The 114,716-nt window shown below is 41.5% G+C and overlaps 2 protein-coding genes across 4 annotated transcripts; one reads left to right on the plus strand and one right to left on the minus strand.

The window, feature by feature from the left end:
- The first annotated feature begins 28,636 nt into the window (after positions 1 to 28,636).
- On the plus strand, positions 28,637 to 41,190 carry hsd3b7.S (hydroxy-delta-5-steroid dehydrogenase, 3 beta- and steroid delta-isomerase 7 S homeolog). 3 transcript variants are annotated; one of them, NM_001092120.1, is given in 8 exon segments: positions 28,710 to 28,736; positions 32,649 to 32,805; positions 36,076 to 36,231; positions 37,430 to 37,538; positions 37,842 to 37,941; positions 38,061 to 38,223; positions 38,396 to 38,879; positions 38,910 to 41,190. In NM_001092120.1, coding segments are annotated over 6 exon segments (1,143 nt in total). In that variant the 5' UTR covers positions 28,710 to 28,736; the 3' UTR covers positions 38,854 to 38,879; positions 38,910 to 41,190.
- A 19,263-nt stretch (positions 41,191 to 60,453) lies between these two features.
- Positions 60,454 to 93,042, minus strand: stx1b.L (syntaxin 1B L homeolog). Its single transcript, XM_018242096.2, has 10 exons — positions 92,451 to 93,042; positions 71,592 to 71,666; positions 69,736 to 69,835; positions 68,100 to 68,174; positions 67,872 to 67,945; positions 66,049 to 66,157; positions 65,799 to 65,872; positions 65,256 to 65,393; positions 65,057 to 65,167; positions 60,454 to 63,856 (listed from the first exon to the last, which is right to left on the minus strand). Exons 1-10 carry the CDS (start codon positions 92,478 to 92,480, stop codon positions 63,776 to 63,778), a joined length of 867 nt encoding a protein of 288 aa, XP_018097585.1. The 5' UTR covers positions 92,481 to 93,042; the 3' UTR covers positions 60,454 to 63,775.
- Positions 93,043 to 114,716: the final 21,674 nt, after the last annotated feature.

Below are 114,716 nucleotides of genomic sequence, written 5' to 3' on the forward strand. Positions count from 1 at the left end.
AAGCTGCTGTGTAGCCATGGGGGCAGCCATTCAAGCACAGGATACACAGTAGATAACAGACAAGTACTACTATAGTTTATATAAACAAGCTGCTGTGTAGCCATGGGGGCAGCCATTCAAGCACAGGATACACAGTAGATAACAGATAAGTACTACTATAGTTTATATAACCAAGCTGCTGTGTAGCCATGGGGGCAGCCATTCAAGCACAGGATACACAGTAGATAACAGATAAGTACTACTATAGTTTATATAAACAAGCTGCTGTGTAGCCATGGGGGCAGCCATTCAAGCACAGGATACATAGTAGATAACAGATAAGTACTACTATAGTTCATATAAACAAGCTACTGTGTAGCCATGGGGGCAGTCATTCAAGCACAGGATATACAGTAGATAACAGATAAGTACTACTATAGTTTATATAAACAAGCTGCTGTGTAGCCATGGGGGCAGCCATTCAAGCACAGGATACACAGTAGATAATAGATAAGTACTACTATAGTTTATATAAACAAGCTGCTGTGAAGCCATTCAAGCACAAGATACACAGTAGATAACAGATAAGTACTACTATAGTTTATATAAACAAGCTGCTGTGTAGCCATGGGGGCAGCCATTCAAGCACAGGATACATAGTAGATAACAGATAAGTACTACTATAGTTCATATAAACAAGCTACTGTGTAGCCATGGGGGCAGCCATTCAAGCACAGGATACACAGTAGATAACAGATAAGTACTACTATAGTTTATATAAACAAGCTGCTGTGTAGCCATGGGGGCAGCCATTCAAGCACAGGATACACAGTAGATAACAGACAAGTACTACTATAGTTTATATAAACAAGCTGCTGTGTAGCCATGGGGGCAGCCATTCAAGCACAGGATACACAGTAGATAACAGATAAGTACTACTATAGTTTATATAACCAAGCTGCTGTGTAGCCATGGGGGCAGCCATTCAAGCACAGGATACACAGTAGATAACAGATAAGTACTACTATAGTTTATATAAACAAGCTGCTGTGTAGCCATGGGGGCAGCCATTCAAGCACAGGATACATAGTAGATAACAGATAAGTACTACTATAGTTCATATAAACAAGCTACTGTGTAGCCATGGGGGCAGTCATTCAAGCACAGGATATACAGTAGATAACAGATAAGTACTACTATAGATTATATATTATTAAAAGCAGGATAAAGGAGAAAAAGCATAAGAACAACACTTTTATTTTTGGAGTTACTGATCCTTTAAAGTGCTCCCCATTAGAGGCAGGTGAGTACAGGTCACCATTTACCCAAACTGAGATCAGAAGGAAAAAGCCAGAGCCAGGATTCACTTCAGTGACACAAGGTTATTTCATACTTTGTTATTCAATGAGATATTTCCAGCGCATTGATACAAATCTGCTCCAATCAGTTCCTGTCGCCTCCCATTGAGCGGAATGAGGAACCCGTCAGTGCCAGGAACGGTGCTTTTCAAGGCCAAATATTCTTGGTGTTTCCTATTGAAGTTAAACGGAGGCAGCAGGAAAGAGCCTTATGCAATATAGTCTGCTCCAGCCTTTCCCACAATGCCTTGTACAGTTCTGTGATTCGCCTTCTTTACAGGGCAAAGCAAGTAGGGATGCACTGAATCCAGGATTCTGCATTTTTCAGCAGGATTAGGATTCATCTGAATCCTTCTGCCTGGCCGAGCCAAATCCTAATTTTCATATGCAAAATAGGGACAGGGAGGGAAATCGCGTGACTTTTTGTCACAAAACAAGGAAGTAAAAAATGTTTTCCCCTTGCTACCCCTAATTTGCATATGCAAATTAGGATTCTGTTCGGTATTCGGCTGAATCTTTTGCGAAGGATTCAGGGGTTCGGGCATATGCAAAATAGTGGATTTGGTGCATCCCTAAAAGCAAGGCATTGTGGGAACTGGAGTCTTGGCTGGAGGAGAACAGACTACTGCTGCACTGGGCCAGTGGTTGATGGGGAAAATGTGCAACCTAACCCAATGATTGCCCCCCTGTGCCCAAGCCTCCCCTGAAATCCTCCTCATGTTTACCCCAGCCCAACCAGTTCTTAAAGTGTAAGTAAACCTTTAAAATAAGTTTGCAATGTACATTCATTATTTATTTTATTTTTATTCCAAGATATTAAGGGATACATGTGCTGTTAATATGAATGAATTTTGTTACAACAGCGCCACCTGCTGGTCAGTTTCCCACCAGTCTGACCAGCAAGTAGTCAAGGAAGTTGTCAGGAGAAAGAAAGAGGCTGCTCTCATGTTCTTCTGCTTAGGAAAGATGTGAGAAAGGTTTCTAATTTTATTCCTAAGCAGAAGAACATCAGCCTCTTTCTTTCTCCTGACAACTTCCTTGACTACTTGCTGGTCAGACTGGTGGGAAACTGACCAGCAGGTGGCGCTGTTGTAACACAATTCATTCATATTAACAGCACATGTATCCCTTAATATCTTGGAATAAAGAAAATAAATAATGAATGTAAAAGACAAAAGTATTTAGAATGGCAGCCTCATCAATTTTACATTCACTTATTTTACTTATCCTTTAAGATATGATTAATAGGCAGGGAGGCGACCATGAAGTAGACATAGAGATCAATTCCTCTTCCAGTTGTTCCTGCCTGACCCATAATGGGCTATTCATTCTTATCTCAACCTCTCTGCAACTTAATCCCATTCAATTCTCCCTGATGTGCCACGTTGTCTGCCAGTGCTCACTTTACAAACACAAAGTGAAGGTACAACTTCCCCTTTAGTGTCAGTGGTGCCTCCCTGTGTACATAAAGGCTCTTTCAGTGAATCCATTAAGGTTCTGTTCATTGGAAAAGAGCTTGAGAATGAGAAGTTGGTCCTGTTCCCCGGTTGCTTTAGTAACATCAGCGCAACATTTGGTCACGTCTCCCCCCCCACTTCCTGGTTTCCTTGTGAGAAGAAGCTTTGCACGTTATTTGTTCTGTTTACGAGACCTCACTCAGTGCCAGGAAAATGTTTAGTTAATGACAGTTCCTTGTGCTTGTCTTTAGTCTTCATATGCGAGCTGCACTTGCCAGTCTTCTTCTGGTATGAGTGATTCCTTTCCAACTGTCACCCTGTAACCAACCCAAGGTCCATCGCCATCATTTTTATAGAGACATTTAAGGGTCAGCGCCTGGGTCGGCAGGTTCATGGGGTGCCAGGACTATAACTAGGGGTAGGCAGGAGAGGCACATGCCTTGGCACAGTTAAAGGGGGCAGGGATTGGCAGGATGGGATGGATCAATGGATGGATCAATGGATGGATCAATGGATGGATCAATGGATGGATCAATGGATGGATGGACAAGGACAGATAAAGTTTATGACTTTATTGTTCTGTTCCCAGCTCAGTGTCTCAGTTTCTCGGAAAAAACAGAAATGGTTCTACCTTGTATTTTCTCTCGTGAGAATGAGGATAAAGGGGAAGTACACCAGTGAGGAAGCTGCACACACACAAACCTCAAGATTGTGGTACACCATCTCCCCCATGTCCCAGCACCTTCAAAGGATGCGACTGAAGTCCCGAGAGTTCTCAACCCGCAACATCTAGATGGCTGGTAGCTGCCCTTGCTTTGGATAATCACCAGGAAACACTCTAATTCTATATACCCATACCTATACTAAATATAGACCTCACTGTCCTGACTGTGATGAACCCCCTACTCTTTTCCTTTAAATGAAAGTTCTTTTCCTCTAGTCTGAAGGGGAGGCCTCTGGTACGTGATCCACTTTATGGGTAAAAAGGTCCCCTGCTATTTGTCTATAATGTCCTCTAATGTACTTGTAAAGTCTAATCATGTCCCCTCGCAAGCGCCTTTTTTCCAGAGAAAACAACCCCAACCTTGTCAGTCTCCCCTCATAATTTAACTCTTCCCTCCCTCTAACCAGTTTAGTTGCACTTAGTCTCTGCACTCTCTCCAGCTCATTTATATCCCTCTTAAGGACTGGAGTCCAAAACTGCCCCCATACTCCAGATGAGGCCTCACCAGGGACCTATAAAGAGGCAGAATTATGTTTTCATCCCTTGAGTTAATGCCCTTTTTTATACAAGAACTTTATTTGCTTTAGTAGCCACAGAATGACACTGAAAAAAAGTACTTTCAATGGCCACCTCCAGGTCATTAATAAACAAGTTGAAAAGCAAGGGACCTAGTACAGAGCCCTGCGGTACTCCACTAACAACACTGGTCCACAGGCCTAGATTAGTGGCCTCAGACTGCGAATGCTAGGACCGCGAGGCCTCGGGGTGCCGGGGATGCAAATCTGGCCTTGCTGGTCCAATTAGAAAATGTTCCATTTACCACCACTCTTTGTAGTCTATATTTTAGCCGCTTTTCTATCCAGGTACAAATACTATGTTCCAGGCCAACATTCCTTAATTTAACCAGTAACCTTCTGTGTGACACTGTATCAAATGCTTTAGCAAAGTCTAAGTAAATCACATCCACTGCCATCCCAGAATCGAGGTCCCTGCTCACCTTCTCATAAAAAGAAATTAAGTTAGTCTGGCAAGATCTATTACACATAAAACCATGCTGGCACAAACTAATAGTATTATCCTTTATTAACCCTTTTGAAAAGCTTTCCTACCACACCTATTTCAAAAGAAAAAGTAGAAACCTCCGCCTGTATGCTGGCAAATGCACTGAGTTTTTCAGGTAAAATGGGAGACCCCGTAACGGTTAGATGTCTGTTAGGGTCTATGAAAAGTATGGGAGGGAGAAGGTGTTCCTGTTCTAGATGGAGATATACCCTGTTGGAGTGGAACTTTCCATGTTTGGCCTTTTTGAAATCCACTCATAGAGGAGGGAGGAAGGGACCAGATAGTCTAAGGCCTCGGTCTAGATGAGAAGACCCTGGGCTAAGAAAGACACCTCAGTAAAATTCAGAGAAAAGGTGGCCTTGTCAAAGAGCTATAGCTAGCAACAAATTTGATCCATGTTCTAGATAACTGTAGGAGTGCAAATTAAGGTGTCCATATATAGACCTGTAAAAGTGAATGCTCATTCCAAATGGCCCTGTGTGTGAGTGGGGCCAAACTGATCCCAGATCTGCTTGTTTGGTGACCTGGCAGTGCAAGGGCTGCTGTAGACTGAGGAGAGCAAAAGGGTTAGTACCACATTAGAGTCACCAGTGTTGGGACTGAACTGGCTAGACTCATGGAAGATAAGTCCCTTGAACTTGTGTGCAGGAGGGGCACTACTACGAGTATTAGGTCATGTTCCAAAACAGTAAAACACTGGCCTTATCCAACCATCATGGTGCCTTGGACAAACGACTGCATGATTCATGGATTTCAACATTTCTTTGCTAAGGGACGAAATGACATTTGGGAACATAAGGGAAGGATACAACCTCCTCCCCCAAATCTTAATGTCTCGTTCATTAAAATATTTTATTGCAGCCAAACGTATTTCCTTATATGCTGATATGTAATGGATTGAGAGCAGGAAGCTCTGGGGTGGGGGAGGAACCAATAAATAATAGATCTCTGTTTTAGGAGCAGCTCAGAAAGACCCAGTGAGACGTTGCCCCTTGGGAGAACTGGCCATATTCCCCTGTTTTTATCTGTAAGGGAAGCAGCAATTTCTATAAAATAACTCACTCTATTGTTCAGCTCAAATGGGATGAAAAACACCTAAATTGCAATTCATTCTGTTCTTTCTTTGTACATTTAGAGGAACATGAGGTTGTTGTTATAATAATTCTCTTGCCCCTTCCCAAAGATATCTGCATGGACCAGGCCATCAATTCTATATCTGAGAATACTTTTCTGTAGGCCTTCAGCACAACAATGCGTCTTTGTTACCAACGGTGATCCTTCGACCTGGAAACTTTGCCAAGGTTCTGGGGTCTTTCCACTATTTAAGATGTTTGGGGGGCCACGTTTTTTTAAAATGATAATGTCAAAGAGGTCAGTAGAGATCTTGGGCATGCTGAGGGCCATAAAAATCAACCAAGAACAAGCAAGAACTAATGATTGTGTTGTAAATGAGCCAACCTGGAAAAGGGCTACTTGTGGGCAGATAAAAGAGGTCACACCTTCAATTGCTCCAAGGAAAGTAAAGTGTTTTGGGGTATTTCCATTACTTTAGATGTTTGGGGGCCAAAGATTGTTATAAAATGACAATGAAGTCAAAGAAGTCAGTGGAGATCTTGAACATGAGCCATAAAAACCTTCTGATCTACCTGCCTCCAGTTGGACAGCCCTGGTTTAAAACAAGTAGGGATGCGCCAAATCCAGGATTTGGTTCGGAATTCGGCCAGTATTCTGCCTTTTTCAGCAGGATTCAGATTCAGCCGAATCCTTTATATCCAGCCGAACTATATATCCAGCCGAATCATAATTTGCAAATGCAAATTAGGGTTGGGGAGGGAAATTGCGTGACTTTTTGTCAAAAAATAAGGAAGTAAAAAATGTTTCCCCCCTCCAACCCCTAATTTGCATATGTAAAGTATGATTTAGATTCAGTTCGGTATTTGGCCAAATCTTTCGCAAAGGTTTCGGGGGTTAGGCAGAATCCAAAATGGTGGATTCAGTGCATCCCTCAAAAACAAGCAAGAACAAACTTGGAGTTTTTTTTGACCTGGCACTTGTGCTTATTTTATTGAATATTCAGTTCTTTCTTTAATCATCTCTCCTGTAACCTCCATCCAATGTCTGTCTCTCGGATTTCATCCCAAGAACTAGGGTTGCACCGAATCCAGGATTCGGTTCGGGATTCGGCCAGGATTCGGCCTTTTTCAGCAGGATTCAGATTCGGCCGAATCCTTGTGCCTGGCCGAACCAAATCCGAATCTTAATTTGAATATGTAAATTAGGGGTGTGTAGGGAAATCACGTGACTTTTCGTCACAAAACTTCATCACTTTTTCCTTTTCTGACCCTAATTTGCATATGCAAATTAGGATTTGGATTCGGTTCGGTATTCAGACAAATCTTTCACCAAGGATTCAGAATCCTAATAAATTTTCTACTTCTTTTAACAAATTTTTTCTTGATTATTGGAGATCCTCACACTCTTCCTTTTGGATCTAGTGTCTTGGATTCAGAATTTGCCCAAATCCAAAATAGTGGATTCGTTGCATCCCTACCAAGAACCAAATGTAACATAGAGATTCAAAACCTGGTTTCAAACAGGAGAACTATGTCCTTTCCCAAATCCCTTCATGGTTCCTGGAGATCGTAATATCCAGCCGCTGTCTTTAAAGGGAAACTGCACCTCATTTATAATGGTCTCTTTATATTTGTCTCATGGAAATATTAAGAGGCAAATCTATTTTAAACTTTCTTTGTTCCCCCCAAGCTTCTAGGAAGGTGTTTCTCCATCTTGTCATGGTTCCTCTTTGTTCCCTTCTTTAGTTTCTGCTGTTCCTGCTGGATCCCTCTGCAACATTCAGTATGGGGACTGACGGAGAGGCCTGAGATAACAAGACTAAAGGGTAAAGTCATACTGGGGACAAGCTAAAAAAACACAGAAAAGACAAATAAAGGAGGAAGGAAAACGGAGTCAGCAGTAGCCATTGGAGAAATAGATTGATCATTTGGCAGAAGTCTATCTGATCTCATGTTAGTCACAAAGGTGGTGCAAGTGAGAGTTCAAGGGCAAGTTCTCATTATAATGTGTTAGTCTAAGTTCTCTGCTACTCCCCCCCCCCGAACCTGTAGCTGAAGGTGAGCTGCAAATTGAAGATAAAATCGGCAACCACTCCGTGTCCACTCGTATATTAAAAGCGATGAACTTTATGTCAACATGTTGACGCGTTTCGTGTCCAACGGTAGGCAGAAATCTCTAGCGGCATTTTAAATCCATTTACCGGACATGACATCATTAATTACATTGCTGCAGAGAAGGGGTTAACCCCGTTGCAAAAAGCCACACATTGTGAAACAAGTGAAAGAGTTAATTTGCAGAGAAGCCAGGTTAATCGAAGTACAAAAAAATCATTGACATATATACAAAATAGGCAACTTCGCCGGTCAAAACCTAAAACCCATCGACTTGTTTCCCAATATGATAAATTAACACGTTTTTACACAGGATAAAGCTTCAGTTTCAGCATAGGCATAGTGCAACAATTTGTTAGTTTTTATTCCATATTTTGTTACGAAAACATTTAAAATAGGAAGAGAAAAGGAAGGCAAATTGTAGCTCATGTATCGATTTATCCAGTTATATTTAATGGAGACATATTGTGTAAAAAATAAGAATGTACCAGTGCATTATACTCATTTAGCTATAGAAGAATTGTGCTTAAAAAAGTAGTGTTTCAGGCTGATTTATTGAATATTTCTGCAAAACCCCTAATAATCCCTCCCTTCTCTTCCACTTGCTGCTCCCTGAATTCCCAGGCTGTGCACTCAGCTCACTGCACTGTAGGACAGGAACCAATCAGCAGCTAGCAGGACCTGATAGGGAACTGAAGCCTGTCTGTGCTTGTGTGACTGCAGGGCTGTGATTGGCTGTCCCCTCCTACTGTGCTTCTGGCAGGGACCGTTAGGACACGCCCACCCCTCATGTGAAACACAGACAGGGACCAGAGAACATCTATAGGGAGCTCCAATAAAGGGGCTATTTTTAAAGGGATCCTTTTATTGGAAAACATGTTTTTTTCAAAACACATCAGTTAATAGAGCTGCTCCAGCAGAATTCTGCACTGAAATCCATTTCACATTAGAGCAAACAGATTTTTTTAATTCAATTTTGAAATCTGACATGGGGCTAGACATTTTGCCAATTTCCCAGCTGCCCCTGGTCATGTGATTTGTGCCTGCACTTTAGGAGAGAAATGCTTTCTGGCAGGCTGCTGTTTTTCCTTCTCAATGTAACTGAATGCCTCAGTGGGACATGGATTTTACTATTGAGTGTTGTTCTTAGATCTACCAGGCAGCTGTTATCTTGTGTTAGGGAGCTGCTATCTGGTTACCTTCCCATTGTTCTTTTGTTTGGCTGCTGGGGGGGGGGGGGGGGGGGGGGGGGGGGGGGGGAGGGGGGTGATATCACTTCAACTTGCAGTAGAGCAGTAAAGAGTGACTGAGTTTTTTCAGAGCTCAAGTCACATGACTGGGGCAGCTGGGAAACTGACAATATGTCTAGCCCCATGTCAGATTTCAAAATGAAATATAAAAAAATCTGTTTGCTCTTTTGAGAAATGGACTTCAGTGCAGAATTCTGCTGGAGCAGCACTATTAACATTTTGAAAAATATGTTTTTTCCCATGACTGTATCCCTTTAAAGATAATATTAATGTTTAGCACCATGTAAAAGCAACACCATATATTACTTATTATTGCCTACAAAATTAGGTTTTTTTTCATTTATCCTATATGTCTCCTTTAAAGATCTCGTGAAGCCTCTCATCGCCATATAGCACTGGGAGATACTCATTAATGATCTTGTTAACTTGCTGATATTGTCTGCTATACGTCCTTATGAACATTGGAGTATCAGCTTTGGTGACTATATTTCCTCAATCCTTAAGTAAGTCTGATCTATTTGCCTCAAGGCTCTCAAAAACTCTGTTTCCAAGAAACCAAGGGGCTAATCCATAGCTAAGAAGAGATCTCTTAATTCAAAGGCTTTGGTTATATACGCTGCATCAGTGCTGCAATTACGCCAAAGCCTCTGAAACTGACCAATCAGAATGGCCCTGCTATGGATGGCTTGAATCAGCCCTAAGAAGAGAATTCCCTGCTGATTTCTTACAAAAGACTGTGTTTACTACTTTATTCCCCCACGGGACTATTCTAAGTCTAAATAATTTATGCTTCTCTCTCCAAAGACGCGAGTGAATGATAAATTGCAATCATTATCATTTAGATCAAACTCATCAAACAGCAAATCATCCACATCCCTCTTATAGAACTTCACGTTACTTTATTTGAGCGAATCACCTCCAAAAACACGGGTCTCTTCCCAGCAACCCATGAATATTCCCATTAGTTCCTGGCCAAGTGAGCTTACAATCTTAGGTCCCTGTCACATTCCCATCAGTCCCTGAACCAGTGAGCTTACAATCTAAGGTCCCTATCACATTCCCATCAGTCCCTGCCCCAGTGAGCTTACACTCTAAGGTCCCCATCACATTTCCATCAGTCCCTGCCCCAGTGAGCTTACACTCTAAGGTCCCTATCACATCCCATCAGTCCCTGCCCCAGTGAGCTTACACTCTAAGGTCCCTATCACATTCCCATCAGTCCCTGCCCCTGTGAGTTTACAATCTAAGGTCCCAATCACATTCCCATCAGTCCCTGCCCCAGTGAGCTTACAATCTAAGGTCCCAATCACATTCCCATCAGTCCCTGCCCCAGTGAGCTTACAATCTAAGGTCCCTATCACATTCCCATCAGTCCCTGCCCCAGTGAGCTTACAAAGTAAGATCTTAATTTGAGTGAATCACCTCTAAAAACACGGGTCTTCCCATCAGCCCATGAATAGGTTTGCGTAGGTTGGCGCTTGATGTTTTTAACTTGTTGAAACAAAGTTCATCGCTTCTAACATACGAGTGGACACGGAGTGCTTGCGAATTTTATCTTCTATATTACAGGGGAAGCTCATTTTCTGCTGGATAATTAGTGACGAGCCCTAAGCTTAGCTTCTCAACAGCCAATCAGAGCCCACTGAGCATGTGAGTGTCACAGACACTTTCCAAGATGGTGACCCCCTGTGACAAGTTTGAAGTCCTGGATCATTGCTGCTATTGACAAGCTCAAACTTTAGGCAATACGTTCAGTAGATAAAATATGCCATTGTTAGCCATATTCATTTTAGGGGTTAGTTCTCTTTTAACCCGCCCCCTTGCATTATTGTAATGCTTATGCCCAACATGCACCCCATCATATGTTAATACATGTACATATTCATACATACCCCACCTTACATTCTATCTTTCACAACCCTCGGTGTTGCATGTCTCCCTTTTCTTTTCCTTTTTCCTTCCATTTCCCATGATTCCCTTCTCACTCCTTACTCACTCCTTACTCACTTCCTGCTCACTCCTTACTCACTCCCTGCTCACTCCTGACTCACTCCCTGCTCACTCCTTACTCACTCCTTACTCACTCCTTACTCACTCCCTGCTCACTCCTTACTCACTTACCTGCTCACTTCCTCTGCTGATGGGTGGAGCTAGATGCTATTGGTTATGGAGCAAATTTAGTGTAGGGCACCATTCTTATTGCTTCCAAAGGTCGATGTCCCTAGTAAAACACAGTTACTTAGTCTCACATCCATTAATCACCTATATCCCAGGTGCAGCGTTTACAGAATTGTTAATTAGTCATTCACCCAGATATCTAGTTATTTGTGCTCTTGGGTGCTCTTTATATACAAGAGAAGCAACACCAGCACTCATTTATCTCTATGCTTTCCATTTCTGTTCCCTCTACTCCAACCCACGAGATAAATTGGTCCATCACTATCCATCCCTATCCCTCAGTTGAGTATTAGGCTGATGTCACGGTGCCAGCGCTCATCCGGATCCGGAATGGACCAACTCCCAACTCTACGGCCGGTAATGTCTAAGTCCCAGGTTCTAGACCTCTAGACTAGACTGAAGGTCATTAGTTCCACCTCTCAGGCTGCAGATGTTGCATTTGTTATTCTGACATGAGATAATAAAAGGGAAATCAATTCTACAATTCACGTAATTCTCATATTTCCTCACTATCTCTCATGTCACTCGGCTCACTGACACGTCCCAAACGCAGGAAGGAGCTTTTCCTACTCCTGTTAGTTGTGTTGACTGACACTTAATTTGGCCAGAAATGATGGATGTTTTTTCAGGTTTAAAACAATTTCCAGTGCAGAAACCATTAAATGTGTCCTTCCTTCAACCACGAATAACAATTCAGCCCTATTTCAGGTCCAGGAGACCCAGTATTACGTGTGATCAGGAAGCAGATGGATTTTTAATGTTCAGCGTTGGACTGGGATGAACTTGAATACTTGGCTCAATGGGTCCAACCTCACAGCAATTAGATATCGATAATGCCAAGTGGTTTTGTTTTTGTATATAGTCCAATGGGAAAAACAGGATGGGATGATGGGATTTCTTTTAGATTAGAGACCCTGGGGTTGAGCCAAGTGGAAGATTCTCTGGTATTTGACTCCAACTGTCCATTGTCAACCTCAGATACAATGGCTGATCTAGAGCGTCTCTAACAGGTGAAGACTCTGGTTGAGCTCTTAACACTTTTGGTTGCACCAATTAGAAAAGATGATGAATGGCAGATACAATAAACTGGTACATAGAGGGCTGGATACAGTGAACAGGGCTGGGAGTTCAGGAGATGGTGATGCTGAAAGCAGGAAGGTTTCTTTGCCTACTGGATATAATGGCTTTTGAATAAAGGTTTTCGCCTTCTTCTGAGAAATCTGTAAATGAAGTAGGAATTATCTGAGCAAAGAACTGAGCTTGGCAAATGTGTCTGCTTTGACTGCTCTGCTAATAGAAATGCTTGTGTCCTAACTGTGGCATTCCTTCTGACTCAGGAACCCTTTCCCATCTCACTAACTGGCCTCTAATGGCAAATAATTCAGAGATAGGGCCCTAAACTAAGAAGTTGGCAGAGTTTTCCTCCCCATGATACTGGCTTATTAGTCCACTGCCACTCAGACACTGGTAACTGCCCTACTAACTAAGTAGAATTGGGCCTTCAAACTAGATAATATCTGACAACCTGCTCTGCTCCAGGGACTGATGGCAATGTGATAGGGACCATAGATTGTAAGCTCACTAGGGCAGGGATTCATTGGATGTGATGGGACCTTAGATTGTAAACTCATTGGGGCAGGGGCCGATGGAATGTGATAGGGACCTTAGAGTGTTAGCTCACTGGGGCAGGGACTGATGGGAATGTGATAGGGACCTTAGAGTGTAAGCTCACTGGGGCAGGGACTGATGGGAATGTAACAGGGACTTTAGATTGTAAACTCACTGGGACAGGGACTGATGGCAATGTGATAGGGACCATAGATTGTAAGCTCACTAGGGCAGGGATTCATTGGATGTGATGGGACCTTAGATTGTAAACTCATTGGGGCAGGGGCCGATGGAATGTGATAGGGACCTTAGAGTGTTAGCTCACTGGGGCAGGGACTGATGGGAATGTGATAGGGACCTTAGAGTGTAAGCTCACTGGGGCAGGGACTGATGGGAATGTAACAGGGACTTTAGATTGTAAACTCACTGGGACAGGGACTGATGGGAATGTGATAGGGAACTTAGATTGTAAGCTCACAAGGGCAGGGACTAATGGGAATGTGATAGGGACCTTAGATTGTAAGCTCACTAGGGCAGGGACTGATGGGAGTGTGATAGGGACCTTAGATTGGAAGCTCACTGGGACAGGGACTGATGGGAATGCGATAGGGACCTTAGATTGTAAGCTCACTAGGGCAGGGACTGATGGGAGTGTGATAGGGACCTTAGATTGGAAGCTCACTGGGGCAGGGACTGATGGGAATGTGATGTGATAGGGACCTTAGATTGTAAGATCAATGGGGCAGGGACTGATGGGAATGTGATAGGGACCTTAGATTGTAAGCTCACTGGGGCAGAGACTAATAGGAATGTGATAGGGACCTTAGATTGTAAGCTCACTGGGGCAGGGACTGATAGGAATGTGATAGGGACCTTAGATTGTAAAATCACTGGGACAGGGACTGAAGTATAATCTCTGTACAGTGCTGCTGAGTATGCTGGTGTTATATAAATAAAGGATAATAGTTTTGCTAGTTTATTTCTTACTCCCTCAGACAGGCGACAGCAACAAGCATTTTACTAAGAAGTATTTGGTAGAAGTGTTTAATGTGTAATCTGGAAGTGTAATTAGGATTTACAGTCGCACCTACAGGCACATTCCACTTACAAACACAAGAGTAACCCTTTACTGTTCCTTTAACCTTCTGCATCACTTCAACTTTATAGAAGGAGACACATTCCCCACATTCTCATATAAATTCATATTGTGCTGGTGGAAAGGGGGAAACCCATCGCCGTCCCAGCTACTTGGCTTAAAAAAAGAACATCAATTATTTGCAATTAAATTATGTAATGACTTCAGATTCTGGATCCAATAAAAATCCAATCAAATCTCAGCTCTTTTTACCCCCAAAGAAGCAAAATGTGTGATTTCATGTCCGAACTGGTCAATAAAAGTGATGTCCAACGGGAATATTGTTTATAGCGATGGAAATCTTTATTTGGAAAAAAAAAAGTTCCAAAAAAACAAACATTATTCACTTGCTGAAGTTGTGAAACTGGTTCTGCTCCTGTAAAATCACATTCACTACTGGGTTTTGTCACTTAAAGGGGAACTCTAACCAATGAAAGAGAATGCGAGTAACATAATATATGGAAATATAAAGTAGATTTGAACGTTTCTTAGGGGCCGATTCACTAAGGGTTGAATTTCGAAGTAAAAAATACTTCGAAATTCGACCCTCGAATTGAAATCCTTCGACTTCGAATATCGAAGTCGAAGGATTTAGCGCTAATCCTGCGATCGATCGATCGAAGGCTTTTTCGTTCGATCGAACGATTAAATCCTTCGAATCGAACGATTCTAAGGATTTTAATCCAATGATCGAAGGAAAATCCTTCGATCAAAAAAAGGTTAGCAAGCCTATGGGGACCTTCCCCATAGGCTAACATTGACTTCGGTAGCTTTTAGCTGCCGAAGTAGGGGGTCGAAGTTTTTTTTAAAGGGAAAGTACTTCGACTATCGAATGGTCGAATAGTCGAACGATTTTTACTTCGAATCTTTCGATAGTCGTAGTCGAAGGTCGAAGTAGCCCATTCGATGGTCGAAGTAGCCCAAAAAATACTTCGAAATTCGAAGTATTTTTCATTCGAATCCTTCACTCGAGCTTAGTGAATCGGCCCCTTAGAGTTGCATTTTCTTCCATTGTGCAAAAAACAAGCAGTTTTTATTGGAGAACCCCATTCTTTGGTGCCCCCCTTTAAGGGGCCCAGGTTCCCTTTGATGATTGTGGTGCAAAATGAATTTCCCATAGGGAGAGAAATGAGAATTAGATCTGGGTGTCCAATGGCTGTTTTGTTCCCGGTTGAATAGATTATAGAAAATATGATATATTTAAGCAATACCACCTGCTGTCCTGAGCTCATAACAAGAGTGTTAGTGTTGGATGAGATGAGGGATCCATTATGTAAGGTTATTAGCCGTACGCTGAACTCATGTATAATCTTCTGCCAATACACTAGGGCGAAGGTCATTTTAATGCGCACGTCAAACAATTAAACTTGAATCCTTTTTGAATCATACTGCTAAATAGCAAATATAGGGATTCATCAAATTCATGATTTTTGGATCTGGACGGATTTTTCAATTAGCCTAAAGCACAAAGAGTGTTTTTTGTCACTTAGCCCCAAATTCACCATCTTCTCCTAGTGTGTCCATCTTGTCCTACTGGTTTCTGTTTCTCTTGTTGGTTTTCCCCAGTCTGTGTCTCCACTTTCCTGCCAAAATAACTGGGATAGCAGGTATAGTAGGGAGAGATGGTGCCTATAGTAACAGTGGATAATAGTCTCTGGGAAGGGAGTGTGACTGTGGGATAGCAGGTATAGTAGGGAGAGATGGTGTCTATAGTAACAGTGGATAATAGTCTCTGGGAAGGGAGTGTGACTGTGGGATAGCAGGTTATATGTAGGGAGAGATGGTGCCTATAGTAAACAGTGGGATAATAGTCTCTGGGAAGGGAGTGTGACTGTGGGATAGCAGGTATAGTAGGGAGAGATGGTGTCTATAGTAACAGTGGATAATAGTCTCTGGGAAGGGAGTGTGACTGTAGGATAGCAGGTATAGTAGGGAGAGATGGTGCCTATAGTAACAGTGGATAATAGTCTCTGGGAAGGGAGTGTGACTGTGGATAGCAGGTATAGTAGGGAGAGATGGTGCCTATAGTAACAGTGGATAATAGTCTCTGGGAAGGGAGTGTGACTGTAGGATAGCAGGTATAGTAGGGAGAGATGGTGCCTATAGTAACAGTGGATAACAGTCTCTGGGAAGGGAGTGTGACTGTAGGATAGCAGGTATAGTAGGGAGAGATAGTACCTATAGTAACAGTGGATAATAGTCTCTGGGAAGGGAGTGTGACTGTGGGATAGCAGGTATAGTAGGGAGAGATGGTGCCTATAGTAACAGTGGGATAATAGTCTCTGGGAAGGGAGTGTGACTGTGGGATAGCAGGTATAGTAGGGAGAGATGGTGCCTATAGTAACAGTGGATAATAGTCTCTGGGAAGGGAGTGTGACTGTGGGATAGCAGGTATAGTAGGGAGAGATAGTACCTATAGTAACAGTGGGATAATAGTCTCTGGGAAAGGAGTGTGACTGTGGGATAGCAGGTATAGTAGGGAGAGATGGTGTCTATAGTAACAGTGGATAATAGTCTCTGGGAAGAGAGTGTGACTGTGGGATAGCAAGGTATAGTAGGGAGAGATGGTGCCTATAGTAACAGTGGATAATAGTCTCTGGGAAGGGAGTGTGACTGTGGGATAGCAGGTATAGTAGGGAGAGATGGTGTCTATAGTAACAGTGGATAATAGTCTCTGGAAGGGAGTGTGACTGTAGGATAGCAGGTAGTAGGGAGAGATGTGCTATAGTAACAGGGATAATAGTCTCTGGGAAGGGAGTGTGACTGTGGGATGCAGGTATATGTAGGGGAGAGATGTGCTATAGTAACAGTGGATAATAGTCTCTGGGAAGGGAGTGGTGACTGTGGGATAGCAGGTATAGTAGGGAGAGATGGTGCTATAGTAACAGTGGATAATAGTCTCCTGGGAAGGGAGTGTGACTGTAGGATAGCAGGTATAGTAGGGAGAGATGGTCCTATAGTAACAGTGGATAATAGTCTCTGGGAGGGAGTGGTGACTGTGGGATAGCAGGTATAGTAGGGGAGATGGTGCTATAGTAAGTGGGATAATAGTCTCTGGAAGGGAGTGTGACTGTGGATAGCAGGTATAGTAGGGAGAGATGGTGCTATAGTAACAGTGGATAATAGTCTCTGGGAAGGGAGTGTGACTGGGGATAGCAGGTATAGTAGGGAGAGATGGCCTATAGTAACAGTGGATATAGTCTCTGGGAAGGGTGTGACTGTGGGATAGCAGGTATAGTAGGGAGAGATGGTGCCTATAGTAACAGTGGGATAATAGTCTCTGGGAAGGGAGTGTGACTGTGGGATAGCAGGTATGTAGGGAGAGATGGTGCCTATAGTAACAGTGGATAATAGTCTCTGGGAGTGTGACTGTGGGATAGCAGGTATAGTAGGGAGAGATAGTACTATAGTAACAGTGGGATATAGTCTCTGGGAAGGGAGTGTGCTGTGGGATAGCAGGTATAGTAGGGAGAGATGGTGCCTATAGTAACAGTGGATAATAGTCTCTGGGAAGGGAGTGTGACTGTGATAGCAGTATAGTGGGAAGAGTATAGTACAGTGGATAAGGAAGGGATGGTGACTGTGGGTAGCAGGTATAGTAGGGAGAGATGGTGCTATAGTAACAGTGGATAATAGTCTCTGGGAAGGGAGTGTGACTGTGGGTAGCAGGTATAGTAGGGAGAGATGGGTGCCTATAGTAACAGTGGATAATAGCTCTGGGAAGGGAGTGTGACTGTGGGATAGCAGGTATAGTAGGGAGAGATAGTGCCTATGTAACAGTGGGATAATAGTCTCTGGGAAGGGAGTGTGACTGTGGGATAGCAGGTATAGTAGGGAGAGATGGTGCCTATAGTAACAGTGGATAATAGTCTCTGGGAAGGGAGTGTGACTGTGGGATAGAGGTATAGTAGGGAGAGATGGTGCTAATAGTACAGTGGATAATAGTCTCTGGGAAGGGAGTGTGACTGTGGGATAGCAGGTATAGTAGGGAGAGATGGTGCTATAGTAACAGTGGATAATAGTCTCTGGGAAGGGAGTGTGACTGTGGGATAGCAGGTATAGTAGGGAGAGATGGTGTCTATAGTAACAGTGGATAATAGTCTCTGGGAAGGGAGTGTGACTGTGGGATAGCAGGTATAGTAGGGAGAGATAGTCTATAGTAACAGTGGATAATAGTCTCTGGGAAAGGGAGTGTGACTGTGGGTAGCAGGTATAGTAGGGAGAGATGGTGCCTATAGTAACAGTGGATAATAGTCTCTGGGAAGGGAGTGTGACTGTGGGATAGCAGGTATAGTGGGGAGAGATAGTATATAGTAACAGTGGATAATAGTTCTGGGAAGGGAGTGTGACTGTGGATAGCAGGTATAGTAGGGAGAGATGGTGCCTATAGTAAAGTGGATATAGTCTCTGGGGAAGGGAGTGTGACTGTGGGATGCAGGTATAGTAGGGAAGATGGTGGCTATAGTAAAGTGGATAAGTCTCTGGGAAGGGAGTGGTGACTGTGGATAGCAGGTATAGTAGGGGAGAGAAGTACTATAGTAACAGTGGATAATAGTCTCTGGGAAGGGAGTGTGACTGTGGGATAGCAGGTATAGTAGGGAGAGATGGTGCTATAGTACAGTGGGATAATAGTCTCTGGGAAGGGAGTGTGACTGTGGGATAGCAGGTATAGTAGGGAGAGATGGTGCCTATAGTAACAGTGGATAATAGTCTCTGGGGAAGAGTGTGACTGTGGGATAGCAGTATAGTAGGGAGAGATAGTACCTATAGTAACAGTGGGATAATAGTCTCTGGGAAAGGAGTGTGACTGTGGGATAGCAGGATAGTAGGGAGAGATGGTGCCTTTAGTAACAGTGGATAATAGTCTCTGGAAGGGAGTGTGACTGTGGGATAGCAGGTATAGTAGGGAGAGATAGTACCTATAGTAACAGTGGATAATAGTCTCTGGGAAGGGAGTGTGACTGTGGGATAGCAGGTATAGTAGGGAGAGATGGTGCTATAGTAACAGTGGATAATAGTCTCTGGGAAGGAGTGACTGTGGGATAGCAGGTATAGTAGGGAGAGATGGTGCCTATAGTAACAGTGGATAATAGTCTCTGGGAAGGGAGTGTGACTGTGGGATAGCAGGTATAGTAGGGAGAGATAGTACCTATAGTAACAGTGGATAATAGTCTCTGGGAAGGAGGTGACCTGGTGGAATAGCAGGATGTTAGGAGGTGAGAGGATGCCTAGGAGTAAACAGTGGATAATAGTCTCTGGAAGGTGAGTGTGACGTGTGGGATAGCAGTATAGTTAGGGAGAGATGGTGCCTATAGTAACAGTGTATAATAGTCTCCTGGAAGGGATGTGACTGTGGGATAGCAGGTATAGTAGGGAGAGATGGTGCCTATAGTAACAGTGGATAATAGTCTCTGGGGAAGGGAGTGTGGACTGTGGGATAGCAGGTATAGTAGGGAGAGATGGTACCTATAGTAACAGTGGGATAATAGTCTCTGGAAGGGAGTGTGACTGTGGGATGCAGGTATAGTAGGAGAGATGGTGTTTATAGTAACAGTGGATATAGTCTCTGGGAAGGGAGTGTGACTGTGGGTAGCAGGTATTGTAGGGAGAGATGGTACTATAGTAAGAGTGGGATAATAGTTCTGGGAAGGGAGTGTGACTGTGGGATAAGGTATAGTAGGGAGAGATGGTGCTATAGTAACAGTGGATAATAGTCTCTGGGAAGGGAGTGTGATGTGGATTAGCAGGTATAGTAGGAGAGATGGTGCTATAGTAACAGTGGATAATAGTCTTGGGAAGGGAGTGTGACTGTGGGATAGCAGGTTTAGTAGGGAGAGATGGTGTCTATAGTAAACAGTGGGATAATAGTCTCTGGAAGGGATGTGTGACTGTGGGATAGCAGGTATAGTAGGGGAGGATGGTGCCTATAGTAACAGTGGATATAGTCTCTGGAAGGGAATGGTGAGCTAGAAGGTATAGTAGGGAGAGATGGTGCCTATAGTAACAGTGGATAATGTATCTGGGAGGGAGTTGTGACTGTAGGATAGCGGTATATAGGGAGAGTCTATAGTAAAGTGGATAATAGACTCTGGAAGGAGTGTGACTGTGGGATAGCAGGTATAGTTAGGGAGTAGTGGTGGCTATAGTAAAGTGGATCAATAGTTCTCTGGGGAAGGGGAGTGTGACTGTGGGATAGCAGGTATAGTAGGGAGAGATGGTGCTATAGTAACCAGTGGATAATAGTCTCTGGGAAGGGAGTGTGACTGTGGGATAGCAGGTAGTAGTAGGGAGAGAATGTGTCTATAGTAACAGTGGATAATAGTTCTGGAGGGAGTATGACTGTGGGTGCAGGTATAGTAGGGAGAGATGTGTCTATAGTAAGTGGTATAGTCTCTGTGGGAGAGGAGTGTGACTGTGGGATAGCAGGTATAGTAGGGAGAAGATGGTGCTATAGTAGTGGATATAGTCTCGTGGGGAAGGGAAGTGTGATGTGGGATAGCAGGTATATGTAGTGGAGAGATGGTGCTATAGTAACAGTGGGATAGAGTCTCTGGGAAGGGAGTGTGACTGTGGATAGCAGGTATAGTAAGGGGAGATGGTGTCTATAAGTACAGTGGTATAGTTCTTTTAATGGGAGTGTGACTTGGTTAGAGGTATAGTAGGGGAAGGAGATGGTGCTATAGTAAGTGGATATAGTCTCTGGGAAGGACTGGGTGACTGTGGGATAGAGTATAGTAGGGAGAGATGGTGCTATGTAAAGTGGATAAATAGTCTCTGGAAGGGAGTGTGACTGTGGGATAGCAGGTATAGTAGGGGAGAGATGGTGCCTATAGTAAGCAGTGGATAATAGTTCTGGGAAGGAGTGTGATGTGGATAGCAGGTATAGTAGGGAGAGATGTGTTATAGTAACAGTGGATATAGTCTCTGGAAGGGAGTGTGATGTGGGATAGCAGGGATAGTAGGGAGAGATGGTGTCTATAGTAAAGTGGATAATAGTCTCTGGGAAGGGAGTGTAACTGTGGGATAGCAGGTAGAGTAGGGAGAGATGGTGCTATAGTAGTGGATATAGTCTCTGGAAGGGAGGTGAGTGGGAAGAGGTATAGTGGGAGAGATGGTGTTATAGTAAAGTGGTAATAGTCTCTGGGAAGGGAGTGTGACTGTGGGATAGCAGGTATAGTAGGAGAGATGGTGCCCTATAGTAACAGTGGATAATAGTTCTGGGCAAGGGAGAGTGCTGTGGGATAGCAGTATAGTAGGGAGAGATGGTGCCTATAGTAACAGTGGGATAAGAGTCTCTGGGAAGGGAGTGTGACTGTGGGATAGCAGGTATAGTAGGGAGAGATGGTGTCTATATAACAGTGGATAATAGTCTTTGGGAAGGAGTGTGATGTGGGATAGCGGTATAGTAGGTGAGAGATGGTGGCTATAGTAACAGTGGATAATAGTCTCTGGGAAGGGAGTGTGACTGGGTGGATAGCAGTTGTAGGGAGAGATGGTGCTATAGTAACAGTGGATAATAGTCTCTGGGAAGGGGGAGTGTGCTGTGGGATAGCAGGTATAGTAGGAGAGATGGTGCCTATAGTAACAGTGGGATAAGGGGAGTGTGAGATCTGATGTGGTAGTGGGATACTAGTGTGTACTGTGGGATAGCAGGGATAGTAGGGGAGAGATGGTGTCTATAGTAAAGTGGATAATAGTTCTGGGAGGGAGTGTACTGTGGGATAGCAAGGTAGAGTAGGGAGAGATGGTGCCTATAGTAACAGTGGATAATAGTCTCTGGGAAGGGAGTGTGACTGTGGGATAGCAGGTAATAGTAGGGAGAGATGGTGTCTATAGTAACAGTGGATATAGTCTCTGGAAGGGAGTGTGACTGTGGATAGCAGGTATAGTAGGGAGAGATGGTGCTATAGTAACAGTGGATAATAGTCTCTGGGGAAGGGGAGAGTGACTGTGGGATAGCAGGTATAGTAGGGAGAGATGGTGCTATAGTAACAGTGGATAATAGTCTCTGGGAAGGGAGTGTGACTGTGGGGATAGCAGGTATAGTAGGGAGAGATGGTGTCTATAGTAACAGTGGATAATAGTCTCTGGGAAGGGAGTTGTGACTGTGGGATAGCAGGTTATAGTAGGGAGAGATGGTGCCTATAGTAACAGTGGATAATAGTCTCTGGGAAGGGAGTGTGACTGTGGGATAGCAGGTATAGTAGGGAGAGATGGTGTCTATAGTAAAGTGGATAATAGTCTTGGGAAGGGAGTGTGACTGTGGATAGCAGGTATAGTAGGGTGAGGATGGTGCTATATAAACAGTGGATAATAGTCTCTGGGAGAGGAGTGGTACTGTAGGATAGCAGGGATAGTAGGGAGAGATGGTGTCTATAGTAACAGTGGATAATAGTCTCTGGGAAGGGAGTGTGACTGTGGGATAGCAGGTATAGTAGGGAGGATGGTGCCTATAGTAACAGTGGGATAATAGTCTCTGGGAAGGGAGTGTGACTGTGGGATAGCGGGTATAGTAGGGAGAGATGGTGTCTATAGTAACAGTGATAATAGTCTCTGGGAAGGGAGTGTGACTGTGGGGATAGCGGTATAGTAGGGGAGATGGTGTCTATAGTAACAGTGGATATATAGTCTCTGGGAAGGGAGTGTGACTGTGGGATAGCAGGTATAGTAGGGAGAGATGGGTGCTATAGTAACAGTGGGATAATAGTCTCTGGAAGGGAGTGTGACTGTGGGATAGCAGGTATAGTAGGGAGAGATGGTGCCTATAGTAACAGTGGGATAATAGTCTCTGGGAAGGGAGTGTGACTGTGGGATGTCAGGTATAGTAGGGAGAGATGGTTCCTATAGTAACAGTGGATAATAGTCTCTGGGAAGGGAATGGGACTATTGAATGGCAGGTATAGTTGTGTCTACTGAGTAGGAACTCTGCATGTGAAACAAAACTGGTAAGTAATTAGTAAAATTTTCACTCCAACAAGTGTGATTTCCTGTAAATATTAATTCTGTGGAATGATTTACTAAGCAGGGAGAAAAGCCCTAGACATTATTGTGGAACTGGTGAAATTGTGAGAGAATGAAGAGTAGGCTGCTCAATGTCTAGGGGAAGGTCTATGTAATAAACTCATATAATAAACCAGTTCTGTTATAACGAGAGGCTTATGAAGCCCCTGATCCTACTGGGGGGTCATGTTCCGGTAACAAGGGACAAGATGATTGGCTGATGGGGCCCCTGTCTCTATGTGTCCCTGTCAGTCTGATGAATGTAACAGTAACATCAGCCAACCCCAGCGTGACTTTGCCTTTAATCAGAGATTAGTGGGGGAGATTATAGAGAAGGACAAACATGGGGTAATGAGAGAACATCACACACTGAGATATAAACACAAATATACAATTGGCTGGAGGACAGAGCAGCTCCGGGGCAAGAACTTTACTGACGCCTTTAGGCCCCTTATTGTCTCCTCTGACTCCCACTGATTATATAATGTCTGATGTCATTAAGAATTAACACACACATTCACACCATTAAACAATTACACATTCACACACACACATTACACAACACATTACACACACTTACACACACAATTACTACACATTACAACAACATTCACAGACTTAACACCATTACACACATTACACACACATTACACACCACATTACACACCACATTACACACACATTCACACACACATTACACACACATTACACACACATTACCAAACGTTACACACCATTACACACAATTACACCCATTAGCAACACACTTAACACACATTAACACACATACACACACATTACAACATTACCACAATTACACACGCACTTACAACATTACCCACACATTACACACACAACATTAACACACATTAAACACCACATACACACACATTACACACACATTACCACAACACGATTTACAACACACATTTACACACACACATTACACAACATTACACAACCACATTACACACACATTACACACCCACATTACCACACATTACACACAATTACACAACCACACTTACACACACACATTACACACACATTACACACGCACATTACACACACATTACACACACACATTACACACACACATTACACACACATTACACACACACGTTACACACACATTACACACACATTACACACACATTACACACACACATTACACACACACATTACACACACATTACACACACATTACACACACACATTACACACACATTACACACGCACATTACACACACACATTACACACACACATTACACACACACATTACACACACATTACACACACACATTACACACACATTACACACACATTACACACACATTACACACACACATTACACACACACATTACACACACACATTACCACACACAATTACACCACACATTACACACACCATTACACACATTACACCACAATATTACACACACAATTAACACACACTTAACAACACATTCCACACCATTAGACAACATTACACACACACATTAACACACACATTACACACACATTCACACACACATTAACACACCACATTACACCACATTACACAATTACACACACACATTACACACACATTACAACACACATTACACACACATTACACACACACAATTACTCAACACATTACACACACATTAACACACATTTCCACACATCCACACACATTACACACACATTACCACATTCACACACACATACCACAACATTACAACACATTACACACACATTACACACATTACACACACATTTACACACACATTACACACATTACACACACACATTAACACAGTTAACACACACATTACACAACAATACACACACACATTACACACACACATACACACAAACATTAACACACATTACACACACATTAACCACACATTACACACACATTCACACACATTACACACACACTTAACACACATTACACACACACAACAACACACATTACAACACATTACCCACCACATTACACACAACATTACACCAAACATTACAACCATCACATTCCACACATTACACACACATTACACACACTTACTCACAAACATTACACACACATTAACACACAACATTAACACACATTCACACACATTAAACACATTACACACACACATTACCATACACATTACACACACACATTACACACAAACATTAAACACATTACACACACACACACACACATTACACACACAATTACACACATTACACCACACAATTACACACATTAGCACACACATTACACACAACATTACACACAATTACCACACATTACACACACACATTAACACACACACATTCACACACATTACACCACATTAACACACATTACACACACACACATTACACACACATTACACACACACACATTTACACACACATTAACACACAGCACACATACACATTACACACACACATTACACACAAACATTACACAACATTCACACACCACACCATTACACACACATTAACAACATTTACACACCACATTACACACACATTACACACATTACACAACACACACACATACACAACACATTAAACACAACATTACACACAATTACACACAATTACACACACACACATTACACACAACATTACAAACATTACACCACACATTACACACATTAACACACACATTACACACACATTACTCACACACAACATTACACACACATTACACACACAACATTACACACCATTACACACACATTTACACACAATACACACACACTTACACATACACATTACACACACACATTACACACACATTCACACACATTACACCACACCATTACACACACACATTACACACACATTACACACATTACACACACAACTACAATTCACACATTAACACCATTACACACACACATTACATACACATTAACACACACACACATTACACACACTTACACACACATTACACACACACATTACACACACACACATTACACACACATTACACACAACACATTACACCACATTACACCAATTACATACACATTCACACACACATTACACACACATTACACACACATTACACACACACATTACACACACATTACACACACATTACACACACATTACACACACACATTGCCTGTAGCTCAGGGCTTTGGGATCTGTGATGAGGCAGAATCACACACATGTACAAGCGGTGGGACTTCTGCACACGTAGGTACAACATTACATAGTGATGGCGAGTATTGACTTATTGACGTCTATTGTGATATTGTCTTCTCCATTGCTCTGGCTTTACTCATTGACCTTCCCTTTATCTGCTGCTCCAGCCCTCGCCTGCTTCATGTTGTCAGTGGTGTTTCCCAGACTCGGACTTGTCTGTCTATTATTTGTCTTACTGTTTGCTTTGCCTCCACTCAGTCTCAGGTGCTTGTGGGTCTTAACTCATCACTTCACCCACCTGCCTCCTTACTATAATCAATTTACACATCTGCCATACGACTAATACTATTAGTATGTACAATGTCTATGTATCTATAGTAGTAACACTATTGCTCATCAAAGCATTTACTGGGGAAATGGCAGGGAACATGAAGGCTTGTACATTCTATCCTCTGCACTTATCATATACATATATATATATATATCATGCAATCTGTGTTGAAAAGTAGGATCTAGAAGACCAATCGCCTATTCATCTTTAATTAAAAAGAAACCTGTATCCAATATACTTTAACGTGTACCGTTTTTATAAGAAACCTGACTGTATGCAGTGAAATTCCCCCTTCGTTTTACTTGCTCTGACAGCTGTGGATAGGAAACCTCAGACGATCCCTAACTGCTCTGCAGGGAAACAATCTTACTTTCAAACCCCACCTTACTTCCCAGAACTCGAGCAGCTTTGTTTGTTTCCCTGTAACAACTTTGTAGAGATTTGTATCCATAGACCCAGTGCAGTCTGTATATTCTGATTATTAATCAGTCTTGCTGTATCGGCTTCCGGCAGATATTATTTGACTTGTGCTGTGTTGATCATTTATGTCGATCCCTAAGCTTAACCTCCCACCTGAAGCCCAGATCACACTGAGCATGTGCATAGTCTTGGTCTTGCAAAGATGTTTAACAAAGTGACAAGATGACAGCCCCCTGTGACAACTTTAAAAGCATAAATTTGTCATTTGTTTAATTAGGCTTGTGGTTCAGTAAGTTCATGTTATGTTTAGTATACACAATTCCGCATTTCTAGCATTATTCTATTTTACACTTTAGTTCCCCTTTAAGGTGCTTTTATTTTGAACATGGCGTTTCGAGCAAGAGCTCTTTCTTAACAATTGAGCTCTTGATCTGAACATGTTGTGTTCAAAATAAAAGCACCTTAACTTTTGCAGCTACGACCTGCGTTTGACCATTTATTACCACACTTTGTTTCGCTGTATATAATAATAATAATATAATAATATAATCAGAGGGCAGGTCACAGCACTTCCTGGTACTTTAGTCGGTTTAATGAGGTTAAATGAGCTTCATCCGCACGTTTTTTCATTGACCACAATGTGCCATTCATGATAACTCTATCTGCTATTGTTTTTGGCTGGCAGCAATATGAGAGGGCACATATATGTACAACAGCCTCTGTTCTCTCTGTGTCTGTCTCTGTGCTTCTCTCTCTGTCTCTGTGTCTATCTCTGCGCTTGTCTCTCTGTCTCTATATCTGTGCTTCTCTCTCTGTCTCTGTGTCTGTCTCTGTCTCTGTGTCTGTCTCTGTGTCTGTCTCTGTGCTTCTCTCTCTGTCTCTGTGTCTATCTCTGTCTCTATCTCTGTGCTTGTCTCTCTGTCTCTGTGTCTGTCTCTGTGCTTGTCTCTCTGTCTCTGTGTCTATCTCTGTGCTTGTCTCTCTGTCTCAGTGTCTATCTCTGTCTCTATCTCTGTGCTTGTCTCTCTGTCTCTGTGTCTGTCTCTGTGCTTGTCAATCTGTCTCTGTGCTTCTCTCTCTGTCTCAGTGTCTATCTCTGTCTCTATCTCTATGTTTCTCTCTCTGTCTCTCTGTGTCTGTTTCTGTCTCTATTTCTGTGCTTGTCTCTCTGTCTTTATCTCTGTCTCTATCTCTGCGCTTGTCTCTCGGTCTGTCTCTGCGCTTGTCTCTCTGTCTCTGTGTCTATCTCTGTGATTGTCTCTCTGTCTCTATCTCTGTGCTTCTCTCTCTGTCTCTCTGTGTCTGTGTCTGTCTCTATCTCTGTGCTTGTTTCTCTGTCTCTATGCAGTCAGGGGCCCCAGACAGGCCAGTGCAAAAAGAAGAAGAGAGATAATAATATCAGAGGTAGGTAAGCATACCTCCCAACATTTTGGAAGTAAAAAGAGGGACACAATTTTTTTTTCCGCACTTAGCGCAGCAATTTTTTGACCACACCCCTTTCTGTGGCCACACCCCCCTAATTACCATGTTTGTTTTACAATATTTGGCAGGTTATGAAAGTTTGAAAATATTTCTCCTTATCTAAACTGTGTTTTTGTGTCTCAAAATTGTTACAAAGTATCTTATTTGCACCTGTTAGCTGTTCTGGGCTCTCTGCTAAAAGCCAATTAAGTGAGAAACTTTGTTTTTTTTTTCTGGCTGTTCAGTGCAGAGAAAAGAGGGACATTCCAGTACAAATCAGGGACTGCGGGTTGAGCTGTCAAAAGAGGGACTGTCCCTCCAAAAAAGGGACAGTTGGGAGGTATGGGTAAGAGCTAAGCTCGGCCCCCTCTCTCCTTCTATTTCCTCCCCCAGAGCAGCAGAGCTCAGAGCTTGATCAGCAGCCACACGCAGAACAAGCATCAAGGTGAGTTCCCCTTTAACCCTGTACGTGTCATTCCATGGGGACCCCCCAGCACTGGTTAACACTTGGGGGGCTGCATGTGTCTGTACCTTTGGGGGTTGTGAGACTGCCTTATAATCTTGTAGCATTTAGGTGTCTTGCAAAAAGATAATTGTAAATATTTGCAGGCAACAGAGCTTGCACTCTATCCATGCTCATATACTGCTCAGTCACTGTATTGGCTGGCCTCCTATTCACAGCTCTACATACATTCTTATCTACAGAATTCAGGTGTCTGTGCATCTGTCTGTTAGTCTCTCTGTCTGTCTGTTTCTCTCTGTCGCCTGTGCAGGAATGTGTGAAACGTAGCTATGGCATCTATTATGCAGAAACCCATTATCTAGAAATAGAAATATTTACTTACAGTTATACAGGGGCTGGGTGTTTACCCAGGGGTTTTGCCCAAGGGCCAGAGAATGGAGAGGGTCAGTGACCCACCTTGGGTGTATTCTTCCAACTGTCACTGCTTTTTCCTATTGCAGCACTGCAACTCCCTGTTGGGGAGGATTTAAAGGGCAACTAAATAGAAATTATCCCTAAGTGTGAAATCTCACTGGGCAGAACACGGGCACTTCTATGTGTCTGAAGGGTTTGCAGCATGTAGAGCAGTAGAGCGAGGCTCGTGTAAATATGTCGTAGTTTAGGCATCTCTTTAATGACATGAATCTCAATAGCAAAGTACAGTGTTACCTGCCGCTCCTGGACCTTGTTTGTTTGTACTGGCACATTGCCACTGATTGAAGGAGAATTCTGGGAGTTGTAGTTTAGCAAGAACCAAGGTGACCCAGTTTAAACATTCTGCACGTGCAAATCAGTGTTAAGTAACTGCACCTCTGCAGCCCCTGCCTCTATTTATCTTGTTATTCATTAACCTTCTGTGTCTATATTAGCATTGCTCCCTCTGTTTTATGCCACACAGTCTACTGTATATACAGTATGAGGGCTCTGTAATGCCATCTTATTAACAGGTATCACACAGAACCCCTCAGTGACTTCTAATATCCTTATCATTTACAGTAGGGGGTACATTATCCCTTATAATACATGAGTGATACTCAGAGTTCCCTGTATAACTCAGCCTGCAGCCTTGTGTCTTTATATGGTCACAGAACAACCCCTCAGTGACTTCTAATATCCTTATCATTTACAGTAGGGGGTACATTATCCCTTATAATACATGAGTGATACTCAGAGTTCCCTGTATAACTCAGCCTGCAGCCTTGTGCCTTTATATGGTCACAGAACAACCCCTCAGTGACTTCTAATATCCTTATCATTTACAGTAGGGGGTACATTATCCCTTATAATACATGAGTGATACTCAGAGTTCCCTGTATAACTCAGCCTGCAGCCTTGTGCCTTTATATGGTCACAGAACAACCCCTCAGTGACTTCTAATATCCTTATCATTTACAGTAGGGGGTACATTATCCCTTATAATACATGAGTGATACTCAGAGTTCCCTGTATAACTCAGCCTGCAGCCTTGTGCCTTTATATGGTCACAGAACAACCCCTCAGTGACTTCTAATATCCTTATCATTTACAGTAGGGGGTACATTATCCCTTATAATACATGAGTGATACTCAGAGTTCCCTGTATAACTCAGCCTGCAGCCTTGTGCCTTTATATGGTCACAGAACAACCCCTCAGTGACTTCTAATATCCTTATCATTTACAGTAGGGGGTACATTATCCCTTATAATACATGAGTGATACTCAGAGTTCCCTGTATAACTCAGCCTGCAGCCTTGTGTCTTTATATGGTCACAGAACAACCCCTCAGTGACTTCTAATATCCTTATTATTTACAGTAGGGGGCACATTATCCCTTATAATACATGAGTGATACTCAGAGTTCCCTGTATAACTCAGCCTGCAGCCTTGTGCCTTTATATGGTCACAGACCCCCTCAGTGACTTCTAATATCCTTATCATTTACAGTAGGGGGTACATTATCCCTTATAATACATGAGTGATACTCAGAGTTCCCTGTATAACTCAGCCTGCAGCCTTGTGCCTTTATATGGTCACAGAACAAACCCTCAGTGACTTCTAATATCCTTATCATTTACAGTAGGGGGTAGATTATTATAAATATAACTGTTAATGTTATACAGATAATTCCATTAAATAACATTGATGTTTCAGGGGAAGGGGGGCCCCGCTGTTGTTTCCGCTCGTTGCACCTGATTCCATTGACCTGGCAGTTGCACAGGATATTACACACAGGCCACATATCCTGTGAGGGTTACAGTGCAGGGTGGGGGTTACAATTGCTGAGTATTTCCCTGCAGTCTGTACCAGTGAAGGCGCATTTCCAGGAAAAGTGCCCCCAAGTCTCAGGGGCAGAAAGTGGGTCCCGGTGTGGAACAGCGAAGCAGGAGGGAAATCTCATGGTAATTCAGCCCTGAATTGCCTCTGCCCCCAGCTGATCTTATCAGTGTAATTACCTTCTCACAACTTAGCCCCCCCCCTCGTCTGTGAGTGGGTTCCAAGCTCAGCCCCAGGGTTATTATTATTCCCAGGGATGAGTGTAAAGGCTCCAGACTGGGGGCACCGGGGGCATCACTGCAGACTATACAGTCATTGGGCACAGACTTCTCTTTGTATAAGGAGTCAATACAGACAATGTGCAGTAAAGTAAAGGCTATTTGAGCCGGGGACTAGAGGACTGGTGCCCATACCTGTGTGTTATTGTTAACTGCTCATTTTCTCCTCTCCGCACAAACTGTCAGTTCCAACTGCTGATTTCTGCTCTATTCTAAAACTGCCGCCCCTCGCTAGCCCACCAACAGGCACCAACAGCCACACAGGGTCATTTGATTGACATTACCCATACCAAGGATTGCCATCTGTCACTTACTGAATGGCAACTGTCACTAGGGTTGCCACCTGGCCGGTATTTCACCAGCCAAGGCCGGTATTACAAATTTGTGATGACCAATCAAACTGCTCCGAGCCTGCCTCTGATCCACCCCAAACCTGGCCCTCTAGCTACAATACTTACCGATTCTACGCTCCTCGGCTCAGCCCGTCCCCTCAGTGGCATGGTCCCGCCCCTGTGACATCACTGTTCCGCCCCTTTACATCACGTTCCTCCCTCTCGTGGACCCACCTTAGCCAGTAAAGTTTTCCCAAAAAGGTGGCAACCCTAACTGTCATCCAAAATGCACCATGGCACAGTTTAGTCATAGGCCAAGGGAGATGTAGTGAGTGGGGGGGGGGCAGTGGGCAGGGCAGCCATCAGGGGGGGGATAGTTGTAGGGGGCCCAAGGGTAAGGGGGGCCCGGCCACGCCACACTTACTTGATTAGCCGCCCATCTTTCTGAGAGCTGCTGACTCCAGGAAGGCATGGAAGTTTAAGGGGCCCTGGCCACCAATTTTCTCATAATGTGGGGGGGGGGCTGGCTGCCAATTTTGGCCACCAATAATTTTTTTCTCATGTGGGGTCCTAGCCACCAATATTTTTTAATGGGGGGCCCTGACCAGTAATATCTTTTTAATTTTTATTAACATGTGGGAACCCTAGCCACCAATTTTTTTTTACTGTGTGGTGGGCGGACCTGTGGGGGGTGGGGAGTACGGACCTGTAGGTGGGGCTTGCTGTGGGTGCAGCCCAGGGGGCCCAGGAAACTTTTGTCGTATGGGGCCCTGAGATTTCTGATGGCGGTCCTGGCAGTGGGTGCTGTAGCCCTTAGAAAACAGCTTCCCAAACTCTGGGGGTGCCCAAAGCAGAGGTAACCAAACCCATGTTTGTAGCGGTGGGTACAGACTTCACTTTTGGGATCAGGAATATTCCATCCTGGAAAACAATCACCGTCACTGGATTCCTTTCTACTGCAGGTGATCATGACCCGCTTATTTCTCCGCAGATGACAGCAGGGAGTGGGCAGGTGTATGTGGTGACTGGCGGCTGCGGATTCCTGGGGTCCCACCTCGTGCGGATGTTGTTGGAACATGAAAAGAACATTAGTGAGATCAGAGTGTTTGACCTGCACTTGGACGAGTCGCTCAGAACACTCAGCAATGGTAAGTGGCTCTGCCAGGTCTCTGATATAGGGGACGGTTGTACCTAAAAGCCTCAATAACATCCTCATAAATGTACTTACTGATTCACACAATTCAGCCTTGTGCCTTTATATGGTCACAGAACAACCCCTCAGTGACTTCTAATATCCTTATCATTTACAGTAGGGGGTACATTATACATTATAATACATGAGTGATACTCAGAGTTCCCTGTATAACTCAGCCTTAAGCCTTGTGCCTTTATATGGTCACAGAACAACCCCTCAGTGACTTCTAATATCCTTATCATTTACAGTAGGGGGTACAATATCCCTTATAATACATGAGTGATACTCAGAGTTCCCTGTATAACTCAGCCTGCAGCCTTGTGACTTTATATGGTCACAGAACAACCCTTCAGTGACTTCTAATATCCTTATCATTTACAGTAGGGGGTACAATATCCCTTATAATACATGAGTGATACTCAGAGTTCCCTGTATAACTCAGCCTGCAGCCTTGTGCCTTTATATGGTCACAGAACAACCCCTCAGTGACTTCTAATATCCTTATCATTTACAGTAGGGGGTACATTATCCCTTATAATACATGAGTGATACTCAGAGTTCCCTGTATAACTCAGCCTGCAGCCTTGTGCCTTTATATGGTCACAGAACAACCCCTCAGTGACTTCTAATATCCTTATTATTTACAGTAGGGGGTACATTATCCCTTATAATACACGAGTGATACTCAGAGTTCCCTGTATAACTCAGCCTGCAGCTTTGTGCCTTTATATGGTCACAGAACAACCCCTCAGTGACTTCTAATATCCTTATCATTTACAGTAGGGGGTACATTATCCCTTATAATACTTGAGTGATACTCAGAGTTCCCTGTATAACTCAGCCTGCAGCCTTGTGCCTTTATATGGTCACAGAACAACTCCTCTGTGATTTTTTATATCCTTATCATTTTAGGAAACAAATTAGAAACCTTTCTCACATCTTTCCTAAGCAGAAGAACATCAGAGCAGCCTCTTTCTTTCTCCTGACAACTTCCTTGACTACTTGCTGGTCAGACTGGTGGGAAATTGACCAGCAGGTGGCGCTGTTGTAACAAAATTCATTCATATTAACAGTACATGTATCCCTTAATATCTTGGAATAAAAAAGGAATAAATAATGAATGTAAATGACAAAAGTGCTTAGAATAGCCCCCTCATCAATTTTAAATTCACTTATTTTAAAGGTTTACTTATCCTTTAACCCTTCAAATGATACCCCTTGTTTCTGACCCTGTCCCTGAGGTTTGTGCCAAGGTGCAAGTTGCACTATTAGTGCTGCTTCACTGACGGAAAGAGATGCCATTAATTCCTGACCTCATTGCTGGGAAGTCCCCAGGTTCCAGGATAAAAGAAGGGCACAGAGGGCAGTTAGCCTGGCACTCAGTCTATGGCTGCTCTCCCTGGCACTGCTCATACTGACTATTCTTAGAATCAAACTTAATAGGAAAACTGTCTGTATCGCTGTGTCTCATAGAGGATTTCTGTTATATCTGTAACTGTCACAGACTCTGCTGCTCCCCTGGGCACAGCACTATATAATAATATAAATACACAGCTTTATAATGAGGATCAGGATATACTGTATATATATAAAGATATTGTATAATTAAATGAAGAATAAAAACTTTCTTTAAACAGATCTGGGCCGACTGTGTGTGACAGAGACTGGGGAGGGTTGGGCTCAGTTCAGCAGCAGGAATTCAGAGTATTGGAAATTCAATGTGGCCCCCGTGCCCTTTGGCTGAACTAGGGGGGGGATTCCTATTGCATCTGTGATTTTTATCCCATTCATATAACTGACAATTATCCCCTGTTGGATGGAGAGACTCAGGTTTAACGCTTCAGTAAGGATTAATGGAAATCCCAGCAGTCACAACGCATCAGACTTTCCATTCCTTCCAGTTGGATTTGATATCTGAATATTAGCACTTACTCACTCTAATAGCTAGAATCTCAGGTGCCATAAAGCAGGACAGGACTGCTGCTTACAATGGGGATCAGATAGGATCTGTGCAGCCACTGGGACAGAATGCTCTGTTATACAGATAGCTAGAATCTCAGCTGCCATAAAGCAGGACAGGACTGCTGCTTACAATGGGGATCATATAGGATCTGTGCAGCCACTGGGACAGAATGTTCTGTTATACAGATAGCTAGAATCTCAGCTGCCATAAAGCAGGACAGGACTGCTGCTTACAATGGGGATCAGATAGGATCTGTGCAGCCACTGGGACAGAATGTTCTGTTATACAGATAGCTAGAATCTCAGCTGCCATAAAGCAGGACAGGACTGCTGCTTACAATGGGGATCAGATAGGATCTGTGCAGCCACTGGGACAGAATGTTCTGTTATACAGATAGCTAGAATCTCAGCTGCCATAAAGCAGGACAGGACTGCTGCTTACAATGGGGATCAGATAGGATCTGTGCAGCCACTGGGACAGAATGTTCTGTTATACAGATAGCTAGAATCTCAGCTGCCATAAAGCAGGACAGGACTGCTGCTTACAATGGGGATCAGATAGGATCTGTGCAGCCACTGAGACAGAATGTTCTGTTATACACATAGCTAGAATCTCAGCTGCCATAAAGCAGGGCAGGACTGTTGCTTTAAGGTAGGGCAGAGACCTAACACTATGAACCATACAATATAATTTACTGAACATTACTCATTGTTTTCAGGTATAAATACAAACAAAGGAAATATACTGCAACCTTTGTGACTATACTTTTTATAAAACACCCAGGGAAGGAATCTGGAATGATCCCAATGATAAACAATAGCAGCAGCATGAGATCCGTGTGTGTGTGTGGGGGGGGGGGGGGTAGGTTATGTATTTATGAGGCTGATCTCTAACAGGCTACAGTAAATGTCCAGTAAAGCTGGGGGGGGGGCGCCAATCAAATTAGAGATGAGAGTCTCTCTGTAGGGGCACCACATGGGGCAGAATGGGGCTGTAGAAGAAAGTTCCCCAGTCCCAACATATTGGCACCACTAATAGTTCAGCATTAGAGTGGGCAAGGAGGGACGCACGGCACCTGTTGGAAGGGCACTCGATTTCTATCATTCAACTAGACAATTCCACTGTATTCACCTCTGCTCCCTATATCCATGTTTAATCCTAAATTCTCCCCCCATGAAAGCCCTTTGGTTCTTTCATCTGATTCTGGCCAAGAAGAACAACGGACAACAGGAATTCTGACTCTCTCTGATGTCTCTTTAGACAGGGTGAGAGTGCGTCTGATCAGTGGAGACATCTCGCGATTGGCCGACGTGCAAGAGGCACTACACGGGAGTCACCTGGTTATACACACGGCCAGTCTCGTGGACGTCTGGGGCCGGGTGCCCGCCAGTAAAATCACTGAGGTCAATGTTACAGGTCAGTTATGCAATGCTCTGGGGGATTATCAGGAGACAGCAGGGGGCACATCTTCTGGCATCAACCCAGGGCCTCATCTCTAATTAGAAACCTCTCTGAAAGAAGAACATCAGAGCAGCCTCTTTCTTTCTCCTGACAACTTCCTTGACTACTTGGTGGTCAGACTGGTGGGAAACTGACCAGCAGGTGGCGCTGTTGTAACAAAATTCATTTATATTAACAGCACATGTATCCCTTAATATCTTGGAATAAAAACAAAACAAATAACAAATGTACATTGCAAAAGTGCTTAGAATAGCCCCCTCATCAATTTTACATTCACTTATTTTAAAGGTTTACTTCTCCTTTAAAGGGGTTGTTCACCTTCCAAACACTTTTTTCAGTTCAGTTGTTTTCAGATTGTTCTCCAGAAATAAAGACTTTTTTCAGTTACTCCCCATTATTTATTTTTTACTGTTTTTCGAAAATCTAAGTTTAAAATGGAATGTTGGTGTCTCTGGTGTTTGAGTCTGACAGCTCAGTAATCCAGGTGCAGACTCTGAACTGTTACAATTTTACAACATTTAGTTGATCCATTTAATTGATTGTCAGCAGCATCTCTGGAGTATTAGCAACTATTGTATCAATTCTAACAGCTGCCTGTAATGAAACTCAGGGATTCTGCTTACCAGGGACAAAGATAAGAAATGTATCAATTATAAACAGTTTACAGGGTCTGCGACCCTCCTCCCCACAGTTGAAGGTGTAAAAATTTTACACTTCAATATTAGAAAAACGGTGACACATAGAAAATAGAAAGTAATTGGAAATAGTCATTATTTCTGGTGATCTATCTGAAAACAACTAGTTGTTTAAAGGTGAACAACCCCTTTAATATTGTGGAAATATATAAATGAACGTAAATGAAAAAAGTTTTTAGAATAACACCCTCATCAATTTTACATTTACTTATTTTAAAGGGTTACTTATCCTTTAGCGCCTCCTAGGTTACACAGTGAGCCACAGGTAGGCTTTGTGATAATCAACATTTAAATATGTATCTAGCATGGAAGGGGTGAGGTGGTCCCTCAGGGACCAAACTGGATTGTAAGCTCTGTGGGGTAGAGACTTGCGCCCATACTGTTATAGCCATCACTAATAAGCATAACATTATTATTGGCCATAACCATATACTAACTATGCTTTGTGCTGTTTGCAGGGACGGAGAACGTGCTACAAGCGTGCAAGGAGGAAGGGGTGCAGTATCTGGTCTATACCAGTAGCATGGAGGTGGTGGGGCCAAACATCCACGGTGACCACTTCTACAGGTACGTAGGGACATATTAACAGGATCGCCTGCCCTTTCTTCTGCAGCACCTCCCTGGTATTGGGACATGAGTAGGGTCCATGTATTTTCCCCTTTTTAATAAGACAATCTAGACGTCTCACTTGAACCTAAGGTGCCCCTCCTGTAAGCTCCTTGTCCTAGTGCAACTGAAATTTGATCACGTGACTGCATGTGATTCTAAAGGAAGCCTGGCCTTTAGGTAAAGGGATTATTGCAATACTTGCTGCAGAAGTCTCTACATGGATACACAGCTCATCTTATGCAACTTTTATATATGTTCCAGGGGCAATGAAGATACAGAGTATAGAATATATCACAAAGAGCCGTACCCACTGAGCAAGGCCAAAGCTGAAAAGCTTGTGTTGGAAGCCAATGGGATAAAGGTAATGCACTTGATGACCACTGAGGGGCAGCATACCTTTACAGAATTGGTGGTAAACTGCCTTATTTGAAGGTGGGGCTTCTTACATGTCTTCTTGGTTTATTATTTTTTTGCCTGCAGATTAAAGGTGGGAAAATGCTTTACACCTGCTCCCTTCGTCCTACGGGGATCTACGGGGAGGGCCATGAGCTAATGAAGCAGTTCCACCGTCAGGGTCTGAGGACTGGTCGCTGTGTGTTTAGAGCTCTCTCTCCAGCCATAGAGCATGGACGTGTCTACGTAGGTAAGAACATCAGCAATGGTATATGTTACTGCTTGGGAGAGATATGGGGGCTTAGCTGAAGCAGAGCAAGAAACTTGCCCTGGCTCTATGGGGGCCCCGCAGAGAAGAAATAGTATGCAGTGATCCTTGGCTTCATTCAGTGAGTGTTAACAGGGTGTTCTCCTTCTTGCAGGTAACGTGGCCTGGATGCACCTCCTAGCAGCACGCCAACTGCAGATCCACCCATCCACCTTGGGCGGCCAGGTATACTTCTGTTATGACTCGTCTCCCTACAAAAGCTATGAAGACTTCAATATGGAGTTCTTATCAGCATGTGGTTTCAAAATTATTGGATCTCGCCCTCTTGTGCCATACTTTTTGCTTTACCTACTGGCCTTGCTGAATGTCCTCTTACAGTGGGTGCTACATGGATTTATTACCTATGCCCCCATCCTTAATCCCTACACTCTGGCAGTAGCAAGCACTACATTTACTGTCCAGACGGACAAGGCCGAGAAGCACTTTGGGTACCAGCCGTTGTATGCCTGGGAAGAAGCTAAAATGAGAACAATCACCTGGGTGAAGAGCTTGGAAGTGAGTGGGAAGGATCTAAAAGATGTGGATGAAAAGAGCAACTACTGTTGTAGCTGAGGGCAACACCAACTATGTGGATGTTGGCATGTGGATATAATATGTCCAACACCAAGCCATGTGGATATAATATGTCCAACACCAAGACATATGGATGTAATATGTCCAATACCAAGACATGTGGATATAATATGTCCAACACCAAGACATCTGGATATAATATGTCCAACACCAAGACATCTGGATATAATATGTCCAACACCAAGACATGTGAATATAATATGTCCAACACCAGGGCATGTGGATATAATATGTCCAACACCAAGACATATGGATGTTATATGTCCAATACCAAGACATGTGGATATTATATGTCCAACACCAAGACATGTGGATATTATATGTCAAACACCAAGGAGCTACATGGTCCACAAAAACACCACTAAGAATTTCATAACATCTCTACCCCAAGCGGAATAATCATTCCGCAACTCTTTCTGCACCCCAGAATGTCCCACATAGCTTTTCTGAGATTAAACACTTTCCTTTCTGATCTTTCTGATCTCAATGGAATGCATTGGACCATACCATTATCTCACTTCCTCCGACAGCTAAAAACGCAATTAGTGCTATAACAAAAATGCTGGTAACATTTACAAATATATACGCCAATTTTTAAGGATTTTGTTAGAACAAAGGCTTATTACGAAAATGTTGGGCCACTACAAATGTCTCCCGTCTGCAGGTCTTTGTAGGGCACCCAAACAAGACCTTGTGCAGTTTCAATGACTGTAGGCAAAGAGCTTTGACTTGACTTGAGTCTATCAACAGTATCTTGGGCTCTACCAAGCATTGGGGACAGTTGTGTATATATCGGTAAATGGTACAAGGTGGCATTTTCTCTCAAACCAACATGTAGCCCTCTAAGGAGCTGCATACTATACCTATGACTGCACATAGACTTATAAAGCTTTATGTAGCAAGTTGCAGTATTTCTATTTATAATCTGTGTAGGTAGCTAATGTGCAGTATTATTATTGCAGGATCTATCTATTGCCTTTAGCTGGCTTAACTTGCTATAAATACCTATTGCCCTTTAACTTGGGGCAGGGCCCATAGTCAAGAGACACAGCTGGACAAACAAAGGATAATCGAAACTTTTTGATTCTATTCAACTAGAGTGAAGGTTCAAAGACATAGCAGACCATTACAGATATCCCATTGATGTCACCAACAAGCCTATGATAATCCTGAGCTTAAACAAGGCTGAAGTGCTGCTTCTTCTGGACGCGCATGCTGTGCAATTACTATGCTATGCGTAATTTAGAGTAACGTCTACATTTCTACATTTCTATTTATACATCATAGCAAAGTTATTTAATTATATATTTAATTATCTATTTTTTATGTAGCATGGTTTCAAGGGACCTGAAACAACAGAATTAAGGACTAAAGAGTTCAATGTTGAAGTAGAATCTGGTTAGCAGATATAATCACATCAGTTGGACATGAGACTGGAGTAAATGAGAAGAGTGTAGAGTGCGAAGGTCTTTAGATTAAACCATATTGTTGGGATTGGAAGCAAGTTCTAATCAATGACAAACAAACAATAAGAGATATGCATGGGTCTGGGGTACTTTCCTTCTTATTAAACAAGAACCTCACTATCAACTGGTATCTAATACTGGTGGTATATTGAGATATATATGCAAGCTGAGTGGTGGGGAACATCCATAGTTTGTAGGTCTATAACAACTTAAAGGCCTCATGATGGACATTCCTTGACATCTTTGAAGCACAGTAGAAGAAGAAGAGGATGAAGATGTGGGAATGAGATGGGTAGAGACTAGGAAAGACACAGAAGCAAGTGAAGAGAGGACATTGTAGAAGAGATCAGAGAAGGTAGACATCATAAATGTTGACATTTTAGGGATATTTCAAAGTTCACAGATTCAGACCTGTTGACAGGACCAAATTGATCTCCTTTGCCATTGTATATATACACCAGGAATGTACCTTCCTCCCCTGAAGGGGGTAAAGATGCAATAAGCAGTTGTACAGGTGGGTTCTTGGCAAGGAACATGACACTGGATTGGTGTGGGTGGTGCACTGAATGCTTTCTGGTTTCCTTGACTGCCAGTCTGGTGGGCAGACAAAGATGGTGGTAGTGACCAGAATTCTGCCGTTATAATCTCCAGACCCCAAAGTCAGCTGACTGACCACCGCCAAGGTGATGACCACACGAATAGCCTTTTGTGTATGCCCTTGCAGACCTATTTATAAGGTATTTGGAGGGGAAAGGCAAATTAAATGAAGTCTCATAACTTACTCTGAGCTGTAATGAGCAGGCCAATATTTATGATATCTACAATTAAAAAAGTAATATTTTTATCGAAATGTGAATGTTTTGTGTTTATTTTGGGGCTGGGAGGCAGAAGGGAGTCTGGGTAGGTGCAGAGATGCCAGCTGGTAAGAGAGGCAGAGATGGGTCCAAAAAGAATGTGAGCGAGGGAGGTGTAAGAATTGTAAATATGCTGTATGGATAAGGGGTACAGATATATCCCTCAGGGAATATTAATAAACATACCAGTCATATTTCTTCTGGAGCACAGTGAAATTTTCATTCTAGGAAACCATCAGGCTAAACGTATGGGTAGATTTCCTGCATTGCAGCCAATGAGAGACATTTATTCACCATATGTGCCATTCACCTCCTAAAAGTACCACTGCGAGGTTGGAGCGTGTTGAACAGAAAATAAGTTGTGCAGTAAAACCCTTGAGTGCAGGGTCAGCTTTCATCTGCATCATTCGGACACATCTTTTCCGAGCACTTTGCCAGGTGATGGAATAGGAGACGCATGTTGGTGTGACTCACGGACTCCAGGAAAACATGGAAACTCTGCTGAATGGGATGGTTTGTGGTACACAGGGCGGGGGAGAGTCAGTACTTATGGAAGAATGCCCAGGGTGTGCGGCTGGAATACGCAGGGTGCACTGATATAGGGTGCAGAAATATAGAGGCTGTTTTTGTAGTCCTGCACCCTGCCGGGTTACGGTTCCTCCTCTTATCTACCTTATGCATAGTAATTTGCCTTCAATGGGGGGGGGGGGTGGACAGGTTTGATCAACGCACGTTCCATGGTCCCCAGTTTCATTTGTAGTTTAGGATTTGTACAAGTACAGACATTTCCCAAAACAGGGTTTTTAGTTACAAAGTTATGACCAGAATATTTGCTCCTATAACTTGTCTGATCTTAAAACTCCCTTCCCTAATGTATGTGATGAAAGAGCCTCATCTATTACCTGTACCCCATATATATCTAATGTGGTGGCTCCAACCATTATCTACCCATTGCAGCAGTGCTGGGGTCATAGGTTTGATTCCTACCAGAGCACTACCTGCAATGAGCTTGCACTTGTCCTTGTGTCTGTGTGGGGGTATTTCGCTTTCCTCTCACACTTTCCAAAACACACAGACAGGTCCTGATAAACGGACCCATGAATGTGATAGGCCAGGGCATTAAATTGTACTCCACTGGGGTAATGAATGATTTGTCATCTCTGTAAAGAGCTGCAGAATATATAAGATTATAATAAAGTAATAGTTCCCCTAGTTATATAATATAATAACCCCTTCCATATACAGTTGTGTTCAGAATAAAAGCAGTCTGACCTCACTAACCTGATTAATCACTGTTTTTAGTAGAAATTATATTTCTACATGGCAATAATTTACTAGTAGTTGTAGTAGAGTAATAGAAACCTAACAGTCATGACATGCTGCTGATTCTGTGTCATTGAATCATTCTTTCAGGCTTGTTCCAAATAATAAAAATAATAGCTTGTTCCAAAAAATCGCAGTGTGGGGTTCAATTAGTGAGCTCATTCATTCTGTGAAAAAATAGGAGTCAATTCGGGCCCTTATTTAAGGAAGGAAGGAGCAAATGTTGTGCTGCTGGTTATAGTGTATTTCTCTCTAAAACTCTCATTCTTATGCATTCAGTGTTCCCAATGCATGTGTGTGTATGGAAATAAAAGTTATTGTAAGGATTCTGAGCTTTACTTACTTTTTTAAACACACTACTATTATTTAAACACAACTGTATATATATATATATATATATATATATATATATATATATATATATATATATAGTCAACTACAAGAGGTCCTCTGCACTCAACCCATTATCAATATATTTAAGACAGACATTTTGTGCTACTGCTACTAAAAAATGCCTTACCCTTTAAACAACACAGGGATTGTTTGTCCATATATTACAATATATTTAAGCTGAACAACTACGTCAAAGTCATCCCATATCTGGCCAGTCCTACGCTCAATTTTCATCTGATTCATTAAGAATTCAATTGCTTAATTATACATTTTACAAAGGGACTAAGTTTTACCTGCAACTTACTAGCTGCTTTCAAAGTAAAACTCCCAAACTTGGCTGCCCTTTTATTAGACACCAGTGGGATCACCTGACTATATATATATATATATATATATATATATATATATATATATATATATATATATATATAAGTTTTAGCTCCATTCCGTAGCTATCTAATATATTAGGTTCATCCTATATACACAGGTATTTCAGATACAGCAGCTCCACCCCATGTTTATCCCCTGTAACCACTTCCCCACCTAATGTTCCAGCTCCAGACCTAAATAAAAGGAACTGCTCAGCCCATATCTCAGTACAAGGTCCCCAATAAGACAGATAGATTATCAGCTATCACATTGCCTGGATGAAGCCTGAGCTGTGCCACAAACAGCAAATTTGCATCTTATAACTGGCCCTTTCCTCCCTGAGAGCTGCAATTCAGTAGTCGCCTCACAGCACTGCAGCAGGTTTTACTGCAAAACAATGTGTGGCGTGTAGATATTAGTGCTGCCATATAGTGGCTGATGTGTGTACAACTGCTCGCCCATTATCTCAGACTTAATCCCTTCTATTACAATGCCATTTTGTGTTTTTACGCCTTTTATTTATACTGCGTTTAAGGTACAATAAGCTTTCTTATCTTTTATTGGTCATTAATTTCTGCTTTCTCTGGTGTGCTCATTGATAGTATATATGGGATTTTTGTCATTCAGCATTACAGGGCTGTGGTTATTGATCAGTGAGTGAGGAACAATGGATTCCTCCATGTGAGCACAACAGTGACAGCAGGAATATGCATGCAATATGAATATGGCTGGGTTCCATTAATCAGGCTGGATCTACACACTGGTGTTACTGTTGCAGTTGCTACTAAGTTTCAGCTGTGAGAATTTGTTTGGCTAAAGGTTGGTTTTGCCTCAGGCACAGAATGGACACCACATGAGTGTGGCATTGACACAACAGTACCACAATAACCAGTTGTCACTACATAAGCCTCTGGTGTTATCTGTTCCAAGTCCTGGGGGCAGAGTCGGACAGGAGTATTGGGGGACCACGGGACTGCGACCGCAAGGGCCCTCCTAGTAGTCACCAGGGGCCCCTTCGAACTAACAAACACCCCTCTCGTCTGTGCGCATGCCCAAACGCCGGCACATCATCTTATGGGCCGTTCAGAGGAGTGGAATCAATTTCAAACACATTCAGGTAACATGCACCTTGTTCTTTTCTTAATGATTTGGGTGCACCTCCCCCAGTCTCCATCCACAGTTATAGAAATCCCAGATGGGCAGCACATCAAAAACCCTTTATTTTCAGTAGCAGGGCAACATTCACATTTGGAGCCTGTCACGGCTCTTTATCAAGCTATCAAGTTCTGGGGAATGGGTCTGGGCCAGCAGGGGCCCATGAGGGCTAGGGCCCACTAGGTTTTTTCCCAGTATCCCGATGGCTGAACCTGCCTGGGGGGCACACACAATCCCATCAGCACCACTGAGTGACCAAATCCCACAACAAGCTGTTCCTTTGGGGACCTCACCAACTGAGAGGATAATTTGTGTGTATTGTCAGATATAGATGGATATTATAGATAGATGATAGAGAGACGAGAGAAATGACAGGGTTTAACTGAATTCACAAGGAAAATACAATAATCACAGGAGGGGCCATTAGAGGGAGTCTCCCCTCAGTTACCACAGGAATGGTTAGGCCCAGGAGTTATATAACAGAGCTGTCACTTCCTGTTTGGCCTTCTGAGGTAAATGTCCGGCGGCTGGATCTCAGTGCTTAGGTTATGACAAGCAGGGCAATGTTGGGATTAGCTAGTAGCAGGCTGCTAGTGTGTGTATAAGTTCGGTGCAGCAGTAAGAGGCAGTAACGCCATTGCATTTTTAAAAACGGGCAGGCGAGCGTAAATGATGCCCTGCTGAAAATAATGGAATACGCACTATAGCCATTCCCACTGGGCGTTTGTGATCCAACAATCACCATGAGACATCAGTATTTGCATTTTTTTTTTAGGAGAAACACCGATAGGCCATGGAAACGCCATATTATTCTCTATGGGATCGCAGGTTTGGAAATACATTTCACTGGAATACGTATTTACCATATGATGGCCAAATTCTCATCAGTTGGACTGTGCATATAAGTATTTGTGGCTTTACCTGCCGGTGACGTAATTAAGCTGACGTATTTTGCATGTAAATTGCTTTTCTGTTTGGCTTTTTTTCACAAAAGGAGAAGGAAAGGCATTTTACTTGGGGTGCCAAAAGTTAGGCACACCCAAGAGATTGTATCTACTTACCTGACACTCCAGGCCAGTGCACCTAAAAGCCCCAAAGGATGAAAACCCCAGCTGGTACCTTGCCTGTTACGGTTTCTGCAGCCAGCAGAGGGCAGGTAGCATCCTGAAGATTTGGTCTACGGAGCCCCAAGAAGGTTCCTAACAGCCACCAGTTGGTAAACTGTACCTCAGGGTGTCCCCCAGGAAAAAGGCAGAAGAAGAAACCCATTTGGTGCAGAGGGGACTGTCCCTGGTGGGCTTGACATATAAGAAGGGAAATGGAAGGGGCATTACTGTAACCAACTGGCGGGAAATGCTACAGCCGCCTGTGAGAAGTGAGATAAGCCATGGGATTAGCATTAAAAGATACGCCACCCGGAACTCCATGTTGTATACTTACTGAAATGCCCCTGTGGTATGGGCTATGTTCAAAACAAGGATCCAAGAACATAGGGTTAATATTAGAAATTCCAAGGATAATACACAGACTGACACTGTATCTGTGTCCAGATATTTTAATGCAATTGAGGTGGCGTGCGTAGGAAGAGATTGCTGCTGGTACAAGAGGGGGTGATACACTAAAAAGATTGTTACAGGCTGAAGGTAAATTAATTAAAAGTCTGAATACATGAATAATAATAAATGATTCAGCCTTAAAGGAGAACTAACCCCTAAAAATGAATGTGGCTAGACATGTCATATTTTATATAGTGAACTTATTGCACGAGGCTAAAGTTTGAGCTTGTCAATAGCAGCAATGATCCAGGACTTCAAACTTGTCACAGGGGGTCACCATCTTGGAAAGTGTCTGTGACACTCACATGCTCAGTGGGCTCTGATTGGCTGTTGAGAAGCTAAGCTTAGGGCTCGTCACTAATAATCCTTCAGAAAATGAGCTTCCCTGGCTGTAATATAAGCTGATGCTACAGGTTTGCTGATTATTAAATTCTGATGCTAATTGCACTGGTTTCTGTGCTGCCATGTAGTAATTATGTGTATTAATTACTAATCAGCCTTATATTGTGACATTTCTATTCTATGTGTACTGTATATTGTGAGTGGCTCCCTAAGCTCAGTAAGTGACAGCAGCACAGAGCATGTGAATCAGTGAATCAGCAGAAAAGAAGATGGGGAGCTACTGGGGCATCTTTGGAGACACAGATCTTTACTGCTAAAGGACTGTGGTTGCCTTGGGCTGGTACAGAAGCACAAAACATCAAGTACAACATTTCTACCTACTATTTTTTATGATACTGACCTTTTCATTTTTATTCTTGCAGGTCCTGAATAGAGAAAACACCAGCAACTCAGATGAATAAAGACAGTGGTAAGGCTAATACATGTTGCTCTACAGCTTTTATTTATTTATAGCAAGACTGACATTGGTAATTAATGTTTCGGTCCATAGTATTCGTTTTATGTTCAGTACTGGTTTGTCTTTTTTAATTGAATCTACATTTGTGGTAATCTATTCTTTTCCCTGCAGATTGGACACAAATGTGTTACTTTCACGGACAGTTAGGGTAAGGCCACACTGGGAGTTTTGGGGAGATTTGGTCGCCTGGCGACTAATCACCTTGTCTTTGCAGCGACCAATCTCCCCAAACGCCTTCCCTCTGCGCCGGCTAAAATTAAAAAACGCTAATCACACGCTGCGGTTAGTTTTCCGAAGTTTAGGCACTTATCAGACGGTGTTGAACTTTTTTGACTCAGGACTTTCATGTATTGATTGGACATTTCACCCATTCTAATGAACGGATTTAAGAGACACCTCTTTGTATAAACAAATTACAGGTGGGGGGAGGGGGGAAGAATTTGAAGTTAAAAAATTTAAATTTCGGGCTAATTCGGGCTAATTTTTGTGTACTTCGACTAGGGAATAGTCCAAATTTGAGATTTCTAGTTTCAAAATTTATCATGTCCTGTCTTTATAAAAATTAGACTTCGACCATTCGCCATCTAAAACCTGCCGAGTTGCTGTTTTAGCCTATGGGGGACCTCCTAGAACCTATTTAGAGTCAATTGGTGGACTTTGAAAAATTAAAAAAAAATTTTTGGGAAAAACTTCTAATCAAATTCGATCAAAGGCGCTATTACTTCGATTCGTACGATTGAAAACTGACCTATTCGGGCAAAAAAAAGCTTTGATTAATTTTTGGTTAATCTTTTTGAATTCGAATTTCGAAGTTTTTCAAATTCGAAATTCGACACTTGATAAATCTGCCCTGTTGGGTTGTTTATATTAAAGTATAATCACAGCAGACATTTTGCTTTAAGATCCTCAATCTCATGCTCTTCTGAGGAGTGAGGTGAGTGGGAATGTAATAAATTGCCGGAAAGATCTGGGAAGTCGCATTAAAGTTGAGCAGAAAATGCTTCAGAAAGTTTCAGACCCAACACTGAATATTTCTCTGGATTTCTTCCTCAACAATATAAAGTCACGTAATGTGAATCTGAGTTTATTCCTAATAATCATCCCTGTAAAGTGAATGTTTTATTGTATATACAGGTATGGGATCCGTTATTGGGAGATCCATTATCCAGAAAGCTAAAATTACAGAAAGGCCGTCTGCCATAGACATCATTTTATCCAAATTTAAAAAAATGATTCCTTTTTCTGTGTAATAATAAAACAGTCGCTTGTACTTGAGCCCAACTAAGATATAATTAATCCTTATTGGAACCAAAACCAGCCTATTGGGTTTATTTCATGTTTACATGATTTTCTAGTAGACAATGCATGAAGATGCAAATTATGGAAAGATCCATTATCTGGAAAACCCAAGGTCCAGAGAATTTTGGATAAAATTTCCCATACCTGTATCTTGTATTTGATCCCAACTCAGATATAATTAATCCTTATGGGAAGCAAAACCAGCCTAATGGGTTTATTTAATGTTTACATGATTTTCTAGTAGAATTAAGGTATGAAGATCAAAATTACGGAAAGATTCGTTATCTGGAAAAGTATCCTGGATAATAGGTCCCATATCTGTATACAAAATGGGTCCCTAAGAGCAGGTAACAGCAGCCCATGGAAATTAGCAGAAAAGGAGCTACTGGGGCATCTTCCCTGTTAAACAACATCAGGAGCAAAACATAATGTAGAGCATTTCTAGCTACTTCTTTGTTGTGCTTTATTTCCCCTAAACATAACTATTTGTTACAGGCTCCACTCACAATAACACTTAATGCAAAATTGAAAAAAAAAACCCCACCCCCGGCTAGTAAGTAAAATGGCAGATCCCAAGTTGACGCTGCGGAACGCGTGGCCTTCTCTGACACTAATTCAATTAAACCAAATTCATTTGTGACCTAAATCCTTGTAACGGAGGCCGTAACAAAACGGCATTTTATGGGCAAAGTGGGACTTGCAGCCGTGGAATGGCATCAGTATTCTCATTAGTGAAACCCTAGATCTCAGCGCATAGAAAATATCATTACGACCCACAGATTCGCATGAGGCGACTCCTCAATAAACCAGTCCCCCGGGGGCTCAGAGCTAAGCGACTGCTAGAGACCAAATTAGACTGAATTATTGCAAATGTCATTAATTAGGGATCCGCCGCCTCCTTTTGCTCCATTCCTACGGGGCCAATTCCTGCTTCTTCTTACCCATTGGGCCCTTCCCCCTTAAAAACATTTTATTACCTTTTAAAAGCTTTTAAATGAAATGTAACATAACCTCAGAATTGTGTAGTTAAAGATGCGAGCGGGACTGAGCTGGGTGTAATAGCCACATAAGTATGAGTAACTGGGTCAGTTTTATGGCTCCTCCCTCTGCGATGATAGCAACGCATAGGAAAAAAATTAGAAACCTTTCTCAAATCTTCCTTAAGGGTGTTGACACACACTAAGATTCCGGGGGGATTTAGTCACCCAGTGACAAATCGCCTCTTCTTTGGGCGACAAAATCTCCCCGAAAAGCCTTCCCGTTGGCCTGAATGTAAATCATCGGCGGGTTGTCACTCGGAGCACTTGGGGAGATTAGTGGCCCGAAGAAGAGGTGATTTGTCGATGAGCGACTAAATCTCCCTGAATCTTGGCGTGTGTCACCACCCTAAGCAGAAGAACATCAGAGCAGCCTCTTTCTTTCTCCTGACAACTTCCTTGACTACTTGCTGGTCAGACTGGTGGGAAACTGACCAGCAGGTGGCGCTGTTGGAACACAATTCATTCATATTAACAGTACATGTATCCCTTAATATCTTGGAATAAAAATAAATAAATAATGAATGTACATTGCAAAATTTCTTAGAATAGCCCCATCCTCAATTTTACATAAGGTTTACTTATTCTTCAAGAGCCGAAATTACGATTTAAAAATCAGATTTTTGGATCTGGTAGTGCGATCTTCGAACTACTGAGGTGGCCCCCTTCACTTGCTCCGCCCTTGAAATGGTATGCTCCAGTTTTTTTGTTAAAAAACACATATAGGATAAATGAAAAACCCCTAATTTTGTAGGCAATTATAAGTAATATATGGTGTAGCTTTTACATGGTGCTAAAAATTTATCTTATCTATAAAAATAGCCCCTTTATTGGAGCTCCCTATAGATGTTCTCTCAGGGCCGGATTTACATAGCGGGCACCCCTAGGCCTGCTAACGTTGGTCGCCCCCGTCCCATCCCTTTTATTCACACAAATTTTCATAATTGGAACCGGAGCAATGGGGATTAGCGCACAGGAAATAAAAAACTATCGTATCTCCAGCGCATTCCCAGTATTTCAAAAGCAATGTGGGTGTGGTTGGGCAGCATGCCAACCCCCTAAAATCCTGCCACCCTAGGCCCGGGCCTAGGTGGCCTTTCCACAAATCCAGGCCTGTGTTCTCTGGTCCCTGTCTGTGTTTCACATGAGGGGTAGGCGTGTCCTAACTGTCCCTGCCAGAAGCACAGTAGGAAGGGGACAGCCAATCACAGCCCTGCAGTCACACAAGCACAGACAGGCTTCAGTTCTCTATCAGGTCCTGCTAGCTGCTGATTGGTTCCTGTCCTACAGTGAAGTGATCTGAGAGCACAGCCTGGGAATTCAGGGAGCAGCAAGTGGAAGAGAAGGGAGGGATTATTAGGGTTTTTGCAGATATATTTAATAAATCAGCCTGAAACACTACTTTTTTAAGCACAATTCTTCTATATCTAAATGAGTATAATGCCCTGGTACATTCTTATTTTTTACACAAAATGTCTCCTTTAATGCCCAATAAATATAAAACCTAACAACTCTTAGGACTCCTAAGAGAACTCCATCAGATTTTATCTGCTCATGCCATGCCATGTGATTTTGTAGGATGCCATGAAATCTGATCCCCTATAGCTAGAATGTAAAGTCAGATCTGATAAAGCCCGATGGAGTGTTTTGTCCATGCGTTTACATCCGGCAGTCAATGTATTCCAATGAGAAAAAAACCTTATTAGAGAGAGAGTTGTACATATTAATTGGTGCTGTACTTGCAGGCCAGCATAAAGCTTTAAGCCCGAAGAGCAAATCAACATCCGGTGAACAGATACAGGTATGGGATTGGTTATCCAGAAACCTGTTAACCAGAAATCTCAGCATTATGGAAAACCCGTCTCCCGTAGACTCCATTATAAGTAAATAATCTTAAATGTATTATTTCTTTTTTCTCTGTAATAATAAAACAGTACATTATACTTGATCCCAACTAAGATATAATTAATCCTTATTGGAAGCAAAACCAGCCTATTGGGTTTATCTAATGTTTATATGATTTTCTAGTAGAATTAAGGTATGAAGATCCAAATTATGGAAAGACCCGTTATCCGGAAAGCTCCAGGTCCCGAGCATTTTGGATAAGAAGTCCAATATCTGTAATAAGTTTCTTTTTATTATTTTCATCCTTTCTTTGGTCATTTTTATCGCTCCACCTCCAGGTTATATATTCCAATCCATCCTTCACATTATTATGTTCTCATTATCTCATTTTCTTGCCACTCTGTAGCTTTCATGCTGTCACCTTCTGCCCTGTCTTCCTCTCCTGCTTCACTTCCAGATTCCTAATCCTTTGTGCATCTTCTTTATGCGGTTATCCTGCCAGCTGACAGAATTCCTCCCTGGGGTCGGATCGGCCTGCCGGGTACCAAGAAATTCCCCTCTTTCTGTTACACTGAGAATTAACTCTTTGCTTCATTTTTTTGTTCTACTTGTGTTTTCATTTATTCCCAGACATATCCCTAGTCTTTCCCAAAATAAGAAAGGGAGCAATTCTCAGGGAGCGCTAAAACCTCTGTGGACGTCAAAGAAATGTTTGATACATGAGATTAAAGGAAAACTATAACCCCCAAACAATTTAGGTCTCTATAAAAAGATATTGCATAAAACAGCTCAGATGTAAAACCTGCTTCATATAAATAAACCATTATTATAATAACATACTTCTCTAGTAGTATGTGCCATTGGCTAATTATAAATAGAAAATTGCCATTTTAAAAAATTAAGGGCCGCTCCATGGAATTGTACGATTCACGGTGCACACAAACATACCAAACAAACTATACTTCTTAGGTCACATGAGCCAATTAACAGACAGAGTTCTGTCTTTTGCTTCAACTCTTCTTTCTGTTACAGTTAGAGCTGTAGTATTTCTGGTCAGGTGATCTCTTCCTGTTACAGTTAGAGCTGCAGTATTTCTGGTCAGGTGATCTCTTCCTGTTACAGTTAGAGCTGCAGTTTTACTGGTCAGGTGATCTGCTCCTGATACAGTTACAGCTGCAGTATTTCTGGTCAGGTGATCTCTTCCTGTTACAGTTAGAGCTGCAGTATTTCTGGTCAGGTGATCTCTTCCTGTTACAGTTAGAGCTGCAGTTTTACTGGTCAGGTGATCTGCTCCTGATACAGTTACAGCTGCAGTATTTCTGGTCAGGTGATCTCTTCCTGTTACAGTTAGAGCTGCAGTATTTCTGGTCAGGTGATCTCTTCCTGTTACATTTAAAGCTGCAGTATTTCTGGTCTGGTGATCTCTTCCTGTTATAGTTAGAGCTGCAGTTTTACTGGTCAGGTGATCTCTCCCTGTTACAGTTAGAGCTGCAGTATTTCTGGTCAGGTGATCTCTTCCTGTTACAGTTAGAGCTGTAGTATTTCTGGTCAGGTTATCTCTTCCTGTTACAGTTAGAGCTGCAGTATTTCTGGTCAGGTGATCTCTTCCTGTTACAGTTAGAGCTGCAGTATTTCTGGTCAGGTGATCTCTTCCTGTTACAGTTAGAGCTGCAGTTTTACTGGTCAGGTGATCTGCTCCTGATACAGTTACAGCTGCAGTATTTCTGGTGAGGTGATCTCTTCCTGTTACAGTTAAAGCTGCAGTATTTCTGGTCTGGTGATCTCTTCCTGTTATAGTTAGAGCTGCAGTTTTACTGGTCAGGTGATCTCTTCCTGTTACAGTTAGAGCTGCAGTATTTCTGGTCAGGTGATCTCTTCCTGTTACAGTTAGAGCTGCAGTATTTCTGGTCAGGTGATCTCTTACTGTTACAGTTAGAGCTGCATTATTTCTGGTCAGGTGATCTCTTCCTGTTACAGTTAGAGCTGCAGTATTTCTGGTCAGGTGATCTCTTCCTGTTACAGTTAGAGCTGCAGTATTTCTGGTCTGGTGATATCTTCCTGTTACAGTTAGAGCTGCAGTATTTCTGGTCAGGTGATCTCTTCCTGTTACAGTTACAGTTGCAGTTTTACTGGTCAGGTGATCTGCTCCTGATACAGTTACAGCTGCAGTATTTCTGGTCAGGTGATCTCTTCCTGTTACAGTTAGAGCTGCTTTATTTCTGGTCAGGTGATCTCTTCCTGTTACATTTAAAGCTGCAGTATTTCTGGTCTGGTGATCTCTTCCTGTTATAGTTAGAGCTGCAGTTTTACTGGTCAGGTGATCTCTTCCTGTTACAGTTAGAGCTGCAGTATCTCTGGTCAGGTGATCTCTTCCTGTTACAGTTAGAGCTGCAGTATTTCTGGTCAGGTTATCTCTTCCTGTTACAGTTAGAGCTGCAGTATTTCTGGTCAGGTGATCTCTTCCTGTTACAGTTAGAGCTGCAGTTTTACTGGTCAGGTGATCTGCTCCTGATACAGTAACAGCTGCAGTATTTCTGGTGAGGTGATCTCTTCCTGTTACAGTTAAAGCTGCAGTATTTCTGGTCTGGTGATCTCTTCCTGTTATAGTTAGAGCTGCAGTTTTACTGGTCAGGTGATCTCTTCCTGTTACAGTTAGAGCTGCAGTATTTCTGGTCAGGTGATCTCTTCCTGTTACTGTTAGAGCTGCAGTATTTCTGGTCAGGTGATCTCTTCCTGTTACAGTTAGAGCTGTTGTATTTCTGGTCAGGTTATCTCTTCCTGTTACAGTTAGAGCTGCAGTATTTCTGGTCAGGTGATCTCTTCCTGTTACAGTTAGAGCTGCAGTTTTACTGGTCAGGTGATCTGCTCCTGATACAGTTACAGCTGCAGTATTTCTGGTGAGGTGATCTCTTCCTGTTACAGTTAAAGCTGCAGTATTTCTGGTCTGGTGATCTCTTCCTGTTACAGTTAGAGCTGCAGTATTTCTGGTCAGGTGATCTCTTCCTGTTACAGTTAGAGCTGCAGTATTTCTGGTCAGGTGATCTCTTACTGTTACAGTTAGAGCTGCATTATTTCTGGTCAGGTGATCTCTTCCTGTTACAGTTAAAGCTGCAGTATTTCTGGTCAGGTGATCTCTTCCTGTTACAGTTAGAGCTGCAGTATTTCTGGTCTGGTGATCTCTTCCTGTTACAGTTAGAGATGCAGTTTTAGGGCTCTTACTCACGAGCGTTTCTTCATGCGCTCCCCTGCGCTCCGTTTGGCTGCGTTCAGCCGCAGGGGAGCGCAGGTCTAGACGCTGCTAATATCTTTCTATGTGCCTGTACTGACACAGGCGCATGTAAGCGCTGAACGCAGGAAAAATGCAGCATGCTGCATTTTTCTGCGTTTTTCAATGGTTCAGCGCTTACATGCGCCTGTGCGAGTACAGGCACATAGAAAGATATTAGCAGCGTCTAGACCTGCGCTCCCCTGCGGCTGAACGCAGCCAAACGGAGCGCAGGGGAGCGCATGAAGAAACGCTCGTGAGTAAGAGCCCTTACTGGTCAGGTGATCTCTTCCTGTTACAATTACAGCTGCAGTTTTTCTGGTCAGGTGATCTCTTCCTGTTACAGTTAAAGCTGCAGTATTTCTGGTCTGGTGATCTCTTCATGTTACAGTTAGAGCTGCAGTTTTACTGGTCAGGTGATCTGTTCCTGTTACAGTTACAGCTGCAGTATTTCTAGTCAGGTGATCTCTTCCTGTTACAGTTAAAGCTGCAATATTTTTGGTCAGGTGATCTCTTCCTGTAACAGTTAGAGCTGCGGTTTTACTGGTCAGGTGATCTGTTCCTGTTAGAGTTAGAGCTACAGTATTTCTGGTCAGGTGATCTCTGAGGCAGCATACAGACGATCACAAAATGGTGGTTCAAGGCAAAAGATGTAAAGGGGAAATATTTACTTAAATATATATTCCAGTTTGGTAATATTCTTTAATATGCCACTTAATATGGTATAATCTGTTGCTTAAGTATTCATTTTGGGGGTATAGTTTTCCTTTAAGAGGCACATTTATAAAGGGTCGAATTTTGAATTCATGTGAGTTTTTTTTAACTCTAATAAATTTGATTTTCCACGAAATTCGATTGGGGGGTTATTTATTAAAAAAGAACATCTTTAACCAACACGAACACTCGAATCGAGATTTTTCTATGAAAAAAAATTTGAATGTTGGGAAAGCTACTAACCTCAAATTCAAATTGGTCACTGGACCTCTCTCATTGACTTATACATGAATTTGGCAGGTTTTAGGTGGCGAATAGTCAAATTCTAAATCTTAAAGGCCCCCCAGTTTGATAAATATTTAAAATCAAATTTTTTAAAAAAATTTTAATCGAGTTTGAATAATTCACTAGTCGAATTTGACAGTTTAGAGTTAGACCATAAAAAAATTCAAAAATTCGAATTTGAATTTTCAATTCGACCTTTAATACATCTGCCCCTAAGTGTTTGATGAAGAGTTAATTTATGACTGTGGTGGGGTCATGGAAATGGAGATGCCAAATGTATTTGGCAGTAGAATCCATCGAGGTGGTTAATTATATAGAGTTGTCAGGGAAGTTTGGTACTAGGGGTAGGAAGCAGGGGTGTGAGTCTGGGGTGCAATTACAAAAACAGAGAGGGGGAATGGGTTAATGAGGCAGAAATGGGAGGCTCTGCTCCCTCTATAGGCAGTGCTTAATATTGTTATCAGCAGAGCAGAAACGTTAAAGTGATACCGACACGAAAAAAATTACTTTTCAAAATGTGAATGTACATAAAAAGGGTTATTAATCAAAATAAGAATTGTTCAGATTTCTTTTAATAAAAAAAGTCCGACCAAACTACAATCCACGATTTGACCTTATTTATTATTAAAAAAAATTGATTTTAATTGGTTTGGGTAAAAACTCGATAAAACTGAATTAAAATCCGAATCATGAGGTTTTTGTCTCGAATTGCTCGTTATTTGCGGAAAAAGTCAGATTTGCAGATTTTCATCCTTGAAAATAGGATACAAACCTCTGCCATTGACTTATACACAAACTCAGAGGTCTGAGATAGTGGGTTTTCAAATTTGGGCTTTTTGCTAAATAGGGCTTTATTAAATCTCAAAACATTCGAGTTTAAAAGGAAAAAAATTCGAGTTTTACCCCAAAAAGCCTGACAGGAGTTTAGGAAATAACCCATAAAAGTTACTTATAGGTAGTGTTGACCATTTTTTGCTGATAGGGCTTTAAGTTCCTACACCTGATTGTCAGTCTGATTGTCCCTTCTCAACTTGTCAGTTAGAGTTTCTAATACTAACGGACTCCTGCTGCCCAAATATGGCAGCCCCCCCATACAGGAACATGGGGGAAAACATTTTTATTGCAAAATTATAAAAAGCATGCAAAGAAAGTGTTATGATACATGTAAAACATGGTTTAAAGTGCTTAAAGGAATGTCAATTTAATGTAGTGTTGCCCTGCACTGGTGTTTGCTTTATAAACACTACTATAGTTTATAAAGATAACAGATAAGTACTACTATAGTTTATATAAACAAGCTGCTGTGTAGCCACGGGGGCAGCCATTCAAGCACAGGATACACAGTAGATAACAGATAAGTACTACTATAGTTTATATAAACAAGCTGCTGTGTAGCCATGGGGGCAGCCATTCAAGCACAGGATACACAGTAGATAACAGATAAGTACTACTATAGTTTATATAAACAAGCTGCTGTGTAGCCATGGGGACAGCCATTCAAGCACAGGATAAACAGTAGATAACAGATAAGTACTACTATAGTTTATATAAACAAGCTGCTGTGTAGCCATGGGGGCAGCCATTCAAGCACAGGATACACAGTAGATAACAGATAAGTACTACTATAGTTTATATAAACAAGTTGCTGTGTAGCAGCAAACACACCAGTTATACCAGTGCTGGGCAACACTACATTATTACTTTATAACTATTGGTAAGAAAGTATTTGCAATGTTTATAGGTTGGTGGGCCCTTTTTTGTGCTTAAAAAATAAGTGTTTTAGGCTGATTTATTGAATATTTTTGCAAAAACCCTAATAATCCCTCCCTTCTCTTCCACTTGCTGCTCCCTGAATTCCCAGGCTGTGCACTCAGCTCACTGCACTGTAGGACAGGAACCAATCAGCAGCTAGCAGGACCTGATAGGGAACTGAAGCCTGTCTGTGCTTGTGTGACTGCAGGGCTGTGATTGGCTGTCCCCCTCCTACTGTGCTTCTGGCAGGGACACACCCACCCCTCATGTGAAACACAGACAGGGACCAGAGAACATCTATAGGGAGCTCCAATAAAGGGGCTATTTTTAAAGATAATATTAATTTTTAGAACCATGTAAAAACAACACCATATATTACTTATAATTGCATACAAAATTAGGGTTTTTTCATTTATCCTATATGTCTCCTTTAATTTGCTGTCACTTTGCGGATGTTTTTTCTTTTTTACCCCTCCCCTCTCTTCTTTATTTTCACTGTATTTATCCCTCCTTTTCTCTCATTTCTTCAGAAAGGAAGGGCTGTTTCCATACCTCCCAACTGTCCTGTTTTTAGAGGGACAGTCCCTCTTTTGACAGCTCAACCCGCAGTCCTTCATTTGTACTGGAAAGTTCTGAACAGCCAGAAAAAGAAACAAAGTTTCTAACTTAATTGACTTTTGGCAGAGAGCCCAGAACAGCGACCAGGTGCAACTAAGATACTTTGTAAAAATTTTGAGATAAGCAAATAAGTAATTGTAACAATATAAGATTAACAGGTCCCTTGGGAGAAGTTAGACTCACAGCTTAAAGGGCAATACACCTTCATTAGCAAAACTGTAATAACTGGAAAAAAAACCACAGAAATATGTTCAAACTTTTATAACCTGATAAATTTTGTAAAATGAACATGGTAATTAGGGAGTGTGGCCAAAAAAATTTGACACGCTACGGGCGCCAACTTTTTTGTCCCTCTTTTTATTTCAAAAATGTTGGGAGGTATTTTATTTGTCTAGGATGGAGGGGGAAGAGGGGTGTCTAAAGTCTAGAACCTGAACTTGTGCTCTAGAACGTGGCATTCACTCTCACACGAGACAGCAGTACAATTACACACAAAGAGACATCACTTTGTTTACTTCACAGAAACACATTTAGTGGTGAGAAAATAAATTTGGTTAATTTTTAAACTGCATATATTTCGATTTTCCTTTTTTTTGTGTGTATATATATATTTGAAGCTCCATTAGAATATAAAGTAAAAAAATAAAAACAAAGAATGACAACACTTTTTTTTTAACTGAGAATTTTTTTCCTCTCTTTTTTGTTCATGGTTTCTGCAGAATTTTTTTGTACATTTTTGAAACATGCAAGCAGTTTTTTTCATGATTTTTGCTTTCATTTTTTTTGTTATTTTTCAACCTTAAAACAAGTTTTTTGTTTTGTTTTTTTGCAATTCACATTTTTTTTTCAACTGTGACTTCTTTATACATCAAAAAAAAAATTATTTCTCAGGCAGGAGGGAATTGGAGAAGAGGAAGCAAGAGAATTCAACCCTTTCACTGCTCATTTGAATGATATGCAGGCCCCTGTTGTTGATGGGGGATAAAGGAGAAGTAAACCCTAAAAATTAATATGGCTAACAATGACATATTTTATATAGTGAACTTATTGCACGAGGCTAAAGTTTGAGCTTGTCAATAGCAGCAATGATCCAGGACTTCAAACTTGTCACAGGGGGTCACCATCTTGGAAAGTGTCTTTGACACTCACATGCTCAGTGGGCTCTGATTGGCTGTTGAGAAGCTAAGCTTAGGGCTCGTCACTAATTATCCAGCAGAAAATGAGCTTCCCTGGCTGTAATATAAGCTGATGCTACAGGTTTGCTGATTATTCAATTCTGATGCTAATTGCACTGGTTTCTGTGCTGCCATGTAGTAATTATGTGTATTAATTACTAATTAGCCTTATATTGTGACATTTCTATTCTATGTGTACTGTATATTGTGAGTGGCTCCCTAAGCTCAGTAAGTGACAGCAGCACAGAGCATGTGAATCAGTGAATCAGCAGAAAAGAAGATGGGGAGCTACTGGGGCATCTTTGGAGACACATATCTTTACTGCTAAAGGGCTGTGGTTGCCTTGGTCTGGTACAGAAACACAAAAGATCATGTACAACATTTCTACCTACTTCTTTAGTTAAGCTTTAGTTCTCCTTTAATGGGGGACAAACAGAAGAGTCTCTTGAAAACATGGAGCAACATCTCTTCATCTCCGGGGAATGGCTGCTTCCCAATTATTCTGCTGATTAGTGAGTCCAGTCTGTACACAGGCCATATGTGTGATATTCTTTATAAGAGACATTTAAGAGTCACTTGATACCCACCCCCTTTTCTTAAAATCAAAATACATCTTAATCATACGTTTAATTGCATATAATACTGTGAGCACTGATCATCCCTTCTCTACATATTACTATAATTACATATCAGTGGCAGGTGCCGTTGGTTCTTCACTTGAACAGTGTCCTTCCCGGAATACTGCCACCTAGTGGATCTATAATCATGATGCTATTCTAGCGAGCATATCATGTGACATAGCGCCTCCTAGTCACGTGACCAGAGAAGAAATCCTTTTGAATGATAATACTATATATATATATATATGTATATATATATATATGTATATATATATATATATATATATATATATATATATGTATATCCCCAGATATGTTTCCCTGCTAAGTCTTTATACCCCCCTACCCCATACTGGTCCCAAAATTTGCAAAATGTTATAATTTCCATAATATCAACTTTAACAGTTTGATCATTCTATACCTGGTTCTGTCGCTCCCTCTCTCTTTATGACCCTCCCCCCTTTAAAACTTGTTTCGTATTGTACAGTCCTCACAACTGGAGACACTCAAATTAAACAAACATGCAAATTTCAAGGCCGCTAACAGAGAAAACATTACAGAAAAATCCAAAGACACTGGGGGACCTGAGGCACAACACACACAAAGAAATCAGGGACATTCACACAATATGGCTGCGGAGGGCGACCATTTTGAAACCCGCCTTCTACAGGCAACTTCCTCGTGAAGGCTTCTGTGATCTCTTAGCAGTCCCCAGGTAAAAGCATCTTTAGCTCCTTGACTGAGAAAGAAACCCTGCTGCATTGCAGGAAACTTTGCCCCGTCCTGGTACATTGGTCTTAATTTGTAAACTCTACTTTAGGCTCCAAAGCCTTAACAATAACAAGAAAAACCTAAAGGCTACATGAATTAAAGCTCTAGAATCCACCTAATTCCATAAATAAATACATAGAAATAAATACAGGGAACACAAGAAGACTTTACTCAGTGGGGCTGTTGGCGTCCAAAGTAGAGTTCTACTAAACGTATGACACTATACAGTCAATAACTTATTTTTATTTCTTTAAAGTAATTGATACGTGAAATTCAGAGGTACATTCTTAAAGGAGAAGGCAGATTAAGCCACTTTTCAAATGTATCCTTGAGTTAAACAATGGAGTCTGCATAGTTACAGTGACACACCTCTTCATTCTCTGATGAAGCAGCCATTTTGATTATTTTTTGACATCGACTATTCTACGTCTGACATAACACATTCAACGAGTCTGCGGAATGACTTCCAAAGGAAAGAAACACTTGATTATTCGACATGTCGCTTAATATGTACAACACACTGAGGCTTTATTGACATAGGCTTTTCTTTCGACAGGTTCAGTTCAAAATGGCCGCCCTTTGACTAGTTTCTTTTTTTTATGGCCAGAGTTTCATATTTTTGCATGCACGCAAACAACTGCCTGTCCCTTCCTCCCCCCTGCCCCAGGTGAAAAATGTTAACTTTTCAGGACAACAGAGACTAGAAATATCCACAGAGACAGTTCATAATCATGCAAGAGGCGACAGAGAGAGACGGGTGGACAGACTAAGTCAGGGAAAGGTGGAGGTGCCAACGTGTGCTTCCCACTTTTACTTGCATACGGAGTGAGTTCCTGTAAGGCAGGAAATGAGGTTAATAAACGCTTCCCCCTTCTCTACTGACCCTTCGTACTTCACACACAATTCTGTGCTTATTGCACTGCCTCCTTCCTTGCAGTCACACAAACACACAAACCACACACAGTTGTCTTTTGCTGCCATGCACTCTTTGTATATATTCATTATGTGTTTTAATATGGGCTTCTATATAAATAACATCTTCATTGTATAAATAACATTTGAAATAATTAGCATCTCTATGCACAGTTTCTTAAATCTCAGTGTAGATACACAACATTCGTTATACTATGCAACACTATATGCCTACCAGATAGTACCAGCACCACTCATTTACATCTGCACGCACTCTATTGCCTACAGCATTATACCACATATCCATACCTGGTCTGCTATATAGTCATAATGTGCATAGACACAACTAAAATTAGATACACCATCACACTGGACCACATAACATTGACTATGCCATTCACTCTGTTTTCTCAACCAACATTATATACACCACTGACTTTTGTGCCAAGCCAACCTTCTATCTACACAACATTTTATCAGCCGCTCAGCACTATCCATCATCCATGTTTAAATACAACATTCAACTGTATCTTCTCACCCAACATGTTATCAACCACACAACAACAACTGCTCATCCATAATTATATACAACATTCAACTGTATCTTCTTACCAAACATGTTATCAACCACACAACACCAACTACTGATCCATATTTATATACAACATTCAACTGTATCTTCTTACCAAACATGTTATCAACCACACAACACCAACTGCTCATCCATAATTATATACAACGTTCAACTGTATCTTCTTACCAAACATGTTATCAACCACACAACACCAACTGCTCATCCATAATTATATACAACATTCAACTGTATCTTCTCACCCAACATGTTATCAACTCATCCTCATCTACCTCATCACTGCATTCGCTGCTATATCTTCTTTTCAAGCAACATGGGTACCATCGTCCTTCATTTTGCATATTAACCCTACATTTTCCAGACACTCACATCTTGCTTCTAACTAGACTTGCAAAAAATTGTAAACAAAATAGAAAAACATATGGCCAGTTCTCCGTAATCTCCCACCACATCTGGTATTATGGCCCATGCTCAACAGTTTGGTCGGAGTGTTTATTGCTGTATGAGTAGAGACTGCACCTTTAAATGGTGCTGGCTCTGCACTGACCGGAATGTTCTGCAAGTTACATCCCACAGTCAAGTGCTACCTCTCCTCCTTATATTTCTTATAGTTTTTTTTAAAAGGCTCACATATTATCATTCATAAGGTGGGCACAGAAGAGTCAAGATGGAGGAAGTAAATGGATGAAAACTTTGGTATCACTTAATCTAGAATTTAGTTAAAAATTAAAAGACTCATGGTTGGAAGGAAGGCTGAAAATGTAAAATTTGGTAGAGTTGATGAGAAAAGAGTAGTAACATTAGGCTCTATTGGGGGATTGGTATGGAAGGGTTAGATTGACTTTTATGGGAAATAGGTCTAGTTGTTTTTTTTTAAGCAATTGTGTTTAACTGGCCAATAGAAGGAGCAATAGGGTGTGGGTTTTATGAACCAACAGAACTCATTAATGTTGGTTTATTCAGAGTAATAGACAGAGTTGGTGGGTTTATCGGCAGCAATATGAAGAGTTATGGGGAAGACTCAATGCAGCAGCTGCAGTTATTGTAGGGAGGGGCTATATGGACCATTATTGGGTAAGATTACAGGGATCCATAGGAGAAGTTCTAGGGAGGGTTATTTGAAACAATGACAGGTGAAGTTATGGTCTTAGGACACATGGTTTTACTGGAGGAGTTAAAGAGAAATGTTATGCTGATATTATTTCAGAGAAGAAACTGAAGAAAGACGTTGATGAGCACATAATCATTTCCCTGCCCCACCAGATATGCAGCAGCCATGACACAGCACAATGACACAACAAGGAGAGCCAACCAGATGCCTCTGTGTTCATCACATTTCTTCTCTAGCATCCATTTGCTTTGCACATTCTTCCTCTGACATAGAATGAGCACACACACCAGCTTCTCTCCCCTAACCTTAATCCCCTGACAGAAAACGGAGGTATTCAAGCAAGAAAACACACACACAAGACTTTGGCAGGTAACAGAAACACACTCAGCCACCAGTCAAGATAAAAGACAAAGTAAAGCGCCAGGCCGGACCCTCCGCCACCACCATCAGTCCGGGGGTCCCTGTGGAAAACGTCCAGCAACGTCAAATACACCTTTTTGTTTTCTTTTTTTTTTTAACCTTAACAAATTAAAAAAAATTAAAAAAGAAAACAGACACAGAAATAAAACAAGGATTTGGGAATTTTGCACCCTTTTCGCCCCCAGGAGCTGTGGGTGACAGATGAAGCTTTGGCTTTAGGTTCACGTCAGGTAATCCCCTTTTGCGAAGCAGCAGTGGGTTTAATTCATTCCGTAAGGGCAAGGTAGACCCCCTGGGCTTGAATTAGCTGATGGTAACCTAACTCCTGTGTGAAACGCACAGAGGATAAATGGGCTGACACAATGAAAGCCTTTCCAAGCTGTGCTTCCAATACTTGCCATGTAAATTATGTGATTTCTTTTTTTATTTCTTTTTTTTTTTTGTATTTTTCATTGAATATTTTCTTTTTTTCCTTTCTTTCCTTTTTCTGAATCTGTGCATTTGATTCTTTCAGAGTCCCAGGGTCCCTCCGATAGAGGAAGCCAAGACTACACCGAGTACTACACAACAGATTATTATCATAATCTTCTTCTACATACCCCAAAAGCATCATCAGCGAAGCAGGGGGGACAGGAAAACATGAAGAGGAAGGAAGCAGGTGAGGTGGAAATGTTAGAATGAAGAGTGGGAGAAGAGAAAAAGGAACAGGAGGGGGATGCCAGAGAGAAACATGAAAGGGCAGGAATCAAGTAGAGAGGAAAAAAAGAAAGAGAAACAAGCATTATAAAGAAAGTTAGCAATATACAAATGCAAATGTGATAAGATATAACATATTGAGTTCAAAGGTATAGTGATGATGTGATATATAAAGTAACTTGAATGATACCTTCTCTCTCTAGTTTGATAATGGAGAAATAACACCAGAATCTTGTAGACCATGGGTTTTGAGTCCATAGGTAAACTGATATTAATATAGAAAGAAACACCATACTGCTCCTAATAATAGGGTTGACAACTAAAATAGATGTTGTGTTGTGCACAGTCAACTATAGGAATTCTCTCTCTAGTGATAAACCCACTATTCTTGGTCATGAGGTTAATTTTAAGGGATAGACTTCTAGTTACAACTCTAGTTAGCCAATGGAAAAGAAATGCCACCGCTTTATAGACCGTGGTGTTTGCAGATATTGATCATTCACAGTAACTCTAGCAGTAGATGGATATGGGACATCACTCTATTCCTGGTCATCACAGGGAATGTACCAACCAGATTTCCTCTCATAGGGAACAGATGTAGGACATGCTGGACCCATGAACTATTGTCTTATGAAAAGAGAATAGACCAGGGTTGAAGTAATTTTTCAGATAGGTTCTATGTGCTAAAACTAGAGGGCTATTAGGCAATAAAATGTGGTAGATATTAGCCATAGTAAAATATTTTGGATTAAGCCAGTAAAAGCCCAAGAAAATACCTAATGCATTCAGTGTGCCAATACACTCTCTATCATGGACATGCACAATGGGTCTAGTTCTAAAGATTGTAATGGTGTTGTTCATAATGGGCTCTATTGCAGATGGGTAATCAATTAGTAGGACTTGCACTGACAAATAACCTGGTGCTCTCCAGCAGTTAATAATCTACAACGCCGAGCACCTTTAGCTAATCAATAACTTTATAATAACTTGCATTCTTTCCAGCAAATGGCAGTAAGCACTGTAAGTATGTAGGGTATATTGCACCCTCTCCCTGCTTGTTATGTGGCCTATAAGATGTGAGGTGCAGTTACTCACCCTTCTCGCTTTGCTCTGATATTTAACAGCTTTCTTTGTATCAGACACTGCTCTTTCCACATAATCCACAGAGTGTTCCACATTGTACTCAATTCGGTCAATCATCTCCCCCTGGAAGTGAATAGAGAAAGAGGGGTTTGAGAATGGAACATAAAGTAATACCCCACCCCAGGTCTACTATGTCTACAAAATCCCTCACCTGGCTTTCCACCAGCATGGCCATATCTACAAACATGTCGTGCAGCTCCCGGATACTGTTCTCTAGCTTAATGATCTCATTGTGTCTTGTCTCTATCTCGTTTAGAGCTTGTTTGGTCATCTGGGAATCCATCTTGATCTGCAAGTGGCATAGAACACAAACATGATAGAAATATATTTATTCCTTGCTTGCTGTTTCTGCATGGCAATACACAGGCTTTCATGGAAGGCTGATGGAGGAAGTATCTGTGTTGTAGGCTGAGAAAGGTGAAGACCTCTGTGGTTGGCTGATAGTGTAGGGTTGCACATAGAATTGGGGCAGAAGTGAGAAAAGCGGATTTGGATACAGATATGCACTGCTCTTTGCAGTGGAGATACGTAATGGTTGGTGACTGGAAGAGGACTGTAGAATGTGCTGCAGCTGGGTGAGTTTAATGTGTGGAATGCTTTGCATTGGGGAACAAATAATACATGCTTTGGAGGACTAGAGATGATGACTAGAGTACTAAGAACCAAACCCCAATACCATCACCCCATTACACACATCATCTGTGAATATTGCCAGTTTTCCACTCTCCAACATGTCCTCAAGTTCTTCATTGGTTGTTGTTCTTCCAGCTGTGTGATGCAAAAGGAGATATGTCAGCGTTGAATGGTTTAAGGTCTGGGAAGACTACCTACAGGGCAGCATCCTAGTTTGGTTGCATTAATTTCTACATTAGGCCTTCCAATTGACTCTGGTGTGATCTTTTTGCTTTTATCCCAATTCCCCCAGACAATTATGTTCAACGTACTGATCTCCAGCTGTCTCTGGATGCGGTCCTTGCAGCGATCCCTGTACTTGGATTGCGTTGCATTGTATTCTGTCATCACCTCCACAAACTTGCGGGACAGAGTAGAATGCTGGGAAGGGAAAGAAATGAGTTTGAAAAAATAGAACAAGTAATTAAGAATTATGAATACAGCCTAAAAGGAAATAGCAAGAAAAGAACAGGGACCAAATAGTAGTTGGAATAGATAGAAGGAGTAAAAAGCAATTAGTATTACTTAAGCATACTAGGAAAAGGCAAAGGCAGTGGTCAAACAGAATAGCGAATGAAATGTGATTGATATATGAGGAAGGAATAATGAGCAATGGCAATAGGGTAAATGTATTGAAGAACTGAATGAGAGAAAAGGCTACTCATTGATAAGTATGAATGATAAAAGAGTGGGAGCAATTAGGTAAACTGCAAAGGAAGTACCAGTGAGACAAGACTGATAGCAAAGGAGTAAAAGGGATTACTGAACAATGGTAGAGGATGGTTAGGAACTAAGGGTGGCCATACATAAGCAGATCTGCTTGTTTGGAGAAGTTGCCAAACGAATGTATCTTGCACCGATATGCCCACCTTGAGTGGATGATAATGGGCTGATCTAATTGTTGGCCGGAAATTTTAAACCTGCCAGACTGACATCTGCCTGGTTTTTGGCCAGATACATTGACCAATAAGTTGCCGATTTTGTCTGTCTGCAGCTTTTATCTGCCTGTGTATGGTCACCTTAAGTAAGGATTACTGAGTAAAAGTAGAGGATGGTTAGGAGAAAAGGTGGCCATACATGGGCAGATCTGCTCATTTGGAGAGGTTGCCAAAGCATATCTTGCACCTATATGCCCACCTTGATTGGGCTGACCTGATCATGGGCTCAAGGGCCCAATGATCAGATCACAAGGCCAGGAATGCAGGTGCAGGACCTCATTGATTCATTGATGCAGTCCTCGGTCGGACGAGAATTATAAAACTTCCCAATCGACATCTGCCCAATTTTTGGCCAGATAACGATCAGGAAAGCCTATTGAAGGGCCCCATACATTGGCCAATAAGCTACCGATTTTGTCTGTCTGCAGCTTTTATCAAATAGACTAAATTATGATAATAGCAATAACGTCCAAAGTCTCTGGAGCTTTCCCTTTAATCCAACCAAAATCGAGCGTAGTGTTCAACCAAATATCAACATACCGAGGAGTTCAGCGCTAAAAGCTAGGGAATAATTGGAATGTAGCAAAGGAAAAGCTTATGGTGTAGTAATATGATATAAGATGCTTAATCTTAACCGCAAAATTGTGAGTGCAATATTTTACAGAGTTTTTTAAATTATTAAAAGGTTTTACACTATTATTGTGTTCCACATTAATCTGCAGCAAGGATTCCGGTGTTGTTCGGATCTGTATATCATTGTTATATGCTGAACTTCATTTGAAACATTTGTGAGAACCCACCTACCACGGGGTGTATGACTACAAAATAGAAACAAAACATTGTGCAGTATATAAGTGGGTGAAGGTGTTGGGAAAATCAAGCAGTAGGAGTGAAGGTGGACACATTCTTCAGAGCTGTAAAATGGATGAAGCATGTTCAAAATGACAGATCCAAGTAATGGCTGGAGAGAGGAGATGGCTTCTCTGAAATGCTTACAATATAGAAGAGATTATCAATGCAAAGATAGGGAGGTAGGTACAGGAGATAATGTGTGAGAAGCAAAGATTGTTATGTTGGTATGGGGTTTTGAGATATAGAGATATGATATATATAAAGGCGTGAGCGTGGATATACTAAAGAGACTGGAGTCCACTTACCTGGGTTTTTCGGATACGTAGGTCAGCTGAAGAACGATTTAATCCTTCCTCTTGCTCAATACTTTGTTCAATTGCTAGGAGGAAAAAATGTTCAATGTTTAATAGTATATCTCATACATTTACATTTATGGTGGTCCATCATCATCTGGAGATCCTAAAAGCCAAAATAAATATACACAGCCCACCTTCGATTAAACCTCGCCCCATATTGATCTTAACGGAACTGACCTTTCAACTTGGAACGAACTTTGTTGGCCGTTTTCTTGATGTCGGCAGTGAGATCCTCCAGCTCCTGCTTAGTTTCTACATGAACAAAGAAGGGAAAAATTGAATAGAATCCAGAAAAGGAGAAAATAGAGCGAAAGGAAGGGACCAAGAGGGGGATTATAAGAAGTGACAGTTAAAATGCTGATCGTGAGTTTCAAGAAGGGATTGTAGCTATGCCAAACTTTTGCCAGATAATTATGGCTTGTATTGAATGACCCCATATAGGCATATTCTAGACTCCCATTTTGATGAGACTAAGTATATACCAAGCAAAGATGAGTCGAAGTTGTCTTTCCCATTTCCATTTTGTGCTGCTTTTTTCTCTGGTTTTGGATAAATTCATATATGGGGGGTTAAGCGGATGGGAGAGACTACATCATTTTCCCCCTCTTCCAACACAAATGCTGCTCCAAGCAACTGGGATAAAGGACACCCTCTCCTCAAATGAACTGTTCTGTGCAGTTTATTGCAGCCCAATAACTATGTTGAGTGTGAAGGTTGTGCATACTGTCTGTCTATAAATATATTACTTCTTGGTAAATCCAGCTCTGTATGTGGTTTCAGGGGACCTGAATGGGAGTATGCTCACCACAAGTTGGCACAATTGGCAGTATCGTTGTGAATATTCCTTGCAAAAGCCTGAAGTAAGATGTACACACCATGACCCATTATTTCCTTCATACTTAGCACCATTTAACATCTGTCGCCAGGTCCACTTTCATATTATCAATTTATCATAGAAGTCTTTCGGTCAGTTGAGTCAGTTAGGGCGCTCTCTATACCCCTATATAAAGAGATCATGCCCTCCCCAAACAGTCATGTAGAATTCAGTTGTAAGCTGGCACAAAAACTGGACTTCACTCCAAAATACAGTAGATGCAAATTAAAAGTTTTATTACCAAAAAAGGAACATCTTAGAGGGTGGCCTTACGCGTTTGGTGCCTCATGAGCACTTAGTCATAGGCTAGGGACATTCTGTGCAACCAGTGATATTTAAATGAAAAAGCACCAATCAGAGAAGTGTTCTGGATAGCCAATCAAAGTGCTTAATGCATAAATGATTGGTTTAGCCAAAGGAGGAAAGGTACATAGAGAATATGCAAGTTATATATGTAGTATATTCTATATGTACCTTTCCTCCTTGCATCTATTTTGGAGTGAAGTCCAGTTTTTGAATATTACCTCCCCAAGCTGAAGGTCTGGGGATTGAGCACCTGGACGCCCTGTTAGTATTGGTAAATGTACCTTACTACCCACCAGTTTTGCAATATTTGATTTTTTCCTTATCCCCCCCATCCCATGTTACCCCTGCAAAATTTACTCCCCAGACAGTGTCTGACACACTCATGCACATTCCACCCATTGTCATAATCTCCCCAGCTCCCCTTAGATGCACCCAATGCCAAACAAATCTCTTCCCACTTACATCTTCTTGTCTTTCGCCCTATACAGAGTGCAATCTTGGACATTCAAGGTCTCCTATACTTACAATAAGCCCCAAAATAAATAGGCATTTTGGATCTCCATGCATGCCCTCTCCTCTACATTTCCACCTCTCTCCTGTCTCCCCCATGCAATACTAATGTTCCCCACTCACTCTCATCAGGGTTTGGTGCAGCTAGGATAGCACTGTGCTGCTTCTTCACCTGCTCCACATCTTCTGACAGCTTCTCAATACATCCCCGGATCTCCTCCACCTGTAGAAAAGAGCAAATCAGATCAGGCAACTGTTGTCTTGCAGCCCTAGGGGGGACATGGCCATTGGCTAAATGTGGTGAGCAGTGTTACAGCATCAAATGAAAGCTCCCTTCAATAATGAAACCATCTCTCCGAAATGGAATATACTTTGATTTAAAAATCTCAAAGAAGCGCTACACCATTGATTCGTTTTTACAGCAGTCATTCCATGCTGATGTCTGGCTCGCTAGATATTGCTGCAACGATGGGCCTCTTTTGCAAACATCTATGGTTTCCCTTAATCTGGCCATAGACACAAAGATATAGTCGTACAAATAGAAGTTTAGTACGATTTTCAGCCTGTGTGTGGATCGTCCCTATATTTTTCATACCATGGCAAACGGGACAGGTTAAAAGATTTCTGACGGCTAACGACAATATCTCTGCATGTATCTGACCATATTAATGTTTGACTGTCAATACTACTTGTCACACATCATCTGATCTGTTCTTTTACTACTTTATTTAATCTAAATGATATCAGATTATTGGCTGGTCGGAAAATTGCGACGTCCAATCGTTTGTCGGATACAAGTTTAAAATCTGCACGGCTATGGCCGACTTTACTCCTGTGTAACTGATTTGTGCCTTTAACACTTCACCCAAACAATGGGACTGTCCCCTTACCTATGATTATCGATAGAGAAGCCCTCACTATTGTACTCTCCCTTTGATCTGGTTTAACCCATTTTCCCATAATTTATTCGCACTTTTTCTCCTGCTTCTTCAGATAAGGAAATGTCTGCACATTTGAGGCTGTTTGCACTTGTTTCTGAGTGGGTGGGGCAAGGTGTTATCATTGCCATTGGGTGTACTGTTTAGGGCAGAGACACACGTGGAGATTCGGGAAGAAGAGGTGATTTGTCATGTGGCGACTAATCTCCCCGAATCTCCACTGCCTTCCCGCCGGCTAGAATCTAAATCACCGGTGAGATGACAGTCGGATCACTTCGTTTTCCAAAGTCGCCCGAAGTTGCCTCACTAGGAAACTTCAGGCGATTTCGGAAAATGAAGCGCTCCGAGTGCCATCCCGCCAGAGATTTAGATTCTAGCCGGTGGGAAGGCAGTTCGGGGAGATTAGTTGTCCGAAGAAAAAGCGATTTGTCACTGGGCAACTAATCTCCCTGAATCTCCATGTTGTCTCTGCCCTTAAAGATGTCAGTTTGGAGGAGGTGTGTGGCCATAATCAGACTCCAGGACCTCAACTGTTAAGGTGGCCATACATGCACCTATATTATCGCACAAAACAAATTTTCGTATGATATTCGGTGCGCGTAAGGTGGGAGATGAGTCGACTGATATCGGCAGAAGACTTGGATATTGGTTGGCTTGTCCATCAATCCAGGAGGAAAATTTTGATTGGTCGTATTTGAAGGCAACTGAACATCGGCCATTGTTAGTGCTGAATCATCGGATACAGGTAGAATTCTATTGTTTCTATTTATATATGTGACGATTCAGCTCTACCCGTGTGTGCTGAAATGAATGACCTTTCTTGGAAACATCTTTTCCAGGAAAGATCGTAATTGCTACGTCTATGGCCACCTTTACAGTTTGCTTTAGCAATTATCCATAAAAGGAGTGATTTTTGTTTCCATATAATTCTACAGTTGCAAACATGAAGCATTATGTGCTTGTCTACGCTTTGGGACAACGTTGTGTTCTGTCAGGATGATTAAAAAGGGATGTCTATAAAATGGACTGAGCATATCTCACCTGCTCAAAGAATTCGTCCATAAAATGGTCCCGATCCACCTGCACAATCTCCTCATCATCGTCGCTGTCTTTAGCCTGGGGGGAGAGTGATAGTCAGTAACAGCAGAGAGTTGAGAGTGAGTGAGAGCACAGACAGATGAAGAGGCACAATATAGGCCTGAGAGTGAGAGCAAAAAGGACACACAATGTGGAAGGGAGGTTCAATATAAGAGCATCAAGTTCATGACCAGGAAGTAGAAGGAAGCTGTGCGTCTCTATTAGCCGCTAGTTGCATATGCCATTATAAATTCTACCTGCAGATTAGTTGCTATAGGTTCCCTACACTGTGGCAAACAAATACCAAGTAGTTGGAGAGAAGCAAGGAGGATATATATATGCAATAAGCTATGTTCTCCATTCTACAGAAAGGGTTAAATGAAATGGCACCATGATACCCAGGGAGATTTATATAGAATACACATGTGCTGACGCAGCACAGGACACAGGCCACAGGCAGACCGACAAGGTCACAGAGAAACAGTGTAACACAAACCTCCCTACTGGCAGACAAGGACGGCAGATAACAGACAACAGTAAGGAAAAGGCAAGTTTACAATATATATGTACAAGGAAGCAGAAGTTATGGCAACAGAAAGGAGTCAGCCCAAACAGGCAGCCTGTATGAAACCCAGCCAACCCAAGAGCCCACTCGGGGATCACTCGAACAGAAGACTGGTCCTTGGCAAGACATAAAGCACTTGAAATAGGGATGTGTCAAATTGTTACCCATGGGCTGTCGCAGAATTACAACTCCCACTTCTGCTGTACATCAGCAATATATTATCAAGAAGTCCAAGGCCACCCCTGACGTCAGAATTCTGATGCAGCCTATGCTACTTGACCAATTGTGAGCCAGGACTTCTTTGAAGAAAGCTTACTCTTCTTCTGCTACTGAGGAAGCTTCGTCTGTGCCGCCTGTCTTGTGCTGTATGGTGTAAAAATTGAAGATCCTTTATTGAATAATCATGTCAAAGCCTTACATGTTTCTTGTCCATCTGACACTTATTCATAGGCTTAAATGTATTGTTTTTGTACACATCTAAGCCTATGATTAAGTGGCAGATGGACATGAAACGTGTAAGGCTTTGACATGATTATTCAATTAAGGATCTTCAATTTGTTAACTTTACTTTGCTTGGCCTTTTAACCTTTAAAATAATTGAATGTAAAGAATTTTGTCATTTACATTCATTATTTATTTATTTTGTATTCCAAGATATTAAGGGATACATGTGCTGTTAATATGAATGAATTTTGTTACAACAGCGCCACCTGCTGGTCAGTTTCCCACCAGTCTGACCAGCAAGTAGTCAAGGAAGTTGTCAGGAGAAAGAAAGAGGCTGCTCTGATGTTCTTCTGCTTAGGAATAAAATTAGAAACCTCTCTCAAATCTTTCCTAAGCAGAAGAACATCAGAGCAGCCTCTTTCTTTCTCCTGACAACTTCCTTGACTACTTGGTGGTCAGACTGGTGGGAAACTGACCAGCAGGTGGCGCTGTTGTAACAAAATTCATTCATATTAACAGCACATGTATCCCTTAATATCTTGGAATAAAAATAAATAAATAATAAATGTAAATGACAAAAGTGCTTAGAATAGCCCCCTCATCAATTTTACATTCAATTATTTTAAAGGTTTAGTTATCCTTTAAACTTGGCAATATTGGATTACAACAATTAGAATATGAGCCATTGGGGCCTCTTTATTATGCTGTGAAAATAAATATAGCTGAAAAAAACAGAGTTACTGTCCGAAGGCCGGATTTGATGCCATTATTTTACGCTGCATCAGACCTCAAGTAATCCATTAAAACCAGTGGAGAAAATTAAAGCAGCAAGTAAGTAAGTAATAATGATGTAAAAAGCTACACCATATTTTCCCATGATGCCTGGTGATGCGCAGAGAATTAGAACTTATTTTTTTTTACACCAAATAATAAATAGGCCCCTAAGGGTAAACTGTCAAGAGTGAAAATAAGGGGCGTTTCAGTTCAGTTTGACGACACAGGACGAGCGACGTTCAGATCTAATGGAAACTCTCTTCAGAGGGCAGGAGGGGGGTCTTTATGAGCCATTCTAGAAGTGGGAGAGTACAGTAACTAGGCATTTAATATGCGTCGCTGGTGTAAGCTATAATCAGAAGGGTAGGCAGGAGGCAATCACGGGGGGTGGAACAAAGGCAACGTCCGCTTTCACTGCAGGAGCCCCCGCCATGATAATATCTGTGTATGTGCAGAATCAGTCCGATTCATTCCTATCATCAATGGCTTCACTCACGCCGATACCCATGACTCACTGACACCTTATTAATCCCATTAAACATGAATCACAGAGGGCACGGTCTCCTCTCGCTATTATCCACAATGTCATTTAGACACGACACTATGCTAGGAAGCAGACAACTGGATGGTGCTCAACACTCAGAGAATAAGCTATGACTTTAAACCTATACTGGCGGCAACAGTTATACAGGTTCGGCCAATTTCCATCAAACAATCAAGATGCAATTGGCAAATAAATGTCAATGTCTTTCTGTTTCAGGGGAACATTTACCCAAAACTTTCTACTGTTTGCATCAAATAAGACCCATACACATGTCATTCCAAAGGCCTTTTAAACATTTTCTAAAATACATTTTATAGTTTTACCTGCAACTTACTTGCTGCTTTCAAGCTTTAAGGAGAAGGAAAGGCTAAAATTAAGTAAGTTTTATCAGAAAGGTCTATATAAATACACCAGTAAACCCTCAAAGTAATGCTCCTCTGCGTCCTCTGTCAAAAGAAACAGCACATTTCTTTCCTTCTATTGTGTACTCATGGGCTTCTGTATCAGACTAACTGTTTTCAGCTTAAACCTCCAGGGCTAGGGCTTGAGCATGCTCAGTTTGCTCCTCTCTCCTTCCCTGCTGTAATCTGAGCCCAGAGCTATGAGTGAGCAGGGAGAGACTCTGGCAGGAAGTGATGTCACATCAAGCTAATATGGCAGCTGCTATCCTAAAAAAAACAGAGAGAGCTTCTAGAGCTATTTACTCAGGTATGGTAAAGCATTCTGCAGAATAAATAGTGTTATAGCTTGCACTACGGTGGCTCATCTATTGGCAATAAACTGCTTTGCTAGCTTTCTTTCTCCTTTAAAAGTCCCAAACTTGGTTGCCCTTTTGTTGGCCACCAGTGAGATCACCTGACTATAGCTGGAAAGGGTGGGAGCTACAATATGACCTGGTAATGACATAATAACACATTAGACACAGAGGCCAATCCTAAAATAGCTTTCATATAAAAAAACTAATACGGCAAAAAAGCCAACAGTGATCCATAAAACACACTGCTATTTTTTAACCTGGACTTCATTTACATTGACATTGGTCTCCCACAATAATTCCTACACTAATTCCACTGCACCGGGTTATGTCTACAGTTACCAAAAACTAGGGATGCACTGAATCCTGGATTCGGACGAATCCTTGTGCCTGGCCGAACCTGCATACGCAAATTAGGGGCAGAAAGGCAAATCGCATGACTTTTCGTCACAAAACAAGGAAGTAAAAAAAAAATCCCATATTTTCCTTTGCCACCCCTAATTTGCATATACAAATTAGGAGTCAGATTGGAATTTGGCCGAATGTTTCATGAAGGATTTGGGGATTTGGCGTAATCCCAAATAGTGGAATTTGGTGCATCCCTACCAATAACCACATCTGTTTCATTTGCAACTATGGACCCATCTCAAAGGAGCAGAGGTCAGATTCAGCCAACTTGACTCATGGCTCTTTATTTCAATGGTGCATAGCAACAAGTCTGCTTGAAGTGACTTTGGCTTCTACACGAAGAAGAGATAAAACGGGTGCAGCCAAACTGCACCAGACCCAATTTATTCATAATAGGATTATCAGACCTGACTGAAAGACAGGCTTTGGTAAAACAGATTATGGAACCAGTTGATATCTAGGGAAAGGCACAATCTTCAAGAGGTGCACTTACATCCAAGCAACCCTTAAGAGGTGTCTATGATTAGGAGGCCAAACCATACACTGTACAGTTGGGGTACAGATAGGAATGAAAGGGAGTGAGACACTACTATATAAGGAGGCTGCAGTTCAGGACTGTAGTGTCTTGAAGCCCAAATGACCCATGCAAATTCGGTGAAATGTCATGATCCATAGGACTGACTTTTATTGATTCAGATGTTGGATTTAGGTCATCCTTAGCAATATCTGTAGATAAGATATAGAACATGTCAGACTAAAATACTTAGCCCTTTTCAGTAGGGTGTGAATGCCTATTGTGATTTGCCTTCAGTGTTACCAACTTTAAAGAACAGAACTAACCTGTAGCCAACTCTGCCCCAACTGAAATACTAAATGTCAACTCTAATAGGAGCAGCAACAAGGTGTGAGCAGATACAAGTTGTTTACAAAGACCATGGACAGAAGTGTGAAAGAACACCCCATTAGGGCTCATTCAGGGAGAACTGAATAAAAATCTGGCACGAGGAGGACACACTCTACTCCCCACCCCCAGCAAAACTCCTATCAAGACATTATAGGGATATTATGGTAAAAGTCAAACCACCCTTTGACCTACCACTTTTGGAAGAATGTTATTCCTGGACTTGACTTAACCTATGAAACAAGGGGGGCACACAACTAATTTGATAAGATATGGGGGATGGGTGTGATCAGGACTCTCTGGACATGTAATCGACTATTTGAAACCTGACTTGACCTGCTCTACACCACTAACTACAGCCACATGTAGATTGATAACTACAACCTTCAATGACAATATCCTCTTATCTGTATAAGCCTGCACTTGACATGGGCTAGACATAGTGTCAGTTTGCCAGATGCCCCCAGTCATGTGACTTGTGTTCATATAAACTTCAGTCACTCTTTACTGCTGTACTGCAAGTTGGAGTGATATCACCCCCTCTCTCCCTTCCCCCAGGAGCCCATCAGCTGAACAGTGGGAAGGTAACCAGATAACAGCTGCCCGGTAGAACAACACTCAATAGTAAAATCCAGGTCCCACTGAGACACATTCAGTTACACTGAGTAGGAGAAACAACAGCCTACCAGAAAGCAGTTCCATCCTAAAGTACTGGCTCTTTCTGAAATCACATGACCAGGCAAAATGACCTGAGATGCACCTACACACTATAACAACTAAAAATAATACACTTGTTGGGTTATGAATGAAATTTTGTATTGGAGAGAGAAATATTTGCAGTGTAAACAGTGTCATTTAGAAATAAAAACTACACCATAAAAATCATGACAGAATCCCTTTAAATTGAAAGTACTGGGCCCCACTGGGCCCATGTCCACCGCTACTCACTAACTTTAGCATCAGATATATTGTTTAAAGGCTTGAGTAATTAAAGGACGGGTTAAAGAGTAACAAAAATATATAATACACAAAAGCCATGAATATCCTGTAAATTATATCCTTATAAACGGTGAGTTCTGATGTCATCAGTTATAAACGGTGAGTTCTGATGTCATTTCTTTCACATGACTCACTGAAACTTGTGTATTATAATAAATAAAGTACCCCCAGTTCGCAAAATATGAGAATATAATTTACAAGAGGGGGTACTTTATTCACTATATATTTAATGCTGCTCTGGGTTTTGTGCTCTACAGTTATTTGACCTGACTAATACGACTGCTCCAGGCTAATGTGGTTATGTTTCATGCTGCAGAATGTATGAGAAAAAGAACCTATTTGTGGTTAAGTTGTGACCCAGGCTGACGACAGAAGGACACAGCATGACCTTGCCAAATGAAGAAATCACCCCTCCCCATGTGGAATATCCACTGATAAACCTCGGCTCACAGGCTTGTACAGCAAATATTAACGTGGTCGCTCATGTGTTAAAATCCTGAGAGCTTTTGCTGAAATTCCCATTTTGATTCATAATGCCACACGGTGCCAAGAGCTTGCCGGCTAGTGAAACGGAAAAGTGCGTCTGTCGTAATATATATCACCACCGAGTATGACTAAAGCACCAGAGCCAAGGGCTTAATGTAATTGGAACTAGAACAATCTCAGAACCCAATAAATTATTTAGCTCCTTCTGCACTGCTAGCCCCTTTTCTGCCATCTTAGCCCCGCCCTGATATATATATATTAGAAAGGGTGTGATGTCATTGGAGCTAGTGACATCACCAGCATGCTAGGAACTATAATCGCAGAGATTGGGGCAAGATGCAATTCTATGATGGCTTCTAGTCCTGTGACCCTCCTCATTTGCTAGGCACATCCGGACATGTTTAATATTTCATTCACCTCCACAGCCTCCTTTCTACATTAACGGAGAGTTCTGTCTGTAATTACATGCATGATGTGTGACGATTGTGTTACATGGAGCTCTGTCCAACACAACGGCACAGGAATCACTGCTAGACCCAGAAGGCAGATGTTGGGGCATATACTGTATATCTGGTTTGGCCTTGTTATACACTATGAGCAGGCATCGCTTACATACCCGCAGTGACATCATCAGCTAGGATGAAGTCATATATATATATTTAAAGGTGTTTAACTACAGAGGAAGCAGACCCATCGGCTATTAGGTATAGGGGCCCCATGAGGCCCTAATTCATATACAATTTGAATACATATTGGTCAATACAGGTCCACCTCTAGACATTTCGGGTGCCTGATAAAATAGTTTGCAACGGGGCCCAATATCTCTCTCTCTCTCTCTCTCTCTCTCTCTCTCTCTCTCTCTCTCTCTCTCTCTCTCTCTCTATGAAAATGTAATATAAGCTTCATCATACTGAAAGAAACTCTGTAAATACAATCAATTAAATATTCTGCATTGTTTCTGAAATAATTGAGTTTATGTTCACTATTTCTCTCTCAGCATCTGTTTCTCTTCATTCTCTCTTCATGCAGCAGTTGGGTGTCAGATATTTACTGACAGTTAGATCCAATAAATCTTATAGGGGGGTTTCCTTTCCTAGCAGTTGTATTAGAGCTCACTCAAATAACTGATTCCAGTACAAACGAAATGTAACAAAATAACTGCCTTTTGCACAAATCCTGCATGTAGAGAGACATGATGTCTGGTGATTTTAATAGAGTGACCTCTAATACATCTTCTAGGCAAAATGAGCCCCCCTATAAGATATATTGGATCTAACTGTCAATGAATATCTGACACCCAACTGCTGCATGAAGACAGAATGAGGAGAAACAGATGCTGAGAGAGGAATAGTGAAGATAAACTTGATTATTTCGGAAACAGTACAGAATATTTAATTGATTGTATATAGAAAGTTTCTTATTTTAGTATGATGAAGTGTATATTAAATTTTCATTTTGGCAATAAGGAAATACAGAAGGCTTATAAATCAAATGCAGAACTGGGTGGATAAACAGTAATAACTTGTGCATCAATATACATTGGAAAGCCTAATGCTGGGTGACGTGCACATCACAGGTGTAAAATTATGGGAGTCAAAATATGGCGGCTGCGAAAATGCCACCCCTTGACTGATTCCTGTCCCTAATAATGCGCCATTAGTAGATCTCCTTACATTACATCCATGGATCTTGCTGTCCCACAGTAAAGAGACACTGGGAGATCTCCTGGGAATGGAGCACCGCTCTTGCTAATCTCAACCCACCTGCTTCTGCACAAAACTCCCAGGCAGCAGAACAAAGAGCCATTAAAATGAAAAGAGATTGCGGTTACATGCACAGCACCATGACCAATTGCATAGTGAATGCCCAATGAATCTGAGGACAGATGGATAAGCCTTTCTGCCGCTGAATCATTCACAGCCATCATCATCCTCTGCTTTGCTTTTCTCTACCCTATCCTTGTGCCCATCTATCTGCATTCTGTTACGGCACTGCAGCAAGCGCCAGCATGCAATACGTCTCAACAAGGCTGATCTTCAGCTGACAGCTAGTGCTGGAACACTGTATGGGAGGGAGGCTGCTAATTCATCATCAGCTGGAGCTCAACTACAACAGAATCCTAATGGTAGTCACAAGCTCAGGGCCACAGATTGTAGTTGAATGCCTTATTGCAGAGCTAACAGGCTGGAGTAGCATTTGCATACCTGCAGCACTTCAAAAGCAATCAAGCTACAAATCCCAGCATGCACCTGTCCTGCAGTATTACTATAATAGCCAATCCCTGGCAACCCACCTCCTGTAGCTGAACCAGATCATGTGAAGTATAAGAAATCTACCTGATTATTCAGATGACCTTATTTCAAGTCCCAGCAGACCCTTCTATCCCTTTCTTAAATTAAATTATTAATATCAAATTCATATTTTAGGCTTCCACAAACTTGATTTGCTCGTGGTAGGCTCATAGGTATACCCCCTGCCTGATAACGCATTCCAAGAGGGTGGTAATATAATGAGGCTGATCTTGCGCTGAATTAATCACATGTATTAGAAATTAGAACTCTTGGCAAGTGATAGGGGTGCTGTGAAGGGTAGCATGGAAAGGGAACACTGTTTTTGAAAACTGGATGAGGAAAAGAAAATGGAACAGAAAGGGGGAACAAAAATTAGAAATGAAAAAAATAAAGGTGAAGAAAATGTATTGCCTTCAATCAGAACACCGCAAATCATTTTTTCCAATTTCTCCTGTTTCCCAGTAGCAGCTGAGTCAGCCTGATCACTGACTAAACTCTTTGAATTTGACAGATTAATTGCTGGCATTTCTCCTAAGATTTATTATAATCATTTACAGATCGGCTGTTACAGTTTGATAGATTAGTTTGATAGATTAGATTAGTTGCTGGAAAGCCAGGGAGCATGTTTAGTAAGCCTGGCCACCTATACGATCACAATTTGATGCATTAGTTGTTGGCATTTGACTTAAGTGTTATTATAGGGTATTACAGACAAAGAGTTATAATATGAGTCAATAGTTGCTGGAAAACTTCAGGTCAAGGAGCACAGCCTGGCTACCTATACTCTTACAATATGATATAAGTTGCTGGAAAGCTTGGAGTCAGGGAGCATGCTCAGTTAAAGCAGTTGCTTCTGAGAAACAATGGCAATTAATGCATCAAACTGTAATTGTATTGGAAATCAGGCCTATTAAACTTAAACTAGGAAACATAAAAGGAGGAAGGAGAGATAAATTAAGGAAGCAGAATAGAATTGCAGGAGGCACAATAGATGGGAAGAGCTGGGAATATGGTGGAAGACTGAGAGAAGGGCGTAGACGAGCAAAGGAGATAGGAGCATAGAGGGTGGAAGGGAGCAAGTTATCAAAGCTGGTGATGAAGACAGTATACAAATCATGGAGAGTAGCAGAAAGGGAAGAGGGGGAGCGAGTGGAAAAGAGAGGTAGGATTGAAGCAAGGATGGCAGGGAGAGGAAAAGAAGAAAGGATATAAGGAGGTAGAAAATGATAAAGGAAGATAGGATGTAAGGAAGATGATGAAGAGAATGAATTAAAAACACTGAGAATAAAAGAAGAGCTGATGAAGGGGTAGAGGACAGGAGAGATGAAATGAAGTATTGGCAAGGTAGCGCTGAAGGAAACATATGATAGAAGTTAAGAAGGTAGAATAGCATAGAGAATAAATAGGTGAAAGTAGATGACGATGTAGAATGAAAGGATGAAAGAAATCAAGCAACTGAAGAAGCATAGTAAATGTTTATAAATAATTAAAACTGGGGAGGGGAATTGAGAGAATGAGAATGGTTTTATTGGAAGAAGGAATTAATGGGTATAGAGAAAAGGATCTATTTGAGGTCGAAGGTGGAGAAGAAGCATGAATGGGAACAAGGAAAGGAGTAGGGAATAAAGGAAGGAAGTATGGAAGTGAAAAAATAGAAGGAAGGAGGGTGGAAATGTCTATGAAGAGGAGAGGGATAGTATAATATCAGTACTAGGTGGGTGGAAAAAGGACATTTTGGAAGGACCTGGTTGTTAAGGGAGATGACAAGGTTAAGCATTGTTACTTGTAAGAAGAGGGAACTGGTTCCCTCCCAGCCACTTTATGGCTCCTCTTTGTAATCCCATCAAAAGCAGAACCTACGCGCCCCACCCAATTTTTTTTTTAATCAATAGCAAGAGGTTGAGAAGCCACTAAAGCCTTGAATAATGCAATGTTAATAACTAGAACCCCCCACACCAAGTGCTGATCAATATCCAAGCTACTGTCTTCCGCCACGACAGCTGGTCGATTTCATATTCTGATCAGCATAGACCACAGCCAATCAATAATCAATGGAGCTACACTATGTGCATTGCAAACACTCGGGCACCCATGTGACCTGTCATCACGATTAACCCCTTTTATTTCTGGATGGTTTCATGATGCTGCATGCATTGGCTATATTGATGGGACATGTTCTATCTAGAGCTCAGAGTAAAGCTACTGCATACTATAAATAAGCCTGACACTGCTCAAGAAGAGGTCAAGCTCTCATGACTTTATATGAAGCAGTCACTGTGGTGCCTAAAGAGCAGCAGCTGCTTTGTCAATATCTATCACATTTAACCCCAAGAGAGGTTTCTATGGCACCACCATATTTGTCACCTACATGTGACACAAGAAACAAAGACGAACTCCCCAAACCAACCCAACTACATTTGTTGCAACATTATGGAAGCATCTCTGGTCTCTTCTTTGCTGCAGACATGATCTCTCAATATTAAAAGGATATTTTTACTTTCCCTTTTAGCAAGATGTAATAAGTAATATTCCAAGGCAGTTTGCAGTTAGTCTTGTCTAGCTTCCTTCCATTGGTTCAACTCCACAGTATTCAACTCTGTGACATCATAGACAAAATATTATAGCATCATTATTCTAAACTGTGATATCAACTAAACTCTCTTGCCGACACCAACTGCCAGCTGCCAACATCCTCTGAAATCCAAAGCAATGGCTTTTATATGACTTATATATTATAAAGGAACAATCCTATGTGTTTGCTCCCACCAACTAAGGGGGATAGGGGTTTGGATATAAAATAATTTGTCTTACAGCTACAGGCTTGACAAATACCTTATATTAGGCAATGTCCATCAACATGTCTAATGAAAAAGGCAAGATTATATGACTTGCTTAAAACTGGTCATACATTGGCTGATAGACTTGGCCCCTCCCCTCATTTTATTTGCCTGTGTATAGGGTTCTGAGGAAGACCTGCCAAAATCTGATATCTATTAGGCAGGTTTGAAAATCCCATTGGCGGTGGAACCATCTGCGCATTGATGTTGTCAACCAAAGCTTACCTGTAGAAGCCAAACTAAATCACCAGCCCAATTTGGCTGTGTGGGTGGGCAAACATTTTTATATAATAAATTTCCATCTTAACTTATTCCTTATCAAGAACGTCAAAGGCTATGGCCTGAGTGAAAGTTGTAGGTCAGTAGGCTCTAGATATAGCTTCAAACCGATGCCAATGAATATTCTGTTTTTCCAATGTTTCTATTCATCTAACATACCCTCTGCTGAAAATTCTAAAGGGTTCCACTGAGCCATTCAAGACAATTATGAGATGACTTCTCTAAGCCGTGAGAGGATATGGGCATAGGGTGGGACTCACACACACACAACTCTTTTAGGGAATGAGGCTCTTTATTGTGCATCAATTTTTACAAGTTTCCCAGAATCTAGATGGTAGCCAGCCTTAGCGGTATTTCCATGCAAATGATGCCAGGGTTGGGTACTGCTATTGCTGGTCACTGGAACATGTGGGTAGAGCTGTGATGGTTACAGCCTGGCAGTCTCTCTGATCTTCCATTTATATAAAAAGACTAACCATTTAGAATTCTCGGTAGCCAGCTTTGTAAGCCAGAAAGGGAACAGCCCCTGTCATAAATGCAGAACAGGGTTTGATTCTATCTGCCAACCACAAAGGCAACTTCCAGAGATGCCAATTACATTACATTCTAGGTGGACCATTATAGGTACCAGTCCAGCCCTGAATTGTGATAGTGCCAATCACAGTCAAGACTGCTTGACCAATGGGGTGCCATTTGGTGAACATGCCCAGTTTAGTCTACGTATAGAATCCAGGCAGTGCACAACTGTTGGGAACAACAATGTGTATTGTGTTATAGGAGGGCCTGGTATTGTTTACCTCACAATGGGGTCAAATACCAAAGAATGGGTGCTGGCTATACTTTATATACATTATACATTATACAAGAACAAAACCGTTAATTATAAAAACCCCTACCCTACACAGACCCCCCCTCTCTGCTCCCCCCTAAGCCTAGGTGTTACCATCCGTAATTGCCCCTAAGTCTGTACTTACCCCTCCCTGCAGATTCAGCACAGTAGAGCTCACGGGCACCATCTTCTTCTCTTTGGTCTTCTCCAGAAAGTAAGTGCTGTAACGGTGCATGCGCAGTAGGAGCAGTCTGCAATTTTTTAACAACTGCGCATGCACTGAAAGTCACGGAAATTGCCAAAGTGAAAGAAGAAGACCCAAAGAAGAAAGAAGAGCCGGAAGATGGCGCCCGTGAGCTTCACTGCACCGAATCTGCAACAAGGGGTAAGTAAAGACTTAGGGGCAATTATGGCTGGTAACACCTAGGCTGCGGGGGAGCAGGGCGGGGATCTATGTAGGGTACTGGAGTAGGAGTTTTATGAGGGTTTTATAAGGTTTTGGTTCTCCTTTAAACAGATAGGGCAAAGGTTATCAGTTGCATACCATTTGTTGAAGCGATGTGGCAGGGGGTATTAAGAAACCTTTAAGCATAATGCTATATAATAAGCTATTTTATCACATAGGCAATGGTAGAAATCCAACCATCTAAGAGCTCTCAATTCCATGTGTCCTCTGGTTAGTCTAGACATTACTAGTTGGAGTATACCAATAGTTGGAATTGTGATTGGGACTGGAGTAGAAGACTGGATCAGTAGGCTCAAGAAGAGAATAATTTTAGCTGCCCTGATCTATTATTCCAAAGAAAACCAGTCTATTGCCAGCAGTAGCCAATTAACCTCAAAGAACTAAACAACTGAAAGTTAGACGGAGGCTTGACTATTGATATCTTTTACCAATGACTCCATCCCATGGGCTAATATTAGGTGGGATAAAGAATGATCTTTCCATGTTGTAATACAGAAATACATTAACATAAAGCAGCTGAAGCACAGATATTGAACCTTAGATGGCTGAAATCCTAGTCAATGTTGCGGCCTTTTTGTGCTGCATCACAAATGATGTGATTGGCTTCTGTCAATGACTTCATCCAGAGTTGACCGAATGCTAATGGTACAGTGAGGGTAACCTGATATTTTTGGATCAGCAATGGCATATACTGAGAGGAAGAGGGGGATCCTGGAGCCACATACCCCCTTTGTCTCAGAGTAACTGAGTGTGTGCTATTCAACCTCAATGTGTTCCAACTAGGGATGCACCGAATCCACTATTTTGGATTTGGCAGAAATTCCAAATCATTCGCGAAAGATTCGGCTGAATACCGAAGGATTCGTCCGAATCCGTATCCTGCCGAAAAAGGCCAAATCCTGGCCGAATTCCGAACTGAATCCTGGATTCGTTGCATCCCTAATTCCAACCAAGTGCCTTTTATTAGTGCACTCTCATTTTAATGAGAGTGCACTCATAAAAGGCGGATAAATCATGAGCCAAATCAAACCGATAAAACATCCTCCTGACACAGCAGCCATAATGGATAAGGGCAAGGTCAATCAATGTCCTAGAATACAACACAGAGATTATTCAAATGTTATCAAAATCCATTAGGCTTTAACAATAAATTATCTAAAAAATTATACAAAAATACATTGCTCCCCCCAACCAGATCAACTGGTATTTTTATTTTAACAGCCCTTTAATCCCTAGCGATGGGGCAGAATGGGTGAAAGAGGCACCACGGGAACATGACTTGCTTATGTAGGCCTGTAATGCGTATCTCATCATTAATACACGAGATCTATACCGGGTTATACGGGAGAGAATGTGGGGACGGCTCATGCTCCAGTCCATTATGGGCTCAGACTCAGTGGCACTTGGGTAATGCTGACTGTCACTTTTGCTATCCGATTCTAGGGCGGAAGTGTTTGCCCTTTATACACAGCCTTTATAGAAATAACATAGTAATTAAGGTTGAAAAAAGACACATGTCTATCAAGTTCAACCTTTTAAGTCTATATATAACCTGCCTAACTGCCAGTTGATCCAGAGGAAGGCGAAAAACCCTCAGGACCCTCTCCAATTTGCCTCAGAGGGGGGAAAATTCCTTCCTGACTCCAAGATGCAATGGGACCAGTCCCTGGATCAACTTGTACTATGAGCTCTCTCCCATATCCCTGTATTCCCTCACTTGCTAAACACCATCCAACCCCTTATTAACCTATTTACCCTTATCTCATATGCAATACATTTCCAGCAAAATATGGCGGCTCCTGCACTGATTATGTCTAATAATTATTATTTTCCCATCACTGATTATACCTAATTAAATGTATTTTAATAACAGTAATGCCAGGTATACATGTATTTCTGGTTATCGGCGCCTCCATGACAGCTCCAGACACTAAGGGTCGGGCAGGCTGTATAAGCCAAGTCTTACTGATAGCAGCCTGCCTTCAGCACCAACACTCATTAAATCTTGTAAGAGCTCAATAAATCCCATCTCTATCCCCCTGAAAGGCAAACTGGCACTTATAAGGTTAACCAATTGGCAAATGCATATGCTATCTGTCACAGCTGACTGCCAATCATTACAAGCGCCACGTGCCTCAAGCCATGTACAGAAAGCTCCGCCTCCCTATGCAGGACACACCCATGTTGTACAGTACTTGTCATAAAGGCACCCGTATGCTACTAATGTGCATGAAATATTCATTAGATGTCATATGATATCTACCAATGGTCAGCACATGCACAATCCCCTTTAGGTAGGTCTATAGAAGAAAGGGCATGTCGGACTGTTTGTTCAATGAGAAATACAAATCCCAGCATCCTTAGCAAAGCTGACATTGTGACCCTGGAGTTATGGCTGCAAAAGGCACAGAAAGCCACTTCTATTTTCCTTTGTTATCTTAGTAGTGTATAAACTATAGAAACTATGGAGTATATTTACCAAAGAGTGAAGTTAAAGATCGCCACAGTCCACTAGAGTGAAATTCTGCCACTTGCCATTTATTTCTAGGGGATTTTGAAAGGCGTATTTATCCAAGGATGAACTTTCACTTTCAACTATTGAAAAATCCCATATAAATGGATAGAGAGTGGAGGAATTTCACTCTAGAGGACTGTGGTGATCTCTAACTTCACTCTTTGATAAATATACCCCCTTGGGTTGGATTCCCAACTGACACAAACGGAACCTTTGCTAAATTTCCACCTCCTTCATAAGAACCTCCACCTTCCTGCAATTCACTAGACAATGGGCCACCGTCTGCCACAAATCTCTCTTACAGATGCCACAGCGCAGTAAATGACACAACTGTATAAAGATGGCTTCCTGTCGGTCACTGAAGGGGGACAGGAAACTGAAGACAATAGTTTGCCAAAGCGGCAGTTTCTTGGTTATACCATTTAACATAAACTTCTAAGTGTCAGCGCTCATATCCCAGGCATTTCTCTATTAGGAGCCATAGTGAGCTGGTGCAGTCTTCCCCCCACGGCCAGGGGCGTAAATATAGAGAAACCAGACCCTGCGGCTGCAGGGGGCCTAGGAGACACAGGGGGCCCCATGAGGCCCAAATAATCAGAAATTTCAACATTTATTGGTAAAACAGGGCAATCTCTGGCTATGTTGGGGGCCCTTAAATTATTCTGCTGTGGGGCCCATTAACATCTAGTTATGCCACTGCAACGGCTGTATTTGTATCCAGTTGCTGTGAGAATTCACAATGGCAGGTTCTCTCGTAGACCCTAGGAGAACCAGTTCAGCACTGTGGCTCTCTATATCTTTATCTACTAGCCTTTAGTTCTGTTTGGGAATCTAAATGGTCAGTGGGGCTCAGTTACTTTCATCGCTAGGAACCACTAGGTTGGATGAGTATGCTACAGGTATAAGTATGGCTATGCCATGGGCACCATGCACTCTGCCTAGAAACTTGAGTAACCCTCACTGGTCCATACAAATGATAGTGACACTCTAATTTCCATACAAATAATAGTGACAGTCTCAGGTATGTATGAATGTTACTGACAGTCTCAGGTCCGTATGTATGTTACTGACAGTCTCAGGTCCGTATGACTGTTACTGACAGTCTCAGGTCCGTATGAATGTTAATGACAGTTTCAGGTCCGTATCAATGTTACTGACAGTCTCAGGTCCGTATGAATGTTAATGACAGTTTCAGGTCCATATGAATGTTACTGACAGTCTCAGGTTCGTATGAATGTTACTGACAGTCTCAGGTCCGTATGACTGTTACTGACAGTCTCAGGTCCGTATGAATGTTAATGACAGTTTCAGGTCCGTATGAATGTTAATGACAGTTTCAGGTCCGTATGACTGTTACTGACAGTCTCAGGTCCGTATGAATGTTACTGACAGTCTCAGGTCTGTATCAATGTTACTGACAGTCTCAGGTCCGTATGAATGTTAATGACAGTTTCAGGTCCGTATGACTGTTACTGACAGTCTCAGGTCCGTATGAATGTTAATGACAGTTTCAGGTCCGTATCAATGTTACTGACAGTCTCAGGTCCGTATGAATGTTACTGACAGTCTCAGGTCCGTATGACTGTTACTGACAGTCTCAGGTCCGTATGAATGTTAATGACAGTTTCAGGTCCGTATCAATGTTACTGACAGTCTCAGGTCCGTATGAATGTTAATGACAGTTTCAGGTCCGTATCAATGTTACTGACAGTCTCAGGTCCATATGAATGTTACTTATAGTCTCAGGTCCGTATGAATGTTACTTACAGTCTCAGGTCCGTATGAATGTTACTGACAGTCTCAGGTCCGTATGAATGTTACTGACAGTCTCAGGTCTGTATGAATGTTACTTATAGTCTCAGGTCCGTATGAATGTTACTGACAGTCTCAGGTTCGTATAAATGTTACTGACAGTCTCAGGTTCGTATGAATGTTACTTATAGTCTCAGGTCCGTATAAATGTTACTGACAGTCTCAGGTTCGTATCAATGTTACTGACAGTCTCAGGTCTGTATGAATGTTACTTACAGTCTCAGGTCTGTATGAATGTTACTGACAGTCTCAGGTTCGTATGAATGTTACTGACAGTCTCAGGTCTGTATGAATGTTACTGACAGTCTCAGGTCTATATGAATGTTACTGACAGTTTCAGGTCTGTATGAATGTTACTGACAGTCTCAGGTCTGTATGAATGTTACTTACAGTCTCAGGTCTGTATGAATGTTACTGACAGTCTCAGGTCTGTATGAATGTTACTGACAGTCTCAGGTCTGTATGAATGTTACTTACAGTCTCAGGTCTGTATGAATGTTACTGACAGTCTCAGGTCTGTATGAATGTTACTGACAGTCTCAGGTCTGTATGAATGTTACTGACAGTCTCAGGTCTGTATGAATGTTACTGACAGTCTCAGGTCTGTATGAATGTTACTGCCACCAGCAGGTCTGTATGAATGTTACTGACACTCTCAGGTCTGTATGAATGTTACTGACAGTCTCAGGTCTGTATGAATGTTACTGACAGTCTCAGGTCTGTATGAATGTTACTGACAGTCTCAGGTCCGTATGAATGTTACTGACAGTCGCAGGTCCAAATGAATGTTACTGAAAGTCGCAGGTCCGTATGAATGTTACTGACAGTTGCAGGTCCGTATGAATGTTATTGAAAGTCTCAGGTCCGTATAAATGTTACTGAAAGTATCGGGTCCGTATAAATGTTACTGAAAGTATCGGGTCCGTATAAATGTTACTGACAGACGGAGGTCTATATGAATGTTACTGACAGTCGCAGGTCTATATGAATGTTACTGACAGTCTCAGGTCCGTATGAATGTTACTGACAGTCGCAGGTCCATATGAATGTTACTGACAGTCGCAGGTCCGTATAAATGTTACTGACAGTCTCAGGTCTGTATAAATATTACTGATACTCTCAGTCCATATGAATAATAGTGACACTCTCAGGTCCATATGACAGTCGCAGGTCTGTATGAATGTTACTGACACTCTCAGGTCCGTATGAATGGTAAGGACAGTCTAAGGTCCATATGAATGTTACTGACACTCTCAGGTCCATATGAATGATACTGGCAGTCTCAGGTCTGTATGAATGTTACTGACAGTCTCAGGTCGGTATGATTACTGACAGTTTCAGGTCGGTATAAATGTTACTGGCGCTATCAGGTCTGTATGAATGTTCATGACAGTCTCAGTAGGAATGATAGTGAGACACTTGGGTCAGTAATATGTATTAGTAGAAGTATGTGCTCAGTAGAGATTACCCGGGACACTGTCTGTGTGAATACAACTGATTCCCACGCTTACATATAGAATGACATTGCGACTCCATCAGTTCCATTTCTATTCTGCAAATCCCATTATCTGCCACATTCACACCTCACTGCACAGGAACCTGTATCCTCCAATCCCACCCCTCCCCCGTCACATTTCTCAGCTGGGACACAACCAATCCCATGGTACCTCTCTGCAATCCACACTCAGGGGCCACAGAACCAATCCCATGGTACCTCTCTACAATCCACACTCAGGGGCCACAGAACCAATCCCATGGTACCTCTCTGCAATCCACACTCAGGGGCCACAGAACCAATCCCATGGTAGCTCTCTGCAATCCACACTCAGGGGCCACAGAACCAATCCCATGGTACCTCTCTACAATCCACACTCAGGAGCCACAGAACCAATCCCATGGTACCTCTCTACAATCCACACTCAGGGGCCACAGAACCAATCAAATGGTACCTCTCTACAATCCACACTCAGGGGCCACAGAACCAATCAAATGGTACCTCTCTACAATCCACACTCAGGGGCCACAGAACCAATCCCATGGTACCTCTCTACAATCCACACTCAGGGGCCACAGAACCAATCCCATGGTACCTCTCTACAATCCTCACTCAGGGGCCACAGAACCAATCCCATGGTACCTCTCTACAATCCACACTCAGGGGCCACAGAACCAATCCCATGGTACCTCTCTACAATCCACACTCAGGGGCCACAGAACCAATCCCATGGTACCTCTCTACAATCCTCACTCAGGGGCCACAGAACCAATCCCATGGTACCTCTCTACAATCCACACTCAGGGGCCACAGAACCAATCCCATGGTACCTCTCTACAATCCTCACTCAGGGGCCACAGAACCAATCCCATGGTACCTCTGTACAATCCACACTCAGGGGCCACAGAACCAATCCCATGGTACCTCTGTACAATCCTCACTTGGGTGGCACACGACCAATCCCATGGTACTGTGGTGCAATTCATACTAAGGCAGCAAAGATCGAACTCAAAATTACCTCTGTAATACTATAGGGAGGGGCTTTACAGGTTGGAATTAAGGTCCATGTGCACCATCCCTGTGTGAACTATAACTCCCAGCATCCCCCATTGAGTTGGCTTCACAACAGCTACATACCTTCAGCACCAACTTACCTAAACCAAATACCCTACACATCTCCTGCCTGAGCTCTGGGAATCCTACAGGTGCTCTATGGACTAACCAATGGCACAGCCTAAAACAAGCATCCCTTGTCCCAAAAATATCCACATAATTATCGGCCCTTCCCAGGAACCCTCTCTGGGTCATATCATTCTTATCTGGCCCCCTGCAACATACTGCAAGGCATATAATAATCAGCATGGGTACAGGGGGGGGGGCACATACACACACATGAGGGTAACATGAATATCACATGATGGGGGGGGTGCATGATGTGATTCTTTATTCTCAGCTGTGACGCCGCCCCCCTCCTGGAAGGCCCAATAGTGAATGTGTTAAAGCTCAGATAAGGGTAATAATGGGGATAAATGCTCATTAGCTTTCCATGATTCTATTGGAAGACAATATTACACAGTACAATCTTATCATGTAAGGGGCCCCAGGAACCCACGTTAGAACCCCCAAAAGATTCAGCCAAACCCCCTTATTGTAAATGGTAAAAGAGCAGCAATAAAGTGACAGTGAGGCAAATGCAGCACTTGAAATTCTCATGTATTTACCCCCAGCCTGGTGCCCACCTACGATTACTGTACCAATCCCATCTATATGTGTATATGTGTGTGTAAAGATATATAAATATATATGTGTGTGTATAGATATATACTGTATAGATGTAAGAGTATGGAGCTAGGCACAAGTCAATCACACACACAAGTCCATGCAGCAGGAGCGCAGGCAAATGAATGGGATGAATGGAGTGACGGCTGCAGAAACGTATGCACTCATGCAAATTCTAGCCACGCTCTGACACACCAGCACAAACGCAGCACTCTCACATATGGGCATGAGACGCACACTGTGCTGCAGATACACACACCTACAACAAACAATGAGACACACACAGCAGCAGCAGCCATCTATAGGGAACACACACACAGTGACAATATACAATATACACAGTGAGAATGAATGAGTGTCATGCGGCACAGAGACACAACATTAAGGAATGACACAACAGTAAGGAATGACACAAGACACACACAGAGATATAGAGAAGAGAGAGAAGCGGTGGCAGTGGGGAGCAGCCCCCAGTACAACACACAGGGGCAGTGATAAATCAGTCACACACAGACCTGCAATGCACCCTTCCCATTCCTCCACTCACACAACCCTCCCCTCCCCCCACTCCACAGGGAAAGGAAAGAATAGGGGGGGAGGCAATGGGTTTAGGGGGAGAAAAGATAAAAATGTTGGTGTCCTTACGCTCCTCAGCTCCTGGGTCCGATCCCTCATGCTTCCTGCGTGGAAATTGCACCTCACTCAGTCTCACAGCAGCTCCTCCACCTTCTGCTGCTCCTCTGCAGGGACCCCTCTCCCCCCCACCCTCCAGGAAAATCACGCTGCCCTCCTCTTCCAATCCTCCAACTTGCCCTTCTTCTCCCTCCTCCTCCTCCTCCTCTTTCCTTGTCCTTTTTCTATCAGCCTTTCCCTGGCTGAGCCCCCTGTTCTTGTCCTTCTTCTCTCAGCTCCCCTTACTCTCTCCTTTCCTCCAGGAGACTCCCCCTATTGCTGCAGAGTCCAGGGGAGGGAGGAGGGGAGAGGTACATGGAGTGATGGGGAGCTCTCTCTCTTATTGCCCCAGGGCTGAGGCTGCTAGTCAGTGGCTGAGGGCAGGAGGGGAGCAGTAGGGAGAGGCAAAAAGAAGCAGGAGGCACAGGCAGAGCAGAGACACAGGCCACACGGAGGAGCTGCAGCTCAGAGATGCTCAGAGATGCTCTGGTGCTGCTGGTGCTGATGCAGCAGAGGAAGATGCGGGAGAAAAAGACTGAGAGGGGACGGGGAGCGGACAGGAGGGGGAAAGGCGCATGCGCAGAGAAACCCCGAGGGATCATGGGATTTGTAGTCTCCTAAGCACCGGCATCTGCAAAGCATATGTTCAAGAATAGATCTCTTGATGCTATGTTTATCCAGGGGTGTGATACAATGACAAATATAGATACACTCTCTCTATATATATCTATATACACTGATACACACACACACTGCTTCCTATAATATATATCTATATACACTGATACACACACACACTGCTTCCTATAATATATATCTATATACACTGATACACACACACACTGCTTCCTATAATATATATCTATATACACTGATACACACACACTGCTTCCTATAATATATATCTATATACACTGATACACACACACTGCTTCCTATAATATATATCTATATACACTGATACACACACTGCTTCCTATAATATATATCTATATACACTGATACACACACACACTGCTTCCTATAATATATATCTATATACACTGATACACACACTGCTTCCTATAATATATATCTATATACACTGATACACACACACTGCTTCCTATAATATATATCTATATACACTGATACACACACACACTGCTTCCTATAATATATATCTATATACACTGATACACACACACTGCTTCCTATAATATATATCTATATACACTGATACACACACACACTGCTTCCTATAATATATATCTATATACACTGATACACACACACACTGCTTCCTATAATATATATCTATATACACTGATACACACACACACTGCTTCCTATAATATATATCTATATACACTGATACACACACACACTGCTTCCTATAATATATATCTATATACACTGATACACACACACTGCTTCCTATAATATATATCTATATACACTGATACACACACACACTGCTTCCTATAATATATATCTATATACACTGATACACACACACACTGCTTCCTATAATATATATCTATATACACTGATACACACACACACTGCTTCCTATAATATATATCTATATACACTGATACACACACACTGCTTCCTATAATATATATCTATATACACTGATACACACACACACTGCTTCCTATAATATATATCTATATACACTGATACACACACACTGCTTCCTATAATATATATATATATATATATATATAGTGAATAAAGTACCCCCTCTTGTAAAATATAAGGATATTATTAGTTACCGAGGAGTTTCATGACCATATAAAAACACGAGGCCGAAGGCCGAGTGTTTTTATACAGGTCATGGAACTCCGAGGTAACTTCTAATATCCTCATATTTTACAACTGGGGGTACTTTATTTATTATAATACACAAATTTTAGTGAGTCATGTGACAGAAATGACATCACTACTCACCGTTTATAACTGATGACATCACTACTCACCGTTTATAAGGATATAATTTACAGGATATTCATGGCTTTTGTGTATTATACACTGATACACACACACACACTGCTTCCTATAATATATATCTATATACACTGATACACACACACTGCTTCCTATAATATATATCTATATACACTGATACACACACACACTGCTTCCTATAATATATATCTATATACACTGATACACACACACACTGCTTCCTATAATATATATCTATATACACTGATACACACACACACTGCTTCCTATAATATATATCTATATACACTGATACACACACACACTGCTTCCTATAATATATCTATATACACTGATACACACACACTGCTTCCTATAATATATATCTATATACACTGATACACACACACACTGCTTCCTATAATATATATCTATATACACTGATACACACACACACTGCTTCCTATAATATATATCTATATACACTGATACACACACACTGCTTCCTATAATATATATCTATATACACTGATACACACACACTGCTTCCTATAATATATATATATATATATATATATACACTGATACACACACACACACTGCTTCCTATAATATATATCTATATACACTGATACACACACACTGCTTCCTATAATATATATCTATATACACTGATACACACACACACTGCTTCCTATAATATATATCTATATACACTGATACACACACACTGCTTCCTATAATATATATCTATATACACTGATACACACACACACACACTGCTTCCTATAATATATATCTATATACACTGATACACACACACACTGCTTCCTATAATATATATCTATATACACTGATACACACACACTGCTTCCTATAATATATATCTATATACACTGATACACACACACTGCTTCCTATAATATATATCTATATACACTGATACACACACACACTGCTTCCTATAATATATATCTATATACACTGATACACAAACACACACTGCTTCCTATAATATATATCTATATACACTGATACACACACACACTGCTTCCTATAATATATATCTATATACACTGATACACACACACTGCTTCCTATAATATATATCTATATACACTGATACACACACACTGCTTCCTATAATATATATCTATATACACTGATACACACACACACTGCTTCCTATAATATATATCTATATACACTGATACACACACACTGCTTCCTATAATATATATCTATATACACTGATACACACACACACTGCTTCCTATAATATATATCTATATACACACACACACTGCTTCCTATAATATATATCTATATACACTGATACACACACACTGCTTCCTATAATATATATCTATATACACTGATACACACACACACTGCTTCCTATAATATATATCTATATACACTGATACACACACACACTGCTTCCTATAATATATATCTATATACACTGATACACACACACACTGCTTCCTATAATATATATCTATATACACTGATACACACACACTGCTTCCTATAATATATATCTATATACACTGATACACACACACTGCTTCCTATAATATATATCTATATACACTGATACACACACACACTGCTTCCTATAATATATATCTATATACACTGATACACACACACACTGCTTCCTATAATATATATCTATATACACTGATACACACACACACTGCTTCCTATAATATATATCTATATACACTGATACACACACACACACACACACTGCTTCCTATAATATATATCTATATACACTGATACACACACACACACACACTGCTTCCTATTATATATATATATATATATATATATATATATATATATATATATATATATATATATATACACTGATACACACACACACTGCTTCATATAATATATATCTATATACACTGATACACACACACACACACTGCTTCCTATAATATATATCTATATACACTGATACACACACACTGCTTCCTATAATATATATCTATATACACTGATACACACACACTGCTTCCTATAATATATATATATATATACTGATACACACACTGCTTCCTATAATATATATCTATATACACTGATACACACACACTGCTTCCTATAATATATATCTATATACACTGATACACACACACTGCTTCCTATAATATATATCTATATACACTGATACACACACACTGCTTCCTATAATATATATCTATATACACTGATACACACACACACTGCTTCCTATAATATATATCTATATACACTGATACACACACACTGCTTCCTATAATATATATCTATATACACTGATACACACACACTGCTTCCTATAATATATATCTATATACACTGATACACACACACACTGCTTCCTATAATATATATCTATATACACTGATACACACACACACTGCTTCCTATAATATATATCTATATACACTGATACACACACACACTGCTTCCTATAATATATATCTATATACACTGATACACACACACACTGCTTCCTATAATATATATCTATATACACTGATACACACACACACTGCTTCCTATAATATATATCTATATACACTGATACACACACACACTGCTTCCTATAATATATATCTATATACACTGATACACACACACACACACACTGCTTCCTATTATATATATATATATATATATATATATATATATATATATATATATATATACACTGATACACACACACACTGCTTCATATAATATATATCTATATACACTGATACACACACACTGCTTCCTATAATATATATCTATATACACTGATACACACACACTGCTTCCTATAATATATATCTATATACACTGATACACACACACACTGCTTCCTATGATATATAACTATATACACTGATACACACACACTGCTTCCTATAATATATATCTATATACACTGATAAACACACACACTGCTTCCTATAATATATATCTATATACACTGATACACACACACTGCTTCCTATAATATATATCTATATACACTGATACACACACACTGCTTCCTATAATATATATCTATATACACTGATACACACACACTGCTTCCTATAATATATATATATATATATATACTGATACACACACTGCTTCCTATAATATATATCTATATACACATATAAAGGCACAATACTGCAGGCTGAGTTATACAGGGAACTCTAAGTATCACTCATTTATTATAAGGGATAATGTACCCCCTACTGTAAATGATAAGGATATTAGAAGTCACTGAGGGGTTGTTCTGTGACCATATAAAGACACAAGGCTGCAGGCTGAGTTATACAGGGAACTCTGAGTATCACTCATGTATTATAAGGGATAATGTACCCCCTACTGTAAATAATAAGGATATTAGAAGTCACTGAGGGGTTGTTCTGTGACCATATAAAGACACAAGGCTGCAGGCTGAGTTATACAGGGAACTCTGAGTATCACTCATGTATTATAAGGGATAATGTACCCCCTACTGTAAATGATAAGGATATTAGAAGTCACTGAGGGCTTGTTCTGTGACCATATAAAGGCACAAGGCTGCAGGCTGAGTTATACAGGGAACTCTGAGTATCACTCGTATTATAAGGGATAATGTACCCCCTACTGTAAATGATAAGGATATTAGAAGTCACTGAGGGCTTGTTCTGTGACCATATAAAGGCACAAGGCTGCAGGCTGAGTTATACAGGGAACTCTGAGTATCACTCATGTATTATAAGGGATAATGTACCCCCTACTGTAAATGATAAGGATATTAGAAGTCACTGAGGGGTTGTTCTGTGACCATATAAAGACACAAGGCTGCAGGCTGAGTTATACAGGGAACTCTGAGTATCACTCATGTATTATAAGGGATAATGTACCCCCTACTGTAAATGATAAGGATATTAGAAGTCACCGAGGGGTTGTTCTGTGACCATATAAAGGCACAAGGCTGCAGGCTGAGTTATACAGGGAACTCTGAGTATCACTCGTGTATTATAAGGGATAATGTACCCCCTACTGTAAATTATAAGGATATTAGAAGTCACCGAGGGGTCATTTATAAAGTTTGTGAATCTCTTATTCATTCACAAATGCTTGTATTGCCCATTTTTTTCCCTAAACGCTAAAATATTGCACTGCTGTCCCAATCTTTCCGTAATTTTGTGAATTTGCGTTGTGAACAAATTTTCGCAATGGATCACAAATTAGATGGGTGTTTGTGTGAGTGCGGCCAGTGTGCAAGGAATTTGTGCACAAAAATAACCTTAACAGCATTTTATAGTCGCAATTTGCAGAAAAGTTTTGCCGCTATTTCTTTCGCCACCAAAGACGTGGCATAAGTGTGTGTATAAATATTAACAATTTGTGATTTATTGCTATATTTTAAAAGCTCACAATTCTGTTTTCCCACTCTTATCCAGCATTATAAATAAAACCATGTGCATTTACTGTGCAAGGTCTATAAATGAGTGATATATATTGGTGGTCAGAGCCAGCACTTGAAATAGGAAAGTTGACCTGCAATCTCACTCACATGTTTGTGTTGGTTTATTCCTGAAACTATAGCTGAACTATAACCAGCACCTACCAACAATTATTAATGGTCAAAGAATGGTGGGCAGGGCCGCTATTAGAAACCACAGGGGGCCCCGTAGAACAAAAATGTTTTGGCCCCACCCACCCCAGCCCCTAAGCTCCGCCTCAGATTCCACCCCCTTCACACCACAGACATCAGCATTAAAAAACGTAAACCCCCCACATACACAAGTTATAAAAAGCTATTGATAGTCAGGTACCCCTTATTAGTTCAAAAATTGTGGTGCCAGGGCCCCCCCTTTTTTTAAAGGAGACATATAAGATAAATGGAAAAACCCTAATTTTGTAGGCAATTATAAGTAATATATGGTGTTGCTTTTACATGGTGCTAAACAGTAATATTATCTTTAAAAATAGCCCCTTTATTGGAGCTCCCTATAGATGTTCTCTGGTCCCTGTCTGTGTTTCAAATGAGGGGTGGGCGTGTCCTAACGGTCCCTGCCAGAAACACAGTAGGAGGGGGACAGCCAATCACAGCCCTGCAGTCACACAAGCACAGACAGGCTTCAGTTCCCTATCAGGTCCTGCTAGCTGCTGATTGGTTCCTGTCCTACAGTGCAGTGAGCTGAGTGCACAGCCTGGGAATTCAGGGAGCAGCAAGTGGAAGAGAAGGGAGGGATTATTAGGATTTTTGCAGAAATATTCAATAGATCAGTCTGAAACACATATTTTTTAAGCACAATTCTTCTATATCTAAATGAGTACAGGTATAGGATTTTATCCAAATCATCCAAACTTTTAAAAATGATTTCCTTTTTCTCTGTAATAAAAAAACAATCTTGTATTTGATCCCAACTAAAATATAATTAATCCTTATTGGAAGCAAAACCAGCCTATTGGGTTTATTTAATGTTTAAATGAATTTCTAGTAGACTTAAAGCATGAAAACCCAAATTACGGAAAGATCCGTTATCTGGAAAACCCCAGGTCACGAGCATCTGGATAACAGGTCCCATACCTGTATAATGTACTGGTGCATTCTTATTTAAGAAGTTATAAAAAGAAGTTATAAAAAAAAACCAGGGCCCCCATATATTTTTTTTACAAATTAAAAAAAATTGGGAGCCCCAGAGAATATTTTCCTACAAAACATTGGTGACAGGGGCCTATAGATTATTCAAATAATTAATTGGAGACCAGGGGATTAAAACAATAAAAAAAAAAAACGTTTGTGTTCAGTAGAATGAAACTCGTGGCTTCAGGACTTCAACTTCACCTCCTCTTGTGACTTCAGGTCTTTTCGCCGATTCAGGTCTTCGGATATTCAGCGCTTTAGGAAAGGTGACGCAGCGCGGCTTCAGTGCTGTCAAGGAGGGTCCGGCTATTTCAAAAAGTGCAGCACAGCCGACCCCCTTGATGGCGGCCCTGATGGTGGGAGTTGAGGATCAGCAGGTTGGACCTTTGTGCTTATAAAACAATGCCATTTCTTCCACAAGACTCAAGTGCATCAGTAGAAACCCTTCGGAATACCCAGGCAGCAGATTAAGTGCAGACAAAACTCCCAGCAGGCCAGTTGCCTATTCCATCCCATGGAGGGGGGATGATTTCTGGCTACCCCAGAAGGACAGTGGATGGGCCCACAATTCCTTGCTGCACAGGATTCCTGCCCATACATGAGTGATGTCTCAACTGAGAGCAGCTCTAATGACCCACTGACTTGGCACAGAACGTGTTGGCTTATGGGAGGGGGACCCTTCCGCCATCTGTACTATAATAAGAAGTGAAGCCATTTGTGAATAAAGCCAATTAGAATCTACCTGGGTGTCTGTCCTTTCCGGATGTGTCACACCACATAACACTTACACAATGTTTCTCCCGGCACACACACAGTGTCCATGAGTGACACACGCCAAGCTTTGCTCCTTTCTACTAGGCCCTACTTTATCTTTATTCATCACACTTTTTTATGCTGATTTGTCCATGTATTTGCCATTGAAAACAGTATCAGCCTGTCTGCTGCACTGCTGCCTCTGACTCCTGAACAATGTAGCACAAGGCAGCTGATTAACAGAACGATGAAGCAACGTGCAGCAGCAGGGTATTGTGAGAAACGGAGTCCTCAATGGCAAAGAGCTGACTTCTGCTACATTGTTCTGAGAGTCACAATCAGAGGTACAGGAAGGGACAAGCAGTGAACAATTACGATTATAAATAAGTTAACATTTTTAATAACTTCTCGGATTAATGACACTGAGGGGCACATTTACTAAGGGTCGAATATCGAGGGTTAATTAACCCTCGATATTCGACCATCGAAGTAAAATCTTTCGACTTCGAATATCGAAGTCGAAGGATTTACCGCAAATACTTTGATCGAAGGAACGATTAAATCCTTCGAATCAACCGATTCAAAGGATTTTAATCCATCGATTGTAGGATTTTCCTACGATCAAAAAAAGCTTAGAAAACCTATGGGGAAGGTCCCCATAGGGTAACATTGATGCTCGGTAGGTTTAAAGTGCCGAAGTAGGTAGTCAAAGTTTTTTTTAAAGAGACAGTACTTCGACTATCGAAAGGTCGAAAAATCGAACGATTTTTACTTTGAATCATTGGATTCAAAGTCGTAGTCGAAGTAGCCTATTCGATGGTCGACGTACCCAAAAAAAACTTCGAAATTCTACGTTTTTTTTCATTCGAATCCTTCACTCGAGCTAAGTAAATGTGCCCCTGAATGTGATTGAATGCCCTGAGCAGTCAAACAGACTAATTTTCAATTGGTGTTAGTTATCAGTGATGCTCAGCAGTGGCACCCAGCACTAACACCTGTCCCATTTCTTCCTCCTCGAAAATCTCATAGAATAATTGCAGCCGTGAAAATGAATTTCTATCGGTGTTGCCTTGGTACTGCTTGTAAATAATAATTTTACCCCTTCTGTTCTACTGAGCGAAATATCTGTGGGTTTCTCCAACAATCAGAAAACATCATTACAAATGAATTGTCATAGCTGAATAATCACTAAGCGCCTGATGTAGGCAATTTAGATTGTAAGCTCTGCTGGGACTTTAAAATTCTGTCGACTGTCCTCATGGGGGTCAATAGCAGTTGTACTGTCAACATTGAAGTACGTTTTTTGAAAACAAGTGAAATTGTAAAATTGAATGGAAAAATGCAATTCTCGTTTCGTTCAAGTTTTTCTTTCCCGTTACTGGACAAGATCAAGTTTTTCGACGTTTTTCAAAATTAACATTTTGTTTTTGCAGCATCAATTAGAAATATATTACATATAAGATCCTGGGGTGTCATTTTTAATGACTTTTCTTTGAATTTAATATAGATTGTTAATACTTAAAGGAGACATAAAGGATATTAAAAAATGAATAATATATGGTACTGGTTTTACTTGGGGCTAAAAATTAATATTATCTTTAAAAATAGCCCCTTTATTGGAGCTCCCTATAGATGTTCTCTGGTCCCTGTCTGTGTTTCAGATGAGGGGTGGGCGTGTCCTAATGGTCCCTGCCAGAAGCACAGTAGGATCAGCCAATCACAGCCCTGCAGTCACACAAGCACAGACAGGCTTCAGTTCCCTATCAGGTCCTGCTAGCTCCTGATTGGTTCCTGTCCTACAGGTTTTTTTTCAGAAATATTCAATAAATCAGCCTGAAACACTACTTTTTTAAGCACAATTCTTCTATATCTAAATGAGTATAATGCACTGGTACATTCCTATTGGATAAGAAACATACATAGAAAAATGTTCACCTAAATAAAAAGATGAATGAAAATGCTAGAAGCGGATAAATCCAGGGATTTTAAAGTGAATATACAGAAAGCTTACCACTTTTTCAATGGGTCCGGGAGAGCATAGGGAGAGTAGTTCACTCGGAAATCATTATAGTAGGCAGGCATCAATCCACAACACCAAGGAGTAGAGTTCATGAGCCCAAAAGGTTTAAATAGTAAAAAAGTTTTAATGTAACATTATGTTAAAAAACAGAAAGCCTTCTGCGTTTTGTGTCACCAAGGGACACTTAGGGGCCGATTCACTAAGGGTCGAATATCGAGGGTTAAATAACCCTCGATATTCGACTAGGAATTAAAATCCTTCGAATATCGAAGTCGAAGGATTTAGCGCAAATAGTACTTTTTTTGATCTAAGGATATTCCTTCGATCGTTGGATTAAAATCCTTCGAATCGTTCGATTCGAAGGATTTAATCCAACGATTGAAGGAATAATCCTTCGTTCGTACGATTAAATCCTTCGAATCGAACGATTCGAAGGATTTTAATCCAACGTTCGAAGGAATATGCTTAGATCAAAAAAAGTTAGCCAAGCCAAGGCTAACATTGAGTTCGGTAGCTTTTAGATGGCGAACTAGGGGGTCGAATTTTTTTTTAAAGAGACAGTACTTCGACTATCGAATGGTCGAATAGTCGAACGATTTTTACTTCGAATCCTTCGATTCAAAGTCGTAGTCGTAGTCGAAGTAGCCCATTCGATGGTCGAAGTAGCCCAAAAAAAACTTCGAAATTCGAAGTTTTTTAACTTCGAATCCTTCACTCGAAGTTAGTGAATCGGCCCCTAAATCATAGGCTGTGTTCATATAAACACACCAAAAGTATTTAATGGAAAATTAGCCAATCAGAGGTTGAATGGGTGGAGTCTGTACAATCAACCAATAGCATTATATACATATTAACCTCTGTTGGCTCTATGTTTGAAATATATTCCAATTAGACACTGTGTAGATATACAAAGTGCACAATACATAACACAATGCAAACATTTGATAAATAAACAGTAATAATAATAAAGGTTTCATTGGGTAAAACAAGAGACATCAAATTCAAAGTTAGGTCCAAATGGTTGTCCAGTCCCTAGACTGCCATTTGGAGAGAAGTTGGAGAGAATCTGAAGAGAATAATCTGGTCAATCTCTGCAGAGAGCACAACAGTGTCCCCTTAGTAAATAAATTGGGAGCGTCCATCTGGGGCTAAATGCCCTCAGTAGCTGACAGTTGGAGATGAAATCATTGATCCAAAAATGAGTGAAGCTCACTGGTAAAGTGGAGGTGTTAGGGTCATTGAGGTGGGGTCAGCAGTAAAGGAGTATGGTCTGGGTGGATTGAGGGGCATGGCTTTTTATCTGCAGATTTTTATCTTGTCGAGACTGGGCAGTTTAGTTGATCGGCAGCTAGAGGGCAGCATCCCTGGGATAAAGACAAAAGGCACCTATAATACAGGGCACTGGGTTACTGGATCTTATTTGTTAGGACAGACCTGGCACGTGACAGTAATAGGAATGAACTTACCTAAAAGTGGGTGCGCATGGGTGGGGGAATTGAGGGACTAATTGCAAGTGGATGAGTAGATAATATAACCTATTGTGTTATTGGGAACATTCCTCTGGGTAAATGAGTCTCTCTGCTCTACCATAAACCTCTGCAGAACAGGCCATCAGGAGCCTCAGCTAATGCGGAATTACAATAAGTGCTTGAGATACTGATTAGTTGTACTCTCTTGTTACACCCCTGCTGCAATCGCTCCCATTCACCAGAGGAGGAACTAAATGAAAGCCATTATTTATACAGTCACCCAATAAGAGCACAGGCCATGTTACGTGGTGCTGGGTCTGTATATGGTTTATATAACGAACTGCCTTCATAACGAACTGCTTTCATTAACTGGCAAGAACAGCAGGCTTGTCTGCGGCAGTGTAAATAATACAGTGCAAGTGGTATCACCCGATATGTACTGATATTCATCTTTAGTCACTGGGGAAAGAACCACATATACATTCTAAATGGGCCATAATGATTTCTCCTCTGGTGCTTCCCACTTACTGCTCTTCCACCAATCATTTCTTCTTCCACCAATCATTTCTTCTTCCAACAATCATTTCTTCTTCCAACAATCATTTCTTCTTCCACCAAACATTTCTTCTTCCAACAATCATTTCTTCTTCCAACAATCATTTCTTCATTTCTTCTTCCAACAATCATTTCTTCTTCCACCAAACATTTCTTCTTCCAACAATCATTTCTTCTTCCAACAATCATTTCTTCTTCCAACAATCATTTCTTCTTCCAACAATCATTTCTTCTTCCAACAATCATTTCTTCTTCCAACAATCATTTCTTCATTTCTTCTTCCAACAATCATTTCTTCTTCCACCAAACATTTCTTCTTCCAACAATCATTTCTTCTTCCAACAATCATTTCTTCTTCCAACAATCATTTCTTCTTCCAACAATCATTTCTTCATTTCTTCTTCCAACAATCATTTCTTCTTCCACCAATCATTTCTTCATTTCTTCTTCCAACAATAATTTTTTCAATCATTTCTTCTTCCAACAATCATTTCTTCAATCATTTCTTCTTACAACAATCATTTCTTCTCCCCCCCCAGACCAAGGCTCCCCTTTACCACTTTCTTTGCCCATCATGGTGCTATTCCCATTTATTGTAAATGCTTTGTTGTGATTGGGCACTGGAATGGCCTAGACTTCCAGCCAATTACAGCACAAAATGAAAGAGGAAGGCTGGGTGGCACTTTCTGCTCCCATCTCAAACCACCTCTGCTCATACAAAATGTTTGGATATCCCTGAGGCAGGCTGGGGGCCACGTCTGAAGCAGGGCACCCCATAAAGATTTCTTTACCCAATCAGATAAAAGTGAATTGTTTTGGTGATTTTCTTTCAACACTCCTGAATTGTATATATTAGCCCAATACAAAATGTGGTGCAGGACCTTTTTCTCATCAACACCAATATATATGTCCCAAATGACCCACAGTTTCCTAGTCCCAGACCTTTCATATCAGCCCATTCAGTTGTATGTTCTTCTGTGATAGTAATTGTCCATTGGATCCCAAGACATGATAGTGCCAACCCTTGTGGCTACACTTCTGGCTATGAATGTAGGGAGGTGTCTGTTTAGCCGGATATAGAATCTGAGAATGGGCTTTTCAAGGGATGTCAAGAGTCCGGTAGCTCTGGTTCCCTAAAATAGAAGCTTCTATTAACAATGGACCCCTCAGAGAGCTGCAGTAAGGATGCTCAAGCTACTCCAGACCCTCCATCAGGTTCTTCCTCCTCATAGTTCCTTCCCAAGTGACTACAACACTTCAATATCCCTTCAATCTTTCCCAAGTGCCCAGCCATTGGGCACCCTCAGCTCCAGGATCTCCATGACCCTCCAACACTGGTGAATCACGAGATATTACTGGGCTCCACAGCTAATTATTTTTAAGGCCCCCAAAATATTGACCTGTTTTACCAATATTTATTGAAACTCTATATGAATTAGGGCTTTTTGGGCCCCCCCTGCAGCTGCAGGGTCTGCTTCCTCTATAGTTACGCCCTTGCTGGTGATCTTTTGCTAAACTTACGTCTCTTGTTGTTCCCTTCTTGCCCTGAGTCTTTGCTGGATGCCCTTTGTTGAGCAGATGTCCTACTACTTCCCTCCGGCTTCTCTGCAAGTTTACTCACCTTCTGGATACCTTAGTAGGCCTTGATGACCATGAAGAACCATCCCTGATTTTAAAATTGAGTTTCTATAAGTTGCTGAGACTTCCACTGGTGTACTTTCCAATGCAGTCAATGGGACCTCACCTACGGAGACTAAAACACCTTGTCAACCAACAACCATAAAGAGTATGTTTTCCATTGTTAAGTTCAATGAGGAGGCCCACTGAGTTAGTCCAGTGTGAGGCCAGATCAAATATTGAATATACTGTACAGCGAAACCCTCATTTGACATCCCACATTTTATTTTTTCTATTCACTTCATATTCTAATGCATTTAAGAAGTATTTTCTCTTTATCCTGAAAATCATATCGTTTTTCGTTAAAAAAACTTACCGTTTTCCTGCATTTTCTTGTTTTTTTGTTCAATTTACATACATTTTTTTGTTTTTTTTCCCCAGTCCCCTGGAAAACATGACATCTTTTGTATAGAATTTGGGGAACTGACACAAATGTATATACACAAGGATATGTCACATACATACAGTACATACATGGCCTGTAGGGCTCTAGTTATGTCAGTGACAGATATATGGCCCACTCACAGCGAGGCGTCTAGTCTCCAAGGCCTGATTTCTATATGAATCCCTCAACTTCCTACTGCACGGGCTTCTGTTATTCCGATGGGCTCCAGAGGCCAGTGCTTGGCTAGTCTTGTGCCGTTCCTTAGTAATCCCGGCATGTTCCAACCTGCTGAGCAGCAAATGCAATAGGGGCTTCTTTCCAAGCAGTAATAAGGAAAATTAATCACAGGAGCAGCAGGAACATCTACACAACGTGTGAACTGGCAGATTATGAACAGCCCTGGGCCCACAAACACACACATATATATATATACAGCTGCAGAGTCTGATGCTCTTTGGTTTTTCCTCTAACGTAATCCTGAACCATAGACAGAAGCTGCTGTTAATGCTTAGGGAGGCAAATTAAATGTATAATACCCCAGAGCAGTGTAAATGCAATGCCAATTTCATGTATAACAACTCCATCCTGTGTTTGTTGTAGGGAAGTATCATTGGTTTTGGAAAATTAGACTTGCCAAACTCCAACAATGGACACATTTTCAGCCGGCAGTGTGAGAGACGTGGCCCTCCTTCCTAAAAAAATATTACTTCTGTCTTGCCTTCTGACCGAGATACTAGTTATGTCTGTAAAAGATTAATAGGGGGTTGTACAGTGGTGTAACTAGATAATACTGGGCTCCTAAGCAAATTAATTTTAGGGCCCCAACATATCCAGAGGTTGACCTGTTTTGCCAATAAATGTTGGGCCTCCTGGGACCCCTGTAGCTGTAGGTTCTGCTTCCCTGTAGTTACACTCCTGCATTACTAGAGGCCCGGGGGCCCCGGTGCACAATGTGGTGCAGGGCCCAGTCAGTCTAATCATTCCCAAACACATTCCCATTTGGAATGCCTTGTGGCTTTTTCCCAAGGTGCAAAATCTAATGTCCTAGTACTTCCTACTAATCTAGTACACAGGGAGCCTTGTTATTACTGCTTACCAACTACCTGATACATTTAGGAGGCACAATCATGAGGCAGCTTTACACCTGCTATTAAATGGCCACAGGATAATGGTAGAAAATAATGCAGTGCTCCGTAAAGGTGGCCATAGACGCAAAGATCCGCTCGTTTGGCAACATCGCCAAACGAGCGGATCTTTCTCCGATATGCCATTAACAGGCATGGCTATATCGGGGGTTATCTGATTATTCGGCCGTATGGCCGAACGATCCGATTACGATGTGCCATGGGCTCCGGCGGGATCGGTCGGTTCAAAATCAAACCTGACCAATCGACCAAATGACCGATCTCCGCCGGACGAGAGATGTCGGCACTCCCCACACACGATCCGAAAATCGTACGAATCCTCGATTCATATGATAGGATCTGTGTGTCTATGGCCACCTTAAGGCTGTGCAACAGCAATAAATGTTTTTACAACAGGGACTGATTAAAAGTTAATTGCTGATTGGTTGAACTAGTGCAATTTACCATCTGAGTTAGTAATGAACCTTATTGGCTTCAGAATAGTAACACACACACACACAATAATAACACACACACGAATTCGAAGTCGTAGTATCCTATTCGATGGTCGAATTACTTTGAATTTCGAATTTTTTTACTTCGAAAATTCCCTCGAATTCACTTCGACCCTAGATGACTACTCCTATTATCAGTAGTGGATTGCAGAATAGGGAAACACAAATGACCAATTGCATAAGGAAGTGTTTGCTTTGCAGGTGATGCTGGGACTGCAATGAACAGAGATGCCATGGATAAAACCAAGAGAAATTCATATTCATTAAACCTAATCTTCATTTAGTCTGCAGTGTTCCACAATAGGGTTGGGCGAATTTGTACTGTTTTGCTTGGCCGAAAAATTTGCGAATTTCTTCCGTAATTCGCAAAATGGTGAAAAATTCACGAAGCGGCAACGCCGTCTTGTTTTTGATGCCGGCGTCTGTTTGTTTACGCTGGCAACATTTTTTTGATGCCGGCAAATTATCGCCAGAGAATTTTCATGGCCGTTTCACGAATTTATTAGCCGGCGGCGAATCGCGCAAATTCGTGACTGGCGAATAAATTCGCCCATAACTATTCCACAATTACACCTCTGACACCATCTTACATCACTATCCCTCATTGCCTTACTATTCACACTGCCCCACAATTACTGCCCCTTACACCATCTTATATCACAGAGGCAGCTCTGATTCATTGCGTTACTAGCGGACACCTAATGTAACCCAGACATTGATACTGAGAGAATTCTGTGAACAGACCAAATAAGTGATGGGGTCAGTCCATATTCCCAGCTATTTATAAAGCCCCGCAGATGGGAGATTCGTGTCTGATTTGGGCTTAATACTCAGGACAAGAGTGACAGCTTTATGAAGATTTGCCTCTCTTCTAAGGAGCCAGATGTGTCCCTGTCTAAGGAAAGGTTAATTAGCTGCGCACATTTCTGCACTTGAAGTTCCCAGAGCTTTGGCTGAATAATTGTATCACCCGCAGGAAAAGATAAACTTATAAATGGACAGTTATCTTTACAATATGAATGTATAGCTAATTATAAGAACAGAACATTCTCCATATTTATATCCATATTTATGCATATGACTGGGAGCTGCCATATAATTTTACTTATACAGCTCAGTATGAAGGTACAGTTTATTGTGTGACCAGAACATTATGTTTCTGTATATTCATATTTATACATATGGGATGGTTTCCCTTACACCATATGAGCTAGAGACCTGCACTGGTCTGTCACACAGCCAACCAGGACCATGACATGACCCACACTCAAGTAAAGCCACATGAGATTAAACTAGTGTCACTCAATCCTGAAATCAACATTACTCAAGAGATGGATTGGCAAAGCAGCAGGAATATGTCTTTTTTTATTTAGAGTATATAGGATTCCACTCATCTTTTCATGCAGGGGCATACAGAACACTATTCTGTGTATATAAGCATTTATACATATAGTTATATACTTCCATAGCATTTCCCTTAGACAGTATAACATGAAGGTATTGCTTATAGTGTGTTTATTCCTTGTATTATTTTTAATAGAAGTAAATGACCTAAAAACCATGAGAAAGAGCATCCAGAAGAAAGGGAGGAAAGGCAGAGGAACCACAATGGGGGGTAGAAGGGTGGAAATATCAGAATAAACATGAGAGAGAGGTTGAAGGCAAGAGCATAAGAACCATGAGAGGTATAGAAGAGAAGGGAGGCAGAAGAGTCATGAGATGATAGAAAGGAGTAGAGGTCAGTAGAATAAGGGTGATACAAGGAAAGTGATACAGAAGATCTATGTATGGGGTAGAAGGGACAAGTGGTGAGAAGAGGGGATAAAGGAAGGAGATGTCAGAAGGTAGGAGAGATCTGAGGAACCACGAGAGAGGTAGAATAGAGAGACAGATAAACCTTGATGTGGGAAGAAAGGAAAAGAGTCAAAAGTATCATGAGAGGGATACAAGGGAAGAAAGGCAGAAAAGCCATGAGAAGGGTAGAACAGAGGAACAATTAGAAGAACCATGAAAAGGGTACAAGGGAGGAGAGATCAGAAGAGCAATGAGAGGAGTAGAAGGAAGAAAAGACAGAAGAACCATGAGAGGGATATAAAAGAGGAGATACGGATGAACCATGAAAGGGTAGAAGGTAGGAGACATCTGAAGAACCAAGAGAGATAGAAGAGAGGAAAGACAGATAAACCATGATATAGGAAGAAAGGAATAGAGGTCAGAAGAACCATGAGGGATAGAAGAGAGGGGATGCAAAATAACCATGAGATGGGTAAAAAGGAGTAGAGGTCAGAAAAACCATGTGTATGGTCGGACAAAAGAGATGAGACCCATGAGAGAAGTAGAAGAGAGACAGAACCACCATGATATGGGCAGAAAGAAATACAGGTCAGAAGAACCTATGGGAAAGACAGAAGAGCTATTAGAGGGGCAGAAGGAGGGGGAGATAAAGAATCATGAGAGGGGTAGAATAGGAAAGAGAGAATGGCTATGAGAGGAGCAGAAGGAGGGAGAGCTATTACTCAGGTATGGTGAAACATTCTACAGAATAAATATAGTGTTATAGCTTGTATTGTTGCAGCTATTGGCAATAAACTGCCTCCGTAGCTTTCCTTCTCCTTTAAATGGGTAGTTCACCTTTAAACAACTAGTTGTTTTCAGATAGATCACCAGAAATAACAACTTTCTATTTTCTATTTGTCACAGTTTTTCCAATATTGAAGTGTAAAGTGTCATTTTTCACCTTCTGAAACAGCTCTGGGAGGGGGTCGCCGACCCTGTAAAGTGTTCTAAATTGATACCTTTAGTTGATACATTTGTTATCATTGTTCCTGCTGAGCAGAATCCCTGCATTTCATTACAGGCAGCTGTTAGACTTGATACAATAGTTACTAATACTCCAGAGATGTATCAACCTAATGTATCAACTAAATGTAACTAAATTGTAACAGTTTAGAGTCTGCACCTGAATTACTGAGCTGCCAGACTCAAACACCAGTGACACCAACATTCAACTTTAAAGTAAGAGAGAGTTTGGAAAAAAATAAATAATGCAAATAATTGAAAAAAAGTCTTTATTTCTAGGGAACAATCTAAAAACAACTGAATTGAAAAAAAACTGTTTGGAAGGTGAACATCCCCTTTAAGGAGATACATTGGAAAAATGTGGGTAAAAACATTCTTGTAGATGATATTGAGTAATGTTGTGCTGGTTTCATACTGGGCTTAAAAATTTATATTTTCTTTCAATAATAAATAAAATAAAATAAATCCCCATCTCCCACAGACTCCATTTTATCCAAATAATCCAGCATTTATAAAAATAATTTCCTTTTTCCATGTAATAATAAAACAGAAACTTGTACTTGATCCCAACTAAGATTTAATTAATCCTTATTGGAAGCAAAACCAGCCTATTGGGTTTATTTCATGTTTCAATGATTTTATAAGGTATAAAGATCCAAATTATAATGGAATGATCCATTATCCAGAACCCCCCCCCCAGGTCCCATTCCTGTATAATGCACTGGCACATAATGCTCAACAGGACCTGATAGGAAACTAAAGCCTGTCTGTGCTTGTGTGACTACAGGACTGTGATTGGCTGTCCCCCTCCTACTGTGCTTTTCCATTAGGGGTGGGAGTTTGGCTGATTTCAGGGTAATTGTCCAATCATGATTTAGCATCTGGTCCCCAGCAGAGGCATCTCAGTTGAATCAGTATCACGATTGTTGTTTGTTCCCTCCATTGCCATGGAATAAACCACCTTATTCTCTTCCTTCTTCCCTTCCTCAGGATGACAACGACTCAGAGACTGATGAGCACAAGGTTTTTATTGTGACCATATCCAATGGGAGCAAAGACGAGACAGAAATCAATGAGCAGTTCTTACAGACAGTACGAGCTTCACACCTTTTTCCTATTGGACCTGGAATACTCAGCATAATATATAATATATAGGCTGAGACTGCACATGTTTTTCCTTCTTTATACCTCAGACAGGCTCCTTTGTAAGGATAATGCCTATACAGGTATGGGAATCACTTATCCAGAAACCTGTTATCCAGAATTACAGAAAAGCTACCTCCCATACACTCTATTATATCCAAATAATTAGAATTTTTAAAAATAATTTATTTTCCTGTGTAATAATAAAACAGTAGCTTGTACTTGATCCCAACTAAGATATAATTAATCCTTATTAGAAGCAAAACCAGCCTATTGGGGTTATTTAATGTTTACATGATTTTCTAGTAGGCTTAAGGTATGAAGATCCAAATTATGGAAAGATCCGTTATCTGGAAAACCCCAGGTCCCGAGCATTCTGGATAACAGGTCCCATACCTGTACCAACAAAACAATTGTCGTTGTGTAATAACTGCTAGTTGGTTTAGTGTATACCTCACAATCCCATCCACCAGATGTTAAAGGATAAGTAAACCCTTAAAATAAGTGAATGTAAAATGAACGAGGGGGCTATTCTAAGCTCTTTTGTCATTTATGTCCATTATTTATTTATTTATTATTTATATATTTCAAGATATTAAGGGATACATGTACTGTTAATATGAATTAATTTTGTTACAACAGCGCCACCTGCTGGTCAGTTTCCCACCAGTCTGACCAGCAAGTAGTCAAGGAAGTTGTCAGGAGAAAGAAAGAGGCTGCTCTGATGTTCAAACTATTGAATGAATGTGCTGAGAAAAGTTGTGTTTGGGCTGATTTATTTAAAGCTTCTACAAAACCCCACTAGTCCCACCCATCTGTTCCACTTGCTGCTCCATGAATTCCCAGTGGAGCCGTCGGCTCTCAGTTCACTGCACTATAGGACAGGAACCAATCAGCATCCTACCTGATAGGGAACTGAAGCCTGTCTGTGCTTGTGTGACTGCAGGGCTGTGATTGGTTGTCTCCCTCCTACTGGGCTTATGGCAGGGACACACCCACCCCTCATTTGAAACACAGACAGGGACCACAGCAGATCTATAGGGAGCTCCAATAAAGGGGCTATTGTCAGTAATTGTTGCCATCCCATCTTGGCACTATTGGTTGTACTCTGCTATACCTAAAGGGGTATTGGCTTAGACAGGGCCGTCATCAGGGGTACAAGTGTACCGGGCCCGGGCCTGAAGGGGAGCCCACCAGTGCTGAACTTTTTGAATGAGCCGGGCCCCCGTGCCGCTTCTTTCCGAAGTCCCGAACAGCCGAAATGCGGAAGTGCCGAAAAAGCCGAAGTTCCGAAACGTCGAAAAGACCCGAAGTCACAAAAAACAGCTGAAATTGAGATCCTGAAGTGGTGAAAAGACCCAAAGTCATGAAAGGAGGCGAAGTTGAAGTCCTGAAGCCACGAGTTCAATTCCTCTGAACACCAATGTGTGTTTTTTTTATTGTTTTAATCCCCTGGCCACCAATGTATTTTTTTTTTAATATTCTATAGGCCCCTGCCACCAATGTTTTTTTGAATAAATATTCTTTGGGGACCCAATTTTTTTTAACTTCTAAGGGGGGCCCTGGCACCAATGTTTTTTTTAAAAAAATGTTCTTTGGGGCACCAATTTTGTAAGGGAGGGCCCTGGCAGCAATGCTTTTTATGGGGGGCCCTGGTGCCAGTAGCTTTTTATAACTTGTGTGTGTGGGCGGGGGGTTACTTTTTTTAGCGCTGATATCTGTGTGGTCTTTTAACTGTGGTGTGGAGTGGGCGGGATCAGGGCAGGGGCAGGCAGGGCCCAGGGGGTCCGAAGATTTCATTGTAAGGGGACCCATGATTTCTAACGGTGGCCCTGGGCTTAGAGCATGGCCCACCCTCTATCAGCCCAGCCCTGGAGAGGGCAATTAAGGTGCAATTTTTACATCCTTCTCTCCTCCAGTGGTTAATATGGGCCAATATCCCCTTATAATAGGAAATGGGAAGGCCAATATGACTCTGGGTGCAGTGTCCATGTCTTGTCACTCAGTATCTAATCACAGACTGGGGATGTTTGATGTGGCCAGTGAAGGCATTGCTGTGGCCGTTGCCTAACAAGTGACCATTGCTCTTCTTCCCACAGACCCGCCAGATATGGGACTCGCTGCAACTTCTCCGGGAGAAAGTCAAAGAGCTCAAAAAGTCCTCACTAGACCCATCCCTGAGAAGAGTAAGTGTTGCCTCTGTGTGTGTTTATTATGTTTATTTCTTCTGTATTCACTGGG

This window comes from Xenopus laevis, chromosome 9_10S (assembly GCF_017654675.1).
Source record: "Xenopus laevis strain J_2021 chromosome 9_10S, Xenopus_laevis_v10.1, whole genome shotgun sequence".
NCBI lineage: Eukaryota > Metazoa > Chordata > Amphibia > Anura > Pipidae > Xenopus > Xenopus laevis.

Coding starts and splice junctions, on each gene's coding strand:
- hsd3b7.S (XM_018242086.2), top strand. CDS start 32,649: ATGACAGCAGGGAGTGGGCAGGTGTATGTGGTGACTGGCGGCTGCGGA. Junction 36,232..37,429: donor CACTGAGGTCAATGTTACAG/GTCAGTTATGCA, acceptor TGCTGTTTGCAG/GGACGGAGAACGTGCTACAA. Junction 37,942..38,060: donor TGGAAGCCAATGGGATAAAG/GTAATGCACTTG, acceptor TTTTGCCTGCAG/ATTAAAGGTGGGAAAATGCT.
- stx1b.L (XM_018242096.2), bottom strand. CDS start 92,480: ATGAGGGATCGGACCCAGGAGCTGAGGAGC. Junction 71,667..92,450: donor GGACCCAGGAGCTGAGGAGC/GTAAGGACACCA, acceptor CTCTCCCCCCAG/GCTAAAGACAGCGACGATGA. Junction 68,175..69,735: donor TGCACCAAACCCTGATGAGA/GTGAGTGGGGAA, acceptor TTGTTCATGTAG/AAACTAAGCAGGAGCTGGAG.